This window comes from Astatotilapia calliptera, chromosome 6, assembly GCF_964374335.1.
Source record: "Astatotilapia calliptera chromosome 6, fAstCal68.1, whole genome shotgun sequence".
NCBI classification, from domain to species: domain Eukaryota; kingdom Metazoa; phylum Chordata; class Actinopteri; order Cichliformes; family Cichlidae; genus Astatotilapia; species Astatotilapia calliptera.
The window spans coordinates 1698911-1830000 of NC_137427.1; the positions used below are offsets into that span (position 1 = coordinate 1698911).

The 131090-nt window shown below is 42.5% G+C and overlaps 7 protein-coding genes across 9 annotated transcripts in view; 3 read left to right on the forward strand and 4 right to left on the reverse strand.

The window, feature by feature from the left end:
* Positions 1–22525, reverse strand: part of LOC113023548 (CD48 antigen-like) — an 87873-nt gene extending 65348 nt beyond the window's left edge. For both annotated transcript variants that reach the window (XM_080302305.1, XM_080302303.1), the window contains exons 1-2: positions 22313–22525; positions 9785–10093 (exon numbers count right to left, since the gene is read on the reverse strand). In XM_080302305.1, the coding sequence (XP_080158431.1) occupies positions 9785–10093; positions 22313–22349 (346 nt within the window). In that variant the 5' untranslated portion in view covers positions 22350–22525. The remainder of the gene's footprint in view (positions 1–9784; positions 10094–22312) is intronic.
* A 4312-nt stretch (positions 22526–26837) lies between these two features.
* LOC145429156 (retrovirus-related Pol polyprotein from transposon opus) lies at positions 26838–30875 on the forward strand. Its single transcript, XM_080302200.1, has one exon. The coding sequence runs from the start codon at positions 26874–26876 to the stop codon at positions 30873–30875; it is 4002 nt and encodes a 1333-aa protein (XP_080158326.1). The 5' UTR covers positions 26838–26873.
* A 9643-nt stretch (positions 30876–40518) lies between these two features.
* LOC113023550 (uncharacterized) lies at positions 40519–48908 on the forward strand. Its single transcript, XM_026169635.2, has 6 exons — positions 40519–40666; positions 44408–44713; positions 46592–46885; positions 46961–47089; positions 47662–47711; positions 47952–48908. The coding sequence occupies exons 1-6, from the start codon at positions 40633–40635 to the stop codon at positions 48033–48035; spliced, it is 897 nt and encodes a 298-aa protein (XP_026025420.2). The 5' UTR covers positions 40519–40632; the 3' UTR covers positions 48036–48908.
* A 5607-nt stretch (positions 48909–54515) lies between these two features.
* On the reverse strand, positions 54516–80110 carry LOC113023541 (NACHT, LRR and PYD domains-containing protein 12-like). 2 transcript variants are annotated; one of them, XM_026169621.2, is made up of 16 exons: positions 79777–80110; positions 79286–79406; positions 67526–69429; positions 64916–65092; positions 64517–64765; positions 64263–64433; positions 62851–63028; positions 60442–60503; positions 60192–60241; positions 59557–60122; positions 59413–59468; positions 58554–58768; positions 58176–58435; positions 57937–58053; positions 57716–57857; positions 54516–55659 (listed from the first exon to the last, which is right to left on the reverse strand). In XM_026169621.2, the coding sequence occupies exons 3-16, from the start codon at positions 69346–69348 to the stop codon at positions 55340–55342; spliced, it is 4386 nt and encodes a 1461-aa protein (XP_026025406.2). In that variant the 5' UTR covers positions 69349–69429; positions 79286–79406; positions 79777–80110; the 3' UTR covers positions 54516–55339. The 2 variants fall into 2 exon arrangements, with proteins under 2 accessions (XP_026025406.2, XP_026025407.2); XM_026169622.2 differs by lacking the exon at positions 60442–60503 and having other exon boundaries at positions 62855–63028.
* A 131-nt stretch (positions 80111–80241) lies between these two features.
* Positions 80242–103363, reverse strand: LOC113023542 (uncharacterized). The gene is made up of 26 exons (XM_080302201.1): positions 101201–103363; positions 100141–100317; positions 99717–99965; positions 99466–99636; positions 99183–99356; positions 98550–98599; positions 97918–98480; positions 97780–97835; positions 95094–95308; positions 94716–94975; positions 94477–94593; positions 94256–94397; positions 93808–94123; positions 88094–89887; positions 87034–87210; positions 86610–86858; positions 86359–86529; positions 86076–86249; positions 85443–85492; positions 84811–85373; positions 84673–84728; positions 81986–82200; positions 81608–81867; positions 81369–81485; positions 81148–81289; positions 80242–81015 (listed from the first exon to the last, which is right to left on the reverse strand). The coding sequence occupies exons 1-26, from the start codon at positions 103015–103017 to the stop codon at positions 80696–80698; spliced, it is 8595 nt and encodes a 2864-aa protein (XP_080158327.1). The 5' UTR covers positions 103018–103363; the 3' UTR covers positions 80242–80695.
* Positions 103364–108345: 4982 nt separating this feature from the next.
* LOC113023552 (signaling lymphocytic activation molecule) lies at positions 108346–118811 on the reverse strand. Its single transcript, XM_080302309.1, has 5 exons — positions 118506–118811; positions 118030–118347; positions 116970–117077; positions 116822–116877; positions 108346–116006 (listed from the first exon to the last, which is right to left on the reverse strand). Exons 1-5 carry the CDS (start codon positions 118741–118743, stop codon positions 115944–115946), a joined length of 783 nt encoding a protein of 260 aa, XP_080158435.1. The 5' UTR covers positions 118744–118811; the 3' UTR covers positions 108346–115943.
* Positions 118812–125620: 6809 nt separating this feature from the next.
* The window catches only part of LOC113023553 (uncharacterized), a 36297-nt gene continuing 30827 nt past the window's right edge, over positions 125621–131090 (forward strand). The window contains exon 1 of the transcript XR_013909395.1: positions 125621–125665. The gene's annotated coding sequence lies outside the window, so the exon portion shown is untranslated. The remainder of the gene's footprint in view (positions 125666–131090) is intronic.

Genomic DNA, 131090 nt, shown 5'->3' on the forward strand with positions numbered 1-131090 from the left:
CCCAGCTGTGTTTCCCACCTGTGTGTAATCTCCCTGTGTTCTCTGAGTGTATTTAAGTTGTGTTTTCTGTCATAGTAGTTGCTGGTTCGCCTGTGTTGTTTCCCCTCGGTCTCCCTGCATGTATTTCCTCGGACCTCCCTGCATCCTCGTTTCTGGTTTGTCTTGTTAGTTTACCCAGTTTAGGTTTCCGGTTTCATGTTTTGCCACCATTGCTGTTTGTACTTACCCACCCCTGTAAATAAACACTCGCCTGCACCAGAGCTGCTGCCTTTTTGGTCCTTTCTACAACTCCACACGGCTTGCCCCGGCAAACCGTGACAATTTCTTATACATCAGCAGTATACTGCATCATAAAGCAATATCATTCATTCACAATAAATCAGCAGTCTAATGTAATACAAATCAGTTTAATAAGTGTAATAGTTATCACCTCTTCTAAGTCAGGAGAATAATGCAAACTAAAACTAGTTCAGTTCATTTTTTTTATTTCAAACATTTCAAACATGTGCCTTCACAGTCATTACAAAATATCATTCCATTATTTGTTTGAAAAGGAGTAGGCAGAAGTATTTACTTATTTGTCCCTACCCCCTCAAGTTTTACCTCTCATTCATTTAATTTTTTTTTGTCTTAAATTAAACAACATATGAAACATATGAAACAAAAGTAAAGTAAAGCAAAACAAAACATACATAAATCAAAAACAAGAAATTAGCAAGCCCCACCATAGTATCGTTTGTTTCATATGAAAAATACAGAATGTGTATATTTGCAGATACACAAGATATGGAAAAACAAACAAACCAAAACAAAACAAAAAAAGAACCACAACACCATGATTTCACAATCTTTAATTAGTGGCATAACGTGGCATAAGATAATATAATAATCTCACACCATTCAGGGTGTCTCTCATCGACTAGCAGCTATGATCTGGACTCTGGCTAAGGATCTCCATTTAAGAATAAAAGCTTAGATGTTCAACACAAGTTACCTGTCAGATAAGGAAAGCTACTTCTATGACACTGAAACCTCAAACTCAAAGCTGACTCTGCTAACCTGACTGTAACGCACCAGCCTGGTACTGTAGGGGTGGGAAACACTTCCTGTTTACTGTGAAGCAGAAGCTTTTCATTAAGAGAAGTCACAGGAAGATACCGATCATATCAGTTTGATTTATATAACTCTGAATCACAACAACAGTGGCCTCTGCTTTACAGTGTCAGGTATTATCAAGCAAAGACCTCAAACACCTTCATTTGATGCTCCTCGGGTACCTTTGCTGTCAGTGTCAATTTAAACTTCAAATAAAAGTAAAATCATTACATTGTGAAAGTAAACATATCGATGAACCACTGAGCTTTCAGACAGTTTCAACAAGATTGCTACAATTCATCCTGTTGGGGGAAAACTCTGTAAAAGACCCAGGAGAAATAAAGACACAATGAGACAAAGTTACTTTCTTTATCAAACGTGTACACGGGTGAGCTGCTAAGAACAACTCACACCATGCACAGTGGCTTGGTAATTTTTATAGGCACAGAGCACAGAGACAGTGAGAACAGGATAACAAATAATAAACAGATAAAATAAAACAACTCCATATATGGTGCTAGTCTCGTCAGCAGAGAGCTAGGGAAGATAAAACAATCTAAAACAATATGTCCCAGAAACAAGATGTTTGCTGGGAAAGTCTAAAAAGATAATTCTAAACTAATCTAACCATAGGGAGAGGGCAGACAAAAGGCATCTTTGTACATTTAAAAGAAGGTAAAGAAACAGAATCATTTTTCCTGTAACATTCCCTCCTGTTTTAACTTATTTTAAATGTATACAACAATTGTCTGTGAAGGTTATTTATTAAGTATCTTAAGCAATTTTTTAATTTTCAAAATGTCGGCATAGCAGAAATGGAAGTCATCTGGTCTAAAGAATAAAACAAAATAAAATAATAAAAAGAAAAACATAGTAAATGAAATAACAAGTGGAATAAACAAGAAAAAATAATAAAACTAAAACTACAAAAAATAAAAGATAAAAACCTTATATTTTAAAACGAAAACTACAAAAAATAAAAGGATGAAAACTAAAATGAAAACTTTATATTTAAAAATGATGAAAACCTAATATGTAAAATGAAAACTTCAAAAAAATACAAGGATGAAAACCTTATACTTAAAATGATGCAAACCTTAAATTGAAAACTTTATATGTAAAATAATGAAAACTTCATATTTAAAATGAAAACTTCAAAAAATAAAGGATGAGAACTTCAAAAAATAAAAGGGTGAAAACCTTATATTGTACCTGCATAAACTACTAATGTGTTAATCAGTGCATGATCACTTGAAAAAGGCAGAAGTCATTTTTAATCACCACGTCATTCATTAGCAGTTATTACAAGTTCTCCTCTAACAGAATTGCAACGGGATGCTGTTCTTCTTTAGGCACGGCAACATAAGCAGTCATTGTAGTTGTTATCATCTTTGAAATCATTACTCTTAGACATGGCGGTGTAGCTGCTCCAGGTGTGTGGTCAGTGACATATTTTTGCAGAATGGACAAATTCTGCAAAGTTTCATAAATGTCTCCTCCAGTTTCGTATCCATCAGGGATAAAAGTGCAACATGTTTCCCCGATCAGCTTGCAAACTCCTCCTTGTGATGCTGTTAGCAGGTCTAGTGTCAGTCTGTTCTGCAGCACCATCGTTCTGATGGCCTGCTGTTCTCCTGCTAAGGCGGTTCCCAGGGTCTTAGTCAAGTTGATGTGTCGTAGCAGAGCATATCGGTTGATTTCCACATGATCCCGCACCTCGGCAACTCCAATGCCGGGGATCAAGCTCTGTAAGAATTTCACTCCTCCTCAGATGCGAAACTCTGGTTCCTTTACTGCTTGGTGCCGTCCGTGCACATCCTGTCTGGTAATGAGTCTTTGTTTGTAGTATCATTCAGTAGCTGTAGTTGGAGCGACAGTTGAGGCTCATCAGTGTCGCGTTACTGGCACAGGTTTCGTTGAGTGAACAGTCCATACACTTCCTCTCGTTCCTTGGTGGGCAGAAAGTGTATATGTATTTGCATAGCAGTCAGTTTTATTATTCCAGTAAGCTGTAGTGTTCATAAACTGCCACCAGAAATTAGTGGCATAGCCATGGGGAAACTTGGTGTACTTTCCTTTGTCATACAGTGTCTGCCTTTTCTCCATATAACGTGACTTGTTGTCCCTCACGGAAGCAAAGGTGAGGAGCCCGGCCATGGTCAGGGCCGCTGCAGTTGTTAAGAGCCACCACCTCATGACGACGGGACACACCCTCCTGTCGCGAGTAGACCCCCCGGCCAGGAAAGCTGACCCCTCCACCGGGCGAGATCACAACAAGTGGGCGAGCCTGCCGTCAGCTGTGTTTAGATGGCTTCACTTACTGGCTCTGATGGATGCAAGATGGTCGTTCCGCTATTTTGCAAGCTCCAGTTTTTCCTTTGGAGCACTTTGATCAGAACCCAGTCACCGGGCTGTGATCTGCAAGACACTTGATAGACATCATTACATTCTTCGTCATTTACAATCATCTCTTTATTTTCCTACAACTTAGACATACATTTTGCTACTGAAATTGTATCTGCCTTTTTCACTGGGTAGATTTCTGGCCACTTTGAGAATACATCTATAACCACTAGGGTGTATTTTTACCCTTGGCATTCATTTAGCTCAATAAAGTCCATATGGATTGTGTGGTCTCAGGTTTCCCTGAGCATTACATTTTTGACACGTCATGCACGTTCTGACAAATTGTTTTGCTGAGGTTTCAAAATTTACAGTGTAGAATTTACAGTGTAGAAATGAGAGTATTGTGTAGAATTTACAGTGTAGAAATGAGAGTTGACAATACTGGTCAGTCCCCCCGTTGACAAATGCGTACAGCCATGAGTCACTAATGCCGCCATTTTGTGGAGGAATTTTGGCAACACTGGCTTGCCATAACACATCATTAAATCGTTTGTCAGAACTGCACCGTGTTTTAGCCATTTTGCCTGCTCTGCTGTGCTTGCTGCTTTTTGTTCATTTTTCAACACATCCAGTGGAATCTGATGTGTGTTTACTGCCATCAATGTGATGTTTGCCTGTTGTGCCGCCTATTTTGCTGCTCTGTCAGCAAAATTGTTGCCTGTAGTAATGAAAGAGTCAGTAGGTGTTGTAAGAGGTTGGCATGCTGGTTTGCCAGTTGGTGTAATCATTCCTCTGGTTTTCCAGATTTTTTGCAAAATGATGCACAGCAGAGAAAACATACTGGCTGTCTATATAAATGGTTATTTGTTTATCGTTGTGTATTTCACATGCGCAACAGTCTCGTGGGAAGTGACCTTCCTCTCCACGGTTCTAGCAGGCGTTGTCTCTATGTTATCTGCTGTTTCTGCGTGGCTGTCTGCGGCCTTGGTGTTTGTGACTTTGCTCGCCTCTCTGTTCCTGATAGCCACCTGCGAATTAGTGTTTTAGTCTGTTGTCAACAGTCAGCCTTATTTCTAAGTTACAGAATGCTTCTTCTCCCTTTTTTTGTTTTTTGTTTTTTTTGTTTGGGAGAATAGATGCAACTCTACATTTTCACTTAAGGCAGTTTTAGATAATTTCTAGTTCTTCAAACAATGCATGGATCTCACACATTTCAAACTTTCAAGTTAGGGTTGTTTCCCATTTATACAAATATATATATTTAACTTTGCATTGCTCACAGCTCATAGCTCACAGCTCTAAACCTAGGCATTTTTCAATCATATGCCTAATCATTATGTGTCACTGTGATTCTCAAGTATGGTCACAAGTTCGTTTAAATTCATTCCCAAAACCAACAAAATAATCAAACAAAACCAAAAAACATAAACGTGTCAGGACACAAAAGAAAAAGGAAAAATGCTGCCACCCGAACAAGGCAGAAGTCTGCATATGTTGGCTTGTAATAGCATGCAGCTTGTAACATGGTAGACTAATGTGCCTGTGTTAATTCAGCTCCATATTATTGTGTGAAGTTGCACTGGGTTGGGAGTGGTTTTGTGTGTGTCACATTTTTGGTGAGCCAATGGCTGGAATGGGGTTGGACTAATTAGAGGCAGGTGTACTTGATTGCACTGATACACCGGTCTTCTTATAGCCCACACTAACACTGCTGTGTTGTTTTGTCTCTCTGTGCAGGTATGTAATGTGATGAAATCAGATATGTTTGGGATGGATTGGTTTTGCGCTATGAATTTTATATTAGGTGTGTCGTTTTGTCTCTCTGTGCAGTCCAGGGCCTATTATATGCCACAGCCTAAAGGCAGCTGGGTTGCAGAGGCTTGAGTGACCACTGACTATATGCTTGCAGGGTGGTGGGTCTCCAAGGACAACTTCTAACCCTGTTAAAGGCAACATGTGGAGTGCAACTTGGCTGTGTGGCATAGCTGGCTCTGGCCTTGGGACTGTGTGTTTTTATACAATTCATAAGTGGGACACTGGACTGTTTTATCTTTTATCTCTTGATATATTTTTCGTCAACAAATTATCTTTTAGAATTTTATTGACTGACATCTTTTTGCCCACGACTGAGACGGTTGGTCAGACCTAGAGTCTTTCTTTGGGTGTGTTACAGCAGCTTCTGCTCTAAAAGAAACAAATAAATAAAAAGAAAAGAAAATGTGTAACATGCTCATCAGCTTAGCAGTGTCTACATATTTAATTCAGCTTCTCAATCCTGTAGTTGTAGCTGTTGTCTACAGGGTTTTGCTTATTGGTTGTTATTATAGGTGTGCTCTATATCTCAGCAATGTGTCATTCTAGAATGATAAGTTTCAAGCTGGTCAAGTGCCTCTATGCACTTCATTAGTTTAGTTATTCTCCGTATTGTCTTCATCTCACATGTCATTACACTGAGTTTCAGCAAACCTTAAGCTTGATGCAGACTACTGCTTAACAATTATCCACCTCACATCATAACCGATTAAGGTGCCTCTTCATATTAATATTATGTCATTGTTAATATTATCCTCTTTGTCTTATATAACAGCAATAGCATATTATAATATTTTATCAGTGTGTACCACTATACTACTACTGAGCCAATTTGTTAGTTAGGATCATCTTATTCAGCAAACAGATAATTTTGAATTCATCCAATCTGCGGTCACATTTGTTCTCTCTGTTGCATGGCGGACCAGGCAGTTCTATTATAATATATTATTTATATTTTATTTTGTATCCATCAAGGGCTTCAGATGACCTGCAGAATCATCCTTTTCCCAGGGTGGAGACAGTTACCTTTTCACACACTGTCCTTGGCTGAACAATGACACAGCCTTAATATACCTTATTTATTTTATTAAAATATTTTCGTGTGAATTATTTGCTTTATATTCATTTTATACATTGTGGGCATGGTCATCATGCCAACTGTGTTTCATTGTTAATATCACTTTACAGGTTGTTATCCTTGCTATTATTAATTTCAAATACTCTAAAGATCATTTCTACTGTAATTTTCCCTTTGTTTATCTTTATTTCGTACTTTGTATATTTATATCTACTCAGTTTGGTCTGTTTTCAACCCTTTTAAACTACTTCAAACTACTTTGATCTCTAGTTTTCACCTAATAAGGGATTATTATGTTCTTCCTGATATGGGTGTTGCTGCAGATGCGGCTGCAGGAGTGAGTGATGGTTTACTAAAAGGATTGTGGGAACTGCAGTGTCTCGTCTTCTGGTTTTACTAAACTGGCAGTTGGATTCTGTTCTCCCGACTGTTTATATTTTGTTTTCTTAAATCTCTCAGTTTACAGACACTGTTTTTGTCCGGCGTCTGGATTTTTCTTTTCTCACCACTGCTCGTCAGCAGGAGTGAGTTTTAATTTCACTTGCTTGATTACCCATCTTATTTATGTATTTACTTATTTTTGTTTAAGTAATATATACACAATACAGCTGCTATCACCTTCGCTGGTATTAGAGACGAGAGTGGTTGCTCACACGCCCTTCTACTTTCGGACTATTTCCAAAAGCGGTGTGAACTTTACGAGACGGAACTCGACCGTTCTCTCAACTCACCAGCACGTCAGTGAATAGCAGTAAAAGAAAAACACAGTAGGAGCAGCTCAGTCTCTTATTGGACCGTGAAAATTCAGCTTGCTCCGTTAGTTACAACAATACACACGCATACATTCACATTCACACTTATTCGCGCGATCGGAACCCTTATAATAAAGGGGAGCTGCCAGTCTTTCTGTAGACGAGCTACTTATTCCCTTGACCCAGCTGGGGGAGCTACCCAGAGCTCCAAACCTAACCCACAAGAGTGGGGAGCTTCCAGTCGACGAGCTACTTTAAACCCACAGAAGTGGGGAGAAATAAAGACACAATGAGACAAAGTTACTTTCTTTATCAAACGTGTACACGGGTGAGCTGCTAAGAACAACTCACACCATGCACAGTGGCTTGGTAATTTTTATAGGCACAGAGCACAGAGACAGTGAGAACAGGATAACAAATAATAAACAGATAAAATAAAACAACTCCATATATGGTGCTAGTCTCGTCAGCAGAGAGCTAGGGAAGATAAAACAATCTAAAACAATATGTCCCAGAAACAAGATGTTTGCTGGGAAAGTCTAAAAAGATAATTCTAAACTAATCTAACCATAGGCAGAGGGCAGACAAAAGGCATCTTTGTACATTTAAAAGAAGGTAAAGAAACAGAATCATTTTTCCTGTAACACATCCCAAACACATATCTGAGTTTCAAAGTGCAGAAAGATTTGAACATGGGCAAACATTAAAGTCAAGATTAAAATAAAGAAGAACCAGAAACAAGAAGAATTTAAGTTTTATAGGAAGCAAAATATGAAAACACTGGGCTCAATAAAATTAAAAGCATATTACAAAATAAAGTAGTTCAAAGGTGAAAATTATGCTAAAGGAGGAGCTTAAATCTAAACTGAATGCAGTGATTGATCATGTGGGATGATAAAGATTCTCTCCATCAGCCCTTTTGGCAGCAGCTGGTCCAGCATGTACTCGAAACACACAGACAAAAAAAGCAGCAGCAGACATGAACACCTATGCTTGTATGTGTTTCCTCAGCAGCAATAATATGTATTTAAAAATGTATTAAAATTTGATCGTAACTACGAGTTATAAAGAATGATTTTTATTAACTGTCATCTGCAGACTGATTTTTGTCATTTCCTTTAGAAACAAACATTTCCACCATGAATCGATGCTGCAGAGCTAACAGTAGTGTATAAAAAGTCACCATAATATCTTAGCACCACAATAGCTGCTGTCGAAACATTAAACTCTTCCAGAAATTATGCTTGAATGATATCAGTATTATGTTTTCTCCTTTAAAGGATCCATAATAATTTGTCAGGTAAAAAAATATCAGCTCCAGACTTAATAACACGACTTTAACAGACGTAGAAACTGGCTGATGACCTGATTTGTTGTTCATCACCAGAGTCTGAGCATCATGTGCCTCCAGCTGATACTGTATGTTTGTCTTCGTTTTGTTTCGGGAAAGATACTTTGACTTGATGATGAAAGCAGCAAGTATGATCATCACAACCGACAGGACACAGAAGATTATAATGAGGATGTTATCTGTCAAACAGGAAATCAGATGTCAGCAAACACAGTGAACAACATGTTTAAAATCACAGTTGGAAATAATCTCACAGTTTCTTGGTTCAGTCGAGCTGTTGGTGTCGTTGTCGTCTGTGTCTCCACAGGTGGTCCTCACATGGACAGGAAGAGTTTTCTCCTCTGCAGGGTTTGCAGCCACACATCTCTTTCCACTCACTTTCTTCACTGCAGGAGTCGGTACAGAGTCTGGGGACGAAGGTTGATGGAGAACAAAAATCAGTCAAGACAACAAATCACATTAGAAAGTATTCTTTTACTGTAAAATCAGCTGCAGGCTGAGGTCAGGCTCTGGTACAAAGATGCTGCTGATATGGAGGCCATTAGAAATGAGCAGCAGGAGGATGAAGGTGGAGGAAACAAAACAGCAATACACTGAAAGGTACTCATTCATTACTGAGAGGTCCTTCTGCACTTTCCTATTAGGACCCATCAGTTGGGCTCATTATTGCATCATCATAATGATGTCATCATTGAACTTCAGACTAATTGTTTGAATTTGTCACATTTGAAGCACACGTGTATCTGAACAGAGACCAAGGTGCTTTATTTTGTAAGGTACAGACAGTAATACAGAGAAAACCTCAACAGTCAAACGAGCCTGTTTGAGAAAGCCTTTGGCAACAGTGGGAAGAAAAAACTTCATTTTAACAGGAAGAAACCTGAAGCAGAACCAGGCTCAGGGAGGGGCGGCTGCTATTCAATTCAATTTTATTCAATTTTATTTATATAGCGCCAAATCACAACAAAAGTTGCCTCAAGGCGCTTCATATAATAACTTACTATAATAATAATTACTATAATATACTGCTAGCTGCAGAAGACAATTCAAAGACGGCTATGTTTGTTAAAGTCTCGTTCTCATTAACAACAACAAAACATAAATAAAACAAACATTAGGTCCAGTGTAAACTCTGCCATAACTTTGTACACATCAGTAATGTTGGTGAAAACACTGAAGTCAAAGCTGATTATTCCTTTCACACCAGACATTTGTGGGATTATAAGAACAAAAAGCTGTTTTTATTCTGAAGTGATGATATGACCAAACTAATGAGGAACATACAGACTGAGGTCACATATGGAGCTGGGATGTTGCACAAAAATATACCAGAATAAATGTGAGACTTACCGTACACTGTGAGCTTATATGATGATGTGAAAACTTTTCCTGTTTTAGAGTGAATGACATAACTCCCTGAGTCGTCCCTCTGCAGCTCTGTGAGTGTAAAGAGTCCAGAGTTTCTGTCCCACTGAAGTCTGTTCTTGTACGTTTCCACAAATACTTGAAATTCCCCCTTAATCACATGAGCAATAATCTTTCTTCCATATAACAGAAATCCTACGTCTTTCTCCAGCACAGAGTCAGGTAGAGTGATGTTTCCTCCCACAGTGCCCGTCAGGTTCTTCTTCACTTCCTCAGAAGCAGAAAATCTCATCACTGTAAAATATGAAGAGATCCAACAGTCAGTGAGAACTTTAATGAAAGTGATCAGAGATCTTACAAAGAGCCAAAGAAAGTAAGTGAGGATTAAATCCAGGCAACATGAAGCACGAGGAGGGTGAAGCTGATACATGTGAGCTGCATCAGTGACAGGAGGAACTCAGCCTCACACATTTTACACCAATCACAACAAGTTCTTACTTTTTGATCTGGTTGTGACAAACTAAACATTTACAGCTGCAAAAAGGTCGTTGGTGTCGAATAATGTTCAAATGTCATGAAGCCACATTTTATTCACAATAGAAGATAGAAAACATTTCACATGTTTAAACTGAGAGAGCTCATTTTTAATCTGATGGCAGCAACACGTCTGTAAACGCTGGACGGGGTCATGCTTCCTCTGCAGACGTGCGGACTGATCAACTTGTTTCTGAGAAACTCGGCCTCTCGAAGGCTACGTCCAGACGTACACGGGTATTTTTGAAAACGGAGATTTTCTGTTTCCGATTAAAAAAAAATTAAAAAATAAATAAATAAATAAATCCCATCCACATGTAAACGCCAAAAATAAAGGAAAACGCTGCTAGGAACATGCCAAAGCAACACGTGGTGATATATTCCTAACAGTGTAGAAATGTTGGCCAATCAGAAGTCTAGAAGCCTGGGTGGGAAAGAGTGAACAAAGATGGGGCATAGAAGCAAAACTGAGTCCTGTGTGTGGAGGGACAGAAACTGTGTGTATATGTGAGCATTTAAACACTGCAGAGAGTAAAATTAACAGTAACAGTATTTTGCGTAAGGCCGCTATTGTAGAAATTAATTTCACCGAAACAATAACGTGGCGCACAGTGTGACGTCAAAATATGCGCACACCTTCGACGCCGTGTTTTCTCCGTTTTCCTCGTCCACATGTAAACGCAAAAACTGAGTTTTCAAAAATCTCCACCCTGGCAGGTTTTTAAAAGTCTCAGTTTCCTGTGATTGAAAACGCCCATGTATGTGTGGACGTAGCCTGAGAGCGTGTCCAAATTCATGGGCTGCATCCTCCTGAGGACGCATTTGTAGACCGATTACGTCACAGCAACGCGCTGAAGGCTGTCCAAATTTGTAGACTCCTCCGAATGCAGCCGACAAATGCGTCGTCCTTTTCCCCGAGTTTGAAGGATGGGTCGGGTGTGTCCTTCGTGGCCCACTAGATCCCAGAATTCATAGCGTGGCCCAGCCAAACTCCAGTTTTTAAAAATGGCGGCCGCTACTAAGTTTTAAAATTACTCTTATTAATCTTTCTGGGTGACAAAATAAACTCTTCTGTAGCTGTGTAAACTTCAAATATCTGCTCGGTTTATAAAGATGTTGCATATTTGCTAGTGACGTGCAATATCACTGATTTCCTTTCCGATCTGATACCAAGTAAAATTCGGGCTGATATCAACGATACTGATCTGATACTTTGTACAAAAACATTTTTTTACTGTATCTTTTATTGTATCTCAAATTATAGCTTCATAATGATTACAGGACGTCAGGTTACTTATTCTTATCACTCAATGATGCACAATTATTATATAGAAATAAAGAAAAAACTCTGAAGTTGTGCCTATTTGAACATCTTGCCTGCAGCACAAAAGGACTCTGCGACAGACGTCTGTCTCGCCCTGGCAGCACCTGTCCTTCTCCTCCTCTTCAGTTCGCCTCAACATAAGCTCGTCATATTCTGTGATATGATTTACTCTGAGGTGTCTGACGAGGTCAGTGGTGTTGCCACAACACCTCACTGTCGTGCCACATGTATGTCTGCACATAACTCCATTTACGCTCAGCCATTGTTGAGAGTGCGCACGCCGGGGCTGCCACACAGTTATACAGCCGTATTTCGCACATGACTATAAAAGGCAGAAGAGGAAGTAGTTCGTTTGAATGTAGACAATCCAAATGGTATCGTTTCTTTCCACTTTGTTCCTGTAAATAATAAACTAAAAAATTACCCAAAATTAATCAAATATCGATATTTTAATATGAGAATCGATTCTAGAACATAAATTACTGGTATGGGAGGAATCTCACAAAAGTTTGTCTTAATTTTTTTTCTCCCATGTCCCTTGCGGGGCTCCGTACTTTTGCGGTTTTGCTTCCACCACGAAAAATCCCCCATCACACTTCATGCACAGCTCACTCTCAGTGTATTTCAAGAACAGTTTTCCATCTAAGAATTTTTTTCTGCATTATTTGCTGCTTATTATGCACCTGTCTACTGTTGTGTTGTCATGTTTCGTCTGTGTGCAGGCAGGAGAAGGACCCAAACGCAAAACTCACGACAACAAAATTAAACTCAAAAAGCTGCTTTATTGCAGAATGGCATGGAAAACTAAACCAAACTGGGACATGGATAAACTGACACGCAGGGAAACACAGCCATGAGGGAGACTACGACACACAGGGCTTAAATACACTGAGGGATAACGAGGGAATGAGAGACAGTAGGAGAGCACAGGTGGGAGTAATCAGGCTGGACGAGACAAGGGAAGCGAAACTAGAAACACTGACATGAGACACGGACCTTCAAAGTAAAACAGGAAACACACTGACTGAACTCTAGACATGCAAACTTCACAGCAACTGGGGAGACAGAACATAGGAACCTGAAACATGGTACAGAAAGGCACAGTAGACACAACATGGAACACAGGGAAGCCACATTACAAGAACTAAGCCTATGATAACCATAACTGAAACCTAGGGAAATAACAACTATAAAGATCAAAACAGCACAACCCACATGAACATAATGAACTCGCAGGGAAAGAGTAAAACTAAATACAGTGAACATAGAAACACAAGACCTCTTCAAAATAAAACAGGAAACATAAGATGCAGACTTGACAACCTGAACTTGACAACATAAGACGCAGACATGAAACACATGAAGGGCAAGGGAGACGAATGTGAAGCAGCAGGAATGAGGATCAGCACCTCCAAATCTGAGGCCATGGTTCTCAGCCGGAAAAGGGTGGAGTGCCCACTCCGGGTCGGGGATGAGTTCCTGCCCCAAGTGGAGGAGTTCAAGTATCTCGGGGTCTTGTTCGCGAGTGATGGGAGAAGGGAGCCGGAGATCGACAGACGGATTGGGGCTGCAGCTGCAGTAATGCAGACGCTGCACCGGTCCATCGTGGTGAAGAGGGAGCTGAGTGTAAAAGCGAAGCTCTCAATTTACCGGTCGATCTACGTCCCTACCCTCACCTATGGTCACCAGCTGTGGGTAGTGACCGAAAGAACGAGAAGGGTGGCTGGCCTCTCCCTTAGAGATAGGGTGAGAAGTTCGGCCATCCAGGAGGGGCTCAGAGTAGAGCAGCTGCTGCTCCACATCGAAAGGAGCCAGCTGAGGTGGTTCGGGCATCTGACAAGGATGCCCCCTGGGCGCCTCCTGGGTGAGGTGTTCCGGGCATGTCCCACCGGGAGGAGGCCCCGGGGCAGACCCAGGACACGCTGGAGAGATTATATCTCTCGGCTGGCCTGGGAACGCCTTGGTGTTCCCCCGGATAAGCTGGAGGAGGTGGCTGGGGAGAGGGAGGTCTGGGCCTCTTTGCTTAGGCTGCTGCCCCCATGACCCGGCCCCGGATAAAGCGGATGAAGATGGATGGATGGATGGATGGATGGCAAGGGAGACTTAACAGGGGTTGGAGGACACAAGGGGAATCTAATAACAAAGAACTATAACAACCTAGGCATGATAAAAAATGAACTTAGAAAACCTAAAGGGCTTAATCATAAACTAAAACTCCAAAACGCTGGGTCATAAGACCCAGGATCGTGACATGTGTACAGCACTGTCGGCCACTGTTTTATAAAAACTTCATTGTATTTAAATGACTTCCAACAAGAAAGCTTAATTTCTGCTAATTATCATAATTGATTCATTTTAATTCAGATTGGAACTAAGCCTGACCCAAGATATGAACCCCAAGTTGTCCTCCAATGCCTTCATCAGAGTTACTGTGTGTGAATGTAGTTTAGTTTGCACTTGTGTTTAGAAGTGGTTGCATGAGTGGGTGTGAATGGGTGAATGAGGCATGTTGCATAGAGCGCTTTGAGGAGAGTAGAAAGCGCTGTATAAGAACCAGTCCATTTACCATCAGGTAAACTTCAGATGTTCATGGTCTTCAGTTTTTGTTCTACTGCAGAATATTTTAAGGTTATCTGCTATAAAAGGCCAGAACAGGAAAATCTCCTTCATGTTTTTCTGTTTTATCCTGAGTTACTTTGACACAAAGGCCTCTGCTGTGATGTCACACCTCTGATGAAGTATCAGCCTTCGTTTTATGTTTTATAGATAAATACAGCGCTTCCTCGCTGTTACGTGGTTCACATTTTGCGGCCTCGCTGTTTCGCAGATTTTGTTTGGTGCAATTCTGCATGCTTTTTTGTTTTTACAGTCATTGTGTTCTGCGTGTTGATTGGCTGTAGACCATCGTCAATCTATCTCGTGCTGCGTCTCCTGTACTGTATGTTTGTAAGTTTTCTCCCCAACAAACACAATGTCGATGAAACGTCGGCACCTGCAGGTTCCTTTGGCTTCATTCTACAACACTGAACTTATTTTCCTACCAAGGTTTGAACTTTGAGTGTTTAAACAAGAGAAGAAAAGTGAAAATGTTCATGTCTGTCTGAGAAAAGTGCACAAAGTGTGTAGTGAGTGGTTTTAGAGCCTTAAACCATCTATAATAATTTAAAAATAAAAAATAAAGTTTGCTACTTTGCGGATTTCACCCATTGTGGGTTATTTTTAGAACGCAACTCCCTCGATAAACGAGGGACCACTGTATATTAAACATATAAAAATATGGACATGTACTCATAAATGATCAGAATTATATTTCTGACTGTCTGAGGCAGAATTTCCTCGATTCAAATGGAATCGAATTGATTCTAGACGATATCCAGCCTTTGGCTACGTGCACACGTACACGGGTATTTTTGAAAACGCAGATTTTTCTGCGTTTGCACCTTTCGTCCACACGTAAACGGCGTTTTCAGTCACTGAAAACGGAGATTTTCAAAAACGCTTACAAAGGTGGAGATTTTCAAAAAACGGAGAAAACGCAGCGTCAAAGGTGTGCGCCTATTTTGACGTCACACTGTGCGCCACGTTATTGTTTTGGTGAAATTAATTTCTACGCTGGCGGACTTACACAAAATACTGTTACTGTTAACCCTCTGGGGTCTCCGGATGCGCTGGCGCGTCAAAATCACATGACCAATTTAAGACGACACAGCTGCAGCGAGTCAGAGTCTCCATTTCAACTTGGGTCGAAAGTGCAGACTTCACACTACATACCAGTTTTTGAATTGTGTCGATGGGCCACGTAAAACCAGAGTAATGATAAAAAATACACGCAATGTTTTTATTCTGAACAAAACAGCGGCGTTTACAGCGGGAAGAACGGGAAGAACGGCGTTTTCTACAGACAGCGCTAGCAAACACTCTCCGCTTGTGAGTGAAACAAGAAAAAGAAAAAAGCACCACTTCCCTATTGGTGTTAGAGTTTACCATGTCAGCCAATCAAAAAATGATAAGGCAACATGTGACACTTGGTTGTTTAGGTGAGATGGGGAAGATTTTAGGAGTGACACCTGCGACGGAAAGCAGGCGAGCAAAAGAAAGAGAGAGAGCGAGTTTTCATATGTGAGACATTAGTGACGTTCAGCGTGTTTGGAGGCTGTAGTTAGTGTGTTGTGTAGTTATTGTCTTGTATTGTGTGTCAGTGAGACTGCTGAATTTCACATTTTCTCCAAACAAAGCCGTCAAAGGCAGATTCCAGTGTAAACGCTGTTCCCACATGGAAAACTGGACGGATGCACCTCCTGCTGTCAGACCTGCAGGTTTAGGCCTGTGCTGTTCTCCTCCGTCTTATACTGAACACAAACTACATTTTTTGGACTGGCACAAATAATTTGTGTGCCTTCTTATTTGATGCAGCACAGCTGATTGTTCTGTAAATAGATTTAAATGGTTATATAAAAAACGTAAATAGTACCATATAACTTTGTTGTTTGCAAAACTTGTGCATAATTTTTTATAAATGTACAATTTCTATTTGCATTTCAAGTTGTGAAAATGATTCGTTAAACATGTTTGTGGGTTTTACAGTAAAAAATAACTTTTTTCTACTCTGACTTTGAATTTTTTTGTCTGAATTTAGATCTTCTGTGCTAATATAGTATACCAAAATGAAAAAAAATAACTGGAATTTCAGATACAGTGGGGCAAAAAAGTATTTAGTCAGCCACCGATTGTGCAAGTTCCCCCACTTAAAATGATGACAGAGGTCAGTAATTTGCACCAGAGGTACACTTCAACTGTGAGAGACAGAATGTGAAAAAAAAAATCCATGAATCCACATGGTAGGATTTGTAAAGAATTTATTGGTAAATCAGGGTGGAAAATAAGTATTTGGTCAATAACAAAAATACAACTCAATACTTTGTAACATAACCTTTGTTGGCAATAACAGAGGTCAAACGTTTACTATAGGTCTTTACCAGGTTTGCACACACAGTAGCTGGTATTTTGGCCCATTCCTCCATGCAGATCTTCTCGAGAGCAGTGATGTTTTGGGGCTGTCGCCGAGCAACACGGACTTTCAACTCCCGCCACAGATTTTCTATGGGGTTGAGGTCTGGAGACTGGCTAGGCCACTCCAGGACTTTCAAATGCTTCTTACGGAGCCACTCCTTTGTTGCCCGGGCGGTGTGTTTTGGATCATTGTCATGTTGGAAGACCCAGCCTCGTTTCATCTTCAAAGTTCTCACTGATGGAAGGAGGTTTTGGCTCAAAATCTCACGATACATGGCCCCATTCATTCTGTCCTTAACACGGATCAGTCGTCCTGTCCCCTTGGCAGAAAAACAGCCCCATAGCATGATGTTTCCACCCCCATGCTTCACAGTAGGTATGGTGTTCTTGGGATGCAACTCAGTATTCTTCTTCCTCCAAACACGACGAGTTGAGTTTATACCAAAAAGTTCTACTTTGGTTTCATCTGACCACATGACATTCTCCCAATCCTCTGCTGTATCATCCATGTGCTCTCTGGCAAACTTCAGACGGGCCTGGACATGCACTGGCTTCAGCAGCGGAACACGTCTGGCACTGCGGGATTTGATTCCCTGCCGTTGTAGTGTGTTACTGATGGTGACCTTTGTTACTTTGGTCCCAGCTCTCTGCAGGTCATTCACCAGGTCCCCCCGTGTGGTTCTGGGATCTTTGCTCACCGTTCTCATGATCATTTTGACCCCACGGGATGAGATCTTGCGTGGAGCCCCAGATCGAGGGAGATTATCAGTGGTCTTGTATGTCTTCCATTTTCTGATGATTGCTCCCACAGTTGATTTTTTCACACCAAGCTGCTTGCCTATTGTAGATTCACTCTTCCCAGTCTGGTGCAGGTCTACAATACTTTTCCTGGTGTCCTTCGAAAGCTCTTTGGTCTTGGCCATGGCGGAGTTTGGAGTCTGACTGTTTGAGGCTGTGGACAGGTGTCTTTTATACAGATGATGAGTTCAAACAGGTGCCATTCATACAGGTAACGAGTGGGGGACAGAAAAGCTTCTTACAGAAGACGTTACAGGTCTGTGAGAGCCAGAGATTTTCCTTGTTTGAGGTGACCAAATACTTATTTTCCACCCTAATTTACGAATAAATTCTTTACAAATCCTACCATGTGGATTCATGGATTTTTTTTTCACATTCTGTCTCTCACAGTTGAAGTGTACCTCTGGTGCAAATTACTGACCTCTGTCATCATTTGAAGTGGGGGAACTTGCACAATCGGTGGCTGACTAAATACTTTTTTGCCCCACTGTATTTGAGATTGTGCTGAAAATAATGATACCAAACAAGGCAAGAAAAACCTATTTTAAAGGTGAAATGTAGAGGTAAAAGTAGTCAAACAGCCAATTACACCCTGGACCCCAGAGGGTTAATTTTACTCTCGGCAGTGTTTAAAAGCTTACATATACTCACACAGTTACTGTCCCTCCACACAGGACTGCTTTCTGCTTCTACCATTTCCCACCCAGGCTTTACGTCTGGACGGGATAAAAAACAAAACAAAACAAAAAACAAAAAACCCCACACAAAAACAGAAAATCTCAGTTTTCAAAAATACCCGTGTACGTGTGGACGCAGCCTTAGTCAGCTGTGTTTCCATCTCCCTTACTGCCACTCCGTCTATTTAAGTGCTCCGTCTTCCTTCGTTTGGTGTCAGGTCATCTGTCTGCTTCCTGTTTCCTGGAGCTTATTTCACGTTTTCAACTATCAGTTTTTCCAGGCTCATGTTTAGGTTTTTTCATGGTTTAGGTAATAAATGGTAAATGGCCTGTATAGCGCTTTACTTAGTCCCTAAGGACCCCAAAGCTCTTTACACGTTCAGTCACCCACCCATTCAAACCCACAAAGATGTCATGCACATGCAAAAGCAGCCGATATCAAATAAAACTATACAGGTCAAATCTGTCAGCACAACCAGCTCGAGGAAGTTTTCACACTAAAAAACTGTGATAACTGTGAGCTGTGCATTAAAGTTACACAGTGTGGATGAGATACTGGAGCTTGTAGGCACATCGTGCATATTTACATGTTCCTGCTGATACAAGATATTAAAGGTTTTATCTGCTGGAAATACAAACACAACCAAACATGGTGGAAAGACTACGAGGTGCTTCTGTTGAAGAAAGACGCGTTATTTGTACCGTCGTCTTTCTTACAGTGTTTCATGTTTACTGAGTCAGAACCAGGAGGAGACTCTGAACTGGATGCAGCTCTGGATCGATGCTTAATGGCTTCTAATGTAATATTCATGTCTGCTACATCCTGTTCAGGACTCAGAGTTAGAACATTTATAACCTTCCTCAATTTCAATGGCAAACAGAGGAAGCTGTGTCCTGTAATAACACTGAGTATTAGTCTGGCTGTTGCTTGGTGATAACACAATCAGCTGTCAGTGACCAGCAGGCCAAAGAAATGTTGGTAGTTTCCTGTTAGGCCCAGAGTTTGGTTCTCTTTACAGTCTAGTTAGTATTATTTTACTTAGATTTCTCTCTCTCTGTGTGTGTGTGTGTGTATATATAGAGTTTCAACATTTCTATTTTTAAACTTTAGATATAAACAAAAAAAGAAAAATAACACTCACACTCTACTTTCACACACCAGACGCCACAACCACCAAGCTGCTGAAAGCCAGCTCCTGAGAGGAAGGATTTAATGTCCGACAATATTTTCATGGACCGGCCTTTAAGAGGTCGCGGATAAATACGACAAATTAAAATGATCCGACCGAGACAGAAACTGGTGTTCTGTAAATATAATAATAAACATGAATTCACTGTGTAATTGTGTAACTTTATTAGCAGCGTCCTCCTGAAATGGGCGAACAACACGGCGCGTAACATCCTCCTCTCTGCCCCTTAATGCTCTCTGGTCACTATGGTAACAGGTAATCATTTCTTTCAAAATAAGACACGACTACAACACAGGGAAAGACCCGGGGAAACAGAGTTAACGATAAAAGCCCTGAAAACCAGAAATTTCACACCCGAGCCTCAACTCTCCCGGCCCGGTACGGGTCCCTGACCCAGGGGTTGGGGACCGCTCTAATAGACCATAAGTCACTTTTTTTTAAGATGCCAGTTTAACCAGTCTTCACAGGGAGGGGCCGCTTTTCCCGCCAGTGTCTTAGCAAAACATTTTTTTTTAGAAGTAAGTTCAGTATATCTTTAGTCACATTTTAATGTTTGTTTAACTTTTATTTTTCTGTTTGAATCGTTCTTATTCCGGACGCTTTATTAAGAATTTGAATAAACAAAGTCCAAACTGAACTAAACTAGAGGTTCTTTTTATTTTAGCTTTGATTCAGACTCCAGTCGAATCATCTGAAGCTTTATGACGAACGACGCTGTGCATGTTTTTGAATCGGTTCTTTCAAACTTCAGCTCATGAAAACTGGTTCCTGCATCTTTGCTGTGACTGATGACCTTCACTGCTTCACCTTTTCTGTCCACATAAATGTTCCAACATGTTTACTGTAAAATATTATGAGTGACAACATCAGATCATCAGGTTACTTCTGCATCTCCATAGTTCAGCTAATGTGGCGTTTGGTTTATTGGTGTAAACACACCAATAAACCAACAAAAGTAATTTGATTATTTACTCTCTGCTTTTTTATTCTACTCACATGTAAGATGGAACAAAACCAAAAAACACAGTTTTGAACCTGAACAGCAAATTTTAAACACCAAAGATCTTCGATATAATTATCTGTGTCCAGTAAAAGTGTATAATTAATGCTTCTGATCATCAGCCGTCCTCAGCACTTAAACTATGAACTTTTGAAAAGAAACGTCTGAACTGAAACTCCGAATATAAAATATTACAAACGGCTCAATTAAAGACAGAGTGTCGCGGTTACAGGTCCTCAAAGATTTTATTAAAACATTTTAAACCTGGACTGTCAGGCAGTTTGATGCTGTTGATCATCGACGTGATCCAACCAAACATCCGTAAGTTTGTACAAAGGCAAAGAAGTCCAACGTCCAAAACTTGAAAGTTGTATTTTATGGTTCATTTATCCAGTTTGGCGAGCATTAAACAAAGACCCAGTGCATGCTGGTCCTAAACCAGTCCCTTTATTTATAGAAAATGGTCCTGCGGTTCTTCCTGACTGACTGAAGATAAACAACAAACCAAAAACATGAAGCAAATTTTAACACAAATAAACTTTTAAATAACCCAAAAATATAAGTAAACCAACAACAAACTCAAACAAATTTCAAAATAATAAAAATAATAAAAATAAAGAACAAATAGCTCCAACATCCGGTTTAAGCTCCTTGTTATTCTCATTATATATCCTGCCATTAAGCCTTATTATTAGTAGTTTGAAAATCATTTCCTATCATCTGTGTGCAGACGTGAACTGGGTAAACTGGGATGGACGGTCTTAAGGGAATTACAGCTGGATGGCACAAACGTTTCTGCAGCTGAACGCAGAGTGTTTAACTCTCCAGAGAGCATCAAGCACCAAATTAGGCAACATCTGTGATCTTTCTCAGAGTTAAAGTCACGATCTTGGATTGATTTTTGATCAATCTCTGACTTTTGATGCTCACATCGAGTCTGTGATCCACTTTTGTTTTTTCCATTTAAGAAATATTGTTAAACTCAGGCCTGTTGTCTCACTTATTAATCAAGTTTTTTTTTCCTTCTAAATGTGATGAATGTGTGTTTGTAACCTTCTCACATTCATATATTTTCTATTCTTACTGAGACCTCTGCTGCGCTTTAATCTGCACGATCACCAGTTAATCTCACTGCTGTGTGTTTATGGACTGTGGCAGGAAGCCGGAGCAGCGGGAGATAAGTCACGTAAGCACAGGACCAAAAAACTATTGCATGTTTTAATATTAGTTTCTATGTTTTTTGTTCTTTGCTGCACCAAACTGCATGAAAGCTGCTGTAAAAATAAAGTTTCACTGATTATAAAGTGGTGTTCCTCAGGGTTCTGTTCTTGGTCCTCTGCTGTTCATTAACAGCCAAATATCCTTCAATAATCCTGCAGCTGACAGATATTTAAAATACCAACAAGTGCACACAGTCCCACACGAGTGTATGAATATGACCTGGATATAAGTGCACCGATGATCAGTCCAAGTATCAGAGCTTACTGTGAGAGAGTAAAGACTACAGGAGGACAATGAGAACTTTTCCTCTTAAAGATGTTAAATGTGTCATGAAATGAATAGAAATGGAAGAACTAAATACATAAATCTGTATGTGAGAAACAGCACGTTGCACTTTTAAATCTGTGTTTTGTTGGTTAATAAAAAATAAACCTGCAGTTTAAACACTTGCAGCTCATCGAGAGTCGCTCTGTGAAGCTGCTTTAATAGAAACCTCTTAGTGACGAGGCCGCTCGTTTCTACTGTTTTTCTACTTTGACCTGTTTCACGGACGCAGCCCGTGTACGTGTTAATCTGTAGATCATCGTCTTCATGTAGAAGAGGATTTCTATATAAATAACACTGAATTGAAAATGATAAAACACTTTAAACGCAAAGTGCTGCACACTGGAAGTAAATAACCAAACTACAGTTAGTCTCTGCGAGCATCACAGCCCGTCTCATCTCTGTCACAATGAAATGCAGCTGCTGTAAACTCACCAACCAGAAGAACAATAAGTCTCATACTTGACTCCATCGCAGAGTTAAACGGAGACGGTCATGACCAAATATCCCTGCTGCTGTGTCTCCTCACAAGCTGTCCGTCAAAGAAACACTTTTTGAAAACAAGAGGAAAAAATATCGTAATTAATTCATTTTAATTCAGACTGGAACTAAGCCTGACCCATAGAAGCACTGGCTTAGTTACAAAACGCACCAAGTCTGCAGACAAGCTACAGCTGGCAGACTCCTCCTCCTATACACGCTATAATGGGAAAACGCCGCGAGGTGAAGAAAACACGAGTCATCATGGGGAACTTTGTAAAAGAACCAGAGGATCTCAGTGGCGCTGTGATGGTGGATGTTACTGTGCTGAGAGTCTGCTGCACTCTGTGAGTTTGAACCATGACTTCAGACGGAATAGAAACACGTGAAAAATGACCTCATAATTTAATTTGCTCTTTATTTCATATTTTAATATATTTTACTTTTGTATTTTCCTACATTTACATCACAGCTGATCTCTGACCGCGTTTGTTCCCCTGCTTCACTTTGCACAGTGTGTGTGTGTGTGTGTGTGTGTGTGTGTGTTCTCGCCGGTCATTGTTCAGTTTCCTGTTGGACTCCTGATCTGTTTCACATTAAAGGTCGTATTTCTCAGGCTCCTGCTTTTATTCTGGATTTCTGTTTGTCGGATTATTGATAATCGTAAAGATGGAAACACAGCAGTGCTTTAACTGTGAGCAGAGCTGATGCAAACTGGATGATGGAAACAAGGAGCCACTTTATAAAAAAGATTTTATTTCCTCTCCTAAAGGAGATAACAAAGGAAGCACCTTTCCTTTGTTCCTTACTTCCTTCCTTTCCTAAGTGATCCAGCTCGTTTACTGCTGTGCTGATGCTTCAGAAACTCGCGTCAGTCTTTGGAAGTGAACAGATTCTGTCACCGATCAGGAACTGAGACATTTGTAAGATCAGTTTGTGGGTCAGAGGCAGGACAGAGGACACGAGGAAGTGTAACCCAGTGTTAATTTGGTTATCTGATATTGTGTGATATTCAGTATATATGTATATACCTATATTGGGTGTTATAAAATGTTCTTCAATGATTTTGAGTTTTTTTTTATTGCTATTGGTTTGCGGCTGCTTTACGACAGTCGACTGTGGTAGTACATCCTAGCGGGAGGGGCTATGAGCTCACGTGGCTTGTAGCTGTGCCAGAGAGCAAGCTGGGGTGAGCTAGCGGGGAATATCGCCTTCTGCAGTAGCCTTGAAAAGGACTATTGTTCGTTCTCCTGCCAGGTAAAAATCTGTTTCGTATGTATATTATACTATTCCATGTGTTATCATGTGTTTGCTATGATGTGATGTGTAGTAATGGTTATTAAGGTGCTAATCGCTAATCGAGGCTAAGCTAGCAAGCTCGACAATTAGCCGCCATGCTAAGCGGACGTTGGTAGCCAAGTTCGTATGTCACTATAGGGTTATGAGCTCACGTGGCTTGTAGCTGTGCCAGAGAGCAAGCTGGGGTGAGCTAGCGGGGAATATCGCCTTCTGCAGTAGCCTTGAAAAGGACTATTGTTCGTTCTCCTGCCAGACGCTTCGCTGCTGTGCTGCCTCGCTGCTGTGCTGCCTTACTACTGTGCTGCCTTACTGGTGCCATTAAAGGACAAGCGGCCGCCATCCCTTCATCCATCCGGACCTTGATTATTTGGACCGAAGTACTCACACACACGCCCGCACTCAGTGCCATACACTCTCTTTATTTTGCTGGCCAGCTAATACCATTTGTTTTTTTTTGTTTTGTTTTCATTCACAAAGACTATCCAAAGACATTTTGGTTATTGTCAAATAGACACTCTTTGATTACGGACTGAGGAGGTTGTGGTGTTACAACCCCAGGACTGAGAAAAAGGACTCTTTACATAATATATTCACTTGTCTCCTGGTTAGGAAAAGTGACTATTGATGGAAATATTTTTTTCTTCTTCTTGTCTTTGTTTAAATTGTATCCCAGAGAAGTTTTAAGTTGTTCAGGTTGAAACATTTGCACTTAAAGTCGGTTAAGTTTCCTTTGATATATCAGTGTCAAGCTGATGTTTAAGAGGGTATGTTAAGGACAGATGTGCTCCAGTCCATCAATCCTTTAAAGTGCTGGACACCGATGGTAAATTGCCATCAGACCCTAAATAAATTGTCCTCTGCTGTTATCCATATTGCTTCACTCATTCTTTGGTGAGTAGACGTATTGGTTACAACTAAGAGTAGTAGAAAAAAAAATTGGCGCCCGAACAGGGACTGGAGCGCATCACTAACTTTATCCTGAAGCACATGCACAGACATCTGTGAATTCATCTACTGCTTTGCAGAGAGAGACAATGGAGTTTTGTGACAGGTATGGTTTTGATCCAGAGTACACTGTTTTGTTAAAAGGGGCTAAAGCCGGAATTAAACTACAAGAGGTGCAAAGAGCATTCGCTTTGCTGGATCACGTTGTCAAAATTCAACAAATAGATAGTCTCCCTGACACTATTTTGTGTCAGTTCATGGAGTGCATTACCCCAATGCTCTTAGATGGAGAACATTCAGCAGATGGGGAGTGTTGGGAGGTTATTCAGATAGATGAGTACTGTCCTCAGGGACCTGACAGTTTTCACCTGGCGCATGATGTGGTCCCCCTCGCTCGAGCAATTGATGATGTGACTGCTAGTTTCAGAGAACAAGTAAACGAACTGGCATTAGCATATAATGTGAGCCCCATGACTTTAAATCAGGCTGCAGTGAGCCACATGTGTGGGAAAAATGATACATATAAGGGGTTAGCTACCTCAACTCCTGCCTTGGGAGTTAAAACTCAGTCCACACCAGGTCCCAGGTCAACTGCCGCCTGTGATGATGGCCATGTGCCCAAGGCTAAACAGGCACTTGATGCGGACTCCCTGCTTGTTGATCCTTTGCCAGCGGAGGTTCAGAGAGTCATTGTGGAGCACATTGTAAAACATGACTCGCCCATGCACACTCCCTCTGGTTTTGAGCTCCGCTCATTTTCAGGAAACTCTCCAAAACCCCCTAATGAGGTAGAGTACAGGGTATGGCGACTTAGAGCTAAACAGGTACTAAATGACTCTACCCTTTCTGAAGGGCAGCAGCGCCGTGTTTTCCTCGATAGCTTGGCTAGCCCTGCTTTGAATGTGGCCCTTTCTATTGGGTCTCAAGCATCACCAAAAGACTATCTCGATGAGCTTGACAAGGCTTATGGCAATGTCACTGGAGGTGAAGAGCTGTATATCCAGTACCTAGAGACTCATCAGAATAGTGGAGAAAAGGCATCTGATTACTTGCGCCGACTCCAGACGTTGCTGCAGGAGGTAGTTGACGGTAATGGCATACCTAGAAGTGATTTTGATGTTCAGCTACTAAAGCAGTTCCTCAGAGGTTGCTGGGATGACTCTCTAATTGCCACTCTGCATCTAAAAGAAATAGTGGGATCTGCACATCATGTTATTCCCACTTTCTCAGAGCTGCTTTTTAAAATCAGAACGCATGAGAAAGAGAGTCAGTTAAAAGAAATGCGCAGGAGACGTTACATGAGCGGCACCTCAACTAAAGTGCAGGCTCGAACACTCGTAGCCACAGATGACGGCAGGCATTCTGGCACACCTCCCACAGCGCTGGATGCTTGTACCAGAGAGCAACTGGAGGAAAGAATCAGGCAGCTAGAAGCAGAGCTAATGAACAGCTCATCTGCAGCAAATTCTCAGTGTCCCAAAAGTGATAAAACTAGGCAGAAGCTATCGCACAGAACCAAAATCCACAATCCAGCTCCACCAACTCCTGCTAGGCTACCTGGTGATCATAAAAGGGTTGGGAAATTTTGCTATAATTGTGGGGAGGATTCACATATGTTGCCACAATGTTCAAACCCAACCAATGCCATATTAGTGCAAAAGAAATTGTGTGAGAGGCACAGTGCTGGGCAAAGCCAGTGTTCAATGGCTCAGCGACAGAATAGTCCACAGTCCAACTTGCCTTTAAACCAGTAGGAGCTCCTGCTGTGGAACGAGCAGGAGCTGATGGTCAGAGCAGTTCCAAGCCTTCAAGCCAGTGCATGTACGAAGCCCCAGCTCCAACGGTGCCTCCCCAGTTTCCTCAGGGTCTAATTGGGGAGCCTTGTGATGGTTTAGCATGGTTAGATCAAGTTCCGTGTCGGTGTTTAATTGACACCGGGTCCCAAGTGTCAATAATATCAGAGTCATTCTATTCTCGCTATCTTTCTCATAGAGAACTGTTCTCTATAAAAGAGGTACTGGACATCGAAGGTGCGGCTGGACAAAAGGTACCATATGTGGGGTACATTGAGGCTAAAGTTCAGTTCCCTGAAAGTGCTTGTGGCACAGACAAGTGTTTCAACATCTTAGCATTAGTTAGTCCAGATCAATCGTACAATGATAAGTTTTCTCTTCTTGTGGGCACAAATGTGTTAGGTCCCATGCTACAAGACTGTCAAAAAAAGGGTGGAGCAAAGTTTCTGCAGACTCTACCCATTGACACTAACTGGGTCATGGCATATACCAAATGTTTCAAGCAGGCTGACCCCCAAGCAGACGAGGTCAAAGCCCTCCGTGTTGCACTCTCCAGCAAGGTACCGGTGCATTTGAAACCAGGTGAGGTGTATACTTTGAAAGCCATCTGCCACACTAAACCTGGGAGCGATAAATTTCAGGCTCTTGTGTGTAGCTCGGAGGACACACCTACACCAGGGGGGTTTATCATCTATGACCAGATAGTTGATGTAAAACCTATGTCTCACTGTAAGTTTAAAGTTGCGGTCAAAAATGCCTCTCGGCGGGGCATCACACTGTATCCTGGAACAGCTATTGCTGAGTGCTCCCCCATTGATTGGGCGGTTCCTGTTGCACTCCCTGATCTGAACCCCCAGCCCGAAGATGCTCCTCTGCAGGCACAGTCCCTGCTAGCTTCTCATAGCGAGGACAGTAACCAATCTGCCGTGCTTCTTGGCCTTGATTTTGGGGACAGCCCGATATCACCACAATTCAAAGAGCACATACAGGCTAGAATTGTCAAAGAAGCATCAGATGCTTTCTCGAAACATGATCTTGACGTTGGTAGTGTGACGGGGGTCAGTCACCGCATTGAGTTAGAACCTCATGTCCCATTCAAAGAGCGGACAAGACGTGTTTCGCCCGCTGATTTCAATGATTTGAAAAGACACCTCCAAGACCTTTTGGCAACAGGCATTATAGAGGAGTCACATAGCCCCTATGCCTCTCCAGTAGTGCTTGTAAGGAAAAAGAATGGGGAACTGCGAATGGTTGTAGATTACCGGAGACTAAACAACCTCACCAAAAAGGACGCATACCCATTGCCTCGTATAGAGGAGACGTTCACTCTGCTCTCTGGTTCAAAATGGTTCACTGTTTTAGATCTCAAGAGCGGGTACTATCAACTTGAAGTTGAGCCATGTGATCGACCCAAGACAGCATTTACAACGCCGTTTGGAACATGGCAATTTCGGAGGATGCCTCAAGGCTTGACTAACTCCCCTGCCACGTTTCAACGGACAATGGAGAAAGTGATGGAGGGAATTAACCTCCAGGAGGTTGTTGCATTTCTAGATGACCTCATAATCTTCTCCAACTCACTGGAAGAGCATGAAGAGCGGGTGATGAAGGTCCTTAAGCGCATTGCTGAGTTTGGTCTGAAGTTATCCCCTTCTAAATGCAAGTTCTTCCAAACCTCCGTGAAATATCTGGGGCATGTAATATCTGCCCAGGGGATCCAGCCTGACCCAGACAAAATTACTGCTGTGAAAGACTGGCCATGCCCACAAACTGCCAAAGAGCTTCGGTCATTCCTAGGTTTCACGGGGTATTACAGGCGGTTTGTGAGGGATTATTCTTGCATTGTCAGGCCTCTCAATGACTTGTTAAAGGGAGAACTAGCCCCCAGGCATAAAGGCCAAAAACATTGGCCACGAACAAAGTCACCCTCACTTGGGGCAAAATGGACCCCTGCCTGCCAGGCTGCTTTTGACCTTATCGTTGAAAAACTGATTTCAGCACCTGTTCTGGCTTTCGCCAACTGGCAGCTCCCGTACGTAGTACACACAGATGCCAGTATGTCAGGCCTGGGAGCAGCGTTGTATCAGGTTCAAGACGGCCAGACTCGAGTAGTAGCTTATGCTAGTCGTGGCCTCTCCAAAAGCGAAAAGAATTACCCTGTACATAAATTAGAATTTCTCGCCCTCAAGTGGGCAGTAAGTGAGAAGTTCCATGATTATTTGTATGGGGCTAATTTCAAGGTGCTGACTGATAACAACCCTTTGACGTATGTGTTGACCAGTGCGAAGCTTGATGCTGCAAGTCACAGATGGCTTGCTTCTCTGTCGATTTACAACTTTGACATACACTACAAATCTGGCCAACATAACACTGATGCTGACGGGCTCTCTAGGAGGCCTCATGGACCCTCAGAGGAGGACGAGGAGTCCCTGGAGACAGACAGAAGAATCTCCAGCATGCTGGACTGTGCTAGTTTGTCCCCTGAGGAGTTTAAAGTTCTCGATGGGGAGGCAATGAGTACTGTGTGTAAGCGTCATAGTGTCAATGTCAACACGATCTTAGGTGAAGGCACACAGACAGTCGACACTGTAATCCCTGCCGTGGAAACACTCTTGTGCAATGACAGTGCGGTTCCTGATGACCTTGAGGATCCGGTCCCCCTACCTGGCCAGTCAGCCCTACCAGGAATGTCTATGGTGGACTGGTATCAGTTACAGAGAAATGACAGCTCTTTAGCCCGCATCATAGGCATTTTAGAGACTGGGGATGAGACTTTTGACAGAAAGTCTGAGGAACCTGAGGTGGTTCTGTTTTTTCGGGAGAAATCAAAGTTACTTCTAGTTGATGGGGTGCTATACCGTAGAGTTTTTGATCAAAAGGGGAAGGCCTTCCATCAACTTGTCATCCCTAATAGCCATCGAGAGAGAGCTTTCCAAGGTGTTCATGACGAGACAGGTCACATGGGTATTGAGAGAACCTTAGAACTGGCTAGAGCGAGGTTTTACTGGCCAAAAATGGCTAGCTACATTGAGAACAAGTGTAAAACATGTGAGAGGTGTGTGAAACGAAAGGCACGAGTGCAGAAAGCCTCTAAACTTGTCAACATCAAAGTCAGTGGTCCCCTCGAGTTAGTGTGCATAGATTTTCTGACAATAGAACCCGATTCGAGAGACACCAGGAACATCCTAGTACTAACTGATCATTTTACAAAATATGCACAGGCATATCCCACGAGAGATCAGACAGCGAAAACGGTGTCCACAGTGTTATGGGAGAACTTCATCAGTCACTACGGGTTTCCTCGCAGAATCCATAGTGATCAAGGTGCTTGTTTTGAATCTGAAATAGTGGCAGAGCTTTGTAAACTAGCAGGGATTACAAAGTCCCGTACGACACCCTACCATCCACGTGGAAATCCAGTGGAAAGATTCAACAGGACTCTGTTGGACCTCCTCGGAACTCTGGAGGATAAGAAAAAAGAGGAGTGGAGGAAGTATGTTCGCCCCCTTGTACATGCTTATAACTGTACAAAACATGACGCAACTGGAGAAGCGCCCTTCCTTCTGATGTTTGGTAGAGAGCCACGCCTTCCGATTGATCTCTGTTTTGGACATAGTCCACGTGGCCACAGTACCAGAACACATATTCAGTATGTACGAGAACTAAAGAGTAGGCTGAAGTATGCATACGACCTAGCCTCAAGAAATGCTGAGAAGAGACAATTGTTGAACAAAAGACGCTGGGATGCTAAGGTTACTGCCCTTCCATTGGAAGTGGGTGACAGAGTCCTGGTAAGGAATCTGAGCCTAAGAAAGAAACACAAAATCTCTGATAAGTGGGAGCCTATTGTGCACATCGTTGTTAAGCAGACGGATGAGTCTATCCCGGTTTATGTGATTAGGCCAGAGGATGCAGAGGGCAGAGAGCGAGTTCTGCATCGTGACATGCTTCTTCCCTGTGGGTTCCTACCGGTTAACCTGCAATGTGACAGTCAGGATGTGCTAACCAGTTCGGTTCAACCTCTCATGAGAGAGGATGCAGGGAGCAACACAGAAGAAACTCGGCTGGAGGAGGAGTTTGGGCAAGACGAGGAAATAAACTTTACATCCAGCCAATTTCCTGACAATGACTTGTTGGCGGATCAAAGGGATGTTCTGGGAGAACAGGAGGCGTCCCAGCCACAGTATCCTCTGAATCCTGGGGCACCTGAATTCATTGTAGATCTGACAGGATCGGAGACAGCAAACGATGAGGAGGTGCTCAGCCCAGCCCCAACATGTGGTAGGCCACAAAGGAGGAGAGTGCCACCGGCTTATCTCAGTGACTATCAGGTCGGCTACAAAGTCGATTGTAAGCATCACAGTTTCAATGTGCCGATGACACTTGCATTGCTCAATAACTTTTTCCTGTCATTACAACAACAGATTGCTGGGTTAGTGCAATCTCTGTCGGGTGATAGTGACGGGGACGTCACACTTTAAGCAGGGGTGGATGTAACCCAGTGTTAATTTGGTTATCTGATATTGTGTGATATTCAGTATATATGTATATACCTATATTGGGTGTTATAAAATGTTCTTCAATGATTTTGAGTTTTTTTTTTATTGCTATTGGTTTGCGGCTGCTTTACGACAGTCGACTGTGGTAGTACATCCTAGCGGGAGGGGCTATGAGCTCACGTGGCTTGTAGCTGTGCCAGAGAGCAAGCTGGGGTGAGCTAGCGGGGAATATCGCCTTCTGCAGTAGCCTTGAAAAGGACTATTGTTCGTTCTCCTGCCAGGTAAAAATCTGTTTCGTATGTATATTATACTATTCCATGTGTTATCATGTGTTTGCTATGATGTGATGTGTAGTAATGGTTATTAAGGTGCTAATCGCTAATCGAGGCTAAGCTAGCAAGCTCGACAATTAGCCGCCATGCTAAGCGGACGTTGGTAGCCAAGTTCGTATGTCACTATAGGGTTATGAGCTCACGTGGCTTGTAGCTGTGCCAGAGAGCAAGCTGGGGTGAGCTAGCGGGGAATATCGCCTTCTGCAGTAGCCTTGAAAAGGACTATTGTTCGTTCTCCTGCCAGACGCTTCGCTGCTGTGCTGCCTCGCTGCTGTGCTGCCTTACTACTGTGCTGCCTTACTGGTGCCATTAAAGGACAAGCGGCCGCCATCCCTTCATCCATCCGGACCTTGATTATTTGGACCGAAGTACTCACACACACGCCCGCACTCAGTGCCATACACTCTCTTTATTTTGCTGGCCAGCTAATACCATTTGTTTTTTTTTGTTTTGTTTTCATTCACAAAGACTATCCAAAGACATTTTGGTTATTGTCAAATAGACACTCTTTGATTACGGACTGAGGAGGTTGTGGTGTTACAACCCCAGGACTGAGAAAAAGGACTCTTTACATAATATATTCACTTGTCTCCTGGTTAGGAAAAGTGACTATTGATGGAAATATTTTTTTCTTCTTCTTGTCTTTGTTTAAATTGTATCCCAGAGAAGTTTTAAGTTGTTCAGGTTGAAACATTTGCACTTAAAGTCGGTTAAGTTTCCTTTGATATATCAGTGTCAAGCTGATGTTTAAGAGGGTATGTTAAGGACAGATGTGCTCCAGTCCATCAATCCTTTAAAGTGCTGGACACCGATGGTAAATTGCCATCAGACCCTAAATAAATTGTCCTCTGCTGTTATCCATATTGCTTCACTCATTCTTTGGTGAGTAGACGTATTGGTTACAGAAGCACAAAACAGAATTGAGGAAAGGTCAGAGGGAAGAGAAAAAAGAGCAAATTTCCTCTTCTGTTTTTACACTGTGGAAGCAAACGTGCCATTTTTAACAGCAGCTGTAAACAAAGATGGCAGCTGCTGCTCCAATAGAACCAGCCTGAGAAACTGGTTTAAAGAACAAACAAGGACATCCTGACTGGTTTCCTGCACGTGACAAACAGCTTTGCTGCTGATGTTCAGCCTCAGTAAGATTAATAAACGTCTCCGTGCTGACTGAAAGCTTCATCAGGCCTCAGTGCTCGACTACAAGCACTCGCTGTGGTCTCATCGATACAAATGATCCAAATAAAAGCGTCCACAGAGCTCTGTTTATTTCAAATGATAAATAAATATTGTTTATGATGCCTGTGATTATAAACATGTCCGAGTCGTGTCACCACGTCAGTGTGACGTCAGCGTGACGAAGCACAAAATATATTTGAAGTCATTTATTCTGAACAAATGCAGTTTGTGGTGGGGCGTGGTCTGCGGTGCCGTGCAGGGAGGGCGGACGCACCTGCACAGCATCCTTAATCACGCCCGCCTAGTTAAAAACACGGGGACTCAGGGGTTTGGGTGTGTTGTGGTGAGATGTAAATAAAGATGGCTCTGAATGATACGCCTTATTCTCGCCACACAGTTTAAAAACTGTTTCAATTAATTCAACAAATGTTCCTGTTTAAATATAGAATTCACATTAACACACACACACATACACACACACATACACACACACACACACAGTAATGCACTGCTCAGGGCTCACTCACAAATGCACAGCTGAAATCAAACCATCCAAATTACAAAAGAAACAAAGAAGAATTCATTTTGAAATAGTTGATAAAATGCACACAAATACACACAAATACCAGCAATAACCAGGAAAAGCAGTCGACATCCTCTGAGGCCTGCATGGTCCTGCAGCCTGCCTGCAGCCTGCACACAGACTTCAGTAAATGCGTTGCTGGACGACTCGTCCGTCTGAAACACAAACACATGTTGACCTCACAGATACAAAAGCAGTGGCTTATGTAAAAAGCGTGGCCCTCGTCTTTGGCCTGGCTGATCATTTTTCTCTGGGACAAAGTAGCTGCTGACGATGGAAGAGAGCAGCAAACAGGATGTGACAGGATGTGTCTGCTCTGGGAACAATGAATTAGCTGTACATACAACAGTGGCACTGGCAGAGTACCTGTAGCAGAAGCTGCAGCAGCATGCCTGCAGAGCTAAACCACATCATGTTTCCTGTTCTGTCAAATGTGGAACGAATGTGCCTCTAACAGAAGCTGCTGTGTGGCTACTCGGTCCGGTCTGGTGTGCCACAGCTCTGCAGAGCCACTGAAGACATCATCAGCTCTGCTTTCATTTCTGCAGCCACGACCACAGCGCACAGCGTTTGTCACGCAGTCTCTGGCTTTCGACCTTTCCACCTGTGGGACGCTGCTCACACTAGATGGAACAGTTCGCACACGTGCAGACCACACAGGTTCACGGCTGTGGAAAAAGCACACCTCCAGTCTTTTTGGAAAGTTGTTGAATTAAAGACGATGTTTGAGGCAGGAGCATCATTGCTCCTCCAGCACAGAGCAGTTTGATGCATCAGCCCACACAGTGTTATAAATATGGACTGTGCTTATTAGAGAAGCGTGCAGCGGTCAGGGCTAAACTCCCACTCAGACCCACCTGTACAACTTTCTATCTGAGCACACGTCCTCCAGTTTTCTGAGAACAGAAACATGATCTGTTTGTTAGAAATCAGTTATTGAAACAGGATGCAGATCAGAGATCTACAGAAATGTTTCGGCCTTTCCAAAAAGCTTTAAATCTACTTCAGATTCTAACACAGAAACTTGCTTCTTCCGACCACATGAAGACCTGTGACAGTGAGAAACCCTCTGTGAGGCGTCTGGCTCAGTTTCCTCTGTAGTGTTTCAGACTGAGAGCGAGCAGACCTGAGATTATGAAACAGTTCATGCTCCTCATCTTAGTGCACTGACCTTAAGTTCAGTTATTAATGCAGGTTTTTAAAGTGTCTGTTGTGCCTCTGTGCAGACTTCAGCTGGTGTTTGACTTGGACGTGACAGTCAAACTATAAATTATGCAAATTCATTGGAAAAGCAGCAGCTGCTCTTCATAACGGCTGAAACAGTCAATAAAAGAAGAGGAACTGATGGGTCCTTACATCCTGCTGAAGATCAGTGAGCACACTCTTCATCAGCTTTTATTGTTTGGACCAAAACATCGAACATGTGACGCACAAAAAACAAAGGAACGCAAAACAAACAACATGATGTCATTTTAAACAGACTGGTTCATATAGCACTCAAAGCGCTTTATACACTTGTGCATTCACCCAAGCACATTTGTGCTTTCTAAGACACACACACACACACTGTGCATCCGAGAGTGATTTGGGGTTAGTATCTTGCCCAAGGATATTTGGCATATCGAACCACCAACCTTTCTTCACATTTCTTCACATTTCACTGACACACAGAGGAACTCTGCTTCTCTTCCCTCTGAATTCATCGTCTCATTTTTCTGTTAATCTGCACAGAAGCAGTGAAACAAACAGACACAAATATTTAAACTTGGTGTTTATAGGAGAGTTTTTGGGGAGATTTGTTTTGCAGAAGCTCGCTGTGGAAAAAACAGGACATGGAAGAAAGATCAACGTGTCCTGATGTTTTAAAACAAGAAAAGGAGGAAACTGAGATTCTGGTTCCTCCCAGTCTCCTGACAAACAGCAGCAGGGACAGTTTCATACATTTCATACTTTTGTGCATATTTGAGGATGAAAAGCTTCCAGCTCTCTCTCTCTTTGTGAGAATCAGATTACATTTACTGGCTGAGAAACACATTCAAACATTTAAGTTATAATCGTATAGGAGTCAGTGTAACTTACAGGTTTGGAGGAAGTTTAGTATATTTTTGTATCTCAGTAGACGTTTAGTGTCTGCTGAAAAAATGCTCTCATTCATCCTCAGGTTACACCCATGCTTACAAAAAAATTCCCCAATGCCGTCGTCTCATTGCAGCTGTCTCACGTCACCTGATCTCATCAGATTTCACTGAGAACAATACCTTTTGTATTTAAGCCCGATGTGTCTGCAGGGTCACAGCGAGCAGACGAAAAGACCAAAACACGAAACCTGTTCATTCATTCATCGTTTCCACCTCCACGTGTGAAGGTTTCAGATAAATGTTTGGAGGATTTTTGAGTTTAAACACTGAAGCTGTCAAAGGGCAGCTGCAGGTAGAAGATGGTGTGGATGTAGTGATGGAGAACAGAGGTAACTGGTGAGGGCGGAGCTGGGTTTGTGAAACAGGGCCTGAAGTTAAAACTGGTCAGAGCTGAATAAACTCCTCAGCTGAAGGTGACCTGAGAACACGATAAAGCGTATTTACACACGTCGTTAGTGAAATACTGCAGAGGGGGAAGCATAAAACACACGCGCGACAGATGGTTAACAAGGTGAAGCCACGCCCCCTACACAGACAAAGGCAGACAGGTGCTTTCATCCTGACACCTTCATGTGAACTGTGTCAAAGAGGAAGAAGGATCCACTGTTAGCGTGTTCACATCCAACCCTGCACTCGGTTCCTGTCCTCGTTATCTCAGGGCTCTTGTTTGCACACTTTGTCTGTTTTCATGTTTCACAAAGAAGATAAACGAGCTGAAGTCAAGATAATAACATGACTTTAGCTCTGACTGCATCAGACTGAGCGGCGACAGCTGCTGTTGTTCGTGGTGATGAAGTCAAACCATAAAAAGAACAAAGACTCCACCTGATGCATGTGGATGAGTCTGTGTTGTCGTGACAACATTAAGCTTGTTGTCAGAGCAGCCTGATCTCACAGAGCTGTGGGGGTTTCACAGCAGGCTGCTGCTCTCTCATTTGCATAAAGTTTGCATAAACCAAATGTGTCCCGCCTGCTTTGGCTGAAAGGTTGAAGTCTGATTACTGAACACAGCTGCTGCCCAGAGCTGAAACATGAAGCCAACAACAAGACACAAAGACTGCATGCCATCGTTTATATACAGTCTCAGTGTCACAGACAAAGGGCCAGACATTTGGAAGCTCATTGGACTGGAAGCTGTAGCTCCTCCTCTTTTACATGGAGATGGAAAAGCACCTGGAGAGGGCGTGGAACCATCTCAGGCCACAAAGATCAAAACTCCCTGCCTGTGGGGGATGGGACTCGCTTCTTTAACAGGTGTGATTCATCCAGGATGAGTCTCCAGCATCGACCGCAGACACACCCACCCCCACATCACACCTCCTCCACATGGTCCCTGCTCCCCAACCACAGCATCCAGCACACATGTCACGGTCCTGCGTTGGTGACCCAGTGTTTGGATTTTGCATCATTATTATTATTGATCTGATCTGTTTTGTATTCTTGCTCTTCGGTTCTTCAGTCTGTGATTTTTAGCTCTGAGGTTTAGTTCTGTCTTCATGTTTATTTTCTTGTCCACAGCCGGTCGTGTCTCATGTCGCAGTTTGTTACTCCTGTCTCTGTTCCCTTTGTTCAGTATCAATCGGTGCCTCTGTCGTGTGTTTCCTGTTTTACTTTGACAGTCTGTTTCCTGTGTGCGGTGCGGCTGGTTTTGCTTCCCCTTGTCTTGTTAGCTCTAATTACCACCTGTTCCCCATCCTCTCGTTATGCTGTCTGTGTGTTTAAGTCCTGTGTTTCTCTCTGTCAGCGTTGTGCTGTCATCACTGCTGCGTTATGATCGGTTTCCAGTTCGCTGCTCATTGTTTAGCTTCCCCAGTCCAACTCCAGGCCTCGAGGGCCGGTGTCCTGCAGGTTTTAGATCTCACCCTGGGTCAGCACACCTGAATCACATGACTTCATTACCAGACCTTTGGAGAACTTCAAGACATGCTGAGGAGGTAATTTAGACATTTAAATCAGTTGTGTTGGATCAAGGACACATCTAAACCTGCAGGACACCGGCCCTCGAGGCCTGGAGTTGGAGTTTCTTGTTTTGTTTCCTTGTATTCATGCAGAGTTTCTCCAACAATAAAAGCTGCACTTTAAGTTTAACTTCCTGTTTCTGAGTCCTGCATTTTGGGTCCTTCATCCTGCCTGACCAAGCAGCTTTCCCACTCGTGGGACTGATAGACGTTTATCTTATCTTATAAACTGACAGCAGCTGTTAGAGCAGGATGCAATGCAGACAGGTGAGTCAGACGGGTGAAGGGAGATTCCAGAGGCTGGGATATATAAAAAAAAAAAAAGAAGTGAGTAAGACTGAATCAGTACATGAGTTGAAAGATCATCATCATCACCAAACTGATTTATTTCAGTGGTTTTAACTCACACCTTTAATTTCACACTTTTGTCCACAGTTCAAACTCCTCATCACTGCCTCTGTGACGCAGTGGGACCTCCAGGCCTCGAGGGCCGGTGTCCTGCAGATCTCACCCTGGGTCAACACACCTGAGTCACATGATTAGCTCATCACCAGGCCTCTGGAGAACTTCACGACATGTTGAGGAGGACATTTGAATAAGCTGTGTTGGATCAAGGACACATCTGCAGGACACCGGCCCTCCGACCCTGCTCTATGAACTCACAGTGCGCCCCCTTGTGTTCAGTGAGAGAAGGCCAGCTGGTGCAGAAAGTGTTCACAAACTTGGTCTTAATTTACTTTATTATTACATTTTTACTATTTAAAACTTATGATGCTCTTCTCGACTTAGCAGTTGTGTGATGACTCTGTGAGGTCTGTTTGGAGGTGATGTGAAGAAATGAGCAGGTGTGTCACAGCTGGATTAAATGTGGTCTGTAAGTGAAGCACAGGCCTGACTCACAGCCTCCAACAGACACAGAAGCCACAGAACACGATGAAGCTGGTTATGATTATGCAACCATGTCAGCAGCTGTGAAACGTGATCATTTACATCAAACCTGCTTTCAACCATTTAACATTTCCTCAAACACATCATCGACTGAGGGTTTGGCTGTTTCTTATGAATATTAAAGAGTTCATTAACATTAAATGATGAGATTTATTTTAGTTTTTTATATTTAGAGGTTTGTTCAGCATAATTAATCAAAGCATCAGTCTGTTGTTCCTGAGGCCTCACAGAGGAGCACAGAGGCAGCAAACTGCAGTCTTTCTGTGTTTCAGTGTAAAATCAAATGTTCATGTGCTAAAGATAAAAATAATAATAATTAAAAAGGACTTTTAGATGCGACAGGTCATTTTTCTCCGAGTGGAGGTCAGAGGTCACTAAAGGAGGACTGAACGTGTCATTTGAAACTCCCTGAGGTCACAGTTTGGCTTCAGTTGATTCTTAGCAAAGTGAAACTGAGTGTTGGAGCATCTATAACTTCATATATGAAACAGTTCTGTGGCTGCTGTGGTGAACTCGTGCTGTGCACATCAAACTGAACTGAGCTCAATCTTCTTGAGGCTTCTGCAGGCTGGGTCTGTACCAACGTCACGAGTCAGAGAGTAATCAGAGTAAAGTATAATACTCAAGGAATAATTATATGGTCGTATAAAGTTTTCTTTATTTGAGTTCAGAAAGATGACACAGTCTCAGCTTTAATTTAAAAATGCCGAAGAATTTAAAAGTGTTTAAATATTAATGTAATGATGAGTTTTTGTTGACGTCCTCTGCAGGACTTTGCAGTGAACACAGGGGGCGCCTGTGAGCCCAGTGATGAGCTCTCTGTGCTCAGGCTTCAGCTTCACATGTTTGAACTGTGGACAAAGGTGTGAAAACAAAGTGATGAAGTTTAAACCATGAGAATAAATCTCAGTGATGGTTTCACTGTGAGGGTCGTCCTGGCCTGCAGTCAGGACCTGAAATTAAACTCAAATGTTTGTTTTGCTGCTCTCCTGTCGTGTGACCTCGCAGGTCAAACCCAGAGTTAGTTTAACGAGTTCATAACCAGCTTCGTGTGACCGTTTATCTCCGACGTGAATCCAGATAACGTGCAGGTCTCAGAGCTAGCACAGCGCCACCTGCCCACTGACTCCGCCCCTCACAGAGTTCCTCATATTTTTGTTCTTTACGGTTTGGTCCCGTTTCTGTTTGCACATTTACAGTTTTCCTCCTGCTCTCTGTCTGTTAGTGGAGCTGTGGGCTCATTCTTCAGGCCCTTGCGTGCTCGACACGAGTGTAAATATGATGCTAACGATGTTCTGTGAGCTGACACAGGAACAGGAGCTGAGCAGCATCTGCAGACATTTATATCACAAACACCTCCAAGTACAGCAGCTTTCATTCTGAAGGAGTTTGCAGTTATTCCTCCATGAATGTGTCTCTGAGTGCTGCCAGCATGTTACCCTGTTAGTGTGACAGTGATCAGTAAAAGTCTCAGGTGGTGTTTGAAGCTTCTCACAGCTCAGACACACAGAGCTGTGAGAAGCTTCTGTGGTCGTTTCTGTAGAAATGAGAGCTGAGAGCTCACGACGTCTCTGCTGCCACATGTCAGACTGTGGTCGACCCCACTGACCTGAGACTGTGGACAGTGTGCAGCGTTCCTCTGAACCCCACTGTGGAGCTGTCACAGAACAGGAAGCACTCGTGGTTTCCTCAGCAGGAAACAGGTCATCATGCTGCAGCAGCAAGACGGACAATCTACTAGTAGTTACAGTAGTATTCATTGCAGTATTAATGCAGTATTCATTGCAGTATTAATGCAGTATTCATTGCAGTATTAATGCAGTATTCAATGCAGTATTAATGCAGTATTCATTGCAGTATTAATGCAGTATTCATTGCAGTATTCATTGCAGTATTAATGCAGTATTCATTGCAGTATTGATTGCAGTATTAATTGCAGTATTAATGCAGTATTCATTGCAGTATTAATTGCAGTATTAATGCAGTATTCATTGCAGTATTAATTGCAGTATTAATGCAGTATTCATTGCAGTATTAATGCAGTATTCATTGCAGTATTGATTGCAGTATTAATGCAGTATTCATTGCAGTATTAATGCAGTATTCATTGCAGTATTAATTGCAGTATTCATTGCAGTATTAATGCAGTATTCATTGCAGTATTGATTGCAGTATTAATGCAGTATTCATTGCAGTATTCATTGCAGTATCCACAGCAGTGCTGCATGTTTGTGGGAGAGAAATGTGATGATCTGTGACGGCAGCATCAGGACCGGACGAGTTCAACGTAACTGTGACTGCATCAGACTCTCCCTGCAGTACTTACATGTACTTGTACACGAGTAAAAATAGATGGTGTGGGAGGTTTTGCACTGTGCTTGTGTTGTTCGTAGCTGTGTTGTGGACAGAGACCTCCAACAGAAGCAGGCTCGGGGAGGGGCGGGGCCACCTGCTGACACCTGATGGGGGGAAGAGAAGGAGAGCAGAGACGAGGCAACGTTAATGACATGCAACACACGGGGAGTGAAAAGAAGGCAACATAACCAAAGGAAGGCTATTTTGGCTTCTTCATGTAAAAACCCTCCACAGTAACAGGAAGTCACGATGCCTCAGATGAGCTTTATTCTCATGTTTTTAGGTAAGTTCGAGCTTCTTCGTTGTTGTTCAGGGTCCTAAAATCATTCTTCTGTGTATCAGTGACACAAACAGGTGTTTGGCTCATTCTTAGAGCGATGCAGCTTTTACCTGTGAACAAACTGTTCAGTCAGAAACGTGTTTGTCGAACAAACAGCTGACAGACCAACAGAAGCAGCTTCACTGCATCTGTCAGCAGATGTTTGGTCTGCCAGATGTGGAGGATGAAGTTTGTCTTTGGATCCTTCCAGGCTTCATAACAAGAAATCAGCTTCATGACAAAGTTTGAAGAACAGTGTGATCATAATGATCTCACAGACATCACATTATCATGATATGAAGGAAGGTTGGAGATTGGCCTGTAATTAGCTAAGACTGCTGGGTCTAGAGATGCTTTTTGAGTAAAGGTTTAACTACAGCCAGCTTGAAGGCCTGTGGTACATAGCCGATTATTAGAGATAGGTTGATCATATTTAAGATCGAAGCATTAATTAATGGCAGGACTTCTTTGAGCAGTTTTGTAGGAATGGCGTCTAAAAGACACGTTGATGGCTTGGAGGAAGTAATTATTGAAGTTACCTCAGAAAGACCGTTGGTGTCACAGGCTGGGACTCTGACTCTGAGGTTATTTTTGTGTTCGTCTAATCTTAGATTTGTGATTATAGTTCATGTGTTATTCTTGTTTAGCTTCAGTTGAGCTTAAAGGCAGCCATTATTCCTCATTGTTTCCATGGTTTCTATGTTTGTCCAGTTTTAGACTTCATAGTGACCCTTCATGTTTCATAATCAGTGTTCATCGTTTTCTTAGTTGATCTCAGACTGTTGCTTTATTTTTGTAAGTTCAAGCTTCAGCCACAAACAAAGACTTTTGTTAAGTTTATTCTGTCTCCTCATCAGCGTCTAGATTTGCGTGCTCCACTCTTTCTCTACTCGCTCTGCCTCCAACAGACCGTGACAAAAAGAGTCTAACTTAACATCAATGGTACTAAGAGTAGCTGTAGATAATATTACATCTGTGGGATGATTATTGGTCATTTTTTCTCTAATGATAAAAATGTTATTTGTGAAGAAGTTCATGAAGTCATTACTAGTTAACGTTAAAGGGATTGTTGGCTCAAAAGAGCTCTGACTGTTTGTCAGCCTGGCTACAGAGCTGAAGAGAAACCTGGGGTTGTTCTTATTTTCTTCAATCAGTGATGAATAGTAAGATGTTCTGGCTTTGCGGAGGGCTTTCTTATAAAGCAGCAAACTATTTCTCCAGGCTAAATGATGATCCTCTAGATTTGTGACACGCCATTTCCTCTCCAGATTACGAGTCGTCTGCTTTAGGCTACGTGTTTGAGACTTTACAGGGTGGCTGTAGCTCAGGCGGTAGAGCAGGTCCTCTACAGGTTGGTGGTTCGATTCCTGGCTCCCCTAGTCTGTATGCCAAATATCCTTGGGCAGGACAGTAACCCCTTTATTATTTGCAGATGACACAAATATTTTTTGTTCTAGTGGGAATCTAAAGGAGCTGCTGGATACAATTACTTCAGAAATGTGCAAAATTAAAAAAATGGTTTAACAGGAACAAACTATCGCTAAATCTAAGTAAAACTAAAATAGTCTTATTTAGGAATTCCCTTAGAAATGCACAAGTGCAGATTCATATAGATGGTGTGGAAATTGAAAGAGTACTTGAACATAAGTTTCTTGGTCTGATTATAGGAAAAAATATTACTGGAAGTCACATATAAATCATATAGATAACAAAATTGGAAGAAGTGTTTCAATCTTGAGTAAAGTCAAACACATTCTCTATTGTTCCCTGATTGCACCGTATTTGAATTACTGTGCAGAGGTTTGGGGCAATACTTACAAACGTCTGCTATCATCAATCTTTATATTACAAACAAGGGCCATAAGGATAATCCATGAAACTGGTTACAGAGATCATACAAATCCACTATTCTTAAAATCAAAAATTCTAAAATTCACAGATCTGGTTCATTTTCTCACTGCATAAATTATGTATAAAGCAATAAATAACCTGCTTCCTGACAATATTCTAAAACTGTTTTCTAAAAGAGAACGGGGATACAATTTGAGGGGGGAATTAAATTTAAAACATCCTCGTATCCGTACAACATTAAAAGGTTTTTGCATCTCTGTGTGTGGAGTGAAGCTATGGAACAGACTAAGTAAAGACATGAAGCAAAGTCCAAGCATGGCGCAGTTTAAACAGCAGTTTAAGGATATGGTTTTTGCAGGGTACAAGGACGAGGTAGAAATTTGACAGGGTGTCCTTGTCCAATATTTTCATGTGTGTGTGGGTGCACGTGTATTTTGGGTGTATATATCTGTAGGTTGTGTATCCTTTGAGGTGTAACTGGGGTTAGTGAAAATGTGTATATGTGCGTATGTGTATTTACATATGTATAACATATATGTATATATATATAAAAAAAATGAATAATAAAAAAAACACATGGCATATAATGTAATTGTAAGGAGGATTTCTGTATTCTGTTGATTACTAGATAGTGGAAAAGGGGGTGGGATTAAATAAGCTTATGCTTCTTCCTGCTCCTTTTTGAACATGAAAGTTATTTGTAGTTGCGGTTGCTCATTTTCCTTTTGTTTTGCTTTGTTTGTTTGTCTCTTTTAATTCTATGTTGTTATACTTTTTCAATATGTTCAAAATAAAGATTCAATCAATCAATCAATCAATCAATCAATCAATCAATCAATCAATCAATCAATCAATCAATCGATCAACCCCAAATCCTTCCTTTGCTGTTGTTTGTAGTTTAGTTCAGCAGTTAAAGTCTCGCTTGTTGTTCACCACCTGCCTGCATCGTCTGCTGTTGGGTCCACACGCTCTCTTCTCCAAACCGTCGGCTCCACAGACGTGACCACAGCTCACAGTCATCATCGTTTTTACTGTGAACGTCCTCGAGCTGGTTGTTCACAGATGTTAGTTTCATTTGACGTTAGATAACTTCTGTTTTCTTCAAGTCTATTTTTTCTTTCTACTTACGATTTGTCCATTGTTTTGTTTCACTATTGTAAACCTCAGATATCAAACTTACTGCACATGTTTGGCCGTCGATCCTTTCAAACAGGTTTTTCTTTCTTCGTGCTTTAATTTGAAACTTGGACTAAATGTTGAAGAAACTCTGAGGTTTGTTGAATAAAATCATGTTGAATCTCTGTTGTATTAAACTGAGATATTTCACTGTTTCATGAGATCACTTTGTGTTTGATGGCAGCAGATCTCAGGTCAGTGACATGATCGGGTACAAAGAGTCTTCGAGAGGCCGAGTTTCTCAGAAACAAGTTGATCAGTCTGCACGTCTGCAGAGGAAGCATGACCCCGTCCAGCGTTTACAGACGTGTTGCTGCCATCAGATTAAAAATGAGCTCTCTCAGTTTAAACATGTGAAATGTTTTCTATCTTCTATTGTGAATAAAATGTGGCTTCATGACATTTGAACATTATTCGACACCAACGACCTTTTTGCAGCTGTAAATGTTTAGTTTGTCACAACCAGATCAAAAAGTAAGAAGTTGTTGTGATTGGTGTAAAATGTGTGAGGCTGAGTTCCTCCTGTCACTGATGCAGCTCACATGTATCAGCTTCACCCTCCTCGTGCTTCATGTTGCCTGGAGTTAATCTTCACTTACTTTCTGTGGCTCTTTGTAAGATCTCTGATCACTTTCATTAAAGTTCTCACTGACTGTTGGATCTCTTCATATTTTACAGTGATGAGATTTTCTGCTTCTGAGGAAGTGAAGAAGAACCTGACGGGCACTGTGGGAGGAAACATCACTCTACCTGACTCTGTGCAGGAGAAAGGATATCTGTCATATGGAGGAACGACTATTGCTGATGTGAAAGGCGGGATATTTGACATATCAGAGGACATTTACATGAACAGACTTCAGTGGGACAGAAACTCTGGACTCTTTACACTCACAGAGCTGCAGAGGGACGACTCAGGGAGTTATGTCATTGACTCTAAAACAAGAAAAGGAAACAGGAAATCATCATATAAGCTCACAGTGTACGGTAAGTCTCACATTTACTCTGGTATGTTTTTGTGCAACATCCCAGCTCCATATGTGACCTCAGTCTGTATGTTCCTCATTAGTTTGGTCATATCATCACTTCAGAATAAAAACAGCTTTTTGTTCTTATAATCCCACAAATGTCTGGTGTGAAAGGAATAATCAGCTTTGACTTCAGTGTTTTCACCAACATTACTGATGTGTACAAAGTGAATGAAAGAACAGGACAAAGCAGAAACTTTAAACACTGTTCTTAGAAAATCCTGCAGAACAACTGAAATTAACACGTTTTTATTTAACAGCTTTTTTAAACCAAAACACAAAACTTCCTGTTTACTTGAACATGTTTCCCATTTCATGGTCACGTTAATCCACAGAGAAGTAACACAAAGCCTCATTGGCCATGTTCCCACTAGTGCCTAACTATCGCCCAATCACAGCTCAGCACAGCACCCTGTGAGTTTCTAAGGTATTGAACTTCTTTATGAAGCATTAACAGTTACTTCTTACAGTCAAACATGTATATGTGAACAGCCCAGCTGCCACCTGTCAGTCTTGTGTGGCCTACAGTGTTACACTGCGTAACAAGCAGAACAGACACTTTTATTTTGACGGGTTTGTTGTTGATGGCGACTTCCTGTGACTGCTGCTGTGAGAGGAACACATTACAAAACACGAGCTGTGGTTTCCATCATGAAGCAACACATTGTGCTGTAATGTTTGTGTCTGACTACAAAGCTGCTGTCTGTGTCGTAGGAAACCAACGACAGTCATGTAGTTACGGGAACCCACACACAGAATCATGTCTTTGTGTTTCCTGCTGTGAGTCTGTGGAACAGGAAACCTTAAACATGTCCAAATAAATGGATCAGACTGATGGAGCTCAGCACTGAAGCTGAAGATGCTGCTGCTCAATGACCTGCCTGAGCTGAAGGAAACCACGCTGGCATCTTTAGATCCTCACAAACTCCCAACATCCTGTTTCATAAACATGTGAAAACTATCAACCTCCTTAAGTCTGACTCAGGCTGTTTGTCCTCAGCAGCTCCTGAAGTTTCATATCAGTGATGGTGTCGTTCAGCTTCATCGTACAGCTGAGACTTCTTCATGAAAGTGATTTGTCAGAAACATCAAAGTCACCTTTACAGCTCCATCACTTTGAGATGAGCTCAAACAAACATGCTGAGCTGTAGCTGCATGTTTGTTTGCAGTTCAGTCACTTCCTGAGAAAAATGCACGACTTCATATCTGTGCAGAGACGTGAAGGTTGAATTAAACATTTATAGCCTGGATTTTAAATCCTGATTTATAATAACATTATAAATAATTACTACTTCTTTGGTGATGCTCTGATGGCTCCTCCAGTTCAATAGATTCCCTGTCCTGTGTCTTCTTCACATGAAATTTGGATTTTTATCATCTTTTCACATCAGAATCAAAGTGAAACTAGACGAATGTGGACAAAGCATCATGGATGAGCTGTGGTGCACAGCAGGAGCCTCAGGAGTTTAACCTGTTTAGAGCTTTTTGTTGTTGTTAATGGGCTTTTTTCTTCCTTTCATGAGGATTTGAATCAGAGCGTTGGTTTCTTCTGTGTCCTCTTCAGCACCTTCTGCTGATAGTGATGCTAGTTTGACAGGAAACCTGAGAAATCCCTCATAAACCTTTATGATGAGATTCAAATGGATATAATGGAGGTTTGGCAGTCTGCTGTCTCTGCTGTGTTTGAGATGAGCAGTTTCATATTAATGTTCACTGACTGCATTAAAGCAGCAATAACCAGAGCTCTGCTGTTCTGATGATGTTCACTAACAAAAAGCTGAAAGTTAAAAACATTTTCTGATGTTTATTTTTGTTCTCCATCAACTTTCATCCCCAGACTCTGTACCGACTCCTGCAGTGAAGAAAGTGAGTGTGAGCTCTGAGAGCTGCTCCTTACTGTGTTGGGTGGACAGAGAGACCACACTGCTGTGGTTCAAAGACGAGCAGATGCTGAACCAGAGCAGCTCTGCGCTCTCTCTGCCTCTCACTGTGCACAAACAGGACTTCAACTCCTCTTACAGATGTGTGGCTGCAAACCCTGCAGAGGAGAAAACTCTTCCTGTCCGTGTGAGAACCACCTGTGGAGACACAGACGACAACGACACCAACAGCTCGACTGAACCAAGAACCTGTGAGATTATTTCTAACTGTGATTTTAAACATGTTGTTCACTGTGTTTGCTGACATCTGATTTCCTGTTTGACAGATAACATCCTCATTATAATCTTCTGTGTCCTGAGTGCTACCCTCATCATCATCATCATCATCATCATCATCATGAAGAGGAAGCATCCTGTCCAAGACAAGTTTAAACTCCTACAAGCTGCAGGCAGAGGTTTGTGTCCTTGAATATTTCTTTTCATATTTGTAATCTTGTTCTGAGACGTGAAGATCAAAGTGTAAAACATGTTTATGGAGGAAGTGCAGCAACAACCCCCCCATGACCAAACCACCAAACCCAAGCGGTCCTCCAGCACAGAAACAGCTGTGAGCAGACACATGACAGATTATTAGTTACTGCAAATGTAAGAAGTAATCCGAGTACTTTCACTGGACCGACTCAGGTCCACCTGGTTCTGACAGACGCAACAACTGAGCCAAAAATCCTTTGAAGCTGAAAGTGTGAAAGTGCTGCAGGTGAGAGTCACCTGTCTGCTGCTTGGAGGTCATTTCCTGTCACATGTGTTCCAGCTGATCCAGCTGTGATGAGCCGGCTGTCTTTAAACAAGCTGCAACAAGAGACACACACAGCTGTTTTCTACATTTACTCAGCTCCAACATTCACCAACTGTAACTGATTACAGCAGTAACTAGTTACTCCTGACGCTGCAGAGTATCATGCAGACGTGGACAGAGTAGGTGTCACATGTCTAACCTGAAGCTTCCATGAACTTTGTGTTTTCACAGCTCCTGTGGATGAAGTGGTCCTTTACACTGGCACAGCTGACAGCAGACAGGTGGGTACCTGCTCACACCGTCAGCTCAGAGTCCATGCAGCTCAGTGGAAGCTGACTACATGCAGACACACAACAAACACATGAAACACTAAAGTCAGGAGTGTGTTGGAGTCAGAGTTCTTCTGCTGGAACATGAACTTCCACACAGATCACATTCTCCCTCTGGCTGCTCTCCACCAGCAGAAGCAGCCGTCTCCATGTTTCACTGCGTTGCTTATTCCCGTGTTTCTCCTTCTCCAGGGTGGGATTTTAGCGGCTGTATCAGGAACCAGTGATGGCTCCAGTCTGACAGCAGTGTCTTATAAACTGGTGCTCGTCACATGAGAGGTGTGACTGGCTGGAACGTCCGAGGAAAGCTGGACTCTGGAAAGAAGTTTTCCTTTGGTGCTGATGATTTGGATTGATTATGAATAAAGTGTATTTTTACAGTGTGAATGTGCCACAGAAGAGTTTCCATCTACGTCATCATGACCTCTGACCTGCTCCTCTGACACTGATCATAAAAGACTGTATCCAGACAATGGACAGAGGACGCAGCTGTACGTCATGTTTACCTGTCAAATCATTCAAATGATGCAACAAAGCAAAGACTTCCCTCTCTGTCACCTACCTGCTGCCTTGACTCCTCTCTCCTCGCGTCTCTTCCTCGCCTCCTCTCTTTGCATCCTCAGAGGGAGGGTCTAGGACGAGGGGAGAGGAGGTGAGGGAAGGAAACTTTGGAAGGATCTGAGGTGAACCTTCACGTCTCCTCTTCATCGTTTACCTTCGTGGACTCTGAAGGCCTCGTAGTAGGTCTGGGACCAGTAGGACCAGGTCTGTGTGTGAGGAGCAGCAGCTGGGCTTGGAAGAAAGGAGCAGAGACTGAATCACATTTGATTCTGATCAATATTCCTTCAAAGGTTTATTTGTGATGTGAGTGCATGTAGATCTCCAGGACGAGCCTTACTGCTGCTCTGAGGACTGAAAGCTTCACTGAGCTCTGATTTATTTCTCTGCTTTTAATTCACACCTTTAACTTCACACTTTTGTCCACAGTTCAAACTCCAGCAGCTCACAGAGCTCATCACTGCCTCCGTCAGCTCACAGGGCGCCCCCTTGTGGTCACTGACAAGCTGTTCACAAATTAGATTTGATGTCATTTATTCTCATCTTCCCGACTGTTGCTGCAAATACATGAAATAAATAACAGAAGCTTTGTGAGTGTTTCTCTTCCTACTCTTTGACTTCCAAACCACAAACAGGAAACATCCACACACATCCTCAGCTCCACGTGGATAAAATGACCATAGCAAAGAGCTAACGGTTCACACACTGCAGAGCTGCTTAGTGACGTTTGGAGCACAGCTGCTGTCAATGTTAATGAACATGCCCACTCGTCTTACTGATCTCAGTCAATGAAGCTCTGTGATGTTTTATTTTTTAAATATTTTTACATTAAATTCACTAAATCAGTTTATTATGAAGTAAATGTAAAGAGAGAGCACATCAATGCAATGACCACACAGCACCACCAGGGGGCAGAAGCGTCTCATTTTGGTGACATTTTTTTACATCAGAAAATGAATAAAAGCAAAGAAAAGACTGTTTAACAGATTTTATGTGAGCACATTTTAGTAAGAGATGCGCAGGAACATGATTCAAAAGGCTGTGGGTTTGAATCCCAGTACAAGAAAACAATGACTAGAACAAAATGTGCTCACGTTTGTTTAGATGATAGGGTGCCCACACAGGGGCGGTCCTAGCCTGTTTGGTGGGTTTAAATGTTTTTGCAGATGCCATGACTCCGCCCCCAGCACGATGTCGCCCTGGGCATCCGCCCATGTTGCCCTTATCAAAAACCGCTACGCACACCACTCACCACACACAACAGTTGCTGTTGTTGCCATATAAGGGAATCCCCACGGTCTGTATGTCTGCATGTTTTAAAGCTCAGGCGGGCCCTCCCCCGAAGGGTGAGGCTGAATGTGTATCTGTGTAGGACTGAGGGAGGGGCTGCCCCTCAGATCTGCTGGTTACAGTTGCAGGATCTCCCTCTGCGCGGAGGTTCGGTTAAATAAAAGCATTACAAGTGTTTGTGATGTCAGTTTCTTTTCAGCTGCGTGACAAACAGATGTGATTTATAACAGTTGGAATGTGAGTGTGCAGGTCTGTGAAGCCCCCTCCACACCATAATGAGGGTCTGTGGGTGGGTTGCAGGGGGAATTGTGTATGGTGTGGTACATTCTTGATAACCCTGCAAGAGACAAAGAAAGAGCCGGGGAGGTGGAGGTCTGGTGCTTATTCTGGCCGCCTCGCTGTGTTTCCATGTTCTCTCTCTATGAAGCTGTCGCACAAAGTGTTTCTCTGCTGTTTCTTATTGAATCTTCAAAGGCTGATTATTACTTTGTTTACTGTTTACATTCTCACCTTCCTGTTTTCTTTCACTTCTATTATAACTGTTATTTTGGTGGTTACTTGTCTCCATCTTCTCTGATTGCCTTGCTGTATATTTGTAGCGCTGTCACGTGTGCTCCCTGTAAACACACATTTCACAGTGTTTAACCTGCACAAACGTCGCTGCCTCTCATATCTTTGGTTTGTAAACTGTGACATTAATCTGGAGGAAATGTTCTCTGACCTTCATGTTTTCACTCAGACTCAGTTTTACACTTTTTTATACGTGATTCCAAAAACCAAACATACGTCACTGAGACAGATCAGCTATTAGAGTCATAAATAGTAACACATGAACAGTTACAGCCCGACCTTCACATAATCATTAACTGACTCTCACATCTGAAGCCAGACATCACGTCTGCATGTGTGCTGAAATGGTGAAAAACATTAGAACAAAGAAAATTGTTCAAAACATTCCCCATGAACCGGGAGAGCCTGTGCATCACATCCTGTCCTCGTCGGTGATCATATCCCATCGACTGTGCCTCCTGCCATCAGCCCATGACCTGTAACACTGACGGCGGCTGAGAGGAGTTTGGATTTAATAAAGTAGCTGAAAACAAACTCCACACTTCCTGTTCTCAGTTTTCCAGGTGAAACATGATCTGACAGGACAGGTAAAGTCTGCAGAGCAGCATGTTAGAATATCCAGTAGAAATAAGGACATTTACAGCCTGATATCTGCAGCCTTACAGAATAAACTCGGCCTCTCCCTGTCTGTGCTCAGCTGTTCATAAATAATTCAGAGTTGTTGTTTCTGTGCATTCCTCATTAGTGTGTCACTCGTGATCCGATCACACCCACAGCAACTCACTCACACACTTTTTATTCTTGACTCATTCTCAGACTGTTAAACAGCACCATCATGAATCCATCAGATTCTCCTGTGTTTTCATGATCAAGGCTTCTTTCCTGGTTTCAGATATGAGAAACTTTATAAAAATAATAGTAGAGCCTGAAATATGAGGCTGATATGTTTGCTGGTATTAACGGTTTGCTGATAAAGCTGCAGACAGTATCTGTATCAGCATTATAACAGCAAATGAACTAAAAAGTAAAAAAATAAAATAAAGAAGAGACGGAGAAACAACCTTTGTCCACCAGATGTTACCAGCTGGGCAAACAGATAATCCACAACTTGTGATATAAAACTTTTCATTTTTAAACTGCATTGTCCTTTTATGTCTGAAGGTTCTCAGTCATCCAGGTCATCGTAGTCTAAGGAGCTTGCAAAGAGAAGCGTCTGGACTTCTTTAAGTTGCTTGAAGACGTTTCACCTCTCATCCAAGAAGCTTCTTCAGTTCTAAGGTCAAATGGTGGAGAGTCCCAGATATAAACCTAGTGGGAGTTTCCCCCCACAGAGGGACAAAAGGACCCCTGATGATCCTCCAATCGCCTGAGCCAAGGTGGGAAACTGGGTGTGGGTCCCAATCAGCCAGAGTTTGGGGTGAGCTCATTGTGAAACCTGGCCCCACCTTATCATGTGAATTCCTGAGGTCAGATGGCCCAGGATGTGAGTGGGCGTTAAGGCGTCTGGGAAAGGATCTCAAAACTGGATTATAGATGGCAGAGAGTTGGTGTCGTAAACCCCGCCTCTGTTCAAAGATGGTCGCTCACAGTGGACATAGATGCTTCTTTCACTCCTCTTTATACACATGTATATGTCACAACCCGGCTCATAGGAAGTGACAAACAAATGGGAGACCACACACAGGCTTTTAAAGACTGTAAGACATATTTAATGAAAATAAGGTAAAGCAACTTAAAGACAATTTAAAGGACATAACAGCCATAACTGAAACTTCCAAATAAACATAACACGTCAGAAGGAGCCAAAAGCCAGCCACCCTGGTTCAGTCAAGGTGTCTTTATATACACTGGGACTGGCCTCTCAGGTGTGCTGCATCAATAATTGGGTCAGCTCCACCTACCTGCAAGAAACAGGTAAAAGCAAAAGCAAAACACAAGGCCAGCCCACTGGCCGTCACACAAACCATCTGTCCTCTCTGTCCAAAATGTGAACGTTGGCATCCTCAAAAGAGTGACCTTTGACCTTTAGATGCAGATGGACTGCTGAGTCTTGTCCTGTGGAGGTGGCTCTTCTGTGTTGTGCCATGCGCTTGTGAAGTGGCTGTTTGGTCTTTCCAATGTAGAGGTCTGGGCATTCCTCGCTGCACTGTACAGCATACACCACATTGTTAAGTTTGTGTTTTGGCGTTTTGTCTTTCGGGTGAACCAGTTTGTGTCTGAGTGTGTTGCTGGGTCTGAAATACACTGGGATGTCATGCTTGGAGAAAACTCTCCTGAGTTTCTCTGATACACCGGCTACATAGGGGATGACAGTGTTGTTGCGTCTGTCCTTCTTATCCTCCCTCGCTGGTGTCTGGTCTTCTTTTCTGTGCCTCTTTGCTGACTTTAAGAACGCCCATTTAGGATAGCCGCACGTTTTGAGTGCTTCCTTTACATGTGTGTGTTCCTTCTTTTTCCCTTCAGGCTTAGAGGGAACATGTTCTGCCCGGTGGTGTAGGGTCCTAATTACTCCAAGTTTGTGTTCCAGAGGGTGATGGGAGTCAAAGAGGAGGTACTGGTCCGTGTGTGTGGGCTTCCGGTAAACTTCGATGTTGAGGTTGCCGTTCTCTTCAATGTGCACGGCGCAGTCCAGGAAAGGCAAACAGTCGTCCTTTGTGTCTTCCCTGGTGAACTTGATGTTTTTATCCACAGCGTTAATGTGCGCAGTGAAGGATTCCACTTCTTGTGTCTTGATTTTGACCCAGGTGTCGTCCACATATCTGTACCAGTGGCTGGGTACTCTTCCTTTGAAAGAGCCAAGAGCCTTCCTTTCCACTTCCTCCATGTAAAGGTTGCTACAATAGGTGACACGGAGGAGCCCATGGCACAGCCATGTTTTTGTCTGTAAAAGCCTTCGTTGTATTTGAAGTATGTAGTGGTGAGGCAGAGGTCTAACAGTGTGCAGATCTGATCGGGTGTGAAGTTGGTCCTGTCCTCCAAGGAGCTGTCTTCTTGTAGTCGTTTTCTGACAGTCTCCACGGCCTCCGTGGTGGGTATGCAGGTGAAGAGAGAGACTACACCAAACTGATCTTCAAGTAACTTAAAGAAGTCCAGACGCCTTTCTTTGCAAGCTCCTTTGACCACACCTGAGAGGTTAAAGGTCAACCTCCAGCCTTTTATGTTTGAAATGATGAAGAGTACTATACCAGAGTTTATCTACATGTGCTTTTGCTAAAAATAAATCCTCTTTATTATTAATCAAAGAAGAGTTTCTGTTGTACTGTTGCTAAGCTGCTTTAATAAAATATCCTGTGACGTCTAAGTTGGGGATTTTCCCTTTTTAACGCTTTGTGAAACAAAAAAGGTAAAAACCTGAGTATGAATCTACATGAGTATAAACGGCTCTTACAGGTTACTCCGGCCTTCTGAGGGTAACAGATCGCCAGGGCCTAATTTTCCAGGCCACCAATTCCAGTAGTTTTCAAAGAGCAGTGATGTAGAGGGAAGCTGCTGTTAGTGGGTGTGGCTGATGGATGCTGAGCCTGCAAAGGTACGAGTGATGTGAGGTGTTCATCATCATCAGTGCTTCAAATTAAAAGCATTTCCTGTCACCTGGATCCACATCTGGACCGTAGAAAAAACCACTGAAGCCATGTTTGACCAGAATATGAATAAACATCCCACAAACTAGTGGATCAGAAGGTTTTCATTAGCTAATCTTCTAGTGATTTGAGCTACATTATGTTTTGAAGCTGATGAGAGAACAAATAAAAATAAAAGTCATATTAACACCAAAAACATGGGCAGGAGGAAGGATGGCTGAGCCAGATGTTCAGGCTGTCCTGAGTGAGCGCACAGCTGCAGTGGAAAGCAACTGACTTCAGACCAGCTGACCTGACTGCTGAGCTCCACCTGAGCTGCTCATGGTTTGGAAACCAGTTCAAATTTAAAGGAGACGAAAAAGCAAACATTCAGATTTAACTGCATGTTCTTCCTCAGTAACTGTAATCAGTTACATGTAACTGATTAGCGTTACATATCATGTTGTAAGTGTTTGTTCATTAGAACGATGGTTTCAGAGCAACGACTCCTCTGTCTCCTACCTGCTGCCTTGACTCCTCTCTCCTCCTGTCTCTTCCTCGCCTCCTCTGTTTGCATCTTAAGAGGGAGGGTCTAAGATGAGGGGAGAGGAGGTGAGGGAAGGAAACTCACCTGTCCTGAAGCTTAGCAATAAGTAAAAAACAAGCCTTTAAAAAACAGACACAAGCTGCAGCGGGTGATAAACATGTGGCTTCTTCTGCTTCATAAAGCTGAAGTTTTTGCCATGACATCGAGAACAGAACATCCCGGCGTCGAACATCAATTCAATTCAATTTTATTTATATAGCGCCAAATCACAACATAAGTCGCCTCAAGGCGCTTCATAGATACAGAGAAAAACCCAACAGTTATATGACCCCCTATGAGCAAGCATCAACGTGCAGGAAATAAACGCTTAAACCACAGAAAGCAAACAAACACAAAGCATTTTTATTGGAACTCGTGTGTTTAAGTGTTCATATGAAAGGTCTGGATCCTGGTCAGTTTACAGAGCACAGCTCACAGGTACAGAAACATTTGCATATATAGTGTTACGAGTCTTAATACTTCAATGATAAACACGATGAAAAACACACTTCCTGCATCGTCCTGTTCATTCAGACCGAAAGTCCCAAAAACTCAGCTGATGGTTTTTTCTTTTCATCCAGCTGCTGCACAAAGAACTGAACCTTTATAACACAAGTAATAACACGTTACACTCAACACTGCAGGCATTCGCTGCATTTTATTAACCTTTGTGTTGTATTTCCACATAAACATGGTTCACGACCACAGGCTCTGCTGGCTTCACTGATCTGAGTCCAGCTCGCATCATTCACCAGTGCAGCTGTGTCTCACTCTTTCTACTTTCTCTGTCCTCCTGTCTGACAAACACTAACATTTCTAAAATACATTTCAGACATTCTTTGCAGAAAAAACTGTAAATTTTTCTTTTATGGATATTTACTGGACGTCTCCCCTCACGTCTAAGCTCATCTGCTTTCTAAGAAGTGTGATCAGTGGAAACATAATCGTGACTTTAAGAAGAAAGAAAGGAAATTTTAGTTCAACGAGTCTCTTTGTTCGTGTCACAGATTTGTGCTTCACAGTAAGCCGAGCTCTTTGCACAGATACGGATCGTTGGCATAAAAGACGGCGATCATTTTTGAACTTGCTTCAGCTCCTTTCTTTCGCACCATGTCGATCAGGTCTCGAGCTTTCTCGTCTCTCCGTTTGGCTCTGGCCGCTTCGCCCTCAGCATCAGTTAGCACGGTTTCGTGCTGCAGCTCGTCCAGCAGCTTGTTCAGAACCGGATTCGACACTTTATCGACGAAGTTTGTGCGAGCGAGTCGCAGCTTCTCTGCTGAGGCGCTGTTCCCCATCTGAAGAGGACTTCCACCTGGAGAGTCAGCCGAGGATGAAGCTGAAAAAATACGTTTAGAGTCAGAAACACAGTGAGCACATTTCAGTGCAACATTTCTACAAATCAGATCAGTGATTCTGAGCAGGACAGCAAACGTCCCAAAGCTGGTTTTCTTTAATGGACACAACGGTCGAGTGATTTCTGTCCTTTAAAAATACAGTTTTTACAGAGGAGACACTTTTCTTCAGGGATTGTTTACAGCAGCACATTTATCTGGTGATCTAATGAGACTTTGTAGGATTAGGATTCAACTTTATTGTCATTACACGTGTTTGAATACAGGGTAAGAAATACAGTTTGCATCTAATCAGAAGTGCAATAGGAGCAGATTACATACAGATTAGCGTTGGATAAAAGGTGGGAACAGTTATGCACAGATTATGTACAAATAGTAAGTAAATATACAGATGTTTATATTGCTATACAGACCAAATGTACAGATGTGCTACATCGATACAGATGCATGATGTGTGGTAAACAGCGCTATGAATATATCTACAGCCGAGGAAGCGTAGCTCTCTGAACAGTGGACGCACTATAACAGAGACTATGTCAGTGTCCTAAACTACAGCAGTAACCAATGTGAGCATGTGGTGAACGTTGAGAATGAATGACAGTCATGATCATGGTCACTGGGAGGGATGGGGGGAGGAGGAGTGTAGGAGTTAGGTGAGTGTGGATGGAAATGTTCAGCGGGGGGGTGAGTTCAGTTCGGTGACAGCTGTGGGGAGGAGCTGTTCCTAAACCTGCTGGTTTTAGTCTGAAGGCTCCTGTAGCGCCTTCTGGAGGGGAGGAGCTGGAAGAGTTTATTGGCAGGAGGAGAGGAGTCCCTGAGAATTGATGCGTAGACATGTCTTCTTGTGGACATCCTCAACGGCAGGAAGTGGAGTCCCTGTGATGCGTTGGGCGGTTTTCACTGCACTGCCTAGCGTTCGGTAACAGTTCCCAGACTGGGACACAGTTGGTCAGGATGCTCTCCATCGCACACCAGTAAAAGTTACCCAGTATGTCATAAGACAGGTGGTTCTTCGTCAGTGTCCTCAAGAAAAAGAGGCACTGATGGGCCTTCTTGACCAGGCTGGAGGTGTCAGTTGACCAGGTCAGATTCTCAGAGATGTGGGTCCCCAAGAACTTGAAGCCGGAGACTCGTTCAACAGCTGTGCCATTTATGTAGATGGGGACATGGGTGTCTGTCCTCTCCCACCTGAAGTCGTTCAGGCATGCTGGTGATGAGCGTTTCAGCACTGGCACGATGAAGGTGGTCTTGAAGCACGCTGGTACTACTGCCTGGGCAAGCAACGTGCTAGAGATGTCATCAGAGGGCAGGGTTCTGGCAGACTTTTCATTGTCGTCCTTGTCAAAATGAGCGTAGAAGCTCATTGAAGGAGGAAACATTCATGGTGTGAATGCCCAGCCACAGGCATCGTGGGTCCTAGTTGACAAAGTGTTCCTCCAGCTTGTAGCTGTGCTCGGCCTTCTTGGTGCCCCTCTTCAGGTCTGCCCTGGACGTACTGCAGGCCTGAGCGTCACCTGATCTGAAGGCATTGTTACGTGCCTTTAGTAGAAGCAGGATTTCCTTTGGCTGCACCTGAATGTTGTGTGTATGTACCAGGCTGTTTCCTTCCTGTGGGATAATCCTGGCTTTGTGTGACACACTGGTTTATAGTATTAATGAGATGGGGTGTTTCACCTCCAAGTAATCTTTTTTTTAAAAATCCCAGGAAGTTGATTCTGTTCATCTGGACGAAGACTTTTTTCGTCATCATCAAAGTCATTTGTTCAGCCTCGAGGCTTTTATTGCATTTAGCTGTGCAGCACTTTGGTTAATGTGTGCTGCTGTTAGATGTGCTTCGAACTAAACTGACTGTGGATGAAATTCAGAGCGCAGACTGAATCAGGCAGACGCACAGCGGTGTAAACTTAATAAACTTATTATTATTTTACATTTATTTAACAGTGAAACGAGGACGGAGATTTGAGAGAATTAAGTTCGTTTCTCTTTTATGTGCAGGTTGGATCTCTGTCAGGTTTCAGTTTGTGCTGAGTTAAGGCTCACCGGGCAGACGAAGGTCATGCTCCCACACTCGTGTCTCCTCGGGATCTTGCACCATCAGCATCACTTCCTCTGCGTTCGTTGTCAGGATGATCTCAAAGGTCGGGTGGTAATTTGGTCCGTAATTTTCAAAAAACTCTGCACGCTGAAGCGAAATGGAAACGCACAATTTAAAACAGCTTTGTGGACAAAGTGTCTGCTGACACTCAGCGACTGATACTCACTGCAGGCTGTATTTTAAAGTGGTGCGGGGCGCTGCTCAGACTGTACTTTTGACCTTTGTGGAAATAACAGAAGGACGGCGCTTCGATGTACTCTGAAGCAGCGTGCTGCACTTTCACCTTCAGAGACATCACAACATTTTCTTAGTGCATGAGTAGTTTCAGAGCTTCAAAGCAAACAGATACAATCAGAGGATTTATTCATGCAGAAGCCATTTAATGATTTCATGATAAAGTCATACGTCGTGCAGAGGGACGTTTCCTGGGAGCAGCATCACACTGAGGATGGGGCGTGGCCTGTTTCTCAGGAAGAGCAGGACTTGGCCACGAATGGGTTTCGTCATGTAATTGAAAAACCGCTCAACGAGATCCCAGACGAGGCCAAAGGCGGAGAGGTGAGGGACGTCCACGACCACGTGAGTCTCAGTGATCTCCAGAGGCTGTATGATGCTCATGCCATCATCCGTGATGTGGACCACAGAGATGCTGTCAGAGACCAGTGCTGGGAAAACACACAGCTTCGTTCACTGCAACAGCCTCCAGAAACTTTCCATGGAAAGCAAATCAGAGCATTTTCTGCAGGTTTAATTCTCCTTCAGGTGTTTCAGTGGCGTCCTTACCCGGCTCAGGTTCACAGTGTGGGAGGTGCAGCTGACGTATAGAGTCCCGAGGACACTCGATGCCGAACAGCGGGCCTCCGGCCACTTTGTGCGCTGGTTGGAGGACCAGAGGATCCCAGATCAGAGTCTTGTAGGTGACCTCACTCTCACGAGTCACATCAAAGACCAGACCAGTCAAAGAACACTGGAACAACCCTGGACCGGGAAACAGGAACCTGAACGACACAGAACGGTTCAACATGGAGCTCAATGCTGTAGCTGTTAAATTCAGTCTAATTTAATTTATAAGGTGCAAGACTGTCATCACAATAGAATTCATACTGCAAAGTAAAACCCAAGGCTTTATGTTATTATACTAGTGAGAGAATCCTAAAAGAGGAAGAAGCATCTATGGCCTTCTTCAACGTTTCCATCAGATGACAGTTAGATGATCACATCCGTCTCTTTTAATTAAAACTTTACTTACTCGTGTGTAGGAGTTGATGGTCAGCCACTGCCTCTATTGACCATGACTTTGGTATTTTAACCAGTTAAGGTATAACTAACCAAGGCCATGTTAAAGTTAACAAATGTGTGTGTTGGGAAGTTGCAAAAATATAACACATAAAACAAAGACTCAAACTGACATTCGACCTTGTAAACAGCAGTATATTAATTGGCTCCCAATACTCCATCAATTGGTGACCACCATCTACTGTCAGACACAATCTGACATTCAGACTCAACCAATCAAACATTTGTTAAAAGCATTTTTAATTTTCCCCACATTCTTCTTTGCATATGTAAAGCACTCTGAGCACGTCTGTGTTTGCAGAGGACATAATCTCACAGTGGGCACATCGAGGCTTGCGTGTCGTACCTGTATGAAACGCCTGCTCTTTCTTTTCTCATCTCAGGTGTGAAGCTTGATCGAGCCTAAAAGTCCAGAGAGGGCAAATTAAATATTTTTTTTAGTCACACAAACTTGTGATGTTGGTGCTACTGAAGAACCAGAAATACTCACAGTTTCCATTTGCAGCTTCACCACCCTGCACAGGGTCAAAGTTCCACTATGAACACTGAATGCTGGGTAGAGAGGCTCGGTGAACGTGGTGTGGAAGGTATGAATGAGAGTTTTTTTGTCACCAGAAAGTGAATAAAAGGACAGAGTGCCAGCTGGCCAGTCCAGAAACAGTCCCAGTCTCCTGCATCTGGCCAGGAATGCTTGGACGTCGATGTGTGGGACCGGTATAAAAGTTTCCCTCAACCCGTGTCGGAAGGAGTAACCGTTTGAATTGGTGATGCTGAAACACCAGCTCTTGTCACTACGGTCAATTTCTGTGTCCCAGTGTCCCTTCCTCGCCAGGCTCTTATATGCAACACCAATATTCACAAACGCTTCCCAGTCCACCTCCCAGTAGCAGCGCCCAGTCAGAGCCTCTCGACACAGCACCTGATTCACTTGGTCAAATCTCTCTGGATGATCAGGATACGACTGCTTTTCCTCAGTGCTGCTTACTTTCCTGTCACATTCAGACAGGACGAGGTTTTCATTCACAGTGTTGGGGTCGAATGTGAGATCACAGGCATCTGTGAAAGAGATGCAGTGAGTTAAGCTTCAGCTCAGTCGATGTTACAGAGAAACTCAGTGACACTTACACTTGTTCAGAAGCTGTGGGTCGACCCAGTGCTCTTCATTGTGGTCCACACTGAGGCAGAAGAGGTCAGGCTGTTATTATTAGTAAATAAACATGAAATAATCTAATATGATAAACATGTTTTGTCAAGGCACCGTGACAGGAAATTATTGCCTTGAGTTGGTAAAATTAGTTCACAGATGGAGAGAAAACAACCTTATCAGAGATACGAAACGCAATAAAAAAATGGTCAGAGGACAAGTAACGAGCACCTGATATGAAACAACAAAGGTGAAGCAGCACTCAGAGACATGCTCCACCCTGTGGCTTTGGTCTGGGTGGAGAAAGATTCACTTCAATTCAAATGTATTTTTATAGTGTCAAATCAAAATGTACTCATCGCTCAAAACAGTGAATCTGGCTTTAGTTAATTTTGCAACATTAACTGATAAAGTAATTTACCAATGATGTGCTGAGTTAACCAGAGACTTAGCCCCATCAGTTTAAATTAACTAGCTGACCTTGATAGCTGTAGAAAGTAGTTTGGGACCTTAAATAGGCTGCAGTTATGTGAGTGAAGTTGCCCCCCCCCTTCAAATCCAACAAAAGTGGTGTCAAACGTTTGTGATATATTAATAAGAAAACAGGGATGTTATGTTGTCAGAGGGGTAGTTTTAAATATGGGTCCCGAGTTATTTAAGTGACAGGAGGCAGTTTGTGAAATTAAATGGTTGTTGCTCCTTATTCATGGAGGCTGCATGTGGTGTACCACAAAATGACAAGATTGTGAATGATTAAATTATTCCAAGAGCTCAACTTGCTTCATCTAAACATGTTTCAATCGTGCTTCATCAACACGAAATGCAAAAGTTTATTGAATATGAATAAGTTGTGTTGATTTACATTTCTGCCAAAACAATTGTGTGCAAGCAAAGTCCACTATTGAATTAAGTAAATCCAACATGCTCCTTTTCACTGGATGCCCACTGTGACGGCCAGTGGCAATGGTAAGATGTTCAGATCTCCAAAGGTTGATTCTGTTCATCTGGACGTTTCAGTGGGAGAAACGTTTCGTCATCATCAGGTGACTTCTTCAGTCTCAGCTGACTGCAGGTTTCAATCGCATAAACAGTACATTTGCATAATGAAACCAGCCCACTGAAGGAACAATGGGCTGGGAGCTCAGTTCCTTCATCATAATTATGCAAATTCTCATACACATACGGGATCACTACAGGTTTTCTCTTAGGCAGCGGTGTTGTTGATCAATGGTCATGCCTAAGACCAATCCAAAGTCCTGATCCATGTCCAACAGCATTTGAAATAGATTCATCAGGAAAGCTACTCTGCACAGGGACTCCTTCAGAGAACTTGTCTGGAGTAACACAGACCTTGGGAAATGCTCTACAGAAACTCTGGAGTACAGTTTTCCCAATCCAAAACAGTTTTCACTTAGTGAATTCCCATTCATTATGCTAGTCCAAAGAGAGAAATTCATGCTGAAAGCAGTCATTGCATTTCAGGAGGGCCCAACACCAGAAACACTTGGGCATTATATGGCATTCTGTAAAAGGACCCCGTGCATATGATGACCTGAGAAAGGATGTAACCATAGCGTCTGAAAACCAGCGCATGTCCTCACACTGTGCTCTGCACAAAGGAATGATGGCAACAATTCATGAAAGAAAGTCCTTTTTTATTTTGTGAATTAGATGATGGAAATGGCTATTATTGAATTAGACTTGAGATGCTCAGACAGTTCCAAGTATTTACCTTTTCTAACAGGAAACACGCCCACATTCTTCTGATAGTTTGTATTTTGTTACCAGCAAACAAAGTTTTTTCTCCGACAGCATGCACAGTTTGTTCTAACTGCTATATTATAACCTAGTTTAAAAATATCTAATACTATTTTATGTTTCACAAATTTTTCACAGTACAGAAAAGGGCAGGGTGACCTCGGATGACCTCTAGAAACATTTATTCATATCTTTAAAATGTTTGCAGCACAAACGTTTGACATCAACTTTGTTTGATTTTGGTAATGTGGGGGGACTGGTTGACCTCTTGACTTTTACATTTTCATTAATATCTTTAAACAAAGGTTTGATACCACTTTTGTTGGATTTTAAGAAGGTCGACATTTGAGTGGTGTTAGAGCAACATCGTAGGCATTTTTGACAAAAAGTCATCTTGACTCTGTAGAAGTGGGTCCTGTTAAAGGCAATGGCATCATTACAGACAACCAAGAAAGCCGAGAGTGTCTTTACATTTACACTACAAAACCAATTCAGACACTGCCAATTTAATTCCATTCAGTTTTATTAACGCAACGCCAAATCACAACGCTTTATATTGTAAGCTAGGCCCAATTTAAATTTACAAGCCAAAAGGCTAAAATGACCAAAGAAAAAGTGGAAAACAGTTAAACATGAGAGGTTTTTGGACAAAGTTTGTGTTCTCTATTCTTTAAGCACCGGTTTGAGCACCGTTTAAGCACCTGCACCGTTTCAAAAGTACCGGTTACAACAATTTAATACATAGAGTTGCTATTTAGTTCATGTTGAGAAGGTTTAAGCAGTTCTAGCTCTGTAGTTCATTATTTTGTTTTTGATGGTCAAGATTAAAATCCTGTGTAGAAAAGGTATAAAATCAGTTAGTGTGGAATCTACACAGTGTACCGACTTGAGCGTTTCCAGTCTACATTCTGGGTCTTCCAGTTGCTCCAACAGCAGTTTCACTCCTGACACACCAGGATGGTTGTAGCTCAGGTCCAGCTCTCTCAGGTGGGAGGGGTTGGACTTCAGAGCTGAGGCCAGAGAGACACAACCGTCCTCTGTGATCCCACAACATGACAGCCTGGAGAGAAAGCATTACTGAAGCTAAAGCAACTTTTAACTTGGTTTGCACATGCAAAATACAGTAATGATAAAAATAAAGTACACCCTCTTTCATATCTATGGTTTAAACATCGATATATAATAAAAAAAATTATCTGATTCTTACAATTTGGTAAAAATGCAACTTATCATACAGAGCTATTATTTAACAGTAACAACACCAAAATACAGACGAACTGTGTGAAAAGCACAGCCTTACTGCTTTAAGGAATTAAGAGGGTCAGCCAGGTGCTGCTAATCAACTTAATTAACTGATCATCACTAAGTGTAAACATATCTATAAGAGCAGAGGTTTGGTCAGTTTGCTGGTCTGGAACATCCAGGTGTGTGTTCATGCAATGCCAAGAAGGAAAGACATCAGCAATGATCTTAGAGAAGAATTTTTTGCTGCTCATCAGTCTGGGAAGTGTTAAAGGGAAAATTAAGAAAGTGAAAAAGATTATTCAAAACTGGAAAACATTCAGGATCTAAATGCGAACTAAATGCTGATTTAATTGGTGGTTTTAATGCTGTGGCATGACCTTCAGAGAGCAATGCATGAACAAGTTGCAGCAAACCCCAATGACCTGGAGCAATATTGTAACAAAGTAGTGGGTGACAATCTCCTCACAGTGATGTGAGAGGCTGATAAAAGCCACAGAAAAATACTTGAAGTTATTAATGCTGAAAGAGGCTCTCCAAGCTATTGAATCAAAGAGTTTACTCTGCGTTTCACCTACTGTTTCTGCATTTTGGCTCAGTGCTCATTAAATAAAAAATGACACAGTGTAACCTGTTATGTGTTGTTCATCTGAGCTTCTATTTACAGGACATAAAACCTGGTAGGAACCTGATGATTTTTATTTTATTTTTTTTAATTTATTTTTCATATAAAACTTTTGCGAGATCTCGCAAAACAAAACTCGGGATCTCGCAAAAGTTTTAGCCGCATTCTTCGGACGCCGGCTCGAAGCCGACCGGGAGGTCGAGGCACAATGTGCCGGGAAAGCGGTGTTCCTCGCGGCTGTAGTAGGTCTCGACCTCCCGTTAGGCTGAAGAATGTCGCAAAAGTTTTGCGAGATCTCGCAAAAGTCCGTCTTAATTTTTTTTTCTCCCATGTCCCCTGCGGGGCTCCGTAGAATTGAAACAGGGTATGCTTTCTTTTAACTGTGACTATGTGAACTACATTATGAGACCAGAGGGTGTATCAGTACCTCAGTGTTTCCAGCCTACATCTTGAACTCCCAAGTCCAGCAGAGAGCAGTTGCACACCTGAATCCTGTAAGTCATTGCAACTGAGGTCAAGCTGCCTCATCTGGGAGTCGGAGCTGAGAACTGAAGCAAACACCTGACAGCACTTATTTTTCAGGTAACAACCAGGCATGCTGCAGAGAGAACAAAATCATCTGAACATCATATATGCAAGAGAGCAAAATGTGCAGATGGTCCCATCACTAATTGCCTTTACCTGAACTGCTCCAGTTTGCAGACTGGACCGATCAAAGCAGAAGGAATCATAGTCAACAGAGTTAATTCATCAGTGAAATCTTCATAGTTTTCATTCATCTTCAACCCTCTTGTATCATATCCACTGTAATCCTTTGGTTGACGGTACAGGCAGTTAGTCAAGTCCAGGACCTTCAGAGGTGATTGTTTAGATTGAAGGATTGAGGTCAGAATGTGACAATTCCTAAAGTCTAGCGAAAACCCAGATAACCTGTGCAAAACATATATTAGTTATAAACCTTAAATGCTAATATATGCCAGTAATTCAGTAGCTGGAAAAACTATAGCTAGGACAGTTAAATTTATTTAAATTATTTAACTAAAAGAAGTATAACTTGCAGAAACAGTTTTTTAAACTAACCTCAGTGTCTCCAGCTTACAGTCCGGACTTTCCACTACAGCCAAAAGATCATAAGGAATATCATCACTGAAGTTAGAAAAGCACACCAGATGTAACTCTTTTAAGAAAGAGTCTGCTGACTCAAGAATGGAGAGTACCACACTTAATCGATCACTGCTTATATGCTCACTCTTGAGTCTGTAGAATCAGAAGAAAAGTGGAAACAGCACATCATAGTGAGTTTTGGTATTTTTGTGGGTAATGAGAAACTAAACAGCAGAGGACACTGCGGTTGTTATAATAATGGTATGTTAGTTCATAACATGTATGTAGCAACCAGTACCACTGTTTTAGTTTAAAGGACGCAAGTATCTCATCAGGACTTATTTATATGGTCCCATAGTTGACAGTGCATGTCAGAGCACACACTAAACCATGAAGCTCAAGAAATTGTCTGCAGACTTCTGAGACAGGAGTTTATCAAGCCCAAGATTTAGGGAAGGGTAAAGAAAAATGTCTGCACCATTGAATGACCCCATAAGCACGTGACATCTGCTTATGGGGACATCTGTGAATGGAAAACATCTGAAACCACTAGGTTGGCTGCCCAGCCAATCTGAGCGATTGGAGTAGAAGGGTCTTAATCAGGGAGGTGACCAAGAACCCGATGGTCACTCTAACAGAGCTCCGGCATTGCTCTATGGAGAGAGAAGAAACTACCAGAAGGACAACCATTTCTGCAGTACACCACCAAGGCGTTTACAGTAGAGACCGAAGGAAAACCCATGGTGACCACTGTAAAGTCTCTTTATGCTGGCTTTAATCTTTGCTTTGTGCTTTCTTCACACTTGAACCCGATTGAACATTTCTCAAAAGATCTGAAAATGGCTATGGAGCGATGTTCCCTGATGGAGCTTAAAATGTTCTGCAAAGAAGAATTGGAGAAACTGCCCCAAAATAGGTTTGCCAAGCCTGTAGCACCATACTCAAGAAGTTGCCAAAAGCTGTGAATACTTATGTACATCTTATACTTTTAATTTGGATTTTTAATAAACTTGCAGAACCTCAAGCAATCTTTGCTCACTTTTATGCCATTATGGGATATTATGTGTACCATTTTGAGATGTAAAATAAATTTAGACCCTTTTGGAATAAGGCTGTAATGTGATAAAAATCCATCCATCCACCCATCTTCTTCTGCTTGTCCAGGGCCGGGGTGTGGGTGCAGCAGCCTAAACACAAAACCGAGACCACCCTCTAACCAACCACCTCCTCCAGCTTATACGGGGAACTCTCCTGTACTCTCCTTTCCAGCACCCTGGCATAGACTTTCTTGGGGAGGCTGAGGAGTGTGATCCACCTATAGTTGGAACACACCCTCTGGTCCCCTTTCTTAAAGATCGGAACCAGCACTCTGGTCTGCCACACCAGAGGTACCACCCCTGATTTCCACGCAACATTGTAGATGCATGTCAACAAAGACAGTTTACCAACCTCCAGAGGCTTCAGGAACTGAGGGTGAACCTCATCAACTCAAGGGGCCCTGCCACTGAGTTTGACAGAATCTCTTCGGTACACCACACTCTAGAGCGTCCTGATGCCACATGCACTTATGGACACTCTTATGTTCGAACGTGGTTTTCGTTATGGCCAAACTGTGGTTTGCACAGAAGTCCAATAACAAAGCTTACTCAGGTTCAGATCTGGGAGGCTGTTCTTCCCAATCAAGCCCCTCCAGGTCTCGCTGTCATTGCCTACGTGAGCATTGAAGTCTCCAAGTAAGACAACAGAGTCCCCAGGTGGAGTACCCCACTCAGGGGACTCCAAGAAGGCTGGGTACTCTGAATCGCCACTCGGCGCATAAGCGCAGACGACGGTCAGGACCCATTCACTGACCTGGAGGTGCAGGGAACAAGCCCTCTCGTCCACTGGGAGAAACCCCAACATACACGCAGCAAGCCAAGGGGATACCAAGATACCCACCCCAGCTCACCACCTCTCACCAGGGCAAACTCCAGACTGAGACAGAGTCCAGCCTCACTCCAGGAGACTGGCTCCAGGATTGAAAATCTGGAACAAATTAGGTGCAGTGAATAATTTCGATATGCACTGTATATGTCATTTCCACTATATTAAAATGGCAGACTTTAAATGAGATTATGTTTTTATTCCTTACCTTTACAAGTATTCACCATCTATCCTCCATCTAAGGGGCGATCATGGCGCAAGAGTTGGCAGTTTGCCTTGTAATCAGAAGGTTGCCGGTTCGAGCCCCGGCTCCGACAGTCTCGGTCGTTGTGTCCTTGGGCAAGACACTTCACCCGTTGCCTACTGGTGGTGGTCAGAGGGCCCGGTGGCGTGAGTGATCGGCAGCCTCGCCTCTGTCAGTGCGCCCCAGGGTGGCTGTGGCTACAATGTAGCTGCCATCACCAGTGTGTGAATGTGTGTGTGAATGTGTGGATGACTGGATATGTAAAGCGCTTTGGGGTCCTTAGGGACTAATAAAGCGCTATATAAATACAGGCCATTTACTATTTACCATCCATATCCTAAGCAATGTTAGTAAAGCCTCAAAAACAGCCTCAGCAAATTACTTAATTGAAACTCTTGTTTCAATCTCAAACTACTTACACAGCCTTCTTGCAGTTCTTCATTTGCTGGATAAGTTTCTCAGTCCCAATAAATGGTGTATAAGAATTTGTCAGATCAAGTTCCTCGAGCACTTCCCCTGATATCTGCATCATGGTCGACAGTACTGCACAGTCGATGGTCGAGAGTCTCGCTCCTGAATCCAGATACATTCTGATGTCATCCTGAAATCTCTCTTCCTTCAGCTCAAACTTGCAGAGGAAAAGGTTCATGTACTTCTCTCGTGGGATGTCTTTGACATGGAAATTCTTCAGGTATCCCTTCATCTCTTCGGTGGTGTCCGAGCTGCTCGTTACCTGTGGCAGTAAACCCTGCAGCACTGTTTGATTGGACTCCAGAGAAAATCCAAGGAAGAAACACAGAAACAGATCTAACTGACCTTTCTCACTTTGCAAGGCTTTATCCACAACCTTTTTCTGCAAATCCAGAAAGCTCAGATCTGTCGGGTCGACACCCAGGAAAGACTTCAAAGTACTGAAGTTGTCCGTCAAGATGCAGTGGTGCATGTAGAGAGCTGCAAGAAACTCCTGAAAGCTTAAATGCACAAAGCTGAACATCTTCTTCTTGTACAGGCCTCGTTCTTCCTTAAGAATCTCTGAGCAAAATCCACAAAACACTGATGCTTCATCAACATCGATGCCACTTTCTGTGAGGTCCTCTTCATAGAATATGATGTTTCCTTTCTGCAGCTGTTCAAATGCCAACTTGGACAGGTTTAAAAGCATGGCAGAGTTCTGGGCTTGAGACTTCTTCTGTTTGGACCTCTTCTTGGAGCTTTTCCCTGCATATTTCTGTCTCGTTCTTTGTGTTTGAATTAGTAAGTAATAAATGTACAGCTCTGTCATCGTTGTGATGCCGCGGCTCCTCTCATCACTCCATCCTTTCCTAAACACCTCAGCGATGATCCAGCAAAACACTGGGATATGGCCCATGAAATAGAAGCTGATCATTCCTCTAAGACGAGACAGGATTTCTTCTGCCTGATTAGCAGTGCTGAATCTCTTCCTAAAGTATGACTCTTTTTGTTGCTCAGTGAAACCTTGGACTTCTGTCATCTGGTCAATGTATTTAGAAGGTATCTGACTGGCAGCTGCAGGTCTGGATGTTACCCAGAGCAGAGCGCGAGGCAGCAGGTTGCCTTGGATGAGGTTGGTCAGCAGCACATCGACTGTTGATCTTTGATCTATTTCACTTATTCTCACAGCTCCATCGAAGTCCAGTGGAAATCTGCTTTCATCCAAACCATCAAAGATGAACAGCACTTGCTTGTGAACAAGCAGCTGTGTAGCTTCTAGGGGTTTTATTTCAGGGTAGAAGTGAAGGAGAAGCTGCAGCAGACTGTAGTCGGCATCTCTGAGCATGTTCATCTCTCTAAGGGGGAGCACAAAGATGAAATCAATGTGCTGGTTATATTTTCCTTCTGCCCAGCTTAGAGCAAAGTTTTGGACAGCAAATGTCTTTCCAATGCCAGCGATGCCTTTCGTCATCACTCTTTGGACTGTCTTTTCTTTTGCTGGTTGTTGCTGAACATGAATTCTTCCCGGTTTAAAGATATTTAAGAAATCGATCTGTTGATAAAAGAACTGTGAAATTGATGACTGCTGATGTGGGACATTAAAGTGATCTAGAATCTCATGTGATATGGAATCAGAATCCTGAGCCTGCTGAGTGACGTAGAGTTTTGTGTAGACGCTGTTAAATCGAGACCGATTATCCGATGTGCCCTCATTTATCCAGGTAAACTTTTCCTGGAGATGCTCTTTAAGCTTTTGTTTAACACTCTCCACGACTTTATCCTGCTCCATGTTTGCAGCTCTGTTTTCTCCACACTTCTTTCTGCTCCTGTCACTTTATTGGTGGGATCCTCCTGAAGGGAATATGAAAACCTGAAAGCAAGAAAAAAAAAAAGTCCTTTTTCCTGTAGTATTATAATGGAGTAATAATAATAATAATACATTTTAGTTATAAGCGTCTTTCAGACCCTCAAGGTCACCTTACAGTAACACGTAAACATGCCATAAAAAACATAAGAAAAATGTATATATAGAAAACATGGTAGATAAAATTTAGACATAAACAGTCATAAAAGTAAATAAAAAAACTGAGCAAGGTAAAAATGGCCTAAGACAGATCAGGTGTATGCAATTCTAAACAGATGAGTTTTGAGACATGATTTAAAAGTGGTGAGACAGTGTGTTGTCCGTAGAGCAAGTGGAAGTGCATCCAAAGTCTCGGGGCAGAACAACTAAAGGCTCTGAGTCCATTATATGTTCAGTGGATCTAGTTCTGGAAATACTACGAGCAGCTGTATTTTGAACTAATTGCAATTTATGGAGGGATTTATGAGGTAAACCATAGAGAAGAGAATTAAAGTAATCCAGACGAGATGTGACAAGAGCATTGACAAGTATGGCGGTACTGTGTGGAGTGAGTGAGGGACGAAGACGGTTAATATTGCGGAGATGAAAGTAGGAAGACCGAGTGATATTATTTATATGTGCTGTGAAGGACAGAGTGCTATCGAGGATGACACCAAGACTTAACCCGAGGGGAGGGTGTGACAACAGAGTTATCAATGGATAACAAAAGACTGGTTGGAACTGTAGTCAGTTTTGATCTGGTGCCTATTAAAATGAATTCTGTTTTATTGCCATTAAGTTTAAGAAAGTTGTGAGTAAACCAGACCTTGATTTCACTTAAACAGTCAGAAATGGATGTGGGTGGGAGAGTAGCTGTGGGTTTGGAGGATATGTAGAGCTGGGTGTCATCTGCGTAGCAGTGAAACTGGATGTTATGCTTCCTAAAAATATTACCTAGGGGTAGGAGATAGATGATAAAAAGTAAAGGACCCAGGACAGAGCCTTGGGGTACACCGGAATTAACTGGAGTAGATACTGATCTGTGAGGGAGTAACTGAACAAACTGTGAGCAGCCAGAGAGATAAGAGGTAAACCAGGCGAGTGCTGTACCATGCCAATAGATGCTAATCTGTGAAGGAGGATGCAGTGGGAGATAGTGTCAAAAGCTGTAAGGTCAAGGAGAATGAGGATGGATATAAGTCCAGAATCAGTTGCAAGCAGAAGATCATTGGTGATTTTTACTTGGGCTGTTTCTGTACATGAACGGAAGCTGGACTGAAACTGTTCATACAAGTTATTTCCAGTGAGATGATGATGAACCTGTGCAGCCACTGTCTTTTTAAGAATTTTTGCTAGGAAAGGGAGATTTGAAATTGGCCTGAAATTATTTATATTGGAGGGATCTGAACCATTCTTTTTCAGTATGGGAGTTATTATTGCAGTTTTAAGAGAAGAAGGAACAGAACCAGATATAAGAGAGCAGTGTACGATATTAGCAATCAGTGGGGCAAGAGATGGGAGTGAGAGTTTAACAAGATTTGTCGGCAGTGGATCAAGTTTACATGATGATGACTTTAAGTTAGTAATTATGGAACATAGCTGAGTTATTGTGGGAAGTTCAAAACTGGATAGAGAGGATGACAGCTGAGAAGGACAAAAAATGCAGATAGAACAATTGACCATATCGCAGGACGAGGGCAAGTGTTGATAAAAAGATTCTCAATCTTGGTGTAAAAAAAGTCTATAATGTAGTGATATTCAGAAGGGTTTGCTTTTTTAAATATTTTTGTTTAAATTGATTTTCCATTTTTTTACATCCACATTCAACACTTCACACTTTCAGACATAATTTAAATTATTATTAATGCATAAAAATGACCACAAGTTCAAGTGTTTGTACCCTTTGACAAGACAATTGAAATTTACCTAACGTTTTTAATAAAGTTTCTCTGAACTTAAAGAAATTTCTCCAAAATGTGTTTTTGATTTAAAAACCAATATTGCAGTCCATATAAAATCTCATAGACGACTGCACAGACAAGCACGAAGAACCACACCCACACATAAATGCTAGTTTTGTCTTATACACCAGAAAGATATCACTCCGTTCTCAAATCACCTGTTTCACCCCAGCAAAAAACTGTTCCAACTTCTGCAATCAGGTAGAAGGTTCCGAACCATCCGGGCAAGAACAGAGAGGCTCAAGAGGAGCTTCTATCCTCATGTTGTGTCCGTGTGTTAATCCGTTAATCCATGTGCACAATATCGCGGCACAAGCAGGATTCACTGCACTGTTAATGTTAGCTGTGTTATATTGCTGCCTCTGTTCGGTGGTGTCGAGCCAAACGGACTTTAACGTGTGTTTGAACGAGCTGACGGTTCACTCGTTAAGCTGAAAGAAAGATGCTTTAATCACAGCAGTCACACATGTGTCCACTGCACCATCTGGAACTCTTCTTGTTTACACTCGTAATAACACAAACACTAAATCCTGCTTCTCTGGTGCTGTTGTGTAGCAGTGTGTACACCTGAGACTGTCACCTGTCTGTCTGTCCTGCACTCTCTCTCTGTTTCTTTCTCTCTGATTGTGGAATAAAAGTATGAACATGTGTTTATAAGTTACACTTGTGTTTGAATCCTGCAGCTTATCACACATTTGATTTCCATGTGTGACGACTGCAAGTGTCCAGAGTGAGGACAGACTGAGGGACCCACTGCTGCACATCATCTGTGAGGCTTTGCACCCCTGATGATCCACCAGGACAAACTCAGCAGTGTGTGAGGAAGAGGAGGAGGAAGAGCCAGCAGCCAGTTGGGTGCTACCACAGGTGCAAAATGTTTCGTCAACATTGTAAGTTTTCTCCCCAACAAATGCAACAAACACACAGTGCAGCACTTCAGAGTCTGCTGGTGATCGATGTAGCGATTCTGTACTGTACAGGAGAGCACGGCACGGCCACGTTATAGCGAGGGACCACTGTAATTGTGAAGATTAGTCACAACATACCCTTCATGAATACTAACATATATTGACCCTGACCAGCAATCATTCACATATTTTTTTATATCCTGGCACTTTTTTCATAGCTTCTTGACATGCTCTGTAGGTGTGTACTGATATCGACATAACGGGGAAACATCTGGCTTTGACTCTTGTTCACCTGTAGTTTGAATGCTGGACATTTCCGTGGAAGGCTTCCACACTGTTCGGGCGGACAGGGACAGCATCGCTAGCGGTAAGCGTAAAGGAGGTGGGCTTGCTGTTTTAGTTAACAAACGGTGGAGTAACCCTGCCAACATAACAATCAAAGAAAGGATTTGTTGCCCGGACACTGAACTGTGTGCTGTTGGACTCAGGCCGTATTATTTACCCAGGGAATTCTCTCACGTCATCTTGGTGGCTGTCTATGTTCCTCCCTCTGCTAACCCCACAGCTGCATGTGACACTATCCACTCTGCCATAGCTCGGCTACAGACTCAGCACCCGAGTGCCTTTATTGTGATCTCGGGTGACTTCAACCATGTATCACTGGACAATACACTACCAACATTCAAACAATATGTGGACTGTCCCACCAGGGGAGAGAAAACTTTAGACTTACTGTATGCTAACGTCAAGGATGCATACAGCTCCTCCTCCCTCCCCCCACTTGGTAGGTCAGATCATAACCTGATTCACCTCACCCCCCGCTATGTGCCAATTGTGAGGAGGGAACCTGTGACCACCAGGACTGTTAGGAGGTGGTCAGAGGAGGCAATAGCAGAACTACAGGGCTGTTTCGAGGTGACCGACTGGGAAACACTCTGTGAGCCTCACGCCGAGGACATCAATGGGCTTACTGAGTGTATCACAGACTACATAACTTTCTGCACCGACTCCATTGTTCCAGCTCAGACTGTTCATTGTTACCCAAATAACAAGCCGTGGGTGACTAAGGACATCAAAGCCCTCCTCAACAACAAGAAGAGGGCTTTCAGAGGGGGCAACAAAGAGGAGGTGAGGAAGGTCCAGGTGTTACTAAAGGACAAGATCAGAGAGGCTAAGGACAATTACAGGAGGAAGCTGGAGTGGAAACTCCAGCAGAACAGCATGAGAGAGGTGTGGAGGGGCATGAAGACCATCACTGGATTCAGGCCAACCAACAGCAGGGGAGCTGAGGGAGGTGAGAATAGAGCCGACGAGTTGAATCTGTTTTTCAATAGATTCGACACCACAGTGTCTGCTCCCACCCCCACAACCTCACCTGCAGTCAGCCTGGAATCCAGAGCCACACCACTGTGCCAGCCTCTCTCTTCACATGTTGCCTCCTGTGAGATTCCTGACACCCCTCCCCCACCCATCACCTTCACTCAATACCAGGTTGAGATGCAAATGAGGAGACTTCACTCAGGCAAGTCTGCTGGACCAGACGGAGTGAGTCCCCTTGTCCTCAAGGCCTGTGCCCCCCAGCTGTGTGGAGTCTTTCATAAACTGTTTATGCTGAGTCTGAGTCTGCAGAGGGTCCCGGTGATGTGGAAGACATCATGCCTCGTCCCTGTATCAAAGACGCCTCGTCCCAGTGGCCCCCAGGATTACAGGCCCGTGGCACTGACCTCCCACATCATGAAGACCCTGGAAAGGCTCATCCTGGACCAGCTGCGACCCATAGTAAGACCACATCTGGATCCCCTTCAGTTCGCTTATCAGCCTCGTCTCGGAACAGAGGACGCCATCATCTACCTGCTCAATCGTGTCTACACCCATCTGGACCAGCCGGCGAGCACTGTGAGGGTCATGTTTTTTGACTTTTCCAGTGCTTTCAACACCATCAGGCCGACCCTCCTGGGTGATAAGTTAGCAGCGATGCAGGTGGATGCTTCTCTGGTGTCCTGGATTGTTGATTACCTGACAGGAAGACCACAATATGTACGTCTCCCACAGTGTGTGTCTGACAAGGTGATTAGCAACACAGGGGCACCACAGGGGACTGTCCTCTCCCCCTTCCTCTTCACCCTCTACACCACAGACTTCAGCCACTGCACAGAGACCTGCCATCTTCAGAAGTTTTCTGATGACTCTGCGGTGGTTGGATGCATCAGCAGGGATGATGAGACAGAGTACCGGGCTGTGGTCGACTCCTTTGTCACGTGGTGTGAGCAGAATCATCTGCAGCTCAACGTGGCAAAGACCAAGGAACTGATCGTGGACTTCAGGAAGACCAGGAAACACTTGACCCCTGTTTCAATCCAGGGGGTCAGTGTTGACATTGTGGAGGACTATAAATACCTTGGAGTACACATTGACAATAAACTGGACTGGGCTAAAAACACCACAGCACTTTACAGGAAGGGCCAGAGTCGTCTCTATTTTTTGAGGCGACTGAGGTCCTTCAACATCTGCCAGAAAATGCTGAGGATTTTCTATGAGTCTGTGGTGGCCAGTGCGATCCTCTATGCTGTTGCATGCTGGGGGAGCAGGCTGAGGGTCGCAGATGCCAACAGACTTAATAAACTGATCCGTAAGGCCAGCAATGTTGTGGGGATGGAGCTGGACTCCCTCAAGGTGGTGTCGGAGAGGCGGATGCTGTCCAAGATAAAGACAATGTTGGATAACACCTCCCACCCACTCCATGACATGTTGGTCAGTCACAGGAGCTCGTTCAGTGAGAGACTGAGATTACCGAAAAGCACCACTGAACCACACAGGAAATCATTCCTGCCTGTGGCTCCCTGTACAACGCATCCACTTAACACACTGTTTGCTGCTACAACTACACATGTTTCTTTTCCAAATATTTATTTATAAGTGACTTATGTATGTATGTATGTATATATATGTATATATTGTACTATTCTTAGTTAGCGTATTGTCTGTCTTGTCTTAATGTTGGTTTAAAATGGAGCACTGTAACAAAAAATAATTTCCCCCAGGGATCAATAAAGTATTCTGATTCTGATTCTGATTCTGATTTGCCTGTTTAAATCACAAGAACTGTCACTATACAGAGATGTGTCTTCTGCTGCAGTAATGCAGTTCTGCTTGTGTTGAGTGACGTAAACAAACAATCGATCTACGCTCTTCAAACATCAAAACTGATCATTTGATTTTTTTATGACACAGCAGTGGTGAGTGTTCCCACCCTCTGCTCTTTGCAACTTAACGTAATCTTTCTGTTTTCGTGTTTTGGACATGGTTTTGGAGTCTACCTTCGCAGTAGCAATTGACTGCAAAATAAAGCTACCGGAAATGTACAACCCTACAGGAAGTTAGCATTTTCTCGTGCACAGGGTCTGCAGAGAGGTGTATTGACTGCAGCCTTAACCGTCCTCAAGGGCCACGCACTCACAGGCCGCTGAGGCCGGAAGTGCGAGGCTTGTAGGCTTGTGAAATGGGACAGTCTAGCCTGCCCAGGTTGCCTAGCAACCATGACACTAACAGCTGGAAACATTTCATACAGCTTTGTTTGACAGAAATGAAGGAGAACATGTTTTGTACATTTGTTTCTACATGAGCTTTGTGTGATGTGATGAGTATCTGAGGCTGAGACCACAGGACTGTAAACATGATTGTTGGGCTTCATTTCTGTGCTGAACAGTCATTTTAAGATTAGCTAGTAAATAACAATTAGCTAATGTTGTTCATGAGACTAAAGTCAGTGTAAATATGATATGGCCAATATTATAGTTATTATATTGATCATTATTAGTTATTACAGCAGTGAACATGAACTCTGTGTCAAATACTGAGCTTCAGTAAAGATTCAACTTGCATTTATTTATATTTCCTATCACCTTAAATCTTCACTCAAAGACACTCAAGTATCTTTGACAGTGTAACTATAGATGTTTTATATATAAGAGACAAATATTTTTCTTTTAATATGTTGGCATTACTAAATTTGGCTCAATGCTTACATATATGTGTAAAAAGCAAATGTAGGAGCTGTGATAACTGTGTCTGATAGAATGAAGAGTAGACTGATATATGAAATATTCCTTTATTGGGTGAGAAAATCAGACCATGTCAGAACTGCTTTAAGTCACACAGAATAGATATCAGAGCCTTAAACAGGCTGACTTCTGCTAAATGGGTCAAACTGGGCAGAAAGTCTACAAACACATAACATCCTTATAGAATATGATGTAACACTATAGATCAACTTACCTCAGAATATATAAAGCATATAAACAGTTACAGCAATATGATGCAACAAACACAGCAGCTACTGATCCAAAATACTCAAAGCTTCATAGAACTGAAACCAACATTTATTTTAGCTCCATCCTGCTGCTGATACAGACTTTAGGTTTCTGAACATTAAACTTGTTGCTGCCTTTCATAGTGTGTAGCTTGAAGGCCCTGAGTACTCTGAGTACTTTCTCCCACACTGGAAACACTGGGATGATCACATTATTTGAACATTACCTAATAAGACTGATTCAGCACAGACAGTCATGTTAAACTTTCCTAGCAGTCCTTCACAAACAGGGAACAGTCTGTCTATTCTCTCCATCTGTCAGCTGCTGCTGGCTCTTCCTCCTCCTCTTCCTCACACACTGCTGAGTTTGTCCTGGTGGATCATCAGGGCTGCAAAGCCTCACAGATGATGTGCAGCAGTGGGTCCCTCAGTCTGTCCTCACTCTGGACACTTGCAGTCGTCACACATGGAAATCAAATGTGTGATAAGCTGCAGGATTCAAACACAAGTGTAACTTATAAACACACGTTCATACTTTTATTCCACAATCAGAGAGAAAGAAACAGAGAGAGAGTGCAGGACAGACAGACAGGTGACAGTCTCAGGTGTACACACTGCTACACAACAGCACAGAGAAGCAGGATTTAGTGTTTGTGTTATTACGAGTGTAAACAAGAAGAGTTCCAGATGGTGCAGTGGACACATGTGTGACTGCTGTGATTAAAGCATCTTTCTTTCAGCTTAACGAGTGAACCGTCAGCTCGTTCAAACACACGTTAAAGTCCGTTTGGCTCGACACCACCGAACAGAGGCAGCAATATAACACAGCTCACATTAACAGTGCAGTGAATCCTGCTTGTGCTGTGATATTCAGGACTGCAAACCGAGCAGCATCACTGACTTTCAGCTTGTTGTGTTTGTGGATATATGACTGACTTTAATCATCCACAAAATCATCACATTCTCTGTAAGATTAAGGTCGACTATCAAACGGCGTATAAAGTAAAGGCTTTAAAACAAAGTAAACGCTGAAAGTACAAACATCACTAATGTCACATAACTTTGCCCACGTGTGGCCAACAGTAATGGTTTAATGTTCTTCATTATTAAACATTTGCACATAAATAAGTGACATAATATTCAGTACTTACTTTTAAAAGCTTACTCTTCAGCCGCTCCGCTTCCGCCGTTTTTTTCGGCAAAATTATCCTCACCCACCGCCGCGCTATGAAGTCTGGGATATTCTGAATCCATAATCCTGATCTGTTCTGTCATGCAAATGGACTCAACCATGCAAGTGAACTTGTTAGGTCTGAAAATTATTAAATTGTTTATAAAATTATTAAATAAGCTATTTTATTATTTTATTTATGCACAATGTTAATGTGCTGATAAATGTGCTGGCGCTCCGTGTTTGAGGGTTAAAAGCTTCGTACAGTGCTACTGTCTGGATTTGAAATATTGAAGCTGACGTAGAGTGCAGAGGGTTTTGCAGAGGCTTACACATACACATGATAATGGTCTCTGGGTCAGGGAGTCTGAACAGTGTCCTGAACTAGACCTTACAATCAGCAGTAGGATAATATTAGATAATGAAGACTATGCAGGGTGTGTTCTTTGTTTGTTTGATTTCAGGAATGAGAGCAGATAAGAGATCGGACGTGAACAGATGGGAGGATTTGCAGCAGACTGCCACGTTTGGCTCTGGGAGAAGATCGCCATAATAATCTTATGTTACTGTAACATTATATAAACTGTTGCAGGCTGTTGTGTCACACTGGGGTCCGGCGCTGTAAACTTGTCATTTCAACTGCTGAAGCAAATTAAATCTTTTCAAATGACAGATATTTCTCCTGAATTCCTTCTGAAAATTTGGAACAGGACAGACTCGTGGATGCACCACAGGCTCTGTAACAGATCTGTTATAGAGGCTGTGGTGCACACTCGGGTAAATCTGGTCCAGAGTCACTTTGCTATCTGGGGAGAACCGAGAGAACCTAACAGCTGGAAAGCATGTCTGTTAGCTGTGCCACTGCAGCTGCAGCTGCTCCCAGATAAAGATGATAACACTACAACATTTGTATAGTTCTGTTTTATCCTTGTTATTGTGGCATATTAAGTGTAGGTCTACTATGCAAACTTAGACAACAAAACACGTTAAAATGCATTTGCCAACAAACACGACAGTGACTGTATCTCACTGTAGGACCACCAGTGGGAAATTACAAGCTTCCCCTCATCATAAAATACATTTTAAAACAAAGTGTGTTCCTATAAAAACTCCTGCTCCCACAAAACCTGCTGCCAAATTTAGACTATATCAGCTCCACATCCGTGAGGCGAGTTACAAACTTTAAGCCCCATTTTTGTGGAGAAAAGAGTTTGTGTCCACATCACGAGACCAGAGAAAATGAAAAATCTTTTACTTCTGCAAAATTCTACATGAGAGATCAAACCGTGACCGGCTGAGGCATTTTCACCACAAACACACTAATTGTGGAGGACTGTGTGTAATACAATACAAGTGTTATTTGTCACATACACAGTACCGGATATAACGAAATGCTTGGACAGGCTGCAGACGTAGCTGCGCCACGTAAAAGCCTGCACAGGGCAAAGTTAGACAGCAGGCGCACTTGTGACTTTATGCATCTGGCGTTGCTTCTTTTCAGCAGCAGTTACATATAGAAATATCACAAGCTTACCTTTGCTTTCACGGACTCTTCAAACTCTCAGATTCGTCATTATGAACTCCACGCTGCTCCACGTTTGGGTTGAGCTGATGCAATACAGTCCACGTCCTTGTTTTTGTAGCTCTGTATGAGCCTGTGGAAAATAAAGTTGGGGGGGAAAGTTGTGGAAACAGGAAGTGATGTTATAGTTACGTTCAAACTTGGCGATGGAAGAATTTTACTCTGCTCTGTGGTGTGTCCAGGTGCTGGTGCTACTGTTGTTGAGTCAAGAGTGAAGATAAGATAACTTATTTTAGCGACACGTGTATGCTAGAAAAAGATCCCAACCAGCAGATGTAACTATAAAAGAACTGCTGTCAGCCTAACAGGTAAATTACAGTAAGGTAACTTTGAAGGAGACAGTTTGTGCAGGAGCTGTGTGGATTGTAGCGTCAGGGTCAAACGACCCTGTAGACATGCCTGTGTGCACAGAAGAATAATCAGACATGAGAGAAAGATCATACCTGACCGAAAAAGCACTTCCTGTCTGAGCCAGCTCCTCACTGTGGACCACTGAGCTAACCATTCAATCTAATGCATTATTTCTATGTGCGCAGCGATGTTCCCGTTGAAGGGAAGGAAGGCTGGATTCAGAAAAAATGATCTCTGTATCCGGTTGTTCCCGTTAATGTTTAACCAGGTTGCCTCTGACAGGTGACAGTTCACCGACCCATAAAGCTGCACAGCGGGCCTCGCTGCTCAGATCCATCTGTAGGACGTGTGCAGATCCACAAAAACTGAACCAAACTACAGTGACTGACTCAATAACCTGCAGCGTCTACAACCTTCATCCCTCCAGCTCAGTGTACTGACAGGTCTGCCGGCAGCACAGCGCCCTCTTGTGTCTCCTGTCTGTATTACAGTATAATACTGTGTTTGTAGGAACTGACAAGTTAAATGCATGGAATAAATGATTGAGCCAAAAAACATCCAGGAGTTCTATTTATTGGAAGCTTGTGTATTAGTTTCAACTTCAATAAAAATAATCAAACGGAAATATATAAATAATTACAAATTTAAATAAGTAAAAACATGATGGAATCGAGTTTATTGCAAAAAGTGCACACTTGATCACAGGCCATGCTCTGAAGCCGCATCAGTGCCAGTTTCTATCCTTATGTGGAGTCGGTGCTGTTCTCGGAGCCGGTTCTTTGGTGACGTCAGTGAGCAGCTGACTTTATTTCTCAGCCACAGTTAGGTGATGATGCTCAGTGTTGATGCTGCGAGCTGAAGACGAGCGTCGTGTCCAATAAAGACTCAAACTCCCCAAAATAAGTGTTAGAAACAGAGAAGACAAACTTTTAGCTACTTTTACATGGAAGCTAAATCTTTTTTGCCTCGAACCTCATGTCTACGTGCATGTGATCATCACAGATTTGTGCTTCACAGTAAGCCGAGCTCTTTGCACAGATACGGATCGTTGGCGTAAAAGACGGCGATCATTTTTGAACTTGCTTCAGCTCCTTTCTTTCGCACCATGTCGATCAGGTCTCGAGCTTTCTCGTCTCTCGGTTTGGCTCTGGCCACTTCGCCCTCAGCATCAGTTAGCACGGTGACGTGCTGCAGCTCGTCCAGCAGCTTGTTCAGAACCGGATCCGACACTTTATCGACGAAGTTTGTGCGAGCGAGTCGCAGCTTCTCTGCTGAGGCGCTGTTCCCCATCTGAAGCGGACTTCCACCTGGAGAGTCAGCCGAGGATGAAGCTGAAAAAATATGTTCAGCAGCACAGTGAGCACGTTTCAGAGCAACATTTCTACAAATCAGGTCAGTGAATCGGACCAGGACAGCAGGTTGGATCTCTGTCAGGTTTCAGTTTGTGCTGAGTTAAGGCTCACCGGGCAGATGAAGGTCGTGCTCCCACACTCGTGTCTCCTCGGGATCTTGCACCATCAGCATCACTTCCTCTGCGTTCGTTGTCAGGATGATCTCAAAGGTCGGGTGGTAATTTGGTCCGTAATTTTCAAAAAACTCTGCACGCTGAAGCGAAATGGAAACGCACAATTTAAAACAGCTTTGTGGACAAAGTGTCTGCTGACACTCAGCGACTGATACTCACTGCAGGCTGTATTTTAAAGTGGTGCGGGGCGCTGCTCAGACTGTACTTTTGACCTTTGTGGAAACAACAGAAGGACGGCGCTTCGATGTACTCTGAAGCAGCGTGCTGCACTTTCACCTTCAGAGACATCACAACATTTTCTTAGTGCATGAGTAGTTTCAGAGCTTCAAAGCAAACAGATACAATCAGAGGATTTATTCATGCAGAAGCCATTTAATGATTTCATGATAAAGTCATACGTCGTGCAGAGGGACGTTTCCTGGGAGCAGCATCACACTGAGGATGGGGCGTGGCCTGTTTCTCAGGAAGAGCAGGACTTGGCCACGAATGGGTTTCGTCATGTAATTGAAAAACCGCTCAACAAGATCCCAGACGAGGCCAAAGGCGGAGAGGTGAGGGACGTCCACGACCACGTGAGTCTCAGTGATCTCCAGAGGCTGTATGATGCTCATACCATCATCCGTGATGTGGACCACAGAGATGCTGTCAGAGACCAGTGCTGGGAAAACACACAGCTTCGTTCACTGCAACAGCCTCCAGAAACTTTCCATGGAAAGCAAATCAGAGCATTTTCTGCAGGTTTAATTCTCCTTCAGGTGGTTCAGTGGCGTCCTTACCCGGCTCAGGTTCACAGTGTGGGAGGTGCAGCTGACGTATAGAGTCCTGAGGACACTCGATGCCGAACAGCGGGCCTCCGGCCACTTTGTGCGCTGGTTGGAGGACCAGAGGATCCCAGATCAGAGTCTTGTAGGTGACCTCACTCTCACGAGTCACATCAAAGACCAGACCAGTCAAAGAACACTGGAACAACCCTGGACCGGGAAACAGGAACCTGAACGACACAGAACGGTTCAATACGGAGCTCAATGCTGTAGCTGTTAAATTCAGTCTAATTTCTGTTTGTATAGCTATTCGTCTCTAATATGCTTACGAAGTAAAAACCCTACAATCTTAGTGACAGAACTGAAATTATAAAATGATGCTCTTGGTGATCATGAGAAGAAATAACTTTTAACAGGAAAGGCCGCTGACAGAAGCAGCTCAGGGAGGTGCAGCTACCCATGTGACTGGGTGGAGATCAGACAAGGTTGGGTGTGGTCATGGTGGTGACTAAATGTCTTCCTATTAGTTATTATTAACCCTTGTATGGTGTTCGGGTCTGTGAGACCCGTTTTCAGTTTTTTTCAAAAGAAAAATTAAACAATTAATTATTTTTTCAACCTGAAATTCATTGGCTTTGGCTTATTTTCTGTGAAGAACATAAATCCGAACTAATTTTCAATGACGTCATACTGTACCTCCCCCCACGCATTTACATTACATACAAGGTGCTTGGGTCCACTGGACCCAGGTCTAATAAAAGTGTTGAAAGTGTAGGTCCTGTGTTCCCACACTCTGTCTTCCTCCTTTCTGGTGCTGCTGATAGTGTTTTCTTCCCCTCCTGCTCCGCACAAAGTTGCAACATTGTTGTCTGCTCTTACATTCCCACACATTTTACCCTCTTTCTTGAGGGATCCAAATTTTATTTTCTCATACCCTGTCCCACCTGCAAATTAGGGGCATAATACTATAAATAAGACTTTGCCAGTGTGGTTCTTAATCACAACTGATCAAGATGGCAAAAGATTATCTTATGCGAGGGCCATCCAATTGATTTTGGAAGAGAGAGGAGCTTCGGATGATGTTGACAAAGAGGTTTCAGAATATTTCACATTTCTGAAAATTCAGAGTCTGACCATGACTTTGAAGAAGAGGATGAGGTTGAGCACCATTTAGTAACAAAACGAAGACGAGTACCCCATCTGCTGCCAGCTCCAGGACCAGAACAAGCCCACCAGACAGCAAGTGAAGAAATAAGGATGTCAACAACTGGTGACATTGAATGGTCTTCTTGCCCAAGAAATGAGCCACCCTGCAGAGCTGTTACTGTGATAAGCCAGGGCCAACACGGCTGAAGTTACTCATGTGCAGGACATCAAGTCTTCATTTGAGCTTTTCATCCCAGATTCCATCCAGAAAATTATTCTGGATTGCAGGAAGGTGTTTTTTTGGAGAGAGGTGGAAGGAGATGGACCAAATTCATCTTATCCTTGCAGGAGTTTTCAGGTCCAAAGGGGAATTGACAGAATCCCTGTGGGATGCAGAAACCGACAAGAACTTTTCCGTGCATCAGTGTCTCTGGAAAACTTCCACAAAATTTCCAGGATTATCCGTTTTGATAACAGAGACGACAGACCAGCTCGACGGCAGAGAGACAAGCTAGCTGCCATCAGGACAGTGTGGGATAAGTGTGTGCACCACCTCCCCCTGTTTTACAACCCTGGGCCTAATGTCACCATTGATGAGCAGCTGATCCCATTTAGTTGTGAAACATATTGCTTCACGTGTAAATGTGTTGTGTCTTTCCACTCACTCCACTTGATTATAACTGATTGTTTTATAACATTTGATAAAAAAAGAAAAAAAAAGAAAAACGAGAAGCACATTAATTCATAAATAAGATCTAACAAAGGTAAAGGGAAAAAATTAACCATGTTTGCTGTTCATATGTCTTGTAATTGGGATGAAGTAAACATCTGTTGAGTAGTTTAACATAAAATTGTTTGATAGAGTTAATTTGGAAAGCCAAAACTCTAGCGGGTCCACCAGACCCATGAACACTGGCTGAGTAACAAAAATATGAACACCACACAAGGGTTAACCTGGGAATAAGAGGACATTTCCAGATAACAGGGATTGAAAACTGCCAGCGTTAAACAACAAACACAGAAGAACGCAGGAGGAACTTTCAGCTGTGTGATCAGAACAGCATGTAAGTGTGTGGTCAGGACAAACATGAGAGTGAATGCTATACCAATTCACTTAATGCATACAACAAGCAAACCGGCGTCTTTACTATGAGTAGATACACCTGCCACCACATGGATGAGATGATGAACTTCTACTGTGCAGCAACATTAACTAGTGTTTCCTGTTTCAGCTGTTCATCAGCTCTTTGAGGGCGGGGTCGGGATACTGTTAGTAAGACATTGGTAAACCATGAAGCATAAATAAATATAAAATCATACATTTTCACTACAGGTCTGGTGGGAAGGTAAAGCTCTGAAAATATTTAATAAGCACTGAAAGCAAGACTGAACCTTTTGCAACTGAGGGCACGTTGACAGGGTCTACAGTGAGTCTGAACACACTTTAAGACCAGCACAATCTGACCATCACACATTTTGTTAATGCTTTTCTTTGACTGCGCTCTGTATCCAAGTTTAAAGTGTAGAGTGGGCACATCGAGGCTTGCGTGTCGTACCTGTATGAAATGCCTGTTCTTCCTTTGCTCATCTCAGGTGTGAAGCTTGAACGAGTCTAAAAATCCAGAGAAGGCAAGTAAAATATTTTCTCCAGTCACACAAACTTGTGACACCATGAGAGCACCGAGAATACTCACAGTTTCCATCTTCACCACCCTGCACAGGGTCAAAGAGGATCCTAAACGAACCGTGAATGCTGGGTAGAGAGGCTCGCTGAACGTGGTGTGGAAGGTATGAATGAGAGTTTTTGTGTCGTCAGACACCAAGTAGAAGGACAGAGTGCCGGCTGGCCAGTCCAGAAACAGTCCCAGTCTCTTTGGAGTGACCAGGAAGGCTTGGATGTCAACGTGAGGGACCCGTATAAAGGTTTCCTTAAGGTTGTGTCGGAAGGAGTAACCCTTCACCGAGGTGATGCTGAAACACCAGCTTCTGTCACTACGGTCAATTTCTATGTCCCAGCGTCCCTTCCTCGGCAGGCTCTTATATGCAACACCAATATTCACAAACGCTTCCCAGTCCACCTCCCAGTAGCAGCGCCCAGTCAGAGCCTCTCGACACAGCACCTGACTGGTTTGGTCAAATCTCTCTGGATGATCAGGATACGACTGCTGTTCATGAGTGTAGCTCACGCTCTTGTTGCACTGAGACAGAAGCAGCTGTTTATTCACAGTGTTGGGGTCGAATGTGAGATCACAGGCATCTGTGAAAGAGATGCAGTGAGTTAAGCTTCAGCTCAGTCGATGTTACAGAGAAACTCAGTGACACTTACACTTGTTCAGAAGCTGTGGGTCGACCCAGTGCTCTTCATTGTGGTCCACACTGAGGCAGAAGAGCAGAAAGGTCTCAGCTTTGGAGCAAATAAAGAGACGTGAACTTTAAAGCATGAACGTGTGATGTGAATGTAAACAGAAAATCTTTGGAACATGATCACATGTTTTAAAATGTTTCACATAAAGTAAATCTCAGCCTGGTCTGCTGACGGGGACACCAGGACCTGCTACAATCTCCTCGCTCCTTACTACAGCCCAGGTTAACTGAGTGTAACGTCACTTAACTTCATAGCTGCAGAGGTAACAGCGACTGAAGTCAGGTCACATTGGACTGTTGTTCAACATGTTCACCTTAGTTTTGAACTTATCAGAGAAGCACTGAGACAAGCTGCTGGACCAAAGAGGACCCCCATGTGGTTTGGATGTTGGGGTCAAACTAGTCTCGAGTCCCTGACACAGAAATCAGTCCACAGACTGTTGAACACAACCAAGAGAGTCGATGAAGGTCTGCAATCAGCTGGTTAAGCAGTTCTAGTTATACAGCAACATTTTCTGGATAACCACCCACATATTAGAAAAAACGTAGTTTAGGGAGCTATATTTAACCTGTATATACTACACAGTGTACCGACTTGAGCGTTTCCAGTCTACATTCTGGGTCTTCCAGTCGCTCCAACAGCAGTTTCACTCCTGACACACCAGGATGGTTGTAGCTCAGGTCCAGCTCTCTCAGGTGGGAGGGGTTGGACTTCAGAGCTGAGGCCAGAGAGACACAACCTTCCTCTGTGATCCCACAACATGACAGCCTGGAGAGAAAATGGCTCTTACTAAAGCAAAAGGCTTTGCTACTCTTCACCGTTACCACACATGTTGCAGAGTATTTGGACTCCATGGAGCTCGAGCTGCCATCAGTACCTCAGTGTTTCCAGGCTACAGTTTAAACTCCCAAGTCCAACAGACAGCAGCTGCACACCTAGATCCTTCAGGTCGTTGCGGCTGAGGTCAAGCTCTCTCAGCTGGGAGTTAGAGCTGAGAACGGAGGCAAACACCTGCCAGCAGTTATTTTTCAGGAAACAACCAGGCATGCTGCAAACAAAGCAAAACATCTGCACATCATAACCTGCAGAGAGAAAATGAAAGATGATCCTTGCACTAACTGCAGGTACCTGAACCGCTCCAGTTTACAGACTGGACCAATCAAAGCAGAAGGAATCACAGTCAGCAGGTGTGACTCATCACTGAAATCTCCACGGTTTCCAGTGGTCTTCACGTCATTTGTACAATATCCACTGTAATCCTCTGAATAACTGCATAAGCAGTTGATCAAATGAAGTGCCGTCAGAGGTGACGGGTCTGATCGAAGGACAGAAACCAGTCTGTGACAGTCGCTACAGTCTAGAGAAAACCCAGATAACCTGTGCGAAACACACACCAGTTAGAAATAATGTAGAGACGACTGTTTAGATGTACTGAGGTCATTTACCGTAGTTTAGTCCTCGTATGATACATGACTGTAGTTACATAAAGATTTCAGATTTTGAAAGAATTTCACTAAAGAAGTTTTAACCTGCAGAAACAGTTTAAACTGACCTCAGTGTCTCCAGTTTACAGTCAGGACCTTCCAGTCCAGCAAAGAGATCAGAAGGAAAACCATCACTGACGTTAGAAAAATACACCAGGCTGAGCTCTGTTAAACAAGAGTCCGCTGACTGAAGAACAGACAGGAGCACGTCGAAGCAGCCTTTGCTTAACTGATCGTTCATGAGTCTGCAGAATCAGAAGAAAAGCACAAATACTTATTCACCTACAGTTACTGGTTTATTTGCAAACAAATAAATAAATATAAAAGTCCCAGATAATCATAGAAAGTACTACAATGTGGTTTTATGTGTATCACACCTGATGTATTTCTACTTTAAATCTAACAGAGCTTCCATCAGGATCATTTCTGTTTCACTCTTTGTGGTGTCACAAGTTTGCTTGAAAATTCCACAAATATTTGAAATAATTTTTCCAATGTTTTTGTTTCCTTTATTTTTGACACAGTCCTTGACTGTTTAATATTTACATAAAATGTTGATGGACTACAAATCAAACCAAGTTGGATGGTTCAAATCTTTGTACATGACATTAACTGTGAGATTTAATCAATAAAACGTTGAGCCAAACAGTAGAAGCAACACTGAGCAATAATGTGTTTCTGGAAGTTTGGAAATTTGTCAGAGAGAGTTGTTGCAAAACCAGCGAGATTGCATTTGACACAAAGCTAATGTGATCTCTTAGTTTTGGCTGTTTGATGGAAATAAATTCAAACATCCATCGTCTCTCTTCCAGGGGCGCTGGGCGCTGGAGCCAATCCCAGCTGTCTTAGGGCAAGAGGCGGGGTGGACCCTGGACAGGTCGCCAGTCTGCCACAGGGCTACCACACAGAGACAGACAACCATTCACACCAATTTAGATTTTTCCCATTAGTCCCACTAACTGCATGTCTTCAGACTGTGGGAGGAAGCCGGGGTACCCACAGAGAACCCACGCAAACACGCGGAGAACATACAAACTCCACACAGAAAGACCCCTGATGGTGGAACTGAACTCAGGACAGTTTAAACATATTGAATATTTTATTTTAAATATCATGTGAACTACTTACACAGCCTTCTTGCAGTTCTTCATTTGCTGGATAAGTTTCTCAGTCCCAATAAACGGTGTGACAGAATTTGTCAGATCAAGTTCCTCGAGCACTTCCCCTGATATCTGCATCACGGTCGACAGTACTGCACAGTCGATGGTCGAGAGTCTCGCTCCTGAATCCAGATACATTCTGATGTCATCCTGAAATCTCTCTTCCTTCAGCTCAAACTTGCAGAGGAAAAGGTTCATGTACCTCTCTCGTGGGATGTCTTTGACATGGAAATTCTTCAGGTATCCCTTCATCTCTTCGGTGGTGTCCGAGCTGCTCGTTACCTGTGGCAGTAAACCCTGCAGCACTGTTTGATTGGACTCCAGAGAAAATCCAAGGAAGAAACACAGAAACAGATCTAACTGACCTTTCTCACTTTGCAAGGCTTTATCCACAACCTTTTTCTGCAAATCCAGAAAGCTCAGATCTGTCGGGTCGACACCCAGGAAAGACTTCAAAGTACTGAAGTTGTCCGTCAGGATGCAGTGGTGCATGTAGAGAGCTGCAAGAAACTCCTGAAAGCTTAAATGCACAAAGCTGAACATCTTCTTCTTGTACAGGCCTCGTTCTTCCTTAAGAATCTCTGAGCAAAATCCACAAAACACTGATGCTTCACCAACATCGATGCCACTTTCTGTGAGGTCCTCTTCATAGAATATGATGTTTCCTTTCTGCAGCTGTTCAAATGCCAACTTGGACAAGTTTAAAAGCATGGCAGAGTTTTGGGCTTGAGACTTCTTCTGTTTGGACCTCTTCTTGGAGCTTTTCCCTGCATATTTCTGTCTCGTTCTTTGTGTTTGAATTAGTAAGTAATAAATGTACAGCTCTGTCATCGTTGTGATGCCGCGGCTCCTCTCATCACTCCATCCTTTCCTAAACACCTCAGCGATGATCCAGCAAAACACTGGGATATGGCCCATGAAATAGAAGCTGATCATTCCTCTAAGACGAGACAGGATTTCTTCTGCCTGATTAGCAGTGCTGAATCTCTTCCTAAAGTATGACTCTTTTTGTTGCTCAGTGAAACCTTGGACTTCTGTCATCTGGTCAATGTATTTAGAAGGTATCTGACTGGCAGCTGCAGGTCTGGATGTTACCCAGAGCAGAGCGCGAGGCAGCAGGTTGCCTTGGATGAGGTTGGTCAGCAGCACATTGACTGTTGATCTTCGATCTATTTCACTTATTCTCACAGCTCCATCAAAGTCCAGTGGAAATCTGCTTTCATCCAAACCATCAAAGATGAACAGCACTTGCTTGTGAACAAGCTGTTGTGTAGCTTCTAGGGGTTTTATTTCAGGGTAGAAGTGAAGGAGAAGCTGCAGCAGACTGTAGTCGGCATCTCTGAGCATGTTCAGCTCTCTAAAGGGGAGCACAAAGATGAAATCAATGTGCTGGTTAGATTTTCCTTCTGCCCAGCTTAGAGCAAAGTTTTGGACAGCAATCGTCTTTCCAATGCCAGCAATGCCTTTCGTCATCACTCTTTGGACTGTCTCTTCTTTTGCTGGTTGTTGCTGAATTCTTCCTGGTTTAAAGATATTTAAGAATGACTGCTGATGTGGGACATTAAAGTGATCAAGAATCTCATGTGGTCTGGAACCAAAATCCTGAACCTGCTGAGTGACGTAGAGTTTTGTGTAGATGCTGTCAAGTCGAGACCGACTATCTGATGTGCCCTCATTTATCCAGGTAAACTTTTCCTGGAGATGCTCTTTAAGCTTTTGTTTAACACTCTCCACGACTTTATCCTGCTCCATGTTTGCAGCTCTGTCTCCTCCACACTGGACCTAGTTCTCCTGTCACTTGTTCTCCTTATAGGTGGAATCCTTCTGAAGGGATTAAAAACCTGAAAGCAAGAAAATAAATAAAATGTCCCTTTTCTTGTAGTATGACAGTGCAGTGATATTGATAAGCATTTGCTTTTGTTAATCTTTTTGTCTAAATTGATTTTCCATTTTTACATCCACACTCAACACTTTCGCACTACAAGTGAAGAAAATGATTTCAGACTAGGGCTGGGCGATATATCAAGTTTCTTAAAAATATCGATAAATTTTTATACGAGATATAAGATGTGACAATATCTTTTATATCGATATAGTCTATGTTACATTATAATTATACTTGTGGACCCACAAGTTTGCTTCTCTTTCATCCACTTTTGTCTCTACGCAACGTTACTCGGCCTCGCCTCTCCTTCACTGAACACAACTCCCCCTCCTCCCCCATAGCTTCACCTGCAGGCAACGACAGGATGGACACGTCAAATCTCCATTAACGAGTTACCGCGCATCGCCCCGTGCATGGGGCTGGACAGCGTCAACGTGTTAGAGAGCTAACTGCGCTAACGAGCTAACCGCGCTAACGACATGCAGCCCACAGGGGCTGTGCAGCCTAAAATCCTTTAATTTTCTCAAAAGTTGACAGCGCGCCTTTCTGTATGAATTCTGGTTGTGCTTGATGACCGCGAAGCGATTTTATGTGGTACACGGCGCTCAGCAATCTGTCAAAAAATGTTTTAGCACGACTTTGGTAAGCTACGGAGCTGCACCGCTTGATGGATTGTCGGAGCATTACGGCTGCCGTAGTCTGGAGCCTCGCGGAGTGATACGTAAAACTCCAGGCTGTCAGTCATGCAGTAGAACTTGGGAGCAGAGCAGCTGTGAAATCTGTCTTTGATATTATGCTCAGCATCTGTTAGTTTACATTTTGACTGCACAATTGTGAGCTTTTTGTTATGCACAAAAACAACATTGTTTTATTTATGGAGCATTATTATTTAATAAATGCTCATAATTTATTTTTGAGTTTATTTTTGAGTTTTCATGTACATCTATGCTGTATGTTAATAAAAGTGCCTGTGTGACATCTGGGAAACAGCTTTGACTAAGAACTCTCTTTTTGTTCTTACTTTATGGCTTTAAAAAAATATCGAGATATGAATTTTGGGTCATATCGCCCAGTCCTATTTCAGACAATGTTATAAATGCATAAAAATGACACAAGCCTTACCCTTTCATAAGACAGTTGAAATTTAGCTAAGGTGCCTTATAAAGTTTCTCTGAACTTAAAGACATTTCTACATAATGTGTTAGTCCAGTTGTGGCAAACTCAGCTGACTGGACATGGTTTAAAAAGCAATATGACAGTCTATGTAACATCTCCCAGATGACTGCACAGAACAGCGTAAAGAACCACACCCAAACTTTGTGAAAGACACATGAAAGCTAGTTTAGTTTCATTGTCTTATGCATCATAAAGATACCTCAAGCACTCTGTTCTCAAGAATTCTCTATCAAAAAAACTATTTCTGCTTGTGGCTGGAAGGAGGCATGACGCGACCACGATTTTGGTAACATTTGACTTTATTTTGGTTGCTGCACCCTAGCTGCCAGTGACACAAATCCATAACAACAACCCAGTTCAGTCTTTTAACCCGGAGAGGTGTCATTGTGGATGCCCTGCAGGTATGTTTGCCAACCCTGCAGTGGCACCACTGACCATGCCCTGCCACATACCCCCATCACCCAACTGATGCTGGGGAGCCATCTGGCTAAACCTACTCCCCTACAGCAAATGGGAGAGGGAATCAGACCGAACAGTCGGCACCCCCGGCCCCTGGCCCAGAGACGGTGAGTTCAGCTAGCTAGCCGCTCCCACCCGAGGAGTGGGGTTGAGTGCAACGGCAGGCTGCGTCTTGGCTGATTGCACCCTGCGGCCGGTGCCTGAGCAGTTTGGACCTCTGCCACCACCATTTGGGCCACCAAGGCTCAGCCAGAGCTACAGCAGGGAGACGGAGCACCCCCAGAACCCCAAGCCCACCCTGGACCCACGCAGGAGCAGCCAGGCCACCAGGGCAGTAACCTACATCTGCTAGCACAGACCATCCGCCAACCCTCCTGTACACAGCCACTAGGAAAACACCACCCAAGATCCACTACAGCCCCAACCAGGTCATGACCACAGCCCCCCAGGAAAACCCCAGACACTCCAACCTCTAACCCCAAACCAACCACAATATCAAAGGAAGGAAAAAAACACAATTGTTGAATTGTATTAATTGCAGACTGGGATTTCTAATCACTGTCACATGCAGGGCAAATATGTGCGATGTCTGAGACCAGAAGTTTTGGTCTAAGCTGACTGAGCTGAACAATTTTCATCAAAAACACACAAATCGTGGAGGACTGTGTCTAACAAGAGATCAGATCATTAGTCACTGTAACCTGTGAATAAATAAGGCTGTTGAAATAAAACCTCTACAGGGCAAAGGTGCGTTAGATAGCAGGCGCACTTATGAGTTTATGAATCTGGGTGTTGCTTCTTTTTAGCAGCAGTTCAACATTAAGGCTGTTTAGAAGCAGCTTTTTTCATATAAAACTACATATAGAAATATCACAAGCTTACCTTTGCTTTCACAGACTCTTCAAACTCTCAAATTCGCCATTATGAACTGCACACTACTGGGTGGATGTTTGGATTGGGCTGATGCAATACAGTCCACTTCCTTGTTTTTGTACCTCTGTATGAGCCCGTAGAAGTAAAAAAGAAAAAGAAAAAAGAAAAAGGAAGTTCATGCTAGAAAAAGATCCCAACCAGCAGATGTAACTATAAAAGAACTGCTGTCAGCCTAACAGGTAAATTACAGTAAGGTAACTTTGAAGGAGACAGTTTGTGCAGGAGCTGTGTGGATTGTAGCGTCAGGGTCAAACGACCCTGTAGACATGGCTGTCTGCACAGAAGAATAATCAGACATGAGAGAAAGATCATACCTGACCCAAAAAGCACTTCCTGTCTGAGCCAGCTCCTCACTGTGGACCAATGAGCTAACCATTCAATCTAATGCATTATTTCTATGTGCGCAGCGATGTTCCCGTTGAAGGGAAGGAAGGCTGGATTCAGAAAAAATGATCTCTGTATCCGGTTGTTCCCGTTAATGTTTAACCAGGTTGCCTCTGACAGGTGACAGTTCACCGACCCATAAAGCTGCACAGCGGGCCTCGCTGCTCAGATCCATCTGTAGGACGTGTGCAGATCCACAAAAACTGAACCAAACTACAGTGACTGACTCAATAACCTGCAGCGTCTACAACCTTCATCCCTCCAGCTCAGTAGGTCTGCCGGCAGCACAGCGCCCTCTTGTGTCTCCTGTCTGTATTACAGTATAATACTGTGTATGTGGAAACTGACAAGTTAAATGCATGGAATAAATGATTGAGCCAAAAACATCCAGGAGCTCTGTTTATTGGAAGTTTGTGTATTAGTTTCAACTTCAATAAAAATAATCAAACGGACAATATGTAAATAATTACAAATTTAAATAAGTAAAAACATGATGGAATCGAGTTTATTGCAAAAAGTGCACACTTGATCACAGGCCATGCTCTGAAGCCGCATCAGTGCCAGTTTCTATCCTTATGTGGAGTCGGTGCTGTTCTCGGAGCCGGTTCTTTGGTGACGTCAGTGAGCAGCTGACTTTATTTCTCAGCCACAGTTAGGTGATGATGCTCAGTGTTGATGCTGCGAGCTGAAGACGAGCGTCGTGTCCAATAAAGACTCAAACTCCCCAAAATAAGTGTTAGAAACAGAGAAGACAAACTTTTAGCTACTTTTACATGGAAGCTAAATCTTTTTTGCCTCGAACCTCATGTCTACGTGCATGTGATCATCACAGATTTGTGCTTCACAGTAAGCCGAGCTCTTTGCACAGATACGGATCGTTGGCGTAAAAGACGGCGATCATTTTTGAACTTGCTTCAGCTCCTTTCTTTCGCACCATGTCGATCAGGTCTCGAGCTTTCTCGCCTCTCGGTTTGGCTCTGGCCGCTTCGCCCTCAGCATCAGTTAGCACGGTGACGTGCTGCAGCTCGTCCAGCAGCTTGTTCAGAACCGGATCCGACACTTTATCGACGAAGTTTGTGCGAGCGAGTCGCAGCTTCTCTGCTGAGGCGCTGTTCCCCATCTGAAGAGGACTTCCACCTGGAGAGTCAGCCGAGGATGAAGCTGAAAAAATATGTTCAGCAGCACAGTGAGCACGTTTCAGAGCAACATTTCTACAAATCAGATCAGTGAATCGGACCAGGACAGCAGGTTGGATCTCTGTCAGGTTTCAGTTTGTGCTGAGTTAAGGCTCACCGGGCAGATGAAGGTCATGCTCCCACACTCGTGTCTCCTCGGGATCTTGCACCATCAGCATCACTTCCTCTGCGTTCGTTGTCAGGATGATCTCAAAGGTCGGGTGGTAATTTGGTCCGTAATTTTCAAAAAACTCTGCACGCTGAAGCGAAATGGAAACGCACAATTTAAAACAGCTTTGTGGACAAAGTGTCTGCTGACACTCAGCGACTGATACTCACTGCAGGCTGTATTTTAAAGTGGTGCGGGGCGCTGCTCAGACTGTACTTTTGACCTTTGTGGAAATAACAGAAGGACGGCGCTTCGATGTACTGTGAAGCAGCGTGCTGCGCTTTCACCTTCAGAGACATCACAACATTTTCTTAGTGCATGAGTAGTTTCAGAGCTTCAAAGCAAACAGATACAATCAGAGGATTTATTCATGCAGAAGCCATTTAATGATTTCATGATAAAGTCATACGTCGTGCAGAGGGACGTTTCCTGGGAGCAGCATCACACTGAGGATGGGGCGTGGCCTGTTTCTCAGGAAGAGCAGGACTTGGCCACGAATGGGTTTCATCATGTAATTGAAAAACCGCTCAACGAGATCCCAGACGAGGCCAAAGGCGGAGAGGTGAGGGACGTCCACGACCACGTGAGTCTCAGTGATCTCCAGAGGCTGTATGATGCTCATGCCATCATCCGTGATGTGGACCACAGAGATGCTGTCAGAGACCAGTGCTGGGAAAACACACAGCTTCGTTCACTGCAACAGCCTCCAGAAACTTTCCATGGAAAGCAAATCAGCGCATTTTCTGCAGGTTTAATTCTCCTTCAGGTGGTTCAGTGGCGTCCTTACCGGGCTCAGGCTCACAGTGTGGGAGGTGCAGCTGACGTATAGAGTCCCGAGGACACTCGATGCCGAACAGCGGGCCTCCGGCCACTTTGTGCGCTGGTTGGAGGACCAGAGGATCCCAGATCAGAGTCTTGTAGGTGACCTCACTCTCACGAGTCACATCAAAGACCAGACCAGTCAAAGAACACTGGAACAACCCTGGACCGGGAAACAGGAACCTGAACGACACAGAACGGTTCAATACGGAGCTCATTTATGTAGCTGTTAAATTCAGTCTAATTTCTGTTTGTATAGCTATTCGTCTCTAATATGCTTACGAAGTAAAAACCCTACAATCTTAGTGACAGAACTGAAATTATAAAATAATGCTCTTGGTGATCATGAGAAGAAATAACTTTTAACAGGAAAGGCCGCTGACAGAAGCAGCTCAGGGAGGTGCAGCTACCCATGTGACTGGGTGGAGATCAGACAAGGTTGGGTGTGGTCATGGTGGTGACTAAATGTCTTCCTATTAGTTATTATTAACCCTTGTATGGTGTTCGGGTCTGTGAGACCCGTTTTCAGTTTTTTTCAAAAGAAAAATTAAACAATTAATTATTTTTTCAACCTGAAATTCATTGGCTTTGGCTTATTTTCTGTGAAGAACATAAATCCGAACTAATTTTCAATGACCTCATACTGTACTTCCCCCCACGCATTTACATTACATACAAGGTGCTTGGGTCCACTGGACCCAGGTCTAATAAAGGTGTTGAAAGTGTAGGTCCTGTGTTCCCACACTCTGTCTTCCTCCTTTCTGGTGCTGCTGATAGTGTTTTCTTCCCCTCCTGCTCCGCACAAAGTTGCAACATTGTTGTCTGCTCTTACATTCCCACACATTTTACCCTCTTTCTTGAGAGATCCAAATTTTATTTTCTCATACCCTGTCCCACCTGCAAATTAGGGGCATAATACTATAAATAAGACTTTGCCAGTGTGGTTCTTAATCACAACTGATCAAGATGGCAAAAGATTATCTGCTGCGAGGGCCATCCAATTGATTTTGGAAGAGAGAGGAGCTTCGGATGATGATGTTGACAAAGAGGTTTCAGAATATTTCACATTTCTGAAAATTCAGAGTCTGACCATGACTTTGAAGAAGAGGATGAGGTTGAGCACCATTTAGTAACAAAACGAAGACGAGTACCCCATCTGCTGCCAGCTCCAGGACCAGAACAAGCCCACCAGACAGCAAGTGAAGAAATATGGATGTCAATAACTGGTGAAATTGAATGGTCTTCTTGCCCAAGAAATGAGCCACCCTGCAGAGCTGTTACTGTGATAAGCCAGGGCCAACACGGCTGAAGTTACTCATGTGCAGGACATCAAGTCTTCATTTGAGCTTTTCATCCCAGATTCCATCCAGAAAATTATTCTGGATTGCAGGAAGGTGTTTTTTTGGAGAGAGGTGGAAGGAGATGGACCAAATTCATCTTATCCTTGCAGGAGTTTTCAGGTCCAAAGGGGAATTGACAGAATCCCTGTGGGATGCAGAAACCGACAAGAACTTTTCCGTGCATCAGTGTCTCTGGAAAACTTCCACAAAATTTCCAGGATTATCCGTTTTGATAACAGAGACGACAGACCAGCTCGACGGCAGAGAGACAAGCTAGCTGCCATCAGGACAGTGTGGGATAAGTGTGTGCACCACCTCCCCCTGTTTTACAACCCTGGGCCTAATGTCACCATTGATGAGCAGCTGATCCCATTTAGTTGTGAAACATATTGCTTCACGTGTAAATGTGTTGTGTCTTTCCACTCACTCCACTTGATTATAACTGATTGTTTTATAACATTTGATAAAAAAAAAAAAAAAAAAACGAGAAGCACATTAATTCATAAATAAGATCTAACAAAGGTAAAGGGAAAAAATTAACCATGTTTGCTGTTCATATGTCTTGTAATTGGGATGAAGTAAACATCTGTTGAGTAGTTTAACATAAAATTGTTTGATAGAGTTAATTTGGAAAGCCAAAACTCTAGCGGGTCCACCAGACCCATGAACACTGGCTGAGTAACAAAAATATGAACACCACACAAGGGTTAACCTGGGAATAAGAGGACATTTCCAGATAACAGGGATTGAAAACTGCCAGCGTTAAACAACAAACACAGAAGAACGCAGGAGGAACTTTCAGCTGTGTGATCAGAACAGCATGTAAGTGTGTGGTCAGGACAAACATGAGAGTGAATGCTATACCAATTCACTTAATGCATACAACAAGCAAACCGGCGTCTTTACTATGAGTAGATACACCTGCCACCACATGGATGAGATGATGAACTTCTACTGTGCAGCAACATTAACTAGTGTTTCCTGTTTCAGCTGTTCATCAGCTCTTTGAGGGCGGGGTCGGGATACTGTTAGTAAGACATTGGTAAACCATGAAGCATAAATAAATATAAAATCATACATTTTCACTACAGGTCTGGTGGGAAGGTAAAGCTCTGAAAATATTTAATAAGCACTGAAAGCAAGACTGAACCTTTTGCAACTGAGGGCACGTTGACAGGGTCTACAGTGAGTCTGAACACACTTTAAGACCAGCACAATCTGACCATCACACATTTTGTTAATGCTTTTCTTTGACTGCGCTCTGTATCCAAGTTTAAAGTGTAGAGTGGGCACATCGAGGCTTGCGTGTCGTACCTGTATGAAATGCCTGTTCTTCCTTTGCTCATCTCAGGTGTGAAGCTTGAACGAGTCTAAAAATCCAGAGAAGGCAAGTAAAATATTTTCTCCAGTCACACAAACTTGTGACACCATGAGAGCACCGAGAATACTCACAGTTTCCATCTTCACCACCCTGCACAGGGTCAAAGAGGATCCTAAACGAACCGTGAATGCTGGGTAGAGAGGCTCGCTGAACGTGGTGTGGAAGGTATGAATGAGAGTTTTTGTGTCGTCAGACACCAAGTAGAAGGACAGAGTGCCGGCTGGCCAGTCCAGAAACAGTCCCAGTCTCTTTGGAGTGACCAGGAAGGCTTGGATGTCAACGTGAGGGACCCGTATAAAGGTTTCCTTAAGGTTGTGTCGGAAGGAGTAACCCTTCACCGAGGTGATGCTGAAACACCAGCTTCTGTCACTACGGTCAATTTCTATGTCCCAGCGTCCCTTCCTCGGCAGGCTCTTATATGCAACACCAATATTCACAAACGCTTCCCAGTCCACCTCCCAGTAGCAGCGCCCAGTCAGAGCCTCTCGACACAGCACCTGACTGGTTTGGTCAAATCTCTCTGGATGATCAGGATACGACTGCTGTTCATGAGTGTAGCTCACGCTCTTGTTGCACTGAGACAGAAGCAGCTGTTTATTCACAGTGTTGGGGTCGAATGTGAGATCACAGGCATCTGTGAAAGAGATGCAGTGAGTTAAGCTTCAGCTCAGTCGATGTTACAGAGAAACTCAGTGACACTTACACTTGTTCAGAAGCTGTGGGTCGACCCAGTGCTCTTCATTGTGGTCCACACTGAGGCAGAAGAGCAGAAAGGTCTCAGCTTTGGAGCAAATAAAGAGACGTGAACTTTAAAGCATGAACGTGTGATGTGAATGTAAACAGAAAATCTTTGGAACATGATCACATGTTTTAAAATGTTTCACATAAAGTAAATCTCAGCCTGGTCTGCTGACGGGGACACCAGGACCTGCTACAATCTCCTCGCTCCTTACTACAGCCCAGGTTAACTGAGTGTAACGTCACTTAACTTCATAGCTGCAGAGGTAACAGCGACTGAAGTCAGGTCACATTGGACTGTTGTTCAACATGTTCACCTTAGTTTTGAACTTATCAGAGAAGCACTGAGACAAGCTGCTGGACCAAAGAGGACCCCCATGTGGTTTGGATGTTGGGGTCAAACTAGTCTCGAGTCCCTGACACAGAAATCAGTCCACAGACTGTTGAACACAACCAAGAGAGTCGATGAAGGTCTGCAATCAGCTGGTTAAGCAGTTCTAGTTATACAGCAACATTTTCTGGATAACCACCCACATATTAGAAAAAACGTAGTTTAGGGAGCTATATTTAACCTGTATATACTACACAGTGTACCGACTTGAGCGTTTCCAGTCTACATTCTGGGTCTTCCAGTCGCTCCAACAGCAGTTTCACTCCTGACACACCAGGATGGTTGTAGCTCAGGTCCAGCTCTCTCAGGTGGGAGGGGTTGGACTTCAGAGCTGAGGCCAGAGAGACACAACCTTCCTCTGTGATCCCACAACATGACAGCCTGGAGAGAAAATGGCTCTTACTAAAGCAAAAGGCTTTGCTACTCTTCACCGTTACCACACATGTTGCAGAGTATTTGGACTCCATGGAGCTCGAGCTGCCATCAGTACCTCAGTGTTTCCAGGCTACAGTTTAAACTCCCAAGTCCAACAGACAGCAGCTGCACACCTAGATCCTTCAGGTCGTTGCGGCTGAGGTCAAGCTCTCTCAGCTGGGAGTTAGAGCTGAGAACGGAGGCAAACACCTGCCAGCAGTTATTTTTCAGGAAACAACCAGGCATGCTGCAAACAAAGCAAAACATCTGCACATCATAACCTGCAGAGAGAAAATGAAAGATGATCCTTGCACTAACTGCAGGTACCTGAACCGCTCCAGTTTACAGACTGGACCAATCAAAGCAGAAGGAATCACAGTCAGCAGGTGTGACTCATCACTGAAATCTCCACGGTTTCCAGTGGTCTTCACGTCATTTGTACAATATCCACTGTAATCCTCTGAATAACTGCATAAGCAGTTGATCAAATGAAGTGCCGTCAGAGGTGACGGGTCTGATCGAAGGACAGAAACCAGTCTGTGACAGTCGCTACAGTCTAGAGAAAACCCAGATAACCTGTGCGAAACACACACCAGTTAGAAATAATGTAGAGACGACTGTTTAGATGTACTGAGGTCATTTACCGTAGTTTAGTCCTCGTATGATACATGACTGTAGTTACATAAAGATTTCAGATTTTGAAAGAATTTCACTAAAGAAGTTTTAACCTGCAGAAACAGTTTAAACTGACCTCAGTGTCTCCAGTTTACAGTCAGGACCTTCCAGTCCAGCAAAGAGATCAGAAGGAAAACCATCACTGACGTTAGAAAAATACACCAGGCTGAGCTCTGTTAAACAAGAGTCCGCTGACTGAAGAACAGACAGGAGCACGTCGAAGCAGCCTTTGCTTAACTGATCGTTCATGAGTCTGCAGAATCAGAAGAAAAGCACAAATACTTATTCACCTACAGTTACTGGTTTATTTGCAAACAAATAAATAAATATAAAAGTCCCAGATAATCATAGAAAGTACTACAATGTGGTTTTATGTGTATCACACCTGATGTATTTCTACTTTAAATCTAACAGAGCTTCCATCAGGATCATTTCTGTTTCACTCTTTGTGGTGTCACAAGTTTGCTTGAAAATTCCACAAATATTTGAAATAATTTTTCCAATGTTTTTGTTTCCTTTATTTTTGACACAGTCCTTGACTGTTTAATATTTACATAAAATGTTGATGGACTACAAATCAAACCAAGTTGGATGGTTCAAATCTTTGTACATGACATTAACTGTGAGATTTAATCAATAAAACGTTGAGCCAAACAGTAGAAGCAACACTGAGCAATAATGTGTTTCTGGAAGTTTGGAAATTTGTCAGAGAGAGTTGTTGCAAAACCAGCGAGATTGCATTTGACACAAAGCTAATGTGATCTCTTAGTTTTGGCTGTTTGATGGAAATAAATTCAAACATCCATCGTCTCTCTTCCAGGGGCGCTGGGCGCTGGAGCCAATCCCAGCTGTCTTAGGGCAAGAGGCGGGGTGGACCCTGGACAGGTCGCCAGTCTGCCACAGGGCTACCACACAGAGACAGACAACCATTCACACCAATTTAGATTTTTCCCATTAGTCCCACTAACTGCATGTCTTCAGACTGTGGGAGGAAGCCGGGGTACCCACAGAGAACCCACGCAAACACGCGGAGAACATACAAACTCCACACAGAAAGACCCCTGATGGTGGAACTGAACTCAGGACAGTTTAAACATATTGAATATTTTATTTTAAATATCATGTGAACTACTTACACAGCCTTCTTGCAGTTCTTCATTTGCTGGATAAGTTTCTCAGTCCCAATAAACGGTGTGACAGAATTTGTCAGATCAAGTTCCTCGAGCACTTCCCCTGATATCTGCATCACGGTCGACAGTACTGCACAGTCGATGGTCGAGAGTCTCGCTCCTGAATCCAGATACATTCTGATGTCATCCTGAAATCTCTCTTCCTTCAGCTCAAACTTGCAGAGGAAAAGGTTCATGTACCTCTCTCGTGGGATGTCTTTGACATGGAAATTCTTCAGGTATCCCTTCATCTCTTCGGTGGTGTCCGAGCTGCTCGTTACCTGTGGCAGTAAACCCTGCAGCACTGTTTGATTGGACTCCAGAGAAAATCCAAGGAAGAAACACAGAAACAGATCTAACTGACCTTTCTCACTTTGCAAGGCTTTATCCACAACCTTTTTCTGCAAATCCAGAAAGCTCAGATCTGTCGGGTCGACATCCAGGAAAGACTTCAAAGTACTGAAGTTGTCCGTCAAGATGCAGTGGTGCATGTAGAGAGCTGCAAGAAACTCCTGAAAGCTTAAATGCACAAAGCTGAACATCTTCTTCTTGTACAGGCCTCGTTCTTCCTTAAGAATCTCTGAGCAAAATCCACAAAACACTGACGCTTCATCAACATCGATGCCACTTTCTGTGAGGTCCTCTTCATAGAATATGATGTTTCCTTTCTGCAGCTGTTCAAATGCCAACTTGGACAGGTTTAAAAGCATGGCAGAGTTCTGGGCTTGAGACTTCTTCTGTTTGGACCTCTTCTTGGAGCTTTTCCCTGCATATTTCTGTCTCGTTCTTTGTGTTTGAATTAGTAAGTAATAAATGTACAGCTCTGTCATCGTTGTGATGCCGCGGCTCCTCTCATCACTCCATCCTTTCCTAAACACCTCAGCGATGATCCAGCAAAACACTGGGATATGGCCCATGAAATAGAAGCTGATCATTCCTCTAAGACGAGACAGGATTTCTTCTGCCTGATTAGCAGTGCTGAATCTCTTCCTAAAGTATGACTCTTTTTGTTGCTCAGTGAAACCTTGGACTTCTGTCATCTGGTCAATGTATTTAGAAGGTATCTGACTGGCAGCTGCAGGTCTGGATGTTACCCAGAGCAGAGCGCGAGGCAGCAGGTTGCCTTGGATGAGGTTGGTCAGCAGCACATTGACTGTTGATCTTTGATCTATTTCACTTATTCTCACAGCTCCATCAAAGTCCAGTGGAAATCTGCTTTCATCCAAACCATCAAAGATGAACAGCACTTGCTTGTGAACAAGCAGCTGTGTAGCTTCTAGGGGTTTTATTTCAGGGTAGAAGTGAAGGAGAAGCTGCAGCAGACTGTAGTCGGCATCTCTGAGCATGTTCAGCTCTCTAAAGGGGAGCACAAAGATGAAATCAATGTGCTGGTTAGATTTTCCTTCTGCCCAGCTTAGAGCAAAGTTTTGGACAGCAATCGTCTTTCCAATGCCAGCGATGCCTTTCGTCATCACTCTTTGGACTGTCTTGTCTCTTGTTGGTTGTTGTTGAATTCTTCCTGGTTTAAAGATATTTAAGAAATCGATCTGTTTATTGCTCACCTGTGAAAACGATGACTGCTGATGTGGGACATTAAAGTGATCAAGAATCTCATGTGGTCTGGAACCAAAATCCTGAACCTGCTGAGTGACGTAGAGTTTTGTGTAGACGCTGTTAAATCGAGACCGATTATCCGATGTGCCCTCATTTATCCAGGTAAACTTTTCCTGGAGATGCTCTTTAAGCTTTTGTTTAACACTCTCCACGACTTTATCCTGCTCCATGTTTGCAGCTCTGTCTCCTCCACACTTCTTTCTGCTCCTGTCTCCTCTTGTCCTTTTGTCTCTGGGATCCTAAAATGAATATAAAACCTGAAAGCAAGGAGAAAATAAAATGTACTTCCTGGAGCACCACAGTGTAATCGTATCAGTCAGCCTTTACTTCTTTAAACTTCTTTTCCCTCCATAGTTAGTTAAATGGTAAATGGCACACACTGGTGATGGCAGCTACATTGTAGCCACAGCCTCCCTGCGGCGCACTGACAGAGTTCTACATTCAACACATGCATGAGTGTCTCTGACACAATCCTGAGACTCACAGCGGTGCTACAAGGAACCATTTAGGTGACAAATACATCCTAGAATATTTCAGGAGGATGTAACAGTTGGCTTAATCATTAGACAAGAGGAGGAGTACAGAGGAGCAATTCAGGACTTTGTGGATTGGAGTGAATGCAGTCATCTCCATCATCACACTGCAACACAAAAGTGATGTTTGTGGGCAGAGATGGGCAGTAAAGAGTTACAAGTAATGAGTAACATTAGAGATTACTATTGCAAAAAGTAATTAGATTACTGTTACTCTCCTATAAGCACGCTGCGTTACTAAACTGTGATTTTGATTGTGAGAGTGTCTCATGACAATAATGTACAAGTGTGCGACGCCACTGGCAGCAACAGACGTGTGCAGATCAACAATGGATAATATGGTGAGAGAGTACGACCATGCAGCATTTAAAGCCTGGAAGTAATCACATTACTTTAAGTTTTAGTCCATAAAAAGTGACAAAAACATCAGTGTCCGCTCTACACTCTGTGTGGGAAGAAAACTTCTTTCTACAGCGAAAATTAAACTTCCAATCTGAGCGAGCAGCGAGCACGCTGCCATGGGAATGTGACATTCACAGAGAAACCCCCGGATCCCCCCACTGACACGACCGCTGTGGACAAACCTCCACCCGCCCCACTCCTGATAAACAGGTGAAACTCTTCAAATAAGCCTTTCCTCATCTGCAGAGGAATGGCTTATTTGAAGAGTTTCAGTCAGGTTTCAGAGCTCAGCACAGCACAGAAACAGCTTTAGTGAAGGTTACAAATGATCTTCTTATGGCCTCTGACAGTGGACTCATCTCTGGTCTGGTGGCAGCAGATGGCCCCGCCCCTCCCTGAGCCTGGTTCTGCTGGAGGTTTCTTCCTGTTAAAAGGGAGTTTTTCCTTCCCACTGTCGCCAAAGTGCTGCTCATAGGGGGTCATATGATTGTTGGGTTTTTCTCTGTATGTATTATTGTAGGCTCTACTGTACAATATAAAGCACCTTGAGCCGACTGTTGTTGTGATTTGGTGCTGTATAAAAAAAACTGAAGTGAATTGAAATGAAAAATAGATTTAAAAGCGACAGGACTCAGTGCTGCTGAATCTTTGATTTTATTTATTTATTGCTGTAAAGAGTGAGTGTAAACACAAAACATTTTATTTTATATGCAGGAAATAGGTTTAAATGTTCAACAATTTTTTCAAGTCAAAGACTGTTGCATGTCATTTATTTATTTGCATAAAATTAAAAGATTTAAACTAATGAAACAGTTTTAAAAAGAGGATTTCCATTTGATAAGATTTTATTTGATAGATTATGCATACAAATAGAATTGGGCTAAAAGGTCTGTTGCTTTACATATTCAGGTTGTGTATCATGCTTTTGAAAACGAAGTAACTAAGTAACTAATTACTTTAAAAAAAATAAGTAAAATAAGTAATCAGTAAAGTAACAGGATTTTTTTGGGAGAAGTAATCAGTAATTAGTAAGTAATTACTTTTTTCAAGTAACTCTGCCAACACTGGTCGTGGGCTTCAGAGGTGCAGGAGGAACCAAAGCAACACCAACAACTATCAGGTCAAAGTGTCATAAAAAAACCATCCATGGCTTCTGTTGTGACACTTGACATTTAGCTCACAGGCCTAATACAGTTTATCTGAATCATCTTAAAGACATTTCTACATGTGTTGGTCCACTTGTGGTGAATTCAATCAACTGAACGTGATTTAAGAAGCAATACGTCCGTTTATATAACGTCCCACAGCTGACAGCACCTACCACAGCAGAGAACCACAACTGACCAACAGCTGAAAGGACAAAAGAACAAAGATCCTGTAAAGAGAACTTTTCCCACAGCTCTCAGACCTCCGACCGGGCTGAAGCTTCGGCCCCAAAGGAGCTTCAGCACTAAACAAAGTGAAGCTTCCTGAGCGCATAGTGAATACAGATGAATCCATGTTTACATAAGTTAAACTGTTCTACTCGTGCTGCGTCATGAAAACTAATCACATCAGATTCTCTCGACACAAACAGACATTTAGAAATGGAGGACAAACTTATTGATGCAGCTGGAGGTGTTGAAGGTGTAAACTTCACTTTTAGGCTAGAGCGAAGGAAAAGAAGCAAAGGGATGAAATCATCACTCATTATTCATTCTAACCACTGGTTGTAATTCTTCACTCTATCATTGAAATGATAGAGTGCTGCGGAGCTCAGAGACCCTGACTTAAACCCAGTCGAACATCCGAAACTAAACTTGGGTGCCTGTCAAAGGTCGCCATCAACCCTTCCAGAATCTACACAGCAGACACCTGCCTGCAGGCACACCTGCTTCATTTATATAGTACTGGTTTTATGTTGTCATTATGAGCTACTCACTGTGCACGCCTCCACAATGCACGTTCAAATGCATTTCACAGGGACCACAGCAGTGACCACTGATTGATTGATTTACTTATATATAAGGAAGCCCATTAGCTTCCACAATAGCGGCTGCTAGTCTTCTTGGGGCCCAAACCATCGAGTATAATCTAATAAAACACAATAAAGTAGATGCAAAAATGTCCACATAATTTGGCTCTTTCATCCTCAGTGAGGTTTTACACGTCACAACATTGGCCTCGTATAATATTTACAATATTTAATTCAAATTTGTGTTAAAAGGCTTTAAAATGTTCTTTAAAATAAGAACAGTAGCTAGTTCTCCAGCTACATAAGTTTATTGTGGGCGACCGTGGCTCAGGGGGTTGGGAATCGCATCTGTAACCGGAAGGTCGCCGGTTCGATCCCCGGGCTCTCTGTCCTGGTCGTTGTGTCCTTGGGCAAGACACTTTACCCTACTTGCCTACCGGTGTTGGCCAGAGGGGCCGATGGTGCGATATGGCAGCCTCGCTTCTGTCAGTCTGTCCCAGGGCAGCTGTGGCTACAACTGTAGCTGCCTCCACCAGTGTGTGAATGTGAGAGTGAATGAATAGTGGTATTGTAAAGTGCTTTGGGTGCCTTGAAAAGCGCTATATAAATCCAATCTATTATTATTATACATTTTGATACCTGCAGATAATCCAGCCTGTGGCTCATTGCAGCAGGACCGAGAGGAGGAATTTAAACACTGTTACAATCACAGAGCTGCTGCTTTGTTATATGAGGACTTCTGTAATGTGGAACATACTTAGATTTGAGAGATACTGAGAAAACATGCTGAGTGACCGGATTGTGTCTGACCACACGCAGGAAATTACAAACTTCCTCTTGTGATAAAACTGATTTAAAAACAAAGCGTAAATCTTTAAAAAGCTCCTGGCTGACCTGAAATGACTTCCTGCCAGATTCAGTCTGTGACAGATCCACGTCACAACTTCAGGCCTTTTTAGATGCAAATGGTATCAATGAAAGGTTTCAGTCTGGTTTTAAACCTCGCCACAGCACAGAGACAGCCTTACTTAGAGTTTCATGCTTTTACTGACTGTGAAGCACTATGGTCAACATTGTTGTTTTAATCTGTGCTATATAAATACATTTTGATTTGATTTGATTTTGATTTGAGAGGCCACGAACATAAAAAGATTGTGTCCCCGTCACCAAACCAGAGGAAATGAAAAACCTTTTACTTCCCCAAACAGAGACTATGTTCACTCGTTTTTATCACAGACATGTTTGCAGGTTGTGTCCAATAACAGCTGAAACAGCAAAGATGACACAGCAGACACACGCATGAGTCTGTGTGCTGATTTCTCTTTAATACACTTAAAGCAGCTGTTTCCATATACAAATATAACAAGCTCACCTTTGCACTCAGCTGCTGTCACTCCACACCTCTCTCCCACACAGCACTCTCTGCTGTGATTGGGAGAGACTGCACAGCTGACCCAATCTATCCTACTTCCTTGTTTTTGCACCTCTGTAAGCGAGTGTGTGAAAAATAAAGTTTACATTTTTTAAAAAGCTGTAGAGCACAGACATGACGTCAAAGTTTGATTCTTATTGTTGGAATAAAACGAGGAATGAGAATAGATATTACAACACACTCCTCAGTGTAAACATACAAAGACTAAAGGTTTCCTGTAAATTCATAATAAAGTTTAATCTCTTTTTAACTTCAGTTTATTCAAATGTGGTTTTACATCTAGATTTATCTTTTTAAATTCTTTAAGCTCGCTGAAATAACTTTGAACCGGATTAGTTTGAGTACTTATGATGATAAAACATGAAAAACGAAATAAAATATATGGAGTACAAAGTACAACAGTTGCATCACGTATATAATGAAACAGAAGCAGAAAGAAACATAAGACATATTTAGAGTAAAACAAACTGGGCAGTAGAAGAACTTTACTGTGCTCTGCTGGTTGGGCACAAGGTGGCGCTGTTGTCACTGTAGTTGAGAATGAAATGAATGAACACACACACACACACAGAGTCAGGAACTTATGTAGTTACGTCTGCACTCTCACACTCTCTTGAAAAGAAAAAGAGGTTACAAACTAAAGCAAGAGCAATAATAACAATAACAATAATAATAATAATAATAATAATATTAATGGATTGCATTTATATAGCGCTTTTACAATGCCACTATTCATTCACTCTCACATTCACACACTGGTGGAGGCAGCTACAGTTGTAGCCACAGCTGCCCTGGGGCAGACTGACAGAGGCGAGGCTGCCATATTGCGAGCAGACAAACACTTTAATGTTTTATGATGTTTTTATAACAATACGCTAATGTCTGACCTTTGACAGCATTTTATACTAAAACGATGAATGTGTTATCTTTACACATGTGACTGGAGCAGAACTGGCTGAAATCTTTGGCTTCTATAAGCTGTAAAAACCTGATATTTTATATTCATGAATTTCACAGAATGCTCATGATGTCACTGAGACATTTCCAGGGGGAATTTTCAGCGTTCACTTTGCTGTTACATTACTTTGTTACATTGTTACACTGAAGCTGTTTTTAAATGCAGCCTCGGTGCAGACTGATTCATAAAAAGACTTTATAAAGAATTAGTCACTGATCATTGATTATAATGGAAGTTTATTGAAGGCGTATCGATCCCATAATACAACAGAATTCAAAAATACATGTTAAAAAAGAGGATTAAAAAAAACACATAAATTCCAAAATATATTTAAAGATTTGTAAGACATGAAGGCATCAAAAGCACCAGAGAAGCTAACACAGCTGTGTTTGCAGCAGCAGACAGGGTCAGTGGTACAGAATAGAAAATGTGTGAGTTACTCAGTTTGCCCTGAAAAGTTTTTATATTTATGTATTAGCACCAGAAACATAGTTTATAAAGATCAGCTAACTAAACGTCTCTTTATCCTGGTACAGCCTCTCAGTCTTACAGTAACGGTCACTGTTTACTTTATTATAGAGAACTTTACTAATAACACATTTTTAAACAATATTCCAAAAAGACTTTACAAATACAAACATCATCCAGATAAAGCAATAAAAATGTAGCCGAATAAAAATAGTATGACACAAAGAGACGCTCGTACACGTTATATACTGTTAGGTGACGGCTGTGTGTGGACAGGGATAGGACCCATGATGCAGACTCCAGAGACAAACTTAAACCAAAACAGCTTTAATGCTGAACGCAAACATAACATAACTGGAAAAAACTCAAAATAAACTTACACCGGTGGACTGGCAAAACACACAGCAAACTAAACGGTAGATCGCGACACGGACACAGAGAAACACAGGGCTTAAATACACAGAGGGAGCAATCAGGGAATGAGTAACAGGAGGGAAACACAGCTGGGACAAATCAGGCCTAACGAGACAAGAGGAAGCAAAACCAGACACATTAACATCAGACAAAGTAAAACAGGAAACAAAACACAGACTCACAGGCAGGCACTATAACAAAGGGAACAGAGACGTGGGACCAGGGCAGACACAGACACTGACTGGATGTGGGGATACAGCAGACAGGGGAGACAGCAACATGACACAGACAGAAAACCAGAACACTAAAACTCTAACCAAACCCCACCCAGAGGACCTTAACTAAGAAAAACCCGTAAAGCAAAGCTAGAATATAATGAAATAACAAAATCAAAGAACCAAAAACACAAAACACTGGGTCACCGACCCAGGGACCCTAACATATACACAAAGAGAACGGCTTCATTCACTAACGAGTGTTAAAAAGTAAAGAAGTGCACATGCAAAACTATCAGATTATAAAGTGTGCACAGTCGCCATTTGTTATGTATGTAATTGTAATGTGATTTTAATTTGAACATGTGAACATAATACAACAACAAACAAAACAAAACACAAGCACAAAATTAATCTTAATTAAAAACTGCAAAAAGGAAGAAGTGCAGGCTTTAATTTATATTTAATCTCACCCTTTTTCGACTGTTTAGTGATCATCACTTTTCTTCCTGTTTTTGTCGTATGCTTTCAGAAATTTTCCCTTACAACTTGTTGCCTGGATTTAGTTTTGAAACCCCAGTAACAGATCAGCAGATATACATTACACATTTACAAACACACACAAATGTAAATAGTGGGTGAGAGCGCCTGGTTAAAGCTGGGACAGTGCTTCAGTTCATTACTCAGCCACAGCTTCACTCCATATAAAGAGATGCAATAACGTTTTAGTGTCGTACGGACACGAGGATGTTTTAAATTTAACCCAATTCCCCAAAGCTGGATCCCCCATGATCTCTGTATGCAGTATCACAGATGAACCTTATGACCCCTTTTGGAATATGAATCATATCAGTTTTGCTTCGATTGAAGATTTTCTGTATAGTTTGAGAGGCAGGTTTCAAATAATTGCTCTGTCTGAAACATGGTTAGATGAGAATAGGGGTTGTCATTTCTGTATTGAAGGGTACGATTAGAACTAAGAAGAAGGCAGGAGGGGCGGCACTTTTTGTTAATTGTGATTTGAAATGTAAAAAAGTTGAATGTATATCTGTGGCTATAGACGATTTAATGGAATCTGTGACAGTGGAATTGGATATAGAAAGAAGAAGTAATATAATTGTAACGTGCATATATAGAAAACCGGGGTCACAGATTGAGTTATTTACAGAGGCAGCAGAAGACTTATTGAGTAAGGCTAAGGGAAATAAGACTGTATGTTTGTGTGGTGATTACAATGTTGATCTTTGTAAAGAGGCAAATGATAAGGCTTCGTCAGATTTTTTTGAATTATTATTTGGTAAAGGATTTTATCCTTTAATTATAAAGCCGAGTAGAATAACCAATAAATCAGAAACACTAATTGATCATATTTTAATTAATAGTTTGGAGAGTAATATTATGAGTGGCCTCATCATAAATGATATAAGCGATCATCTACCAGTCTTTTTTACTTTTGATTTAAATATGAAAAGAAAGGAAGAAGTTGGTTTCGTGAAGGTTAAGAAATAACGAGGCAATTAACAAGTTTAGACAAGATCTCATGGAAGTGGACTGGAAGGAGGTTTATGTTAATGAGGTCAACGTTGCATATGGAGCATTTTTAAATACTTACTTGGCTTTGTATGATAAACATTGTCCATTGGTATCATTTAAGTATAAGAAAAAGAATAAGAATATGAAACCTTGGATAACTAAGGGTCTTGCAAATGCATGTAAAAAGAAAAATAATTTATATAGGGATTATATAACACAGAGAACTAAGAATGCGGAAATGAAATATAAAGTCTATAAAAATAAGTTGGTATTAATATTGAGGAAAGCTAAGAGAGACTACAATAATAAACTTTTTCAGGAAAACAAGAATAATATTAAGAGCATTTGGAATATTTTTAAGGAGGTATTGGGTAACAAGAACACACCCTTAGATCGGCCTAATTATTTTATTAAGAATAATCAAGTTGTCGAAGATAAGACTGAAGTAGTAAACGAATTCAATTCCTTTTTTGTAAATGTTGGACCTACTTTAGCAAATTTAATTAGGAAAAATGACGATCCAGAATATGAGGAAGCCTGGAAAGGAGATAATAGAATGGTTAATTCCATATTCTTGGCTGATATTACCATTAAAGAAATAGTAGCAATTATAGAAAATTTTAAAAATAAAAAATCTACTGACTGTGATGGTATAGACATGGTTATAATTAAAAAGACTTTAGATTGTATAAGTATTCCTCTTTGCTATATTTTTAATCTTTCGCTACAATCAGGAGTATTTCCTGATTGTCTGGGTCTGGGTGCAATTCCCCCCTCCAGGGGCGGGGGTACCTAGACCCGGTTTGTAGAGTACGCTTGGGGAGTGTGATCGTGTGTACAGCGTCTCTTTATGTCTGTCTCCACGTTGGTTGAGTGTGGAGTGAGTGCATATGAGAGCATGAGGGTGGGAATGGATGTTTGTGTCTGTGTGTGCCTGTATGTCTGTGTCTATATGTCAGGTTGGGTGGCAGGCGCCACCTCTCTGGGGACATCTCAGGCCCTCCAAGGTTTGGAGGCCTATCTCCACCCACCACCACTTCCCCTGCCAGTGGCGGACCCCCTCAGACATCGGTGCGTTGGTGGTTCTTTGTGTCCGGGGATGGGCGTCCAGGTACACACCGGCTCACTCCTTGGCGGCCGCTTATCGGGGCCTGGAGCCTGGGGCTCGCTCGGGCCCCTTTGGAGGTGGGGTGCCCCCGGCCTCTCGGCCTGGGGCTCGGTCACTCAGGCGCAGCTGGGGGCCGGCGGAGCTCACGGGCGCGTCACTGCAACTCCCCCTGACTTCTGCTCCGCGGCTGCTGGGCGAGCCCTCATCTGGGACTCTCCTCGGCTCTTACTGGAACAGTTGCGCGGCTGCCCCTCTGTTGGTCTTCCTTGGTCTCTTGTATTCTGGGGGCCTCTGGATGTCTGGAGTTTTGATCTCCTCCATACCAGCTTCATACCCTGGAGGACGGGGCTGTGGCCCCCCCACACTCCCTAGCAGATCATTACATGGAGAAACCTTTGGAATGCAAGCATGCTGATCCACACAGGTATGCACACATGGGTATTCACAGACGCGGACTAAAGCTTTCTTGGCTGCTGCCTCAAAGCACACTGTGCGCTGTCTATCTTGCGTGCTGCACAATATCGTTTATTATTTAGTAAATACTGATATCTATGACTAGCTAGTTTATTGTGATGGTGCTTTGTTTTCTCTATTATTATGTTGCTCTTTGTTGTTTGCTGTCTCCTCTGTTTGTTTTTTTGTTTGTTTGTTTTTTTTTTCTCCATACAGGTGACCCAGGAGTTCTTTTTTTTTTTCTCTCTCTTCCCCCCCCTTCTCACCGTCTCTTCTCCCCTTTGGTTTTCTTTCTTTCTCTCCCCCTCTCTCTCTCATTCATTCCCCCTGTCCTATTTATTAACAAAGGATGAACTGAAGCTCTGCCATCACGTAATGTCGCATACTGCTGTTTCTGATGTCATTTAAAAAAAAAAAAAAAGGAGTATTTCCTGATCGAATGAAAGTGGCAAAAGTGATACCCTTATATAAATCAGGAGATAAGCATAGTTTTAACAATTATAGGCCAGTGTCTCTTTTGTCACAGTTTTCAAAAGTGCTTGAAAAACTCTTTGCGCAAAGACTTGATAGTTTTATTGAAAAATATCAACTAATAAATGAAAATCAATTTGGATTTCGTAAAAATAGATCAATGGCAATAGCATTGTTGACTTTCATTGATGATATTTCATCTGCAACCCATAATAATAAATATACAGTGGGGGTATTTGTTGATTTAAAAAAAGCTTTTGATACGTTACAACATTCTATTTTGATTTCTAAATTGTATAACTATGGTGTGAGAGGAGTGGCATTGAATTGGTTAAGGAGTTATTTAGAAAATAGGTTGCAATATGTACATTATCTCGGCAATACCTCTGAAAGATTGAAGATTGTATGTGGCGTTCCTCAAGGTTCTATTTTGGGACCTAAACTTTTTAATTTATATATTAATGATATCTGTGACGTATCAAAAAGGTTAAATTCTATTTTATTTGCAGATGACACAAATTTTTATTGCTCTGGAGAGAATTTGAAAGATTTGGTTGAAATTATGATTTCTGAGATTTAAAAAATGGTTTGATGTAAATAAATCATCTTTGAATCTGTCAAAAACGAAATTCATGATATTTGGCAATCGTCTGAAGGAGGATGAAGTCATTATGTCCATTGATGGAGAATTGATTGAAAGAGTTACTGAATTTCGTTTTTTGGGTGTAATAGTAGATGAAAATTTGATGTGGAAATCACATATTGAGTATATTAGAAAGAAGATGGTTAAAAACATTTATATTTTGGGAAATGTAAGAGATTTATTAGACTATAAAGCAATGCGCATTGTATATTTTTCATTGTTTTTCTCATATTTTAGTTACTGTGTTGAAGTCTGGGGGAATACATATGAGAATACTATAAAACCTCTAAACTTATTACAGAAGAAAGTGATACCAATGATTTATAATGTTAAATATAGAGAACATACAAATAAATTATTTATAAAATCAAAATTATTAAAATTAGGAGATTTAGTGAAACTACGCACACTATTAATTATGTTTAAGGCTAAAAATAATATTTTGCCCTTTAAGTTACAAAGAGTATTTTATTATGTTCAGGGGGAGAAGATAGCAGAAGGAAATTTTATTTTAAGCATCAGTTAGCTAGAACTACACAGAGATTAATGAGTCCAACGGTTAGGAGTATACGACTGTGGAAGTCTCTTCATTATAGTTTAAAGAATTGTATAAATTTACATTGTTTTAAAAAGTGTTACATGCTTAAAACGATAACTCAATATGAAGAATGTGAATGAAATTGGAGTTCATTGAAAATGGATCCATTATAATTTTTTGTTTTATTTGTTTTTTAATTGTATTTTCTCCTTGTTACTATGTGGAGTGGTATATTCTGATTGTAAATTTGTTGTTTGGTTTGGGTTAGGACCGGAGAGAAATGTTAATGTTAGTTTGTTCCCTGATTTTTGGTGCCCACTTGTAATATAAGTTGGATTGTAGATAGGGGGCGGGGTTTAATGAGAACATTTTCTTCTTCCTGCTCCTTTTCACACATGGTTGTAGGGCTGCTCGATTATGGCAAAAATGATAATCACGATTATTTTCACTGAAATTGAGATCTCGATTATTTGACGATATTTATTTAACAATAACAATGTATTGAATAATGACTTTAAAGATTGTCAAAAAATAATATAAATTAGTGTGCAAATACTGATAAGAGTGCAAATGTTTGCAATATAAAAAATAAATGAAAAATGTAAACATCTATGTTTCGTAAGCTTTGCAGTGTTGCTCTGTGGTGCAGCTACGACACTGTAGCAAAGTTTACACACTGTGTCTACTTGACCCACGTCTGACTCCGCAAACCCATAATGCTTCCAACCACTGAAGTTTTTTTTACCTCTCTTTTCAACCAACGACAGTCACTCTCCTCTCCAAATAACTTCTGCTTAGCTTTCCGAGCTTCCCTCGGGTCCTCTTAATCAGCGGTCCCCAACCCCCGGGCCTCGGACCGGTACCGGGCCGTGAGAGTTGAGGCTCGGGTGTGAAATGGGTAGTTTTCAGGGTTTTTATCAGTTTTCAGCGTTATTTTGTTATCGTTTTTATTGTTTACTCGGTTTTCCTGGGTCTTTTCATGTGTGTTATGAATAAATTTTCTTTTTTTCGGTACCAGTACTAGTTTTATTTTGTTGTATTTATCCGCGACACCTTAAAGGCCGGTCTATGAAAATATTGTCGGGCATAAACCGGTCCGTGGCGCAAAAAAAGGCTGCTCTTAATTGTTGTGACGCGTGTTCGAAATGAATAGAGGTGCGCTCGATTTGCCACACAGATCAGCGCGAGAGTAAAGCATGAGGGAGGGCCTAATAATCGGCTCAGTCATTTTTAATGATCGTTGAAAGCCGACATCGTAATCGTGATTAAAATTCGATTAATTGAGCAGCCCTACATGGTTGTAGTGCTTTTTGATAGAAAGTGTGGTTGGTTTGTTTGATTTGTTGTACCAAGTGTGAAATAAATGAAATGACAGTGAGCATTTGTAAGTTTTACCTCAAAGTGTGAATCTAAATGGCTGTAAATCGATAGGGTCCTGATTGCAACCTGAAATCTGCTTACTGAAGGTTCCCTATTTCTCCACCTTGACGTGGATCATGGGGCCGATGGTGACAGTGTTCGTGTGGAGTCTGCGCTGCTAAACCAGAAATGAAGCAGAACGTCTGCATATGAAGTAAATGAACTAACATCAGAGGAAGCAGACAGGACAGCTTTCACAGTGTTACCTCAGGAGTGATGGTGGTTTAAAAAAAGGCTCATTATCAAAGTTAACGTGGAAAAAGAAAAATCTCATGTTTGCTGTTTGTAAGACAAATAGTTCATAACAGTTGGTCGTAGACTGAAAAACAAAAATATTGCTACAAACCAAATGCAGCCGTCATACCACGAGTTTGCTGCTGTAGACCAGGACACACTTGTCCACTTAGACATATCGTTAAAATGACACCGGCTGTTTTAAAATATCATTTAGCAGTGTGCTCAAAGGTACGCTGGAGCATGAGTCACCACATTAACAATGTAATATAACTGATTTTGGACCGTCGGGTGTCTGTGAGCTGTTACTTTGATGACGTCTCACTCATTTCTCGTTCGATAGTTTCCTTCTCTGCTGTTTACGAGCAGAGGTTCATTACTGCCCTGAAAAAGAACATAAAGTCCCCGTTACACATTTCACGTCTCACCCTCCAGATCACATGAATACAATCACCAAAACAAAGTGCTCGTGAGACACTGAGCTCATTTCTCAGTGCCCTGCAGTCACCAAACTAAATGTAACTGTGGGACATTTACCACAGATTTGTTCTAAGTAGCAGACGTTTTTTCCTTCACCAAAACATGTGAGTAATGAATGTTTGTTAAATTAAACGTGCTAACCAAAGAGCAGAGGAAGTTCATATCACACAAAAGAAGCTGCAGCAGACTCTTAGAGAGCAGAAACAACACAGGGACTCGTCTACAGGACTTAGAGCAGGTCACATGTTGTGTTGGGCTTTAGTCGTTGTCTTGCAGAGTTTACAGTTGAACACCTTTGTGTTCCCTAAGAGGCACAGCAGTATCAGCCCACCCTGCACATAGCTCGCTGAATATCCCCGTCAGGGGCGTGGCCTCTCTGACTGACAGGTGGCTGCTAGCTGTCTGCTAGGCTACATCTCAGCTGACCTGGCAGTAGATGGTGAACATGCCCTCAAAGTCCCTGTGACACATCGAAGAATAGTCCTGCATTTGTACCGTGAACCCACAGCAGGTGGACTTCATGTGTCGTTCTTTTTCTAAACCAGAATATTTACTGGACTGAGGTTTAGTCTGAAGAAGTTTATTTTTGTGTGAGAAAGAGCAACTGTGGAAAATATGCCAACCTGAGTTTCATTAAATGCAGTTGTTTTCATGTGTGAAAACAACTGCATTTAATGGAAAGACTGACCAAGTTTATGATATGAAACAGAGGAGGATACCTGGAGGTTTTGGTTGTTGGTGGGTTGTTCTCGCATCTCAAAACAAGAGTTATTATCTAGATAAGAAATAAAGAACAAATGTGTGTAACAGGAAATTTTTTAAGTAAAAGATAATCATGATGAATAGCAAAGATTTACATTCACATACTTCCTGAATTTCTGTTTCTTTGCCTGTAGCAAAGAGCAACAGCAACAATCACCAGGACCACTGCAAGAAGCGCTCCCACAATCACTCCATAAATCCATCCTGTGTCACCTGTAAACAAATTCAAATATTAGTTTTACTCTTCTTTAAGGTGTTAATGATACAGATATGATTAAAACTAGTTTGAGTTTAATAAAGTTCAGTTTTAAACTGAGATGATTTTCTTGTCGTTCACACGCTCAGTTACACAACAACAGGAAACCTGTTTCTCATAAAGTCACAAGATGAAGGCACAACAAACATCAATCACTGAACCCTGCATGTGTGCAAAAGCTGTGAAGAAGATTAATTTTAATAATAAAAATCAATAAATAATTTCATACTTTTGGACATTTGATTATTCAAATCAGCTTCAAATGGATGTTTAATCACCTGCGATGCACCCGTGGTTTAAAATGAGCCAAATAAATGAACTGATATGAGTATCTGAAAGGATCCTCTGTGACACGCCCACTCTGGATGCTTCTGTATCAGTGGGTAAGTGCAGAGTGCACTGAAGGCACCCAACAAAAGTAAATGCAGAAAAAATATGTTTACGAAAATCAAACATTGTTAGTTTGAGAAAGTGACAATATTTCAATAACTTCTGAAAGATGCGCTCATTTATTTGGAACGAGTAGCACGGTGGTTAGCACGTCTCAGGGCTGTGAGCACAGCACAGGTACTCTGGCTCTGTCCTCACTCTGAGTACTGACAGCCTGCTCTGCAACAGTACCGGAGCTTTATTCATCCAAGAACAAAGCTTAAAGTTTAAGATGCACATTAACTTTCCTTTTCACTGAGAGCAGGTTCCAGTGTTTCAGGCGGCCACGTTTCTGCTCCACACAACAAAGGCTGCCCAACAGGAACGTTCTTCCTAATATCAGGAACATATTGATTCTTCTTCAGCCTTTTCTCATGTAACTGAACCACCACGCCGTGTTCAGAGACAACCGCATGTACTGTTTATGTTAGTACATTACACACACACACACACACACACACACACACACACACACTGTACCTGTGTCATGAGCTGAACACCACAGTGTGGAGTTGAGGGCAGCAGTCTTGTTACTGACAGGGTTTTCTGCCCTGCAGGTGTAGATGGATTCATTGTGCATCTGGATCTCCAGAGTGAGGGTTAGGTTGATGGAGACATCTGGGTCACTAGTCTGCATTATAATCTCCCTTCCTCTGTACCATGACAGGGTGACATTGTCTGAATTCTCTACCCAACATCTTGCAGAGCAGATCCCACTGACAGCTGACTGGGTTTCAATGCTGGTCTTTGCTGTAATGTCGGGCTGGGCTTCAGTGATGTGTGGAACAGAAACAGGATCTAAGAAGGAAAGTGCTGCTGTTGAATTGTACCTGAACATTCACATGATTAGATTACATGTGTGACCACAGCATTTAAAATAGGTTTTACTGGTTCAACAAGAACAAGAGTCACTGTTATCATGCTTCTCAGTGATGGCACAAAGAACATTTACTCACCGTAGACAGTGATGAAAAACTGTTTTATTATCAGATACCCAGAGTCTATCCTGACACAGTAACTCCCAGAAAGGTTTTTGGTTATGCTGATGAAGGTGAGCTCTGCAGTGCACGGGTTCAGCAGCAGGAGACCCTCAAAGCCTTCCTTAATAGAGGTGATATTATTCTCCAACACAACTATGGCCTCTCTACAGCTTTCACCCTGCATCCATCTGACTTTGGGGTTTCTCAGTCGCATGTTTATTTTAGGGTCCAGAGTGACATCGTTCCCCTCCAGAACATCAACATCAGTAACATCAATAACTGTATTATCTGGATTTTAAAGAGAAATCACAAAAAATGCACAAAAAAATTGTCATTTTGTTATTATTTGAGAATTTCAACACAGCACAGAATCTCAAAAATCAAAGCAAACGACTGAATCTGAAACATTCAGAGACAGGAAACGGTTATTTATTACTTACCGTGGACGATGAGGTCAAACACTTCTTTCAAGACTCCGTCTGGTGTAAAAAACTGAGCTGAAAATGCTCCGGTGTCATGGACGGTGAGGTTTGAGATGGTGATCGATCCCGTGTTCACGTCTGTGTTGAGCCTGTCTGTAAATCTGGTTCCATTGATACGAGTGACGTCTCCTCTGACGACGATGGTGATTGTCTCTGGGGAACGTCGCCCATAGAGCCAAAGGTAATCCTGAGTTTGATGCCATGTTTTATTAACATGTAAAGTCACAGTCTCTCCAGCCTTCACGATTATTTGTGATTCTTCAGAACAGACCAAGCCTAAAGAGGAGAAAGAAAATAATTAAGTAACATTTCTAATAATTCCCGCTCGTCATGCAGAACTGCCTCATGCGCGGCAATCCACGTTAACGTCATTTTAACAAGATTAACGCTGACAGCACTAGTTTTAATACCACTTTGTTAAGCTACGAAGCCGCACCACTTGATGATCGATTGAGCATTACAGCTATTGTAGGCGGAGCCTCGCGGAGTGATACGTACCGTGCTTCAACATAATATTACCGTATTGTGTGTGTATGACCTCTTTTTAAGTTTTGTGGATGTTATACATGGTTATGCTGAGGATGTGTCGGCCAGTTTCCACTGGAAATGCCTTTTGGTTAAACTGTCAGCGAGGAATTTGCATTTGCACTGTTACATTTGTTTTGCACTAATAAAGTTGTGGAGTTGTAAAGTATTTTGTCTCGCGTCAATTATATCGTCAGTTATATCGTTATTGCAAATTTTCAAACATATATCGTGATAAACAAAGATGGGCAGTAACGCGTTAAGTAACGAGTAAAGTAAGGGATTACTATTGCAAAAACAGTAATTAGATTACCGTTACGTTCCCGTAGGAACGCTGCGTTACTGCGTTACTAAAACCGTGATTTTTTTTTGCGAGAGTGTCTCATGACAGTGACGTAAGCGAGTGCGCCGTTCGTGACAACAGCTGTGTGCAGATCAACAGTGGATCACATATCGAGTGCAGAGAGAGTATGAGCGTGCAGCGTTTAAAGCGTGGAAGTACTGACCTTACTTTGAGTTTGATTCCATAAAAAGTGACAAAAACATTAGCGTCCGCTGTGCGTGGGAAGAAAACTTCTTTTTACAGCGAAAAAAACCCCTAAACTTCCAACAAGCACCGAGTAGCTACGACGTAATGGGAAACTCACAGAGAAACTCGCGGATTCTTCCACTGACCGCGGCACACCTGCACCAGGGTAACCCTCCGCCTGCCCCACTCCTGCTTTACAGGTGAAAATAGAGCAACAGGACCGCTGAGTCTTTGACTTTATTTATTTTCTGCTGTGTTTTACTTGCATCTGTTTGAAAGAGTGAGTGAAAACACAAAAAATATTTTATTTTATGAGCTGGAATGTGCAGAAAATAGGTTTAAATGTTAAACTAATTTCTTCCAGTCAGAGAATGTTGCATATAATTAAATTTTTGTTTGATGCATAAAGTTAAAAGATTAAAACTAATAAAACAAGTTTTAAAAAGAGACTTTTCCATTTGATTACATTTTGTATGATGGATTATGTAGAAAAAGTAGAATTGGGCTGAAAGATCTATCGCTTTATCACCTATTCAGGTTGTAAATCGTGTTTTTAAAAAGTAACTAAGTAATTAATTACTTTTGAAAATAAGTAATCAGCAAAGAAATTGGATTACTGTTTTGGGGAAGTAATCAATAATTAGTTACTGATTTCAATTAACTTGACCAACACTGCTGATAACTATTTTTGGCCATATTGCCCTGCCCTACTTGGTATATCTACATCTATCGCTATGGCAATCTTCCTCTGCTTTAGTGATGGGATGTCCGGCTCTTTTTACAGAGCCGGCTCTTTCGGCTCCAAACTGGCTCTTCAGGTTGTTTTGTTGCTTTAATTAATTTATTATTAACAATGGTATAAAATGTTGCTAATGTTAAAAAAGTTATATATATATAAATATATGCGGTGGCCCCTAGAGACAAAACATGTACAAACTCCAAAACACATTTCTAGCATTAACTGAACTTCCAAAACAGCTGCCTAGATCACTTAAATTACACAATTGAAAGCATGAAAGCATATATATGAGTGCTTGTGTATTTATACACAAGCACTCATATATATTCGAATAATTTTTAAAAAAAAAGTTCATTTACCTGTTACTACCACACACCAAATAAGGTCGTTGGTACTTGCTGGCTTGTGTAGCCACGAGGTAACAAAAGCTCAACACTGCGCCCAACATCCTGGAGCACTTCTGCTGTGTTTTGTACGTGTCTTGGAGTTTTTACGCGTTTCTGAGTTTGTACGTGCTTTGTCTGTAGGGGCCACCGTAAATATACTTTTATTTATTCACTCCACATAAGATGTAATAAATAAATCATATAATACAAAAATCAACTATTCACATTTCAACTTTTAAGTATTTAAATTTTCAGCTTTTTCCTTTTAAACAAATTAAAAGTGAAACAACACAAAACACTGCAAACCACAACACAATTAAATATAAATTAAAATATGAAAACAAAAAGAAGATGCACATTTTCTGTCATATGGACCTGCACGAATAAACTTTCTGAATCCTTTATCATCCGCAACTGAAAATAGTTGTGGATGATTACTATACCTTTGGCTCTCTCTCTCTCTCTCTCCCTCCCGCTCTGTTCCTGTGCTACTGAGTGTAACTACCGCCCCTCCCCCCTCTGCCCAACGCAAAGCACAAGGCTCACATGCTGAGTGAAGCAGAAAGAAAAGTGCGAGAGAGGGTGAGAGGAAGAAGAAAAAAACCACGGCTTGCGTCAAAGATGCGGCTGTAAGAGCCGTTTCGTTCGCGACCGACACATCACTACTCTGCTTGCCCACCATTACTAGGTCCAGTTGGTTACCCATCACCCGTTTGTCTGTGTACACCACCAATTAAAAGCTTGGACATACCTTCTCACTTAATGCTTTTTTCTTTATTTTTACTACTTTCTGCATTGTAGATACAAACTGAAGACATCAAATATAAAAAGCAAGGTATATGGAATTATGTAGCATAAATAAATGTTTTATATTATAGATCCCTGAAAGTAGCCACGCTTTGCTTTGTTGACAGCGCTGCAAACTCTTTGCCTTCTCTCAGTGAGCTTCATGATGTCGTCACCTGAAATGGTTTCACCTCACAGGTGAGCCTGTCAGGGCTCATTTGTGAAACTTCTTGCCTTCGTAATGAGGTTGGGACCATCAGTTGTGTAGTGCAGAAGTCAGGTTGGTTCACAGCTGACAGCCCCGTTTGACAACAAGAGTGTGCAAAGCAAGAATCAAAGCAAAGGGAGCTGCTTGGATAAATCTAAAAAATATAACATGTTTTTTAGTTATTTCACACTTTTTTGTTTACATCATACCATGTGTTCATTCATATTTTTGATGCCTTCAGTGAGAATCTACAACGTAAATAATCATGAAAATAAAGAAAAAACATTTGACTTGTACTGCTTTATACAAGCAGTACAAGGGGCCGATCGTGGCTCAAGAGTTGGGAGTTCGCCTTGTAATCGGAAGGTTGCCGGTTTGAGCCCCGGCTTGGACAGTCTCGGTCGTTGTGTCCTTGGGCAAGACACTTCACCCGTTGCCTACTGGTGGTGGTCAGAGGGCCCGGTGGCGCCAGTGTCCGGCAGCCTCGCCTCTGTCAGTGCGCCCCAGGGTGGCTGTGGTTACAATGTAGCTCCATCACCAGTGTGTGAATGGGTGGATGACAGGTTGTGTAAAGCGCTTTGGGGTCCTTAGGGACTAGAAAAGCGCTATATAAATACAGGCCATTTACCATATGTGTGTGTGTGTGTGTGTGTGTGTGTGTGTGTGTGTGTGTGTGTGTGTGTGTGTGTGTGTGTACAAACTGCATGAAAGTCTACCAGAAGATGTGAATGCAGCATTGCAGACAATGTGACGGTCACTATGATGTCCACCACAGCAGCAGTGAACCTTGGGATGTTTGGCTAAAAGACGCAGAGCCTCAATGTGCAGTAACGGCCATGGAGAAGGAAACTAGAGGTCAAGATGAAGGTAGCATGAAGGGAACTAGAACTACAGAAGGCTGTGGTAAAGAAAGAGCGGCCTGAGGATACACTAAGCTCAAACTGACAGCCTCAGCTAATCCATGGATGAGGTGTACTAAAAACACAGCCATCCTCTGCGTTAAGTGAGGATTTTTATTTTGTATAACGTGGACAAAAATCGAATAACATTGAAAAAACAAGAAAATTAATAAAGTAATAAAAAAAGGCAAAGTAGGTGTTACATTGTCTGTTAGAGGGCACAACTGTAAAATTATTGGTGGACAGTGTGAAGGACAAACAAGAGTAAATCTTCTGATCTGCCAGCGTTGTGTATTTGTGACTGACTACAGCGTCAAACAGAGGACGGTAGTGCTGATGTGTTTTAGACAAAATATAAAATCAGGAAATAAACACGGTGAATGCTTCATCCTAAAAGAAAAAGTCTTCACTGGCTGTTTTGTTGTTTTAGTACGAGAGTGGCAGTCACATGGGTTTACCTGGGGACTTTCCCACAATGCACAGCTGAAGAACGATCCAGGTGACTGTGCTGCGTGACACCAGCAGGAGTGTCTTTTATTTGTTATTCTGCCCCAGGGCAGCTGTGACTACGATGTAGCTGCCATCACCAGTGTGTGAATGTGTGGATGACTGGATGTAGTGTAAAGCGCTTTGGGTCCATTGGAACTAAGTAAAGTACTATACAAATGCAGGCCAGGCCATATTCTTCCTTTATTTCATCTAGGATGAGTTTTGTGTGTGCCAGGCGTGCGATGATATGAAACAGTAACTCTCCTCAGACACGTTAAAGCATCCACACCCACTCTGAGCTCATTGTTTACTCTTATATTATGGTTTTACTTCATTACACCATACTGATCATTGTTTATATTCTCTTTTACAATATTCATTTCTTTTATTAAAGTTCAATTATTTTGGTCATTCCCAGTAACCCACATCTACAAATGTGAGAGGATTTACCTTTCACTCACATTATATACACTATAATTTAATGTTTATGATGACTGAACAGGTTGTGGGAGGCCAGACGTGAACTCAGGAACCGTTTTAATGCTGGAGATTCATCCAAAGACAAAATACAGAATCAAGTAACAGTGGAGTGAGGAATATATACACGAGGGAAAACTACAGGTACATAACCCTGACACACAGAGGGAAACAAACACTGAGGCAACAATGACTACACAAGCCAGGAGGTGGGACACATGCATGATAACACAAACCTAAAGACTAGATGACAAACTAAGACCCGAGGACATAAACAATGAGGGATTACAAAAAGGAAGTAACATCAACTAAGAGCCAGAAGCATGGATTAGAACTCTGCTGGCTGCTGGGAAATATGCTCAAAGGATGAAACACTGCAGAACTACAGACGAACATCTGCAGTGAGAACTAATCTGAAGCCTGCGAACGGGAAGTCCGAGAAAGTCTATGAAGACAAAAATACATAAAAACTCGTGAGTGGGATAACGAGTGTGTAACCTGATCATCTGAACACTGTAATAAACGTTCAGTCGTTTAAAAGTCGAAACAAAACCTGCAGACTGAGAACTGAAAGATGAGCATTGAGACCTACCTGCCACGAAAAGCAAAAGCACCGTGAAAATCATGTTTTGTGAGAGTCAGTGACGTTTACCGCTGTTACGAAGAAAAGACACAAATCTAACGCACGAATATCACGTGACACGAGTCAAAAGGAGGGGCCAGGATTCCTAGAACACATCAGGATTCATGTGTTTGACACGACCGCATAAGCGCAAAGAAAACTGAGCTTTCATTTGTATTTTTGCTGCGGACTGTGAAGATCACTGTAGGACGTTAATAAACACAAGAAGCAAAGAGTGCAGATGTTCCAGGTGTGAAGGTGGACTAACGGGGAAAAAGCTGCACATTGTTCTCATATAATTATCTAAATGTTTTTGTAAGAGCACAATGCTGTCTGCATGTTAGAGCAGCACCATGTGACTGTTCTTATTCTGAGAAGCTCCGCATTAAAAAAACAACTTTTAATAACTTTACAGTTTAATAAGGTGAACACAAGATGTAGCCAGAGGCGGAAATGTGATGAGGTGAAGCAAGTACTGTACAACAGCGCCACCTGGTGGAGGGAATATGTTTGTGCGCTGTGTCAGTAAACTTGCATAAGTGGACCTTTAATCTCATTTATGGTAAATGTACAGCGCTTCACACACACATTCACACACACATCCACACACTGGTGACGGCAGCTACATTGTAGCCACAGCCACCCTGGGGCGCACTGACAGAGGCGAGGCTGCCGGACACTGGCGCCACCGGGCCCTCTGACCACCACCAGTAGGCAACGGGTGAAGTGTCTTGCCCAAGGACACAACGACCGAGACTGTCCAAGCCGGGGCTCGAACCGGCAACCTTCCGATTACAAGACGAACTCCCAACTCTTGAGCCACGATCGCCCCAGTTTATGAAAACAGAGAAGAGAAAATGAGACAATAAACCCACTGTAACCATGACATTATAATAAAGTGAAAGTGAAACGCCCTTTCCTGCTGCCCCTCCCTTTAAGCAGATTCCAACTTTCTCTTTCACAAATGTTCCGGCTCGACTCCAGATCACAGCTGGTAAGAAAAGCTGAATAACTCGTTAAAATGTTTGATAGAAAAGACAATCAGGGACTGAGCAAAGCTTTAGAGGGAATTTCTCTCCCTCCCCCCCCCCCTCTCTCTCCCTCTCTCTCTCTCTGTCGCTGTTTATTCTCATAAGAAAAGTGAAAGCTTTTCTCTGTTGTTGTGACATTATTAAACTGCGGCTGTTGTTTTGAGACTGCTTTGGGTTATGTCTGCGTTCCTGTTCCTGTGAAGTGAGGAGTGAAAGTCTGACTTGGATTCAGTGAGATTTACTGACTGTGTTATTTTTGCTGAACCGGGCACATCTGCATTTTTTATTCATAACCACAGATTACAGCAGATTACAGCAGGAATGCACTGCTGAGTGTTCATGCAGCAGACCTCTTCCACTTTTCCTCTTTCTGACACATCCTGTTTCAGCGCTGTGTTTGTAATAAAAGGCTATTTAACGACTGTGTGATGTGACAGGGAGGGGCTATTCCTAATATGGTCATCTCAGCTAAACACATTTACAAACAGAGGCTGAACTGAAGGGCTGTCAGAATAACGAAATGCAGGGTGTGTGTGTGTATTATGTGAATCACTGCATGTGACTGATTTTTGGGGAACCTCGAACCTGCACATGCGGCACTTTTACTGCTGCTGTCGGCTGTTTTAAGGTTTTACTTTAACCTCTGTTTTCTTCCAGTTTCAGTCAAAATGCTGTTTTGTCTAAACTTTTTCTTTTTTATAAGCATTTTTGAAAATCTTTCAAAAGTTTGTATAACTCACTGTACCTGATAATGTGTAGATCTTTCCTTCATATCAGACACACAGCAGGTGGTTCACCTTCATAGATACAGAGTGGGTTGCAGATTTATAAGCCACTCAGCCCAAATGCTGCAAATGAGATTTCTAACGTCAGCCGTGCTGCCAGGTGGTTTCCAGAGGTTTGGATTGGAACAGCTCTCAGTGCCACATCAGCAGAAACACACTCAGCGAGTTCATGCAGAGGCAGAAGGCCTGATTGTGACAGCAGTCTTACTTTGCTCAGGGTTGCGTGTTCAGATGTTCTGATTGGTTGTCCAGTTAAGTCCATAAACACACCTGGATGCCTGATACAGAGAGTGAAGCGTTTCATTCTAAGATCTGGACTCTATAGCAGAGCTTTAGTTTTAGTTCATTTCAGTCTGAGTTTGTGTCCTTGTGTACTTTATTACTTATTGCTTTGATTTGTTTAAATAGATTTAACACTGAGGTTCTCAAAGCTGCTGTCAGAGCACATGACCGAGGGTCACAGAAACAAACAATGCTGGTAACGTGACTGTCAGACAAAAATTATTTAATCTTGAATTCATTTTTTTGCACTGGTTCACAGTTTTTGTTTTTGTTTTTAATAATTTCTGAACCTGCGTTAGCTCTTTTTGTTAATACTAGGTTTATTCTCCCAAACACAACAAGAGGTTAAACTGGAAAATGCATGTTTCCCGGCTTTTGCGCAGCTAATGTTTTAAAGCATTAGATTTAGTTTTCCAACAGTTATGAGACGTGTTGTGTTGTGATGTTTGTGACACTAGATGGCGCAGTTGTTTCAGGCCATGCTGCTCCAAAAAATAAAGGGAACACTTAACACAATGTAACTCCAATTCAGTCACACTTCTGTGAAATCGAACTTTCCCCTTAGCAAGCAACACTGATTGACAACCAGTTTCACATGCTGTTGTGCAAATGGAATCGACAACAGGTGGAAATTACAGGCGAGTAGCAAGAAATCCCCAATGAAGGAGCGGTTCTGCAGGTGGTGACCACAGACCACTTCTCAGTACTTGTGCTTTCCGACTGACGTTTTGGTCACTTTTGAATGCTGGCAGTGATTTCACTCTCGTGGTAGCATGAACGGAGTCTATAACCCACACAAGTGGCTCAGGTAGTGCAGCTCATCCAGGATGGTGCATCAATGTGAGCTGTGGCAAGAAGGTTTACTGTGTCTGTCAGCGTGGTGCCCAGGGCATGGAGGCGCTACCAGGAGTAAAGCCAGTACATCAGGAGATGTGGAGGAGGCTGTTGGAGGGCAACAACCCAACAGCAGGACCGCTACCTCCACCTTTGTGCAAGGAGGAACAGGAGGAGCGCTGCCAGAGCCTGCAAAACGACCTCCAGCAGGCCACACATGTGCTTGTGTCTGCTCAAACAGTCAGAGTCAGACTCCATGAGGGTGGCTTGAGGGCCCGATGTAATTTTTGTGTGATGTTGCTGTCAGCACATTCAACTATGTAAAGAACAAAATATTTAATAAGAATATTTCATTCATTCAGATCTGGGATGTCTTATTTTTGTGTTCCCTTTATTATTTTTGAGCAATTTATAAAACCTGTAAAGAAAATGAAGAAAACTCCAAACATAGTTGTCTCCAGTGACTGTGTGCATGCATCATCATAAAGAAGAGCTGTGAGGGGCCGAGCAGGAGTATAACACAATACAAGGGGAGCTAAGCCAAAATAACTGTTTATGTTAAAATTACACCAACTTTTGGACACGCCCAGGAATTTATATAACCCCGCCCCTTTGGCCTAGTGCACATTTAACCTCAAAACCAGACTGAAAACAATGAACTTTGTAACTTACAAAGGCTCTGCTTACCTTTAAATTAATGATTACAACACAATGGAAATCAATATTTCCTTACTTACTTACTTACTTACTGTACTTTGGATACACGACATTTGTGTTTTGTTAACTTTAAGAGAAAATGGAAATACTAGGATGGGTTTGTGATTTGAGTTGATGTTATTATAATTTACTGAATCCTTCTAGTCACTCGATGGTTCTGTGATTCGATCTTTAATTGAAATATTTTTGTTCTTATTTGGATGTATAGAAATAATTTATTCATCCAGCCTCCAACTCTTAAGTTCATTAAATTTAAATTCATCATCAGAAATGAACCCTTTGGTCTAAGTGTGCACACCACATCAGACCTTCTGTGTGCCTGCAAACCAACTCCAGTGTAGTGCTTATAGAGTGTGGTCCTCAGGCTGGAGCCAATCAGATCCCAGTTACTGTGTCCTCTCTCAGCTGTGCAGACCTGCTCACAGAAACTTTGAATCTAAGGACACAAATCAGAATCAGAATCAGAATACTTTATTGATCCCTGGGGGAAATTATTTTTTGTTACAGTGCTCCATTTTAAACCAACATTAAGACAAGACAGACAATACGCTAACTAAGAATAGTACAATATATACATATATATACATACATACATACATAAGTCACTCATAAATAAATATTTGGAAAAGAAACATGTGTAGTTGTAGCAGCAAACAGTGTGTTAAGTGGATGCGTTGTACAGGGAGATGGCCACAGGCAGGAATGATTTCCTGTGTCGTTCAGTGGTGCTTTTCGGTAATCTCAGTCTCTCACTGAACGAGCTCCTGTGACTGACCAGCATGTCATGGAGTGGGTGGGAGGTGTTATCCAACATTGTCTTTATCTTGGACAGCATCCGCCTCTCCGACACCACCTTGAGGGAGTCCAGCTCCATCCCCACAACATTGCTGGCCTTACGGATCAGTTTATTAAGTCTGTTGGCATCTGCGACCCTCAGCCTGCTCCCCCAGCATGCAACAGCATAGAGGATCGCACTGGCCACCACAGACTCATAGAAAATCCTCAGCATTTTCTGGCAGATGTTGAAGGACCTCAGTCGCCTCAAAAAATAGAGACGACTCTGGCCCTTCCTGTAAAGTGCTGTGGTGTTTTTAGCCCAGTCCAGTTTATTGTCAATGTGAACTCCAAGGTATTTATAGTCCTCCACAATGTCAACACTGACCCCCTGGATTGAAACAGGGGTCAAGTGTTTCCTGGTCTTCCTGAAGTCCACGATCAGTTCCTTGGTCTTTGCCACGTTGAGCTGCAAATACCACCGCAGTCCACGTTTCTCTTTATGACGTACACCGTATCAGTATGATCTGTTGTCAGCCACCACAGGCTGATTTTTGGTAACACAAACAGTAACCAAAAGTTACCGTTGTTGTTAAATCTGGTGCAGCATAACTGCACAGGATGACATCACGCACGTCGAGATCTTTAACTCATCAGGATCATAAGAAACCAATTTTTAAATAATAATAATAATTTTTATCCTAACTCTGAAAGCATGTAGTTTCGTGTATATGGATACAGTTATACTTATTAGACCTATTTAAAGCCAAACTGAACTACCCATGATTTCCCAGTTGCGCCACTAGAGGGCGGGATTGTTAAAGCTTAAACTAAAGTTCTAGTTCAGCCTGGAAAAAACTCAGCAGATAATCCAGTAAACATCATGTGTTTGAATCTTTGTCTGCTACAACAGATAAACAAACATTATAACAATGAAATGTTTCACAGCTGGATTTTTCTTTTTCTTTGCACAAACCGCTCGGCCGGAGCTGTTTAAAGCTAAAGGTAGTCCCACCCGCAAAGGGGAGAAAGAATTTTTGGATGTTTTGTGACGGAAATAATTTATTCATGTGTTTTCTGGTTAAAAAAAATGTGAATGAATTAGGCGGGCTGTTATCACAAAACCTGGCCAATCAGCAGTGGACTTACAGAGACATTTGCTGTTGACCTTGATCATGTGACCTTAATCTGCATGCACAGAATTCATCCTGCTCAGCTGAGAGTCAGGACAGTCGGACATCTTGTTAGCAGAAAAGCGTCAGCTAGCCGCTAAGCTAACGGCTACAGTAGAGAGAGGACTGTGCTGGCAGCATTAGTGTGTGAAGATGTTGCTTTGACAAAGTTATGTTTGTGTGTAAAATGTATTTCAGTTGTTTTTAAATTGCTGTATTTTCATTTATTTTCCTTTGAGTTCTTTACAAAGTGTCCGGTGAGCAACAGCGAGGAGCTGAATGCAGCTAAAATGTTGAATGAAGGAGCTGCTTATGCTGAGCATTGTCAGCCCTTCGTGCTGTTAGGATTATAGTTCATAGAGGAATATGCAGTGATTCAGCTTGTTGTACAGCAGAGCTATGTGAACTGAGATGAAGGTTACACTGACACTGCTCATGCTCAAAGTTTGCAGAAAGTGTGACTGCTTCACCACAGTGTATGTGACCATATGGATCATGTGACCTGTTTATAAAAAAACGACTGACAGATGAACCCAGTCTGAAGCAAGCCTCCATATTCCCCAAGTTCCCAACCCGTGAGTTTGACGCAGCTGCAGAGACATCTTTAAAGTCACAGCTTCGTTCCCGTTTCACGGTGGACTGACTCCTGCATGACCTGCACACCAGGCCTCAGACATTCATCTACACACTGCATTCAGAGACAAACTGCACGTGTTCGCTTTAAAAAACAACTGCTTTTGGTCATCTGTGGTTCTGTCTCCTGTTCTTATGAACTCTAAGCTCCCTTTTTACAGGCTTCCTGATTCAAACATCTTCACAAAGCT

What these genes read in the sequence shown, in the direction of transcription:
- LOC113023542 (XM_080302201.1), bottom strand. Translation starts at nt 103,017, where the DNA reads ATGGAGCAGGATAAAGTCGTGGAGAGTGTTAAACAAAAGCTTAAAGAG. An exon ending in AGAACAGGCATTTCATACAG is followed by an intron (nt 95,309 to 97,779) that starts GTACGACACGCA and finishes TGTGTCGTTCAG; the next exon opens with GTTCCTGTTTCCCGGTCCAG. An exon ending in GAAACGTCCCTCTGCACGAC is followed by an intron (nt 94,594 to 94,715) that starts GTATGACTTTAT and finishes ATGTCTCTGAAG; the next exon opens with GTGAAAGCGCAGCACGCTGC.
- LOC145429156 (XM_080302200.1), top strand. Translation starts at nt 26,874, where the DNA reads ATGGCATATACCAAATGTTTCAAGCAGGCTGACCCCCAAGCAGACGAG.
- LOC113023552 (XM_080302309.1), bottom strand. Translation starts at nt 118,743, where the DNA reads ATGCGACTGAGAAACCCCAAAGTCAGATGGATGCAGGGTGAAAGCTGT. An exon ending in GTTTTTCATCACTGTCTACG is followed by an intron (nt 118,348 to 118,505) that starts GTGAGTAAATGT and finishes TTTCCTTCTTAG; the next exon opens with ATCCTGTTTCTGTTCCACAC. An exon ending in GTGTTCAGCTCATGACACAG is followed by an intron (nt 117,078 to 118,029) that starts GTACAGTGTGTG and finishes ATTTGTTTACAG; the next exon opens with GTGACACAGGATGGATTTAT.
- LOC113023541 (XM_026169621.2), bottom strand. Translation starts at nt 69,348, where the DNA reads ATGGAGCAGGATAAAGTCGTGGAGAGTGTTAAACAAAAGCTTAAAGAG. An exon ending in ACACTGTGAACCTGAGCCGG is followed by an intron (nt 58,436 to 58,553) that starts GTAAGGACGCCA and finishes GTGTTTTCCCAG; the next exon opens with CACTGGTCTCTGACAGCATC. An exon ending in GCATGACCTTCGTCTGCCCG is followed by an intron (nt 55,660 to 57,715) that starts GTGAGCCTTAAC and finishes GTATTTTTTCAG; the next exon opens with CTTCATCCTCGGCTGACTCT.
- LOC113023550 (XM_026169635.2), top strand. Translation starts at nt 40,633, where the DNA reads ATGCCTCAGATGAGCTTTATTCTCATGTTTTTAG. An exon ending in ATATAAGCTCACAGTGTACG is followed by an intron (nt 44,714 to 46,591) that starts GTAAGTCTCACA and finishes TTTCATCCCCAG; the next exon opens with ACTCTGTACCGACTCCTGCA. An exon ending in GCACAGCTGACAGCAGACAG is followed by an intron (nt 47,712 to 47,951) that starts GTGGGTACCTGC and finishes CTCCTTCTCCAG; the next exon opens with GGTGGGATTTTAGCGGCTGT.